Raw genomic sequence first — 139,771 nt, 5'->3', positions numbered from 1 at the left:
TGAGGAGTGGTGAAGTTGTATGATTCCCAACCCCCATGCTCATGTGTCCAGGAGGACTTTAGAGAGGACATATTCTGGGCTCTGTGAGAAGTGGCCAAGGGGCCACGCGGTGACCGCCTGGAGAGACAAGAAAGGTTTACTGAAGATAACGGGAGGAGGGAGTGGTAGGCGTAGCTACACCCTGGACCCCAACCTCTCCTGGATTCTCTTGGGCGGGCTGGCGTCTCTGGGGTCGCTCCCAGCCAGCCTGTAACTGTGTAACCACTGCCTTATCACTAGATGTAGAAATGCTTACAGCCTGGTGGGCTGTGGGGGCCGGGCTGCCCTCCCTCCTGTGCGCCCGCCCCACATGTCATTATCGGCAAGTGTTCTAGCGGGCTCAGCCTTTGTTCTTCCCACCACCGGCCCAGCCTTGATCCCTAGCTGCCCCTCATGCCTGCTGCCTGCCCTTTGCCCCCTCCTACCCCCACCCCCCTGCTCGCTGCAGCCAGATCGAACCCCCCCACCTCCCCCCACCCCGATCCTTCCTGCCTGAGGCTCTGACATCCTGACAAAGGTGTCCATCTTTGCTTCCCTCTTTCTCTGCTCTATTTCATGACAGAAAGCAGATGACCGGTTCCTTTGCATGCCACAAAGGGACCCTCAAGCAATGCGGCCCAAAGGCCTTCTTAAGCTGGGACCATGGGGCCACCAGATTACTTACTGAACTCTCCCTATAGGCCCGCTCTCTGTGCTTCTGAATTCTAAGTGAGGTTCAGCATTGGCCCTGCCCTGCTCTAGCTTTCCCACATGAAGAACTGGCCCTCATGCACACACACACCCCAAGAAAGGATATTTTTCCCCAGAGACAGGGTTTCTCTGTGTTGCCTTCTGTCCTGGACTCGTAGACCAGGCTGGCCTTGAATTCACATCGATCTGCCTGCCTCTGACTACCGAGTGCTGGGATTAAAGGCATCCGCCACCACGCTCAGCCCCAAGAAAGTATCTTTAACAGGGCCAAACATACTGAGGACACTGGGCCTTTGTGCTCAAGGGGCAGGTAGCCTTTATGCAGCACCACACATTTTCATATCTTGATCTTGCCCAGATGTCCACTGATGGCCGATTTCGGGCTAGATAGCTTCCTCTAGCCAGGAAACTGGAAGCTAGGGCATAGAGGGACCAAGGGTGAGAGGAGAGAGATCATGTCTCCTGGAGGGAGGTGAGGGATCATGGGATACCTAAAGGCCCTGATTCTCCCCAGAGACGACCAGAGAGACACCACTCTCCATGCAGGGACAGAAAGCAGGCCTCTTCTCCTCTGTGCACTCACTCCTTCATATTGTGCTGTGGGCAGGCCTTTTGCTTTCTTGTGGTCTGACTAGGCCCAACAAGTACACAGCTTAGCAGTAACAGACATGAGTACATATAGGCAGTGTCTAAGTGCTTGATCTTCCTTCCCTGGCTACAGCTCCAAGGCCTCCCAGCTTGCTTACTCTCCTCTCAGGTAGAGTGGATGCAGAGGTCCTGGGTGGTGAAGGAACTGGGCGTCATCTCACTTCTCAGGCAGGGAGCACTACATGGACCGAGGGCCAGGAGAGGCAGGGCAAAGGCCCAGGTCCAGCAGAACCTAGGGCCATGACCTGGAGACTGAACAGCAGAGTAGGCCCTGCAACCTGACCCAGCCCTGCCCTGGGTCCCACCTGCTGGCCAGGGTCCCTGCACAGCTCTGACAGCTGAAGAGTCACACCTTCCCAACTCTGGTTGTCATTAACTGCTCCTGGCGGGAGGTGGAGGGGTGGAGGCTTGGCCCGGCAGCCAGCAAGGATCGTGGCTCACGTGGGGCCACCTGGACCTCATTATTCTTAAGTGGTCCAGTCTGACTTTGGGGAGAGAGGAGTGAGGGCTGCCCCACCCCCACACTTCAGCCCACATACTGGGGCCTTCCGCCATGATGGAGAACTGAACACGAAAAGAAATCCATGGAGTGCTCGGCCCCAAAAGAAATGGTCTGAAGCATTTTGCTGGGCAGGGGCTGAGCAAGTCAAAAGGAGTTTGGAGCTGAGGTGAGATGTCTGGCTTTGTTCCTTCCCTGTCACTTAAGGTTCCCCTGTCCTTTCCAAAGGTGACCTAGCATGTTTAAGAACAAAGCCTCCATCATCACCTGTTAGTGACAAGTAAGAAGGGTTTAGAGCATTTTTCCCCACAGGACCACCTAGGAAAGATCCCCTCCCCCCGATGAACCCCTGTCCACAAGCAGAAGGATGCTCTAACCAGTGATGGGCCTGGGATGGTACAAGGGGGACAGCAAAGGGGTGACACAACAGAGAGCCCAAGATCCTAGTTCTCCCATCTGTTTTCTGGCTCAGAGTCTGCCTCCAAGATACCTCACCAGCATCCATGGACAAACCTCCATCTACAAGTGAGCAACTTGGTTTCCACATAGGCAGGATGAGCTTGGCTCTCAGACCAGGCCTCAGAGTGAAGCTTCCTCTTTGATCAAGCAGCAGCTATCATGGGAGTGGGGAAGGGATTTCTGTCAGTGTTCAGAATCTAGGGTAGAGGTTAAACAGAACCCTCGAGTCTTGACTCAAGCTTGCTATTCTTTTGAGACTATCTTGGACTCCTATATTGAGAGTCCCTGTATAACTCTATGTATGCAGGAGCTGGGACCAGGCTCTCTGACCCCTCCTGTGCAGCCACAGGAATCTGCAAGGTGGCTGCTAGGAGGAAGGCAAGCAAGGGTGCAATGGGTAGGACAGGGTGGGGCAGGGCGGAGCTGGGCATCTGTGGGAGGCTGAGCTGAACAAGGGGACATTGGCGGACCGCTGGCATCATCACCTTCATGTTTTGACCCACTGGGTGAATATACACTAAATGAAGCACAAATTAGCACAGCCAAGGGAGAGTCAATTGTGTCCCTTCTTCTTAATCCCTTTGGCTTAGGGTTTCCCCAGCCTGGACAGACTGTCCGAGAGGAAGGCTGCCCAAGGGCACCCGGGCATCCGTCCGGGGACATTCAGGCAGTGACCAATCCCAGGCCGCCCCGTTGTGTGCCCTGAACTGTGGGCCTTTTCCCAGCCGGCCCCTGCGGGGGAGCAGCCACTGTGGGTCCCCAGGTCTTAGAGAGATGATCGAGGATGCGGCAAGGATGGAGATCAGCATGAAGCCATGTCATGGCTAGAAGAACATGAAGGCCAAACAAAAGGACACCTCTCAGAACTAGCTCTCCTCTCTCAACTGCCAGCACCAAGGCCAAAGACCACTACAGTCCAGAACCTAGCACGCCACCATCACATCTTGGCTGACCAGCTCAGGACAGGTCAGTATCCAGACACTCAGGCTTGAGCTCCGGGAGCTGAAGACAGTAAGCCCTCAATGAATCTTGGGGTCTGGCCCCAGAACTGTAGGGTTAGGTAGGAACCCAATGGGGGTCTCTGAAGATTTGAGGACTCTCCTAGGGGCCAATCAAGGCTGAGCACCCAGTGGGAGGCAATGTCTCAATGTGAGGACCACACAGAAGGCAATTACCAGTATCCAGCTCTGTGAGCTGCAGGTATGAGCCGCTTCTCCTGCAGAGGGGGTACCCTCCCTACTAGCCGCCCCCCCCCAGCATATCTGGGCCTGGATGGTCTTGTCATGGATCCAGGGGCTTCTCCCACATTAGGATGCATTCCTGGCTTCATCTAATTCCATCTCTTCCCTTCCTCCTGGTTTGCCTGGAGATAGGAAAGAAACAGAGGGGCCCTTCCAGCCCCCAGTCTCAGAAGGGTGCCCCTCTGAGCAGATAAGCCTGCCTGTACCCTGGACAAGTTAGCAGCCCCCACACTCTGCTCTGAAGGCCAATTGGCCTTGGGATAAGCAGATCTCATCCGGAAAGAGCCTTGTGCCCCTCGCCCTAATCCCCCAGCCCCTTGAGCCCAGCGGCTGGGAGCTTTGACCTAAGCAAATAATTAGTCCAGAGACTGGAAGGCTCTAGGGGATCGAAGTCAGGAATCTGATCTTTGGTCCCTTCCTTTATCTCCCCCTTCCCCCTTTAGGTCTTGAGATAACCGACATGCCTTTGTGGTTTTTGGTTTGGGGTGTGTGTGTGTGTGTGTGTGTGTGTGTGTGTGTGTGTGTGTGTGTGTGTGTGTGTGTTTCAAACACTCTCCATCTCAGTCCAGCAGAAATTGGTGGGCTCCTGACATCCCAATCTGCACCAGAACCAATGTCCAGAGAGCAGAGAAAGCTATGGGATCAGCCAGTGGGGACAAGATGAGGCATTGTCATCTGAAGGAATTCTGGGATTACCTTGTATGCAAGGGACCTCCTGGAACATGGCAAGGAAGAGGGGCCAGTCTAGGTTCCTAAACCTTCCTTGTGCCTCTTCTTGACCAGGTCCCTTGAGATGAGGCCTCCTTCATCCAAACAGGACTCCTGCCAGGTCTTATTCAACCATGGATAGACCCAATTCCTTCAGCTCTGCCTTTCCAGCCATTTCTCAAGACAACCCATCCAATGTCTATTACCCAGGACCCATTTTCCCTTTCATCTCCCCAAGTCTCTTGGGTGGGACTCCCAAGAGGGGAAAGTATGTCCAAGGTGCCCCCAGTTCAGTTCCACCCATCCCATTTTACCCTATACCAGCACACCGATTGCCGTCTACTGCCCCCAAAACATGGACATATCTTGTCTTCCTGAAATGGCCAGCCCTGTGTCTTGATGTCTGGTACAGGACACTCTGGCTACTTACTGCTCAGTTCCCAGGATGGTTGAGTGTTCTCTCCTATGCCCAGCCCTGAAGAACATATGGTGATAAAAAAAAAAGAAAAAAGAAAAGAAAAGAAAAGAAAACAGGGCTCATCTTGATGGCTGCCTCTGGCAGGGGCAGAACACTTTCTTCTCTGGACAGATTTGGGGTTTCTTCATTCCCTCGCTGATCTTTTCTCTGTCCTTCCTTCTATCGGAATGTCACCTTCCCCTAAAACTACCACTTGGGTCCAGGGATGGTACCGCATTCTGCAGTCTACTTCTTCACCTTAGTCTGTTTCTATCTTTACTCTTCCCAAAATCCTTCTCTTGGTGTTCACTTGTCTCCTGTGAAGTCCAGCCACCTTCCCCAAGTAGTCTCACCTGCTGGGCCAGCCCTGGTCCCATCAATCCAGTAGCTTCTCTTTCCCTTCTTCATGGAATTTTCCACTCCCTCTCAGTCCCTCCTCACACGATGGCAAGAGAGTCAGAAGGGAAATGGTGGCCCAGGAGTCTCTGAGCCAGGATACAATGGTTTGGGAACTTCCCTGAGGGGAACAGACACAGGGGAAGGGAAACAGGATGCTTTGCCATGTGAAAAGCTGAAGAGCTTCTTCTGGGGCCACAGGAGAGGTTGGGGAGCTAGAAAAGGTCTTGTCTTGGAGCTGGGCAGTGAGAGTATGTGGGTTCCCTGGTGCCGGGTTCACTGTGAGCAGAGAGAGAGCTATGTATCGGCCGTATGCTGATCACCGGGAACGGATGGGCATTGCTTCACCTTGAAGGCCACCGTGTTGCAGTGTTAGGCAACTAACACCACTGCTCTTGTTACAGTATGACCACAGAGTCCCACTGTGTCCCAAGACACGAACAGGACTGGACACTGGGCTTGTAGCTGGCCATGGACTTTCTTTGATGAAGCAAGGGAGATAGACTTGGGGTCTAGAATTAACCCAGCCACCACATCAGGACTATCAAGGTCTTACTTGAGCAAGAGATTCCCATCCCAAGAGGTGCTGTGGCCAGGCTCCAGAGCCCACCCTCTGCGGCTGGGGCTACCTCCAGGGTGTTGAACATGCATAGGGTGCCCTTCTCCTTGGGCTTGCCTGCCCCTGCTGGAAGAACAAGGAAACAAGCTGCTCCTGGATAGACGGTGCTCCAGCCATCTTGCCTTTCACTGGCCTTCAGGAGGGTTATGTGGGTAAGGAGGTCAGAGAGAGGCAGAGACGAAGGTGAAAAAGTCTCAAAGCATGGAGGGGAGGTTGGATGCTGCAAAGGTGAGGAGGAAGGAGAAAGAAACATGGCTGGGTCTGGCACACAGTGCCCTTGGTAGGCTGCTAGCCTTGGCCAACTCTACCTCTGAAGGAGTGCGGTGCCTCACTGGCCAATCTCTGATTGCTACTTGTGGGGTTTACGGACAGTGCTGACCAGTTAAGCCCCATGGGCCAAGCTGGGCTCCAAGGGACAGGAAGGAGCTCGGTGCTCGGCGCCTGGCCTTGGGCACTGCCGAGCCATCTCCCATTTCCAGGGCACCTGGGGACGGGCAAGGCCCAGATGCTCAGCAGGACTACTGGCTGTCACTGGGGGAGGATGTTAAACATCTACCTTCCTCTTCAATGCATCCACCCTGATCACTTAGCTACTTCCCCACTTCAGCCTCCAGGGCCTTTAAGAGTACATCTCTTTAGGAACTGAAGGGACGGATCCTCCACATTAACTCTCCAGTCCCTGTAGCACTCCGGAAGAAAGCTAGATTTCAGGGCCAACTAGCTCCTTCTAGGAGAACAAGTAGAGGACTAAGTATTCCCACTCATCCAGGGAGGGGGACTGTGGGGTGGCTGAAATCACTGAGAACCAGCAGCTAGCAAGCAGATGGGAAAGCCATAATCGTCTGTGGTTCCTACATATGGATGGGCATTGACTGGGAGTCATGGGCTAGAGGAACAGCCAGGTTGGACATGAGGGTGTAGTTTGGTTACTCTGAGGAAAAAAAGGGAGTCACTGGGAGAGGAGAGAGGCCAGAGGCAATCATAGTTCTGATAGTTTATAGATGTCTTTTTCCCGAGACTGTACACTCCCTCTTGGAGGGAGGGTGCTATTGGTGGTGGTGGGGAACCCGGACATGAGGTCAGTAATAACCCATGAAAATTATAATATGGAGCAGAAAGGGACCTTTCAGCTGTTCATCAAAATGCTGGAAACAACAAACAAGCTGAGCAAGGCACTGAGTGGCTTGAAGTTTTTCACTTGGCTGGGGAGGCAAATCCCTGCAGTTCCGCGTAGGGGCTGCAAACGGGGTACACAGGGGCTTTGAGGGGCTGGAAAGGTGCTGAGGTGCTTGCAGGAGGGCTGGGCGCCTCTGGACTAGGAGAAAGGCAGGTACTCATTCGACAGTAGTGGGTTGAGAGGTAAGGGCAGTTATGAGAGACTGGACAGGAGGCAAGGTCCATTCAAGGGCCTAGAAAGTCAGGACAAGTGGCAGGGGTCTGATGCCCAGGGACAAAGTTGGCAGGACCCACACAGGCTGGACTTGGGTGCCAAGACTGATGTTTCCCACAACAGAAGCCTGGGAAGGCAGCTTCGCTTAGAAGGGGGGGGGGGGCGTTGAGCTGGGCCTGGTGCACAGCCCAATCAGTGCCCTGCCCCCACACCTCAGCCTCCTGCCTGCCTGCCCTCCCACCAGCTTGGGCCTTCTGGATTCCATCAGGTACCACAGCAATCTGGCTGTGACATAATGAGCCAGGCTGGGGTCAGCGAGGTGACCTTTCATGGCCCCAATGTTTGGAAATCCCCAAATCAAAATGACCCAACAGACAAGCTTGAGAGTAGATTTCCCAAGTGGCCCCTTCAATTACCAAGAGAGGAAAACAGCAGGCCCCAGCCATTACCAGTCTCCACAGACGGGACAACTCAAGCCCAGAGAAGCCCCAAGCAGACATGCCCAGTTTTAAGCAAAGGCAAGCCAGGCTGCCTGGAGGCTACACACACCGAGCAAAGGGCCAAGAGAAGGGTACATGACTGAGGGGTTCAGGGTCCATGATTCTGTAGGCTGTGGTATCCACACATAGGCCATAGCAGATACGGGTTTATGACAAAATGGAGGCCATGAGAGGGTTAACTTATGCTCTGAGTCCGGGACACTAAGGGCTGAATGAGGCAAGATTGCAGGACAGCTACCCCCAGCCCAGAGTTTTGTGAGCCAACATTCTTCTTTTGTGTCCTTCCTCTCCAGGTGTTATTTGAAAAAAAAAAAAAAAAAGGCACTTCAAACTTCATACAAAAAAAGCTTCACGCTGAAAATTTAATGTAGAAACCCTGTAATCGCTTTTCCAGAGATAAGACACGGCCAGGAGGGGAACCCGATCCCTGTAACACAGAAAGCAGTCAGGGAGGCAGGGCATGAGCCTGTGAGGCACAGGCTGCAGGGTTGGGGGTGGATGGGTAGGGGGAGGCAACAGCAAGGCCACCTTGGGGGCACATCCATAATGGGGACACTTGAGCCTTCTAGAAGGCTATTGGCCTTCTGTGTACACAGGCGCTCCTTCTTTGGTCAGGACCCTTCTGCCCCAGGAAGCTCGAGTTTCACAATGACGCCATGGCCTTTTGACCAGCAGCCTCAGAGACTAATTTGGGGTCCTGGAAGGCTCAGGTTGGGAACAGTTAAGCTGCAAAGGGCAGCTAGGCCAGCAGGGTATATGATCTCTCCTGGAAGGAGTTGCCTTCTGGTCAGCAGCGCCATCACTGGTCAAGACTTGGGGACACCATGCTCCCGCTGTCCCCTACCCATCATGTGGCCCTGGGTGCACACAACCCTCAGACCCACCAAAGCTTAGGTGTAGATGTCAGAGAGCAAAAACTGCCTCATCCCTCAGCATGAGCCTCCAAAGACAAAGAACCTAAAACTCCTGGCTCTTGCCTCAGCCTCCCAGCTCCTGTGAGCAGACCCAACTCTCTTAGGTTGTTCTCCACCCAGAAAAAGAAATATCAGAAAACAGGCTAGGAGAACACAGAGCCTGAGACCTCCCTGCCTGGAAGGTATGGGGTGGGGGTGGGGGTGGGCTGCCCTGGCGGGGGCCCTGGGTATGTTTGTGCCAGACCTGCAGTTCTGCAGCAGCATTCCATGGGTGGGGGCGAGTGGAGGAAGGCGCCATGTGGAACCAACTGGTCTGGCTTGGGGGCAGGAGGCCCCCCAAGCAGTGAGCCCAGCTGGGCATGCCTGCTCCTCTACTGCCCCCTTTAGGTGGTCTAAGGCTCAGGGCCAGCTCCCCTAGAGACCCCACTGAACACTCTTGATGAAGACTCAAGCACCCCAACAAGTGGGATCCTTTGTCTAACAGAAGGAACCAGGACACCAAGACCTCCAAAAGGGGAGTGGGCTGGTCTCCTTTGAATTAATGGTCTCAGGCCCTCCAGAATTCAGTTGGGGAGGAGCCGGGGCTATAGGAGCTCAGTGGGTATAGTGATTGCCAAGTATATTTGAAACCCTAGGTTTGATCTGCACTGCAAAAACTGGACATGGTGGCACATGCCTATAATCTCAGCACTCGAGAGATGCAGACAAGAGAATGGGATGTTCAAAGCCATTCTCAGCTATATAACGAGTTCAAGACCTGCCTCAAAAATGAAACAAACAACAAAAGCCCAAAAGCTTGGGGTGGGGGAGAGATACCACATAGCTCTCTACATGAATCCCAAGACCCTGGGACCCCTGACCACTACCTTGGAAACAAGGCCACACTCACCCAAGCCCCACACTGATGCCTCCATAGCTCTATTTAACATACTAACTTGGCAGAAACAGGCAGGGCACACGTAGCCAGACAGGACCTTCACAAAGCCAGTACACACTTCTCCCAAACTTGGCCATGCCTCTCTTGTCATCCACCCCATGAAGAAGACACCATAGGCCTGGGGCTACTGTTTGCCTGTCCCTCCCAGTGTTTCTAGGACAATGACATAGAGGTCCAAGAAGGAATCATATCTCAGAGATGACCGAATGGTGCTGGGGGCCAACGTCAGGTGCCCTATACCCTTCTGGCCCCAGCCCTTCCAGACTCACCAAGAATATCCCATGAGTCCCATAAGCAAACACGTGGCTCAATTTGCCAGACTAAGTCAATCAGACTGGCGCCAGCTCTTGAGTCCCATGTCCCCACCTGGTCACCCTGTCCATTTTTGGAGCCGTTGGCCACTTAAGTCTCGGGTCCAGTTTCCCAAATAAGAGCACCTTGCCCTTCTCCATCACATCCCCATAACTTTATGAAGAAGGGTGTTTCTATCTGGCACCCCCTAGCTACAATGCTTTTATACATCCTAGGGTCCTTTAGTCCCCACAGGCAGTAGGTAGGGACCCACTGGTGGGAAGTAGAGCTTGTGAGGAAACAGAAACATATAAGAATCATTGCCCTGTTCCCTATTCAGGTCATGAATGAGACAGCAGGCCTGAAGAGTTAGACAGCCCCTCTAAATCCCTTTCTGGGGGCCCTGAAATTTTTATAGTATGGGGGGGCCCAAGAAATAGTCCCTAAAACCTTAAAGGCCTGGCAATAAGAAACACCATTCTGACTGGGGCCATATTGATGGACAGGAGCAACTGTGAATACTTCAAGAGGCACTTCTATTTCGGCAGAGGACGGCTGGGGCGGGCTCCCCGCCATCTCGAGGGCCATCCGATATTTTCGGATAAAGGACATTCCTGGCATCCTTCATCACTCTCCTTGGGCAGCTGTTGGCTCCTTTTATCCCAGCACAAGTGGCTATGTCCTCCTCAAACCCCAAAGGAGGTTCAGAACACATACTTTTCCCGTTATGTACCGGCCGAGGGGCCAAGGAGGATTTAGCTCGGGTGAGGCCCAGGGCCCAGCAAGCAGGGGATGTTCTGGGAGGTGAAGACAGGGCAAGATTGGGAGAACAGCTGCTCCTCACCCCAGAAGGCCTGCTGAACCTTGAGCCTGGGATTTATTTTTAGGAGGTCCCTTCCAGAATTTAGGCTGCCTTATCCCAGGGACACAGAAAGAAATGCAGAATGTTCACATAGCAAGGTGCTGCAGTCTCTGGAGGGCCCCTCAAATTCAAGAATGCCCAGTGGGCTGTGTGGTTCTGATCTTTGGGGCAAATGGCCCCATTCTTTGTGTAGTTTCCTATGGCACATTTATTCACAACTATACCTTAGCATGAGGCCCAATGTCATCTGGACCCCCAGATCCAATGTGCCCTGGACTCACTGCCCCAGGTCAATTGCCTGAGATGTTCATAAACCACTCACATAAGGCCACTCAGCTGACTTGGGACACTGCCGTCAGGGTATCTGTGTCCCAACAATAGGACCTCTGGAGGCTGAGGAAGGGGATGACTTCTAAGAGAGTCAAGTGACAGCAGTGTGGAGAACATCAGGGTGAAGGCCTAAAGCTAGACAAGAGACCCTAACAGATCACTTTTGGGGCTGTGCATAGTGTTGTGGAGTGCCTTTGGACCTGGGACCCTCCTTCAGGGAATGGGATGTCCCAGTGGTCTGAGGAGGCCTTAAGGATTGGATTTTACAGCTCTTCCAAAGTAGTGGCCATCCTGGAAATAGAATCACTCCAACTGGCACGAAAGTTGGTCTTGGTGATTGGGCAGGCTGGCCACGCCACCTCGTGGTCAGGGTCTGGGCCGGCACAAAGGGAGGCTCCCTTTCCATGCCAGCAGGAGCAGTGCCAGCTTTGAGGAGCAATTTGTCCATGAGGTGCCCATGCCTGGCCATATTCTGCCACACCGTGGCCATTGGGAGGAAGAAACAGGGACCAGGCTAGGCAGGGAGACATTAAGGCTTTGTCTAACTCCTGGATCCCCTGGGACAGAGGACAGGGGCTAGGTGTTCGGCAGATGAGAATCCTGGGAATAGATCACCCAATTATTGTTCTGCTAGCCAGGACCCCATGTGGCTGGCATCATAATACCACATGGTTTGGTTTCAAGAACACTAGGGATTGAACCCAGGGCCCAGGGCAAGACCTCTACTAAATGAGCTATATGTCCAGCCTATAACATGCTTTTTGTAATTCTTGTTGTTATTTATTGTTTCATTTTGAGACAAGTCCTCATGCCATCTAAGCTGTCTTTGCGATCACTATGAAGATGAGGCTGGTCTCAAACTTTTGATCCTTGCATCCATTGCCAATGTGCTAGAATTACAGGTCTACCTCACCATGTCTGGCCTTCATGACACATTTTATATAAAGGAGACTGTAGCCAACGACCTCACAGTCACAAGGCCATCACGGCCTTAGAGTGGGAACTGGACTCTACCTCTTCTTGACTAAGGTCATGTTTCCCTTCCAGAAACCCCCTTGTCTACTCTTGGCCTCCAAACAGCTCAAATGTTCCCTGAAGCAATGAGAGCTCCATGCCTAGATTTTGGCTGTTGTCTATTTTGTTTTCTTTAGATTTTTGAGATAGCAGTCTCACTATGTAGCCCAGGCTGGCCTTGAACTTTCTAAATGTGGGGCTTATAGTTGTGTCAAATGTTCCATTTGTGGCTGCTGACTTCAGTCACACACTTGCACTAGACGCAAGGCCTGGGAGTTGGGGAGAGGAGGGGGTGTTAGTCCCACCCTTTAGGACACATAGGGTGTTCCATAAACCATCATAAGGGCCTTCAGGCCAAGTCCCAATGGTCTGTCATGCATCCTTAGAAACAGAGAGATGCCAGCTGAGGGGTGGCAAGAGCACAGGGGACCACCCTGAACTGCTCAAAGACCCAGGAGGTAATCTATGGCCCTAGGGAATGGTCCAGTGGGGAAATGGGGGAGGGGTCGGGCCTTCTCTTCCAGCAAAGGCAAAGCACAGGAACAGCAGACCCTGTCTGTGCCTGCCGCCTGGCCGGCTTTCCTAATGAGCTGTTTCTAGGCCCTTTGATCTGGGGCTTTAACGACACCCCCTACCCAGGAGCCTCTCATCCTGCCTGCAGCCTGCACAAGGCTTATTATCCAGACTCGATGACCTGACTGGCCTGGGACCAGCCTGGTTGCCACCTGGGGTGGATGCTAAGGGCTCTTGTTCCCTTGTGGGGCAAGATGTTCTCTTTGGGTCCATTGGATGGTCTGTGAAGCCAGGTTGTCCCTGGAGTCACCTAGGCGTCTCTAGGCCTAAGGCTGGATTCTCTGACCAATGTCCTCTTTACCTCTAATCATTTGAGGCCTGCCGGGAACTTTCACAGACACATATGATATATCCCAGGTCTGAAGGATCTTCACTTGCTTGAACAGGATACTCTTTTGGAACTTGGGAGCCAGAGGCTCCCCAGTATCCTGCAAGTGGTCCTCTTGTTCCCTCTTGGGGCTTATTCAGAGTAATGCTGGGTCAGCAGCCTCTTTTCTACTTCCGAAGGCTGTCCATCCATCAGACAGAAGCTGCCCCCTTCACCATGCCTCTTCCTAGGCAGACTGTCACTCTGTTAGCTCCTTTGATCTTTACAGCCATATTGACCTCCTCTGGCCATGGCTGTGCCTCATGAAGCAGTGAGCCACCCCAGGCTGGTCAAAGTAAACCTTTAGGACTTTGTATAGACTGAGTAGGACCAGCTGTCCCTGATGGAGGTGGTAAACGTGGAGTGAGACCTGAGCTGAAGGGTCTTACTGTTTGGGGTGACCCTCCCCTCAGAGTATCCCTCAGTCACTTGTGAACACACTTACACACACACACTGGCGGGAAATGAGACCTCTCTGTGCCGGTCTCAGCCCTCCCCCTCTCTGGCAGCAGGCTTGGAGTTTTATGAGTGCTACAAATCAGGTGTCACACAGTTTGGGGCTGACATGGTTTTTATAAGAATTATTTAAGGTTCTAGCCGCCGCTGAGGTCTCAGGGAGAACTGGGGTAGGGAGTAGGGAGCGTCCAGCTGTTTGGCCTGTCCAACTCCAAACACTTCATAAAGTGAAGGTAGAAAGGGAAAGGAGGGGAACAACTTGTTTTGCTGAGCAGCAGCTTCCCCTTACTCCAGTCCTGGGGCTGCTGGGACCTCCTATACTGAAATGAAAGAGGGGCTCCCCACAACTGCAAGGGCCAAGTTCATACTCTCACTTCTAGGTACCAGCCTGGGAGGCCCTGAGTCTGGGCTATAGCAGGAAAGTAAGAGACATGGAGTTTGAGAATTTACCCACTAGCCCCCAGCACACCCTAAAGTGCTCTCCCCCTAGAACATTCTTTTGAGTTCTGGGGACAGAAATCAGATCCCTCATAGTGATCTTTCAGATTTTCACTGTCCAACCTCCTAGGTTCAATGGGCAAACTCTTACAGGTCTGGTCTGACAGACACCTAATGGTATGCCACAGTTTTTTCAGACTTAACCCATTAAATCAGCGGTTCTCAACCTATGGGTTGCTACCATCAGAGAACACATATTTCTGATGGTCTTAGGAACTGAGACACGGCTCAGTAGCAAAATTAATGTTACGATGTAGCAACAAAAATAATATTACTGTTGGGGGGGTCACCACAACATAAGGGATTTTATTAAAGGTTTGAGAACTACTGCACTGTTATACAATGTTTGACTAATGAATTGAACTAGTCAAGAGCAGCCTTGAAAGGTTAGGCAAAGGCTGAGTGGTTAACAGAGGGATGGGAAGGTGGCTAGCCCCAGGCATCCAAATACATGGAAGCAGGAACAGAGGGAAACAGATGGATACACAGTCCCCACCCCCATCACACAGCAATCTCTGTTCTAGTGTTCAAACTGCATCCACCGACACACTCGTACACACACACACACACACACACACACACACCAGTTTGTCCCAGTGTTCAGGCACACTTCATGGCTCTCTTCATAGCTGGTGCTAGCACCCACAAAGACTAAGAGAAGACACTCTACCCCTCAGGGTCCTAGGGACACTCCCCTGTGGCAGGGAAAGAAATAGTGAACTCAAGGATGTCAGGAGACTAGGGCAGGGGGCTTTCCCATGAGAAGGAAGACTGCTGCCTTAAATATAGCCAGAGAAAGGAGGGACCCAGTTCTGCCTCTCAGAGGTCCTGAGTCAGGCCCGGCTTCAGGAGAGTTAGTGAGCTCCTGGCGTCTGTGTAGCTCTGTGTGACACAGGTGTCCAGCTGGGAAGCTATGGTCCTAAGTAGGTGTTACAGCTAGACTCGGCAGGCTTATCACTTTCCCAGGCACGAGCTTCACAGGGGTAGCCTCTGCCCCAAAACCTTCATCCTTGCACAAGTATCTACTGTGGTGGTGAGCGCACACACAATCCCAGTACTGGCAGAGGCTCCACCTCACACCATGACGTGTGTGTAAAAGCTACGACACTGCCAACATCTTATCCCTCTCTGAGAGGGAAAGTGGTGTGGTGGCTTCTGAAGGCACGACAAGGTGAGGAAGGGTCCCAACCCTACAAAGGCTGACTCCTACTTCAGCAGGTGGCCCACCAAGCAGAGCCATCTGATGAAACGGGGTTACAGATGTTATGGCAAGAACACAGGGCACGGACTGGTCTGGAGTGGGGAGGGGTGCAAGACCAGGGCAGCTTCCTTCAACGGCCATAACAACAGAACCCTCAGAGGCTGGAGCCAATCAAAGCCAGATGTGGCAGCAGCAGAAAAACCCTATTTACAAAGAAATAATGAAGCCATTTGGGGGATTGGTGCTGGGGGGTGAACCATGCAGACAGGAGGTGACCAATGCAGACACTAAGCAGGTTAGCAAGGGCTAGAGGGGGTGTTCCTCCAAGGCCTGGGTGAAATGGAGGTCCCTAGGTCCCTTAGCAACCTCACTTCTGCAAGGCTGAGCCAGTGGGAATGAAATGAGGTCCCCAGTGAGGCCTTTCTTCTTTTGTCTCTGGAAACGATATGCCTAACGGAAGAGCAGGGGCAGGAAGTGCTAGAGGGGAAACTGAATCCCCCCTACACACACACACACACACACACACACACACACACACAAACACACACCAAAAAAAAGGCAGTGTGGGCTACATCAAGAGCCCTGAAAACTGGAATGTGTAGGGGCAGAGTACAGGAGAACAATTCTTTGTGTGCCAAGTACATGTCTGTACATGTGTGTAGAGGCCAGAAGTCAACCTCAGGAGAGATGTGTCCAGCTTTTTTTTTTTTTTTTGGTTTTTTTTTGAGGGGGAGGTGTTTCTTTCATTAGGACCTAGGGCTCTCTATTAATTTAGGGGGCCAGGCCAGCAGAGCCCCAGATGTCCTACTCCCTAGGCATGAGGAAAACAAGTTGTACCACGCCTAGTTTTTTATGGGGGTTCCAGAGTGCTCACTCAGATCCTCATGTTTGCACAGCAAGTACTTTATACCCACCACGCTATCTCCTCAGGCCCAGGAGGAGAATTCGTCACGTCTAGTTGTAGAGTTGGAGTACAGACCCATGTGACCGTCAGCTGCCTCTGCAGCCTTGTGCAGGAATCCTGCTGTCTCCTGAGGCTTGATCTGAGAGTGACGCTTGAAGAGGCCCATGATTGGAACAGCATCTGGGAAAGTGGCACAAGACTGGAGACAGAGAGGGTGTCAGGGAAGGAACCCTACTCTCAGGACAGTCACAGCACACCAGTCCGCTGAGGCCAAGACTACACAGTCCTCCCAGGAAGAACAAAAAACACAATGTCCCCATGCCATTTTGAATAGCAGTATCAGTCACAAGGGCCAGATGGTGGAAGTAACTCCTGGGCCCACTGAGACCTGAACAAAACAGTCCACCCATACCACAGAATATTACGCAGCTCTGAAAAGGACAAAAATCTTGCCCTTTGCCATAGCATGGGTGGATCTTGAGGGTACTGTTTGAAGATTGGAATCCACCATGCAAAGACACATCTTCTGTAATATCACTCACTCATCTGAGTTACCACATCTACAGGGACAGGAGAAGGTGAGATGTGGGTGCCCGCAGCTGGGGAGGGTAAGAGGGAGGCGAGGAAGACACTCAGCTAAGGGTGAGAGTTTGTAAAAAAAAAACAAACACAACTCTGGCAACATGCTGAAAGCCACTGGGTCACACACTGAAGGACAGCCTGCAAAGCATACCTCTGTAAATCTTTTTAAAACTCAGAAATGGCCGGGTATGGTGGTGCACGCTTTTAATCCCAGCAGTTGAGAGGCAGAGGCAGGCAGATACCTGTGAGTTTGAGGCCAGCCAGGTCTACAAAGCAAGTTCCACGACAATCAGGGCTACACACAGAGAAACCCTGTCTTGAGAAGTGAGAAATGATGGGGCTGGGGAGAACGTTCAACAGGGAAAGCCACCTGCCACCAAACTGATGAGCTCACTTGATGCCCTGGAAGTAGAGTGTACTCCTGAAACTTGTCCCCTGATCTCTACACCCGTTGACACAATAAATAAGTAAATGCAATTTTACTTCATTCTAAAGAGTCTTAATATGTGTCTGTGTGTGCATCTGTGTGTGAGCTAGGTGCGCCTGTGTGAATCTTTGCATAACTCAGCTCACCCTGGAGCTGGAGCTGGCTGTTGCTGTGAGCAGCCTGATATGGGTGCTGAGAACCTAACCCAGGTCCTCCACAAGAGCAGTGTGTGCTCCTAGCTGCTGAGCCATTTCTCTAGCCCAATCAATGCAATTTAAAATAAAAGGCAGCCAAGTGTGGTGGTGCACGCCTTTAAATCCTAGCACTCCGGAGGCAGAGGCAGGTGGATCTCTGAGAGTTCAAGTCCAGCCTGGTCTATAAAGTGAGTCCAGGACAGCCAGGGCTACATAGAGAAACCCTGTCTCAAAAAACCAAATGAATGAATGAATGAATAAAACAAAAAGCAGCCATTAATGTCCCAAGGCCAGTGCTCTCCTACCCAAGATGACAAAAGGAGGGTACAGTCGTCTCACTAGATCTTAGAGCTCCAGACTCCTATACTTATCCTTTGGGCTAACCTGATGGTAGGCAACCCACTTTCTGAGGTTCTTAGTGGTCTGGGCAGTTTCTCTCCCCTGCCCACACATTCAGTTGATTTAACTCAGAATCACAGGAGGGTGAGGGTATGTGCCCTTTCTCTGAGGGTTACTTTAAAAAGAGGGGCACTGAGTCACAGAGAAGCCACCCCCTGGAGCCATTCCCAGAGGACAGAGATGAACCTGCTAAGGCACTGGTTAGTCCTCTCTTGTCACTTTAGATGGGGACTGGGACCTACAGGTTGGACCTACAGTGTGTGCCTGAGGTTGTAGGCAGCCTCAGACAGGACCCATGTCCTGACTTCTCCAGCAGCCCATCCCGGGCCACAACAATGGACTTCTCGGGCACCAGAGGCGCCATCAAGACTCAGGGAAACCAGAGGACATGAAAGTTTCAGGACCCCTTGGATGGCTAGGGCAGGTGATGTCTCAAGTGGGTTACTCTCTGCGGCTCATAAGGTGTGCAAATGTACGTGTGTGTGTGTGTGTGTGTGTGTGTGTGTGTGTGTGTGTGTGTGTGTACATTTGCACAGGAGCCTGCTGTAGTAGCTCACCCCTGCCTTCTGTCACCCTATCAGCAACACACCCTTTGGGACTAAGTCTGTGGGCTTACAGGAGTACAGAAGGACCCCCTTGTTGAGGTTCCTGTGGAGCTGGTGGGCTTATGTGCACCAAGCAGAGATGGCAAAGAAGCCTTTCAACAAGGGGCAGGTGACCCCGTCTCCATGGCTATGGTCATTTGCCTACCTAGGCAGCCTTACTATAGGTGACTTGACTCTACACTGAAAGGACTACTGTGCACATTGCACCCCAGGGAGCCTCTAGGGTATGAGGGAGGCAGATACCAGCAGCTGGAGCCCCCTGCCTTCTCCTCTGGCTGGAAGAGTGGGCTGTAGCCTGGGCCTATGAGGGCCATGGTGGGGGGTGGTAGGGGTATGTGTGACAGGGGCGAAGCTGGCGGGGGACTGTGGCAGCCAGCAGGACATGATGGAGGGTGACCTTGGCCTCCACGGCTGCCTGTGCCCCTGTGAAGGTTGTGAACAGTTCCTTGTGCAGGCGGTGTGAAAGATGGGATTCCTCCTCCCCCAACACTGCGGGTCCTCTGTGCTCCAGGGGGCCCCATGAATTATTTCTCTAAGGAAAATACAGTTCTCCTGCCCACTTCCTGACCTTCCCCATCCTCTAAATCAACACTTGAAGGGTGCTTTTGCTGGCCTTCAGCCTCCACCAGCACACCCCCCCACCCCACCCACCCTTGCACTCCAGTGGGGATGGGGCCAAGCCCTGACTCCATCTCAGGGGGCCCCAGGCCCTGCTCAGAACCCACAGTCCGCAGCAGAGCCATGCTGCAGAGCATAGATTCCAAATCCAGGCCTTCAGGTACCCAGAGACAGGGCAAGATGCAACATGGGAACGTGAGTGGTGAGACTAGGCTATCCACAGCACCCTGGTGATGCCGTGACTACTCCCCAAATCTCTAAGCAAACTTCCTCCTTATAACCAAATTTCACACAAAGATACACTAATAGCCAGAAACACTAAGACAGTCATAATTCCAATCACATACGCTTAAAGGACACACGCACACAGGCATGCACGCGCGTACACACTGACATACTTTGACAGAGACAATCACAGACATACTCCAACACACACACTGAGACACAGTCACATACACACTGACACACAGTCATGTTCTCAATACAGTCACAGATACACAGATACACAGTCACAATCACACAGACACGCACTCAGATACATACTGAGACAAACGCTTTAAAATACAGTCACAGAGCTGGGCGTGGTGACGCACACCTTTGATCCTACCACTAGAGAGGCAGCGGCAGACGGATGGCTATGAGTTCGTGGCTAGCCTGGCTTACAAAGTGAGTCCAGGTCAGCCAGGCTGACACAGAGAAACCCTGTCTTGAAAAACCAAAAACACAAAAACCAAAAAACGCAGTCAAGAGTCTTAGCCAGGCAGTGGTGGCACACATCTTTACTCCCAGAACTCAGGAGGCAGAGGCAGGCAGATCTCTGTGAGTTCGAGGCCACCCTGGTCTATAGAGTGAGTTCCAGGACAGTCAGGGCTACACAGAGAAGTCTTGTCTCAAAAAAAGCAAAAACAAATCAAAACAAAAAATCAAAACCAAAACCAACCCCCACAGCCATACACTTAGATATAGTAACACACATAATTCTGGACACAGGCAGAAATACTTCATTTATAGACCCATATCATCAGCTAGTGAAACGACAGATTCCCTGACACCTTGACACAACCATACAGTCACAAACACAAATTCAGGCCGGGAATAGTAGTGCACATTTTTAATCGCAGCACTCAAGAAGCATAAACAGACCTCTTAGTATAGGGCCAACCTGGTCTACAAAGCGAGTTCTAGGGCAGTCAGGGCTATACTAAGAAACTCTGTATTGAAAAACCAAACCAAACCAAACCACAATACACACACACACACACACACACACACACACACACACACACACACACACACACACCCCTCACCCATCAATGACGACAAATCAATGATAGACACACACTCTCATGCAGCACATGACTTTGCCCCTCTAAAATCTTAAAAATTCTTGTCTGTGTATGCATGGTGGGTTTCTGTGGGTACAGGTGTGGAAACCAGAGGACAGTTTTGTGAACTTTGCTCTGTCCATCCAGTTTATGTGAGTTCTGGGGATCAAACTCAGATCACCAGGCTTCAAGGGGAACGTCTTTATCTGGCAATCAACCCTGCTGGCCCTTTGCTCCTTGTAATCTCTGTGAACCTCCGTCCCCATAGCCATACTGGCTCCAAGGGGCTCTTTCATGTCTCATCACCCATAGCCTCTGGTCATGGTGGCCTGGTTATCTCCCTGCAATGACAGACCCCTGGAGCCTGCAGATCTGCCTCTGATCTCCCTCATGCCCTTCAAACATCCTTCCTGCTCACCATCCCTCTCTGGTCCTTCCTGCCATTGTATGCACCAAAACCTGTCTGGACAGGCCATTCTCTCCCAGCCTGTCCCTCCCTCCCCCACCCCCCACCCCCTCCTAATGAGGACTGCAATCTGGGGTTGTTTCCTGGGGTTCAGGCTTGCCTACCAGTGGGCCTCTGCTGTGCCACCTCCCTGAGCTGTCCCGTCAGGTACAAATGTTGACACTACTGTCTCTGTGCCCCCAAATGCTGACCCGCCTCAGACTCTACCCACTGCCAAGGCTCTCCTACACCACATGTGTCAGTCCCAGAGCTCTATCCACTACAGAAGACAAAGTATCCACCAGTTTTTTCTCCACAAAGGATTTTTATTTGGACCTGTCAGAACCCCTGTGCTCACTCTAGGTCTGTGGCCCAGTGCCCTGCTGTCATAGGTCATAGGCTAAACCAGGAAGGGACACCAGGGCGCTGTGGGTCGCTGCTCTGCCTCTGCTGCTGGAGCTCCTCTTCCAGAGGGTCTGCAGGAGTGGACTCTTTCTCTGGAAAAAGATCTGGGAAGGTGAAAGTCTGCCCGTGGGCCTGGGGAGAGAAACAGGGGCTCAGTTAAAGGCCCAAGGATTGCCTTCCTACCACACCCAGAGCCTCACGCCTGGTAGCTAGCAATGCTGGGCCCTGGATGATAAACAACAGGATGATGAGCTGCCTGGGTCTCTAGGCAGGGTTCCTGCTGGGAAAACAAACACCTTGCCGGACAGCCCTCCACCCTTTATCTATCAGCGGCAGGCTATTACTAGGACAATAGCCCTTTTCAAGGACATTATCTCTTTACAGGGGTCTGCACCAGGCCCGGGGCTCGTTAAAATCAGACCAGCAAAGGCCCATTTACCAGGCGGCAGCCAGTGGAACTGGGGGCAGGAACTGGGAGCAGAAAAACAGGACGCAAATGACGTCTGGTGCCATGCTAAAACTTTTTCCATCCAAAATATCTAAAGGCCTTCAGCCACATTAAAGGCCGCCCTCCTCCAGGCTCCGAACTTGGCAAATAAAACGCACACAACGTACACAGAAACCTACATACGCAGCAGTCTATAAATCAAGCTTGGCTTTGCAAATTAACTGCTTTTACGTCTTTCACTAGAAGTTCAGAGTGTGTCAGCATGGCCACGTCCCAGCCTAGGGCCCCAAGCACGCAGACCAGCACCAGTGAAGGCCCTAGGAGGGGGAAGGAAGCCAGCTCTGCAAGGCTCTAAGCATGTACAGGGCTGGAAGGCTCACTTGCCGCCTCTACCAACATCTCCAAGACCAGAGGTGAAAGAGGAAGGGGCACAGAAGAGCCCATCTTGAGGCAGAGACCCCTCCTGCTGTTACCTCATGTCTCTTAAGTGAACAGCTAGAGAATTCTGAATCTGGGATCTCAGTAAGTTCAGTCAGAGCTGTACACTCAGCCTCAAAGACTCTAGCTTTGGGGCTAGGCATGTAGCTTAGTAGGGCAGCATGAGGGTTAGGTTTGATCTCCGGCAGCACAGAAATCTGGTGTTGTTCATGTCTATAATCTCAGCACTGGGGAGGTGGAGGCAAGGGGATCAGAAACTCAGTCATCCTTGGCTACATAAGGAGTTCAGGGATAGTCTGGGCTACAGGAGACCATTTTTCAAAACTAAAATGGAGAGGCAGCAGCTACAAAGCAGAGCTGACTGCTGGCTTTGGTGGCAGATGAAACCCAAAATGACAGCTTAAGGTCCAGAGATAAAAGACAGCCTATGCAGTGGAGGGAGGGATGGTGGTGGTGGGAAAGAGCAGATGCAACCCCTAAGGGACCCGCATCACCATCCATGGGTACCAGCATGACTTCTTTGAGGGATATCTCTAGAGATAATTACTTCATACTTTTCAAAAAATGTAGCCACCCACCCTCCAGGGAGGGAGAGCCGGTTTTGAGGGGCCCAAGGCAGGAAGAAAAAAAAAAAAAAAAATTAAAAAAGGCCAGGGGGAAAAGTGGAGGAGCCAGTCTCTGACGCCAGTAATCCCAGGGCCCCCGAGGGCCATTGTTGGGCTGCACTGTGCCTGCCCGCAGCATTTATTCTGGAGTCTAGGGCTCATGGCCTGTGAGCACCACTCAGTCAAACACCGTTCTGTGTAAACATGGTCAATGCTCTTTTTGTTATGTGGGGTCTGAGAGCTTGCTAAGGCTCCCTCCCCACCGACCAAAAAGATGTTTATCAGGTTGTCAGGAGAAAAATGTGGACGCCCACCACGTGGGACCCGCCTTTCCCCTTCTACACTCACAATGAACTGCCTCTCTCACTCTTTGGTTGCCCCTTCCTGAGCCTCACAATGCAGTTACCAGAAGCCCCTCACCCCCCAAAGGACATGGTAGAAGACAAAGACAGTCTTTGCAGATACAGCCAGGAAGTCCCAAACACTACCCATTTTCTAGGCTGGAGCTGGGAAAGGGGTGCGTTACAAATTTTAATTCTGGTCGAGAAGTCTTGCCCAGTGGGGACATGATGGGCCCCCATTTATCATGATTTCACAGAGGAAGGTAGACGTGCCTGGTGGCAGCTGCAGATGCCAGATCTAAGAACCACCGAGTCCAGCTTTCATGAGCCTGGTGGGGCTGAGGGGAGGGTGGGGGGGGGGGGGTGGTGGTGGTGTAGGGGCTCAGATGTCTCAAAAGCCACTTGTAACCATAGCTGGCTCTGAAGTGACTTGTGGCAAATGCCAGCATATGGATGTGGCCCTGCAGTCCAAGACAGAGACAGATGGGTGACAAGAGGCACACACATACATACACACACAAGCCTTTAGAGGGCCCAGGCCTTCTTTTCACACCTGCAATGGCTGATTTCATGCACGGCAAATATTAGGGTCTGTTTAAAACAACTGTGGCTCTTTTTTTCTGCCAAGCTGCCCCCCTCACAGGGTCCTTGAATAAACAGCCATCCAGCCCCGGCGGGTGGGAGGAGCCCATTCCCAATAGCATGACTGCCATCTAGTGGCCAGCTGTGACGGCTTGGGCTCCCTGGAGGGCTGTTTACACTGAAACTGGAGAAATTGAAGGAAGCCCCCCTGTGGGGGTCAAGCAGTTGGGGGGCTAGTTCATGGACCATGCCTAGTGGAGTCTTCCCTGCAAAATTCCCAGAGGTCAAAGGGGTTTCTGTCCAGAGACTGAGACCAAAGAGGACTGAGTAATTTAAAATTTGGTTTCAGTGGGTCCAGGACAGAGGGAAAAGAGAGCAGGCTTGAAAACGTGGGTCTTTCCCGGCCAAGTCTGTATCCACGGACCCTAGACAAGGATGAGGTGAAGCGACTTTGGTGTCTGAACTCAGAGAATCATTGTCATGATTAGACTAACAGAGCTAGGCAGGGATCATGTGCCCCAGAGATCTCAGCGTCTTCACTGTATTGGGTTCTAAGGAGAGCATACAGCTCTGCGCCAGGCCGAGGGTCTGTCCAAGGCGAGGTCCTCACAGAGCCGTAGCTTTGCACATCCACCCTCTGATTTTTGTTTTCACCAAACAGCATGGGCCTTTAACACAAAATAAGGAATGGAGCTGGTCGTGGTGGTGCACGCCTTTAATCGCAACACTCGGGAGGCAGAGGCAGGCAGATCAAGTTCAGCCTGGTCTACAAAGCGAGTCCAGGACAGCCAAGGCTACACAGAGAAACCCTGTCTCAGGGTGGGGTTGGGTGAGGGGGGGAGGAATGGACTGACTGAGCTCTGCTGAGATGCACTATGACCTGGGCTCCTCCCTCCCCAGGTCTCCAGGTCTGGGGCCCGGAAAGGTGGAATGCATTGCACAAACAGCCCCAGGCCCCAGAGGTGACAATGAGCACAAACAGGACTGTTCCTACTCACCAACTGCACGTACGCCACTTTGTAGTCTGGCTTCTTGATTCTTACATTCTTGTGGTCCCTCCTCCTGTTGGAGCCTGTGAGGGGACAGCAGACCCTACCTTGATGTCTGGCCCCTCATCAGCCCCACAGTCTAGGAACCCGTTTTCTAGCAAGGCAGTGTGTGTGTGTGTGTGTGTGTGTGTGTACACGTGTGTGTGTGTGTACACGTGTGTGTGTGTGTGTGTGTGTGTGTACACACGTGCACGCGCGTTTGTGTGTGTTGGGAGGACGTTCGAAAGGTGGACGGAGCACCATGAGGGGTCTCAGACAGACCACTCACTAGAGAGCAGTTTCTCTGTATACGTAAAAACAGTCTTTGAGCCAGGCAGTGGTAGCGCATGCCTTTAATCCCAGCACCGGAGAGGCAGAGGTAGGCAGATCTCTAAGTCTGAGGTCAGTCTGGTGTGTAGAGTGAGTTCCAGGACAGCCAGGGATACACCAGAGAAACCCTGTCTCTGAAAACCAAAATAAAAGTCTTTCAAAATAGAAATGATAACAAAAAGTTTCAAAAGAATAAAAGGGGGCTGGAGAGATGGCTCAGCGGTTAAGAGCACTGGCTGCTCTTCCAGAAGTCCTGAGTTCAATTCCCGGCACCCACATGGCAGCTCATAACTGTCTGTTACTCCTGTCCAGGGACTCCAACACTCTCACACAGACATGCATGCAGTCAAAACACCAATGTATATTAAATAAATAAACTAATAAATTTATTTAAATAAAAAAAAGAATAAAAGGGACTTCTTTGCTCTCTGGTGACATGTAGACTCGTGGTTCAAAGGAGCAGAGGACATTTCAGGTACACCGATAAAAGTGACGGGGATCATTAATGAACTACAAGGAAAGGCGCTAGGAACAGACTTCCACTGAAGGGTCCATGTGACTCTGGCTAGTTACCCAAGCCCCTCATGCCTGTTTCCCCTCATGGAGAGTGTGGAAACAACATGGTGTAGGCTACGGGCTCTCTCTGGAGGCAAGCCACCAGCAAGGGACTCACCATGCTGCACGCGGGTACGCACGGCAGCCACGGGAACATTGTAAATTTGCTCAAGGTAGTTCCGGAGGTCCACTCTGGTCATCCTGGATGAGACAGAAAGAAAACAACTCTTAGCTAAGCCCAGATAAAAAAGATAGAGAGGCAGATAACCTGCTCAGAAATAAGGGTGAAAGTCCAGGAGCAGCTGTGGCCAGCCAAGTGGGGCTGGGCCCCAGGGCTGTCCTCTCCAGGCAACAGGACATTAGGACGTGAGAGTTTGGTTCCATTAGAATGGTTTACTTAGTCCTCTGTACCTGAGTCCTTGATTATCACCAAGAGCCAGCTAGGCTCACCCCAGCAAAATGTAGGATAACAGGCCAGTACCCAGACTGAGCTCCTAACTGTGGCTAAGACTTGCTACTGTGGCATGAGACATTTGCTGATAGAAAGGGGCTTCTAGGACTTGGTGGATAATGCCCATGCTGGCTTTCAGCACAGCCCAGGCCACCATAAGCTCCTGTGTATGTTTGTAAGGCTGAAGAGACCCTATCACAGCGTCTACAGGGATCTGCGCCTGCCCCTGCCCCTGCCCCTGCTGCCCCAGCTGAGCTGGTCCCTGAGGCGTTTAGGCTTTTAGGACTCAGAGCAGCACCAGAAGTTGGGGTTGTGCCACACCTTCCTAAAAAAAAGAGTGGCACATTGAGCTGGGCAGAATAAGGCGAGGAACTCAGGGCTAACTTTCTAGAAGCTCTGCAAATCTCAGCATGCTCCAACCCAGCCTCGGGGGACTCCTTTCCTGGGAAAAGGATGGAGGCAAGAATTCAACAAATCTCAGGCTTTTTGTTAAGCTTTCCCCAGGTGGAGGGCGAGCCAGGAAACCAGCCAAGAGCACGCTTGCTCCCTGGCCGCCTGAAGCTCGGCAAACACCAGGCCCCTCCACCATCCGCTGAGCAAGCAAAGGGGCCCCAAGTCTTTCCACCACAGGAAAAGCCTGCCCCCCCTGCCACCCCCCACTCCGGGAGCTGAGCTAAAAAACAGGACAGGACCCACATACCGGAGGCCACTCCCAGCCACTGAATTCCTCTGGGGCTTACTTACTCCATGGGGATCCGGAATTGCACAGTATCTTCAGGCTGGGCAGTACCAGGCCGTACTAGCTGAATGAAGAAGTTGGTTCGAAACACACGGAGCTGGGGGCCACCCAGCTGGTAGAGGGGGTACCTAGTCAAGAGAAATGAGAGGATTAAGGTTACATATACACAGAGAGAGAGAGAGAGACAGACAGACAGACAGACAGACACAGACACACACACACACACACACACACACACACACACACACGGGGTGCTGGGTGCTGCAGGCTCATGTGTTCACTCACCCCAGGAAGGGCAAGGCAGGCTAGGGCAGTTATACATAGGACCTGTACCAGGACATGGACATTACCAGGCCTGTCCCTACTATATGGTTTCATCAGTGTGAGCGCAAGCAGCTTCCTAGTCCTTAGCCTCCCTTCTAGGGTGCCAGGGCTACCAACACTACAGCTTGCCTAGGGAAAGGGCAAAAGAGCAGCTAAATCAAACAAACAAACAAACAAACCAAACCCAGGAGCCGAGGCTCATGGTGTGGCACTGTAGAGGAATAAAGATCCCAGCGTGTGGAGCTGTAGGAGGACAAGGAAGGGGGCAGGCACCTAGCCCTATGATAGGCTGAGTTCCACGCTGATCTAGCTTTGGGGGAAATTTCAACTCCAAGTCCACGTCCAGGGAGCACCACACTGGAAGCGCCAAGCTGATCGCACTAAGGGAGTTTCAGGGCTGAGAAGCAGGTACCTAGGTTTCAGATGACCCTGAAGGCAGCATGGAAGGAGCCTTGTAGGCAGGCCCCATAGTCGAATGTTTGCCAAACTCAATGGCTCAAAAGTCCACCTGGTGATCAAATCCATACATTGTTGGCAGACCAATGGCCTAGAGATTGCTGCCAATGCCCTGGCAGGGCCTCGGCTCTGTGCCTACAGAAACAGGCAGCCAGAAGAACAGGGAGGGACCTTGAAAGGGTGGGCTCTGAAGGGGGATACAGAGCCTTGATTTACTACAAGTCAGGGTCAACTGCGATACCCAAGGAGGCTTCAGATTACCAGTAGGGCCCAACTGTGGCACAGTATGAGGGCAAATTTGGTTAGACCTCCCTTAACAGTGGAAAGGAGGAGCAGTATTCATGCTCTTCTTAGTCTCTGGATCTTCAGGATCAAGATCCGAGAGACCACAGTGAAGTCATGTGGACTATTTGCGGATTTCTGTTCTCCCTAGATCTTCTCTTGTCCACAAAGTCTCCCCACAGGCTGCCAGGCACATCCCAAGCCTGGTGACTCCCCCTCGGGAAAACCTGCAGCCTCCTCTTGGTCCCAGGACCCTCCCACTCTCTTGGTCTTGCTGCTCTTGAGGCCTGGCCTTTCAGGGTTCTCCTAATTCCTTTCTATTATTTCACCCTCTCCCTTTTTTGTTTTGTTTGTTTTTTTTTTTTTGTTTGTTTTTTTTTTTTTTTGAGACAAAAGTTTTTCTGTGTGACAGCCCTGGCTGTCCTGGACTCACTTTGTAGACCAGGCTGGCCTCGGACAAGCAGTGACTTGCCTGCCTCTGCTTTCCAAGTGCTGGGATTAAAGGCGTGCGCCACTAAGCCTGTTCTACTCCCCCCCCCCCCCCCCGCACAAGCACCCTAAACAGCACATATCTCAAGTGGAACTCTAGGCCCTAGGCTCCTCTCCTCACTACCTAGGCACCAGCAGCTCAGGTCTCATGCCTGATCTCACCCACTTATCACCCCACTCACACACGGGTCCCACCAGCTCCCTGCAAAGCCAGGAGGTAAACACATTATCTGAACAGGCGGGCCCTGCCTCATGCTGCCTGGTTCTGAGGTTCCTGGTCCCTCTCATCCAATCTGCAGAAAGAAATCAAACAGGAGCCCACTAGGCAACTTCTACAGTCCTCTCCCCAGATGTGTGTAGGGTCCCCCAAATCTCGTCTTCATGAGAACCCCCAAAACCTCATTATTGTTGAACCTGGGGCCACCCATCCAGTGGGTCACGTGTTCACTGGACACGTGTTTCCTGCTTAGACTGTGGGAAGCCAGTCCTGCAGGCCACGTGGAGACCTGTGAATGCAGCGACTTTTGGGGGCTTGGGCTGGGGGTGCTGTAGGCACCGGCCAATCCCGGCCCAGCTCTGGCTGTCTGCCAAAACGGGCCGGAGCCGCTGGCTGTGATTGACAGCCAAGACACTGCGCCGCGGTGGGCCTGCCGCGTGGACCCCTGCGGGAATCCCGCCAGGCGCGGGCGACTCGGGCTTCCGGTCCCCGGAATCGCGGGTCCCGCACCCACCCGACCTGGGCTGTGTAGCCCGCACGGCCGAGGGACGACGTTACTCACAACACATTCCGCGCCATAGCAGCCGCACCTCTCGGGCAGGAAGGAGCGATGCACGCCCCGCACAGCGCCCGCGCTGGCACAGCGCCCCCTCGCTTCCGGAGGCCGCGCTACCCTCTCCCTGCACCGCAGGGCCCCCCCCCCCCCCCCCCCCCGCACGTTCGGTGTCCCGCAAACCCCCACCCCACCCTGAACCCGCAAAGCCCCGCCCCCACCCTTGCACCGCGAGCTGCCTGAGCGCAGCCCCCGGCACAGTGCATCCTGTCTCTCAGCCTCCCACACATTCCACAGACCCGCCCCTCACCCAGACCCGCAAAAAGCCCGCGTGCACACTGTATTCGGTTTCCTCACCCCAACCCGTACACTGCACAGAATCCTGCATACCACTCAATGTACAGTGTACTTCCCTGCTTCTTAACCCACATGCTCCCACACACACCAGGCCACCACACTTTGCCTTGAGCAGACCCACACTTCCGTACCCCAATATTGCATGACCCCACCAAATATTATCATACCATGTACCCCCAAATCTACTCTGTGAATCTATTCTGTTCCCTTGCTGTAGGTGGCCTAGCAGTAGTGCCTTTGTTCCCATTCCCCTTTTTTTCGCTGGACCAGTCCACCCCATAAGGCTTGCCAAGGCCTGGCTGTCCAGCCCCCACCTTGTACCCCACAGCCTAGCCACACAACCATCCACACTGCCTTTCTCTTTGCTCAGCCAGCTCTTTGTCCCCTTTCCCCCATAAGCACACCAAGCGGTCACACCCATCCCCCATTCCACGTAGGACCCCAGCCCTCCTCAACAATTCAGTCACAGCCTAGCCAACAATCCCTTGGGCAGCAGAGATGGGAAGGGTGGGGTGGGCTGGACCTCCTGTCTGAGGTCTAAGGCCCCTCTCCCTACCCAGATGAGGTTGTTTTCCCTTCCAGGCTAGACTCCCAGGACCCCCTCCTTTCTCCTTCCCTCCCTTTCTTGGCTGCCCAGCCACGTTTGCAGCCCAGCAGCCCTGCATACTCCCTGTCCCAGGAGCCCCTGGCCACACCTCCTTCAAGAGGCCACTAGCCTCCCAATGCCTTTCTGTCCACAGGTCCTCTGCCTTGCAGTCCAGGGACCCCCTAGCCTGGCCCTTACTAAGGGACCTTTGTCTATAGCTCTGGTCCCTGACTTAGTGATAGTATGGCAGCTCTCTCTTACTGGCTAGCCTCAATTTCCCCATAGGTTCTCTATGCTGTTTTCCAGCTCCCTCAGGCCCTGTAGTTTTCTGACTGTACCCCATGGCTTCATAGTTGTCTTTTGGGGCTTGGGGAAGGAGGCATGGGTGGTGGTATCAGGCACATTATAAGAGGCTATAGTGGCGACTCTAGGAGAAGCATCTGGAGTGCCTGCTTGCCCATTTAATGATGCAAGTGACCACTGGGGTCACTTACGATGAAGGACTTGAAGGTGAGTAGTGGACACAGGTCCCTATTGGTGTCCAAGCCTCCTTGTCACGATACATACTGAATGTGGTTATGGCCCAGCAGCAGATGGTCTTAACCTAGTCTGAGTTCCTGGGCTTCTCTCTCTGCCTCCCAGGTCAAACTTCCAGGGTTTCCCCCCACTTCTGCTCCCTTCTCTCATTGCTCAGTCTGACTGGCCAGCCACAGCCCTGTATACTACCCATCTCACACCTCTTCCAAGAGGCGACTGGCTAAGAGAGGGGACAGGAGGACCAGAAAAGTCCAAGGTTCACCTTTCCTTGTTAAGCATTCTTGATAGCCATATGGTAAGCGGCCAGTCTGGTGGCCGGTTGAGTTCAAAGCTGCCCATGCCTGCTAGGAAAGAGATGAGGTAGACTGTGAGGATCTGGGAGACTGAATTTAAATTCGTTAGGCTTGAAAGCAAGCACCTATACCCAAACTGAGCTATCTTGCTGGCCTGATCTAAAATGAGGTGCTTCTGAGACACCCCCTGGGAAGAAAACATTCAAGTACAAGGCAACCTTATATGTAACATATGGTGCCAAGTGGGGAGAGGCCACAGGGCCCTGGGAGCTGGAATCCTCATGGCTTGGAAAAGAAAGAGAAAGAAGGACTGGTGGGGGGTGGGGTGATGAACAACTGGTCTTGGGGCACACTATACAAGGGAACATTCTTGCCACTTCAACTGCCTACCCTAAACCTGTTCCACAATTCCCGTCTGGTTAGAAGTTTCTCGTTGGGTGTCAGGTGACTCTGGGACTGCAAAGATGGACAGTGTCGGAGAGGGACTGAAGGCCAAGGATACCCCTGATCTTCCCAACACCAACATGAGGAGTTCTACTCTGGCTCATGTGTAGTGGCCACGGCCTCTGAGCAAGCCACATCTCCAACACTGGAAAAACCATGAGTAAGTGGTAGACGCGGCTGCAATCTCAGCACTTGGGAAGTAGGGACCAGAGGATTAGAAGGCTGAGGCTACCCTAAGCTACATGGTGAGCTGGAAGCCAGCCTGAGCTATAAGAAACCCTGCCACATGCATATACAGGCACACCCCTTATTCAGTTTGTCATTAGCTCTTACACCCCTTCAGACCCTCATTCCTTGCCGTTTTGTTTTGTTTTGTTTGTGAGACAGGGTTTCTCTGTTTAACAGAGGCCTGGCTGTCCTGAAACTCACTCTGTGGATCAGACTGGCCTCACACTCAGAGATCTGCCTGCTTCTGCCACCACCCACACAGCTCCTTCCTTGCCTTGTTTGATGCGTCATGTAAAAGAACTTGGGTGTGGGCTGGGCGTGGTGGTACAGGTCTTTAATTCCAGCTCTTGGGAGGCAGAGGCAGGCAGATGGATTGCTGTGAGTTCAAGGCCAGCCTGGTCTACAAAGAGTCTGAGGACAGCCAAGGCTACACAGAGAAACTTTATCTTGTGGGGGGGGGGGGCATGACTTGGGTATGGACTCTGATGTCTGTCTCCATTCACAGTTCCTTCTGCTGAGATTCATCCCTCAGGTTGCTATACAGTGAGACGTGCCTGTCCTCCAGCCTGCCAGATCTTCTCCGCCTCTCCCACTCTCTCTTTCTCTCTCTCTCTCTTCTCTCTCTCTCTCTCTCTCTCTCTCTCTCTCCCCCTCTCTCTCTCTCTCACACACACACACACACACACACACAATATTTTTTTTGAGACAGAATCTCATGCTCTTTATCTCACTATATAGCTAAGATAACCTTTAATTCTTAATCCTGCTGCCCCCGCCTTGTGAGTGTTAGTTCACATGTGTGTAGTACCATGCTGGTTTAATCAGTGCTGGGCATCGAACATGCTGAGCATGCTAAGCAAACATTCTAGCAACCGAGCTGCATCTCTAGTCCTTCTTTCGCCTTGTTGATTTATTTGCTTTTGAGACAGGATCTACCTATCCCTGGATCGCTGGCCTCTCCTAGTAGAGTGCATCAAATTAAAATCATGCCAGATGCCACCACATCTGACTCTTTGGGCTTTTTGAGGTAGTGTATCACTTGATCAGGCTCAGACTCTCCAAAGACATTCCACCCTGCTTTCACAGTGCTGAGATTACAGGTGTGTGCAGGCACACTAGGCTGACCCTTAATGGCCCTTTTATTTCAGCCTACCCTTTGGAGCCCAGTGCTTGTGGGTCCCCACTTCACATCTTTCCAGCAGCATATTCTGTGCACCAACTTTTTCCATATGCCTCTTCCATGTATCTTGCTGCTCAGATCTTGCATTTGAGATGTTTGCTTTCTTTCTTTCTTTTTTTTGTTTTTGTTTTTTTTTTTGGGTTTTTTTTTTTTTTTTTTTTGTTTTTGGTTTTGTTTGTTTTGTTTTGCTTTTCTGAGACAGGGTTTCTCTATGTAGCCCTGGTTATGCTAGAGCTCACTTTGTAGATCAGGCTGGCCTTGCATTTAGAGATCTTCCTGCCTCTGCTTCCCTAGTGCTGGGAAGTGACATCCCTGCCTAATAGATGTTTGCTTTCTAATCTTTGATTTTTGAGAGTTCTCTAGAGATCCTGGATCAGACCTAATGAATCTGATGCTATGTAGAGATTCTCTCTCTTGGTCCCCAGCTTGTCTCCTCCACCTCCCTGTAATTACCATTTGAAAAACAAAATTAATAGTAATAATAATAATAATAATAATAATCATGAATTTCAATTTGTCAATTTGATCTAGAGAATATGCATTTAGTGTGTGCCTAATAAACCTCTGAATGACCCCAAACCACAAAGATTTTTCTATTTTGTTCTGTGTTCCTATTATTCCTTTTTGAATAGATTTTATATGCTATACGGAGTATGAACGCTGTTATTATTCTTTTATTCTCTTTTTTCCTTTTTGGTATTTGGGTATTCAATTGTTCTAGCCAAGTTTCTCAAAGAGGCAGTTTCGCACTCAGTTGCCTTTGTACCTGGAGTCAAAACTTGGTGATAGCTCAGTGGGTAAAGGCATTTGCTACGCTAGCTGACTACCTGAACTGGATTCCCAGAACCCGCACAGAGAGAGCCAACTCCCAAGGATTGGCCTCTGACCTCCACATAAGCACTGTGGCACGTATATCCGCCACACAAAATAAATAAGTACATGCAATAAAAATGTTTTTCCCAAAAGTCCCATGGTGCTCATCTCTGGGTCATCTTGTTCCTTTGATCTATTTTGGCGTTTTATACCCGTGCCACCCTGTTTAGAGTTTTGTTCTCAGAATGTGGGCTCTTTGATTTTATTGTTCTTGTTCAAGGATGTTTGGGCTGTTTGGGGCCATTTGCTAGATTCTGTCCACAAAAACATCCCCAGTGATGAAGTTTATAGGGGATCTGGTGTGCAAGAGCATTGTAAGGAAACCCCGGTGCCACTGTAAAGTATGCATGTATTCAAAAGTTGGGCCAACGGGAAGTTTTTAAGAGCAGAAAAGGGGAGGCATTTACGTAAGCTCCCTGGGAACAAAGTTCATCGGTCAGTCTTGAAGAGTTAGGGGCGGCTTTGGCGCCAGCTCCTTGGTGGAGGTACCTCCACAGGGATATGTGTTCTGTCCAGAATGTCTTGTCGGCATTGCTAAAGGCTTAAAGAATGTTAAAGATAAACTTTGTTTAAGAAATCTGTGCATACGTGCAGAGCCAGAGGGGGTGTGGGATGAGAAGGAATCTCTGGTGGACCTTCAGAATGTGCCTGAGAAAGTAGTTATCTCAGCCCGGCAGGCAGGCGGTCTTTATTGCTTCCCGGCTCTCAAGTTGTTTGGGACAAGAACAATTTTATCTCAGTCTCAGCAGGTTTCACCATGGGTTTAAATTTTACAATCGCCAGTTAATTTTTACAGATACAGGGAGAACGGGGTTGCTTATCAACAGGAGCCCTCGGCAGCCCCATTTATCCAAGGATGTTTTTCAGTTCTGGTTTTTTTTTTTTTTTTTTTTTTTTTTTTTGGCCTTTCGATATATTGATATCTCACACTGTCAGAACTGTCACTAAGCATGGCGGCATAGTTTAATGTCACTAGAAAGTGGCATCTTGAAGATGTCAATGCCAGGCCATTCCAGGGGACATAAATTCAACCTTGTGTATCCAGCTTGTCTCTTGCAACCTTATCAAACCCATATTTTCCATTTTTTAAATAGATTTTGTCAGATAAAATGCCTGTGTTATCTGTAAACAAAAATGCTTTCAACTTTCCCTTCATGTGGCAGCTGCTTCTCTTGACCAAACTGCCCAAGTGAGCAACCCCCGTTGGAGAATGTAAGAGGGCACAGCAGGGGCCTGGGGACAGCAGCTCTCCCAGGCCCCTGCTGGTTCTCAGCAGGGGGAGGGCTGCCTTGGGCCTCCTGGAGGGGCTGAGGGAGTTCTACACACTACTGCTGACTGCTGCTCTTTTCACCCCTTAAATCAGGCTTGAATGTCTGCTAATGACATTCCTGTACCTAATGAGATGATCCTGTCAGCTGGGTGAGGTAGCTGGTTTGTAATTCCAACACTCAGGAGGTGGAGGCAGGAGGACCAGACATTTGAGGCTACCATAGGCTATGTGTGGTTAGTGCAAGCTAGCCTGAGCCACAAAAGATTCTGTCTCAAACAACCAAACAATAACAACAACATCAAAAATCAGCTTGTGTTTTTCCTTGTCCAGCTCCTTATACAATGGGCCACTTGGATTTTCCAGTGTTGCAGCGACTGAGCCACAGTTGATCACAATGCTTTAGGCTTTTCATGGCGAGCTGGGTTCTGCTGGCTGAATTTTTAGTTTTATCTGGGGGTGACGGGAGATGATCCACACTGTTGGTTTCTTATAGTGACATTGATTTTGTGTGGGATATCTGACCTCGTGCAGTTAGGAGGTACTCCTTCCTCTTTATTTATTCTCTTAAGAAATGTATATAGTGGCTATTATTGCTTCTTTAAATATTTGGTTGTATCTTGTGGAGAAGTCATGAGGCCTGGGGTTTGGGTAGCAAGGCTTGAGCTGGGTTCTGTATGGGGCTTCTCAGCAGCTCTGGCCTTTCGAGCTTTTCAAGAAATGTGTCTAGTTAGTTAACTTGTCTGTTTTATTAACATAAAGTTGTACAAAATATTTCCTTGGAGGCTGTAAGGACACCACTCCCTCTCCTGATGGTGGCAACCCCCACCTCCAGTCACATTGGCTAGAGGGCAATCAATTGTACGGATTGATCCTTTAAGAACCAGGTTTGGGGTTTCTTGATTTTTCTCATTGATTTTTGTTTTTGACCCCCACTCCCCACCCTGTTCCTGTACCCCTGTTCCGTTCCCAGCTTCCACTTCCCGGCTGGACCATTTCCCTCCTCCTGCTTCCTTTGGCATGGCTGTTTTTCTTTTTCTGTGTGCTGAGATGGGAGAGCTGAGACCCCTGGGTCAAGTCCTTTCTCAGTTTCTTACACAGGCCTTTAGCAACAAGCTCGCCCACTCACCCCTACCCCCATGCCTCCTGAGTAGCATTTCTTAGCCCTCAGTGCTGGGTGCTCATTTTCATCCTGTTCAGAACACTCCCCAGTTTCCTTGTTGAGTTTTTTTCTTGTTTAAAAGTATGTTATTGAGTTTCCAAATACTTGGGGATTTTCCAAGGATCTTTCTGTTATTGATTTATAATTTAATTCCATTATGGTCAAAGCACATATTTTATAGGGCTTGAATCCTTCTCAGCCTATTAAGGCTGATGTAAAGGCCCAGAATTCAGGCCGGTGTGCATGAGTATTTGCTACAGGCTAGGAAGAGCCTGCCTCAAAGGGGATGCCCTGTCACTGTCAATCAAACCACCCTAGGGGATGGTATAGTTGGGTTCACCCTAGGTTTCATGACATTCTGCTCACTTTTGCTGTTAATTCTTGGGAGACAGTCACTAAAGTATTAGTCCACCAACCTGTGTTTCTCACCTGTCTCTCTCTGGAATAAAGTCTCTCTAGAAAATCCACGTTGGTCCCACACTCCCAATCTTCTGTATCAGGCTCTCAAGTGCTCAGATGACCGTGCATCCTGGGCACATTGCAGCCTGGCTCAGCTGGGGATTCCGTTATTCTTCCTTTCAGTTCTCTGAGTCTCTGCTGGCATTGTTTGAAACTTTGATATTTCTTTTAAACCATTTGTGTCTACGTTTAAGGGGTGGAAGGCAGGCCTTTAAAAAAAAAATCAACTTGACAAGTTTGCTTTTTCTCCCTTCTTTATTTCTTTGCCAGTATGAAACAGATTTGTAGTTTTAAAAAGACGTTTTTATTTTCTTTTACATTTATTTGTTTTTATTTTATATGTGTGAATGTGTGGTTATTTGTATGTTTATTCACCAAGTGAGTACCGTGCCCCCAGAAGCCAGAAGAAGGCACTGGATCCCCTGGGACTGGAATTACAGTTGGTTGTTAGCTGCCACGTGGCTGCTAGGAATCAAACGTAGGTCCTCTGAAAAAAAAAAAACAGCAAGTACTTTTAACCACTCAGCCATCACTCCAGTTTCTAAAATGGCATTATTATTATTATTATTATTATTATTTGAGACAGGGTTTTTCTGTGTCCTAGACTAGCTTTGGAGGCCAGGCTGTCCTAGAACTCACAGCAATCCACCTGCCTCTGCCTCCTGAGTGCACCACCACTGCCCGACTAAAAAGGCATTTTTTAAAAAAATATATTTTATTAATTTATTCATATTACATCTAAATTGTTATCCTATCCCTTGTATCCTCCCATTCCTCCCTCCCTCCCATTTTCCCCTTACTCCCCTCTCCTATGACTGTGACTGAGGGGGACCTCCTCCCCCTGTATGTGCTTATAGGGTATCAAGTCTCTTCTTGGTAGCTTGCTATCCTTCCTCTGAGTGCCACCAGGCCTCCCCATCCAGGGGACGTGGTCAAATATGGGGCACCAGAGCTCATGTGAAAGTCAGACCCCACTCTCCACTCAACTGTGGAGAATGTCCTGTCCACTGGCTAGATCTGGGTAGGGGTGCAAAGTTTACTGCACGTATTGTCCTTGGCTGGTGCCATAGTTTGAGCAGGACCCCTGGGCCCAGATCCGCCCATCATAATGTTCTTCTTATAGGTTTCTAGGACCCTCTGAATCCTTCTATTTCCCCATTCTCCCATGCTTCTCTCTCACCTAGAGAAGGCATTATTTTTAATAAGGACTTTAAGCACAGGGTTAAAGTTAAGAAAAAAGAAAAACATACCCAGGAATATGAGTATGAGCTGTTTTAAGACAAAGTAACTGTTTATTCGTCACATGTAGTCCAAGAATCATAGCTGTGCACCCCAGCACAGGTATTTATGCGGTCCTGGGGTTTGGCCATATGGCTTCATGCACACCAGGCAAGTACCGGATGGCTTGAGGCACACCTGCGGCCTCAGTTTGCAGCCTGCTTCTACCTAGGATGTTTAAGCCAATCACTTAGGTTTTTCTTCGTTTCGTTTTGTTGTTTGTTTGTTTTGTCTTGTTAGAGATGGAAGTCAGGGCCTTGTGCATGCTAAGCACCCAAGCGATCTGTGCAAGCCTGCTCTCCGTGTGCTCTGTCTTCAGCTCATAGCCTTCATAACTGCTTTTTTTGTCCCATGGTTACCACTCCCCAACTAACCCTCCTCCCCCCAACCCCTGCTGCTCCGTATTGCACTGATTTGAACTTGTAATCATTTTTTCCATCCCATTTTCCCCTCCATGTTCCTTCCAGCTGTGGCCCCTGCAGTCTGTCTTAGTGGGTGCCTTGGGGGTCTCACTCAGCTTCACCTCGTTTGCTTTGGCCTGACGATCCCCATCCCATGAGCTACCTTTCCTGCTTTGTTTCTGCTTGGTGGGTTTAATAGGACCCCGGACATCCTGAGTTTTGCCTCAGCAAGTGCCCAATATCTTCACATTTCTATAAATATTTTTGCGCTTTATAGTTGATAGACTGCATGCTCTGTAGAAACTGAGTAAGCAGGCTGTAACCCTATCTCAAAACATACACACAGAGGCAGGGGGCGCCGGGCGGGGGAGTTGGGTCCTTCAGGTCTTGTTTTTATGATTTCTCACAGGCAGGTCTGGAAGAATGTTCAGCTTCAGGCCAAAGGTCCTTAAGACTTGGGCAAATCTTCCCAGACCCAAGACCTGTGAGCCTGAAGCCCTCTGCCCTGGGAACAGCCGCCATTCCTGGGCATGGGAATCTGCAGCACTTAGAAGATTGTTTCCCAGGCTTGTGCTGGCCCCAGCCATGCTTGCAGTCCAACTGATGGGTGTCAGCAGGCGGAGCGGGGGACGGGGGCCAGGTTCTCTCACTGTGCAGCACTGCCCTGCCCCCTCCTTGAACTACAGTTACCTCAGTCCCCTGGACCCTCAGCTCAGCTCTTTCACTCAAGTATCCTGGGGCTCCACCTTGCTCCCTTCCTGCCTGAGGCCTGGGAATTCTCCCAGGGAAGAGAGCTGGGCAGTAAGAGGCCCCTTGACGTTTCCGTTGCACAGGGGTCATTGTCTTCGCCAGCTGATGTGCGGCGCCTAGACACCATTGTTCCGTGGCTTTGTGTCTGTTTTGTTTTGTTCTGTTGTTTTGTTGGCTGCTGCAGGCAGGCGGGTAAATCCGGTCTCTATTACTCCATTTTAGTCAGGAGTGGAAATATGACTTTTCCTTTTGACAGACAATGTTTTGACATACAGAAACTTAAACTTTCCCAGCACTTGAGCAGTAGAGGCAGGAGGAACAGAAGTTCAAGATCAGGTTGAGCCACATAGTGAGGTTAAGGCTAGCCTGAGATGCATAGTGAGTTCAAGGCTAGCCTGAGATGCATAGTAAGTTCAAATCCAGCCTCAGCTACATGAGACTCTGTTTCAAAACATAGATTAACTTTTAAGAGGTAGAATTTCCTAGCCTCTTTGTCCTCCATGAATTCGGTTTTTTTTTTTTTTAAGCTGGGAAAAAATGGTTCTCAGGATGAAAACAGATTTTACTGTCCTTTTGAATTTTAACTTTCTTTTAAAATACCATTTTATTTATTCTTTGAACATTTCATACATGTATTCAATGTATCTTGATCACATCCAGCCTGATTTATTTTTAACCATCTTTCTTCAGCTGAACTTTCTAGTTCCCTTCAGCCAGTGACATAGAGCAAAAGTCTCATTCTCTTTTTTCCTCCCAAATTCATATTTTATTTTCCCATCCTTCTCTGTTAACTATACCCCCCTTCTCAACTAGGCTGTGTGTCCCCTTTCCCTGTACACTCTCACGTATTCAGTGCCTTATGCTCATAAACACTGTGGGGAAAGGATGAACATTACAGTCTAGGAAAGCAGAGAGCCTGGACGGCATAGCCAGGGCGTTTCTGCTGAGCTTCTCACTTGGCAGCTGGGCGGTCTGGGGCTTTGTGGGGGCTGTTTTGAGCATTTGTGTGCTGCTATTAGAACCCAAATGATGGTAGGGTCCACTTCCCTTGCTATGACAGTCACAGGAGACAAAGACCAAGCATGCTTTGTGCAGTCACAGCATGCAGGGAACACACCTTATGAGGCTGGACTCTGTGCTTTCTTAGCTACATCTGAGTATTTCTTCTGTACTGAATTTTAAATTTGTCTCCCCAAAGGCCATCTTACCCTTGGCCTTTACACTTAAGAAAACTCCACTAGAATTTTGGTTGGTTTTGAACACTAGAGCACTAACCTGTCGTCCTAGCACTTGGGAGGTGGAGATAGCCTTGGCTACATAATGAGTTCAAAGCCAGCTTAGACTACATGAGACCCTGTCCCAACAAACAGACAATCAAATAAAAAGTAATCTTGGTTAAAAATTTTTGTAAACAGTAAGGTATGCACTAATTTTGAAAGAAAAAAGTTAAGAGACAAGTTTTCTGTGCAAAAGTATGACCTCCCCCCCCCCCCCCCCGTTTTTATCTTTTCTTCAAGTTTCACTTTAATATGTTTCAGTAGTTTGAAATTTTCTTTCTGTAGACCAGGACAGTTCTCCAGAGGATCGTGTCTAAATACTTTTATGCTTTTGATTGCGGCTGTTGTTTTTATGATTTTTAAAATGGAAACTATTTTTTTTTCACTCTTCTGTATCTTCTGGCTGGTTGCTGGTGGAAAATAATAAAATATATTGATTTACAATACGCACTCTGCATCTGACTGCTCCCTGAACCCCTCATTCATCCTGAGAACTCTTCCGCCAGCTCTCCGGGGGCTGCAGGAATGTGGTATTTTGGTCTCCTCCTTTCCAGAAGTTATACATCTTGTTTCCGTTGGACATCTTTTCGCATTGTCTTGGGTTTTCAGACCCGGGCAAAGCAGTAATGGCAAAAGCAGGCATCCGTGCGTGGTTCCTGCCTGAACTGGGGGCTCCGGGCTTTGCTGGCTGGACAAAGATAGAGCTTATTTTGTAGCTTCCCCTAGTTCCTGCAGGTTTTGTTCTGTTTGCTTGTAAACGTAAAGATAGTTTTTGCGATGTCCTTCCCGCCATAGAAAATAGTTATTGAACTGTTTAATTGTTGAGATGTACAGAAGGCATAATTAACACAGGAAAAGCCTCCACCCGCCTGTCCAGTGCTGGCGCAAGACGAGGAACGTAAGGAATGCGCCCCTAGGCTCTGTGTGGCCCCTCGGCCCTCATGTCCCCTCCCCTGCAGGGCTCCAGGGACCCTTCATCCGAATTCCGATGTGCTCTGCAAGTCCAAGCACATATGATAAATTTTTTAGTTTACTTTAGGTTTTGTTTTTTGTTTTTCTAATTTCTGGAGCTCAAACCCAGGGCCTTGTGCGTATGAAGCAACTGCTCTACCACTGACTCACATGCTTAAATATAAAATGGTTTTAACTTGTGTGGGGGGTAGCATCTTGCTGCATTCCCCCTTTTGAATGCTGCCCTCTTCCATCCATGTACCTTGTAGGCTTTGCCTTAGTGCCTAAGAGCTATGTATGGGTCAGTTGCTTCAGTGGTATGGAATTCGTTGTGACTAAAACCCGCACTCGACATGATCTTTTTTTTCTTTCTTTCTTTCTTTCTTTCTTTCTTTTTTTTTTTTTTTTTCCTTTTGCCTCTCACCTTTAGTTTTCTGAGACAGGGTCTTGCTGTGTAGCCCAGGCTAGGCTAGTCTTGAATTTACAGTGTGATTCAGGCTGGTCTCAAACTTGGGATTCTGTGGACTCTCTCCCTCCCAAATGCTAGTCTTGCCTGCTGTCACACTCAGACTTCTGATTTGGAACATTTGCCACTTTTTCCTAGCACTGCCTTGTGTCTTCTGTGGGTGATAAACTACTTATTTTAGCAAGATTCTCTGATTAGCCACACTACAGCCAGCTCCTGTGCTCCCCCACCCGTCCCACCCACCCCCCATCCCATCCCCAGGCATTAACAAAGAATCCTGTTTGTCAAGTCTGCAAGCTCCCCATCGTGACACCTGAGCACCCCCTGGCGTCTGGTCAGGGTGCTCCTTATCCCGGGCACCTCTGCTCCTGCCTTCTGTTAGTCACAGTTCACCTTGCTCCAAGGCTCTGCCCACACTCCATGGGGCTGAGCCTGTCTCAACCCACTGTGTGGATCTCACTGGGTCTCTAGCTATTGTATGGTCTTGCACGGAGTTCCTCCTGAGCTCCTTCCAGTGCCCCAGATTTTCTCTGTACCTGAGGACTGGATCACAAGGCCAGCAACTAGCCCTAGTCCCTTAAATGTCTTTCAGTGGGGGGGCCTTGTTTTTATACTTTCCCCAGAGCTGTCCTACAAGCCTTCTGTTGGATTTATTCTTATCATATGTTTGGAATGTTTTCAATGTGGAAGCTGACAAGATGGCTCAGTGGGGAGAAGTGCTTGCCACGCAAGCCCAACAGCCCGAGATCTCTAAATCTCATGGGAGAGCACTCGGGAGGCAGAGGCAGGTGGATCACTGTGAATTTGAGGCCAGCCTGGTCTACAAAGTGAGTCTAGGACAGCCAAGGCTACACAGAGGAACCCTGTCTCAAAGGAAAAATAAAACAAAACACACACACACACACACACACACACACACACACACACACACAAATCACATAGGAGGAAAGAACCAACTCCCAAGAGGTTTTCCCTGACCTCTACATGCATAGCATGGCAGGCTCACACACACACACTGCATGTACAAATAGTAACAATAAATAAACATGTCCGTTTTGAATGCTACACCTTTCTTTGGGGAAGAGAAGGAAGAAACAAAGTCTCATTGTACAGTCCAATCTAGCCCTGTGATCCTCCTGCCTCAGCCTCCTCAGTTGTTGGGATTCTCAGAGCACCACAGTGGGCTCTGGGCACCATCTTTAAGCCATCAGGTCTCAGCTCTGCCCTGTTCCTAGGGAAATCTCCACTGCTCCATTTTGCTCACTTCTGACAGGTCAGAACCCATGGTTCAGCTGTTCATAATGATAACGAAGTTTTTCTTTGCCTGCAAATCCCTCTTCAAAACATTTCTTTGTCTTTTCTCAAGATGACTAGGACATCTGGTCTGCTTGAAGTACAAGCTGGTGGGCTTGCTCTTTTGCCTTAATATTTTTATTGTTCGCTTGTTTTTGAGACAGCATCGCACGTCACCCAGGCTGATTACCTGAGGGTACCCTTGAAGTTTGGATCTTCTTGCCTCTACCCTCAAGTGGTGGAGATGGAGTCTAGGGCTTGTTTATATGAGGCAAGCATTCTACCAACTTAGACTCAGCCCTGCTTTGCTTTACTTTTTCAGTTTTTGAGACAGAATCTTTCTCTATGGCCCAGGCTACAGAGCTATGTGTATAGTCTAGGCTTGTACTGAACTCACAAAATCCTTCTGTTTCAGCCTCCTAAGTGCTGGGACTGAAAATAAGCATGGGTCACGATGCCTAGCTCTTACTTTGTGTGTGTGTACGTGTGTGTGTGTGTGTGTGTGTGTGTGTGTGTGTGTGTTGGTATTTTTGAGACATGGTCTATAGCCCAGTTTGGCCTCAAGTTTTCAGCACTCCTACCTCAGCCTCCCAAGTGCTGGGATTTCCAATGTGTATCACCACACTGGCCTCTCGCTTGGCTCTTTATCGTAAGGAGGACAGACATTTCAGCCACCCTCTTCCCAAGATAAACCCTCTCTGTAGAATTTTGGAAGGTAGCCAGCCTCCTTGACTTTCCCACTGGAACCATAATGTGTTATTTTTGGTTTTGTTGTTGCTGTTGAGACAGGGTTTCATTGTGTAGCCCTGACTAGCCTGGAACTGTATATGTAGACCAGGCTGGCTTCAAATTCCCAAAGTTCTGGTATTAAAGACAAATGCCACCACGCCCACCTTCCAGAAACCATGGTGTGTGTTCTATGCTGTTTTAAAAAAGCTTTTGACTTTTGCTGTGCTGGGGGGGGGGGGGGGCGGGTCTTATGCATGCTAAGCACATGCTCTACCACTGAGCCAGTGCTCACCATGTTGTTGCTGCTTTTATGGCCTTCTCATGTGTAGTAAACTCAAATCCCACCATTCTAGTTTCTGACGTGAAACCATCATTACAGTGGGCACGATTCTGTTTTCAAAAGTGCAGAGCAGTGCTGGTGGCCATGGTTTAGCCATGGTATCAGTGCTTTCAAAAGAGCTGGTTTATTCAAAGTTTACTCTTTATCTTGGCCCTGTTTTGCATGTCATATTCCCCCCAGGGGCTGGGCTGTTTTATCCAGTTTTCAGGTAGATTGCTGCAATGTGTTTGTGACATTCTTTCCCGGTAATCAAGTCTGGGCCATCTCTGCAGAATAGCCCTCCTTCCGGCTTCACATTATCTGTATCTGTCCCCTCTGGCCACTGAACTTTCCATCACATGGCAATTGACGCCACTCACCTGTCTCCCAGACTGGGTGTTTGCCTCTGTGACCCTCGCATACTTATTAACTTTTGTTTATCCCGGTCTTCTGGCTTCTCTATTTCTCATTAGTGCTTGGCTGTTCTGTCAATTTCCCAAGTCCTACGTGTAACTCGTGCACCTAACTGCTGCGGAGGCTGTGTTCCCTTTTCTAATGTAAGCAGAGGGGCCCGTGGTTTACCCTGTGTCCCTCCTGTTCCTCAGCACCGTGATCCATTATCCTTCAACCCTAAGTGCTTCCTGCTGCCCTCTAAGACTTCCTCTTGGGTTCAGAGTTATTCAGCTCTTTTCCAGGACGTGCTGAAAAAGTCCCCTCCTCGCTGGGTTGGAACGTCTCTATTCTGCCTCTGTTGGAGTGTGCTTTGGGACCTAGGCTGAGATCAGCCTTTTGTGAGTTTCATGTGCATTCCTAGCCTGTGGGAACAGCTCAACAACCTTGTGTGTTTCCGATCTCACACATCTTCCCCCAACCTGCTTTTTTTTTCTTCTTCTTCTTTTTTTAAATCCTTAATCCATCATTACTGTGAGTGGCATGCTCAGAACCAGGGCTTATTCAAGCTCCCAGTTCTCCATTCCATTCTGAACCACAGCCAGCTCCTGGTACATGGGGCCCTCCTGCCCAGGGTAGTGGCTTATTCTGTCCCCAGCTTAGCTGTTCTGTTCAGGCAATCCTGGGCTGTACAGCTGCCTTTCAGAACAAAGCAAGGAGATGAGATTGGTTTCTGGATGAGGCCCAATAATACTCTTTGTATTAATTTTTCCAACTATACATTTCTTAAAAAAACAAAACAAAAACAAAAACAAAAAGCCCAAAACCCAGTCGCACTGGGTGTAACACATACAGGACACTGGCTGTGTGTGTGTGTGTGTGTGTGTGTGTGTGTGTGTGTGTGTGTGTGTGTGTGTGTGTGTGTGTAGTGTGTGTATGGGTGTGGGAATGAGTGTGGAAGAGAGTGTGTTGTATATGAAGGGATGAGGATTTGTGGGCCAGGGTGTCTGTTGGAGTGTACCCACACATGTGAGCAGCTGTATCTGTGAGGGCCATTGGTATGTGCATGTGTGGAATTTTGAGCTATGTTGGTGTATATGTACACTGTGTGTGGACCAAGATTTCTTGCTTGGCCACACTTTACCCAGGCTCCTGTCCTCCTTGCCTCCTGTTCTGTCCCAGAACTTCCTGTACAGAAGAAGGAGCCTTGCTGAGTCAGGTCAGCAAGCTCCTAGCAAGCACCCTCATGTGTTTTTAGGGTCCTCCCTATCTGTTGAGATCGGTTGTGTCCTGCCATAAGTAACTCTGTATTGTGCAAAATTGGTTTTTTTGTTTGTTTCAAGACAGGGTTTCTCTGTGTAATGGACCCCTGGTTGTCCCAGAACTTCCTTTGTAGACCAGGCTGGCCTCAAATTCACAGAGATGTGCCTGCCTCTGCTCCCAGAGTTCTGGGATTAAAGAAGTGCACCACCACACCCAACTTGTTTTTGTTTTTGTTGTTTTGTTCCAGGCTCTGTGTTGCCCTGAGAAACTCCATTTTGTAAGCAGCTTTTGGCTCCATTTAGAAGATGGAGGGTGGCTGGGTGCCTTGGTGGACACATGAATGACACCATCTGTCCAGCACCACACAGGAAGCACAGATTGCTAACTAGCTTACTCCCAGGAATAGAAAGGCTGCTGATCTAACAATTTATCTGAGTGAATGAGACTGTAGGGACACATGAGCATATTAAATTATACCTGAGAAACCAAACCCAGGAATTCACAGACCAAGGAGAAGGTGGACATTCCTCACCCAGACTTCATAAAGAAGTAGAGAGAGACCTAGTTTAAGGATAGATGGCATGCCTTCACTGCCCCAGTCATCTAAATACCGTGTGTGTGTGTGTGTGTGTGTGTGTGTGTGTGTGTGTGTGTGTGTGTCTGTGTGTGTATCTGTGTGTCTGTGTCTGTCTTTGTGTGTGTCTGTGTATGTTTGTGTGTCTGTATGTGTGTCTGTGTCTGTCTGTCTGTCTCTCTGTGTGTGTGTGTGTGCGTGTGCGTGTGTCTGTGTGTCTTTGTCTGTATGTGAAGAACTGACAAGCAGAGAACATCTAATTACCCCAGGGACTTGTGCTCACTTTGGTGCCCACTGTTGATGTGGCTTATTCAACTTCCACCCCCCTGTTCCTTGTTTGGACTTGCCATCCATATGTCTACCCATTGGATCTTCTGGGCCCAGCCCTGCCCTTCACTTCACCTCACTCCTGGAGCTCAGCTCTGTCTGTACAGCAGGCCTGACTCTACAAAACCCACTACAACCTCTCCAGGCCCTGCTCTAGCTCCATTCCGCTCTTTATCTTATCAATATAGAGACTCTTATGGCCCTATCAATTTCCCAGCTTTGGCTTCTCAGGACTCTTTGAAACTTCCTGCCTTTTAAAACCTTTGTAGCCATTATGTAACATACATATATAGATAGAGCTATAGATAGATATATTTACTGTGTGGTGTGTGATCTGAGAGTCAATATTAGTAATTAAGATTGGAATGAAAGAACCCGTGTTTGCCTCGGCCAGGCTATCAAAGAAAGCGGGATTATCTGGCAAATGCTGCCATCGAAACGGCTTTACCTTCTGAATATGCTGCTGTTAATTGATACATTCTGACATTGTGGAAAGAAACAAACTGTGTTTGTCTATGTTTCACACTTAGTGTATTGAGGATAACACCCAAGCTATGTCTAATCCCCTAGCCTGCCTTCGGCAGCATCATGTGAGATCTATGTAGCAGAGTCCTCTGCCCTGGTGTCCCAAGCACTGGCCATTCCTGCCCTTTGGTTCTATGTCCCCTTCCTAGGCCAGACTGGCCAAACCCATCCTTTCCACTGTAAGGCGTGCTGGTAGCCCTGAAGCTGGTTTGGTAGTCATGGAACCTTCCCCCACTGAGCTGCAGCCAGGGTCACTGAACAGTTTTTTTTTTCTTTAATACTGTGCACATGCTGGGCACAGAACGTCTAGATACATTACCATACAGTATATTTACAGCCCCTTTGTGTGTGTGTGTGTGTGTGTGTGTGTGTGTGTGTGTGTGTGTGTGTGTGTCTCCCACAGGAACCGCAGCAATGTGTATTGAGGTGCACACACAGATGGGGTCTCTACCACTCTCTGTTGGGGTACATGCGCAGATGGAATCTGCACCACTGTGTGTTGGGGTGTATGCATAGATGGGTCCACATTGCTGTCTTTTGGGGTACAGATGGGCTGCATGTGCTCTATGGGGGTTGTGTGTTTGCCCTCAGGGGCCTGGTGAGGGCTGACTGCACTTCCTGTCTTTATTCAGGGCACTGGCTGCGGCTGCCCTGCCTCCCCAGCCTTCCTGGAGGTGTCTGTGCACAAGCCCCTTCCTCTATGAATACCTCGCTGTGCAGGGCTCCGCGTCTTGATCCAATTTCTGTGATTTATATTTTCCATAATTCTATTTGGTCAGGACTTTCAAATTTATTGCACAGTTGTGTTCTGTGTTCCCTGTAATATAGGAGAACGCTGTTTGCCGAGCTTGCTGCTTGCTCCCTCGTGGGAAACGTGCTTTCCTGCATTCCTCTCCCCCCCTTCATGTGCTAGCTGGAGCTCCCCTCGCCTCCCCCCTTTCGGGGTGTCTGCAACGTCTCCAGGCAGCCAGCCTTCCTCCCTAACCCTCCCAAGGCTGGGCTGTTTCTTCTTTAAACAGTGCTTTGGGCTACTCAGGAAGCTTTCTAACATGGAGGGCTCTGGTGCAGGGAAAAAAGCGGGTACCCTAGGAGAAAAAAAAAAAAAAAAACCTCTGATAAGAACAGCTACAGGCCAAGTTCTGGGGGTGCATTAGGGCACAGCGCCATGTGTGGTTGCACCACAGTTGCTGAGAGCAGTAAGAAACCCTGAGTTTTGCAGGGCTGTTCTGAGGTGTGCCCCGATGATCTTCCTGTCCTGCACACCACCTCCCAACTTCCCTAGGTCCCTGATGTTTGCAGCACATACACAGTAGAGGGGAGTCTGATAACTTTATTCCCAGACCCCAGAAGGTAAGGGCATTGCAGCAGGATGGGCCCTGAACTCCGTAAAAACCCTGGGCGTGAGGGTGGGAGGGTGCAGATCTGGAAAAACGGGCCCTGGCAGGAGTCAGGGTGGATGGCCTCTGCCGCAATGTACCGCTTGGCTCCTTTACTTCCAGCGCCCACCGACTTTGCCCTTGGCTGCGGCACCGGCCTTCTTGCTGCTGCAAATGGGAAGCAAGTTGTTCTTAAGGGTCAGAGGGTCCAGCCAGCTGGTGGAAATCTTCAGCTTCCGTCTCCCCAAGCTGCTGCCCCCACTACCAATGCACACACCTCGTTCCAGCCTAAGCCGTGGGAGCTGACTCACCTGTCGTAGGCCTCACAGGGCCTGGACACTAGTTGTGGTTAGCACAGGGTTAGCTGGTTACCCGGGCTCACCTTCTGTTCTCCTGCCTTGGCCAGGGGGACCCCTGCAGACAGATCCATGCCACCTGGGCTTTGAAAACTATTGCTTTTGAAAAGCCTGTGCCTTTCTGCATGGCAACTAAGGGTAGCTGTGCCCAGGACTTAGGATCCTATTATTTGAGGTCCTCTATACCCCAGTAAGATGAAAGCAGGATGAGTGCTGTGGCAGGGTCTAGGCCGGCAGGAGGATAAAAGCAATGATCTCTGGAGCCAGCCCGGTGGGACCTTGGTCTGGTGATGTTGCGGCCTCACAATCGTCCCTGAGCACTCAGACTCATGCATACACCCATGTACACATGTGCATGACATCTCATCAAACCAGCCTGTCATGACCCTTCAATTCCCCCAACAGAAGTGCGAACCAATATCCCTTTTCTGGGACTGTGGAAGGAGGGAGAAAACCCCAAGAAACAGGAAATCTAAGCAGTTCCACTTGATTCTGTCCTTGGGTGTGACAACCCATGTCCAGGCTCAGCATCAGTCTCCCAGCTTTATATCAAACTCAGGACTTGGCGAGGGGTCACTGTTGCAACAGGTCCTACAGTCCTGTAGGACCCGATGCCCTGTGTGGAGGGGTTACCCTCCTGAGGAGTCAGTTCATTCGTATTTCTCCCTCTCTCCCTCCCTCCCTCCCTCCCCCCTCCCTCTCGGGGTCTCTCTCTCTCTCTCTCTCTCTCTCTCTCTCTCTCTCTCTCCCTCAGTCTCTCTCTCTCATGGTCTCTCTCAGTCTCTCTTTTGTGGTCTCTCTCTCTCTCTCTCTCTCTCTCTCTCACCTTCCATCTTATATATCCCAAGCTGGCCTTGGAACTTACTGTACAGCTGATCTTGAACTTCTGGTCCTTCTGCCTCTGCCTCCCTTCATGAAATGCTGGTATTTTATGCATATGCCCCAACTAAGGTATTGCGATCCAACTAAGGACCTTGTACATGCGGAAAAAGCACTCTACCTCCTGAGCTATACTTCGCCCCTCCCCCACCCCCTTTTGTTAACTGAGATAGGGTTTCATGTTGCCCAGGCTGACCTTGATCCTGCTTTCAACTCTGGAGAGGATTTGAGATGGTAGGTATTCATTACCAGAGCCTGCTGCAGGCTCCCTGCTGGCCAGCACATCACAGAGGGGGAAGGTATCACTAACAAACCCCATCTGGCACCTTCTGCATGCAGGAGAGAAAGGAGCCAGTGGGTTCCAGGGCCCAGTTAGTCTTGTTATTGCTCTGCTAAGGGCCAGCCACCAAGAGCCTTCGTTTAGGGACTGGCTAAAATGTCTAGGCCCTAGGTAGGGTTGTAGGTGGCTGGCCCTGGGGACCCTGGGCCCAGCACAGAGCGAGAATGGGCCGGGCTACTTACTGCTTCTGGGCTTGGTCAATGCGGCTCCTGAGGGTGGTGATCTGTAACAACACAGGTGACTTACTGTGACAGGGAGCTGGGAAGCCCAGCCGGGCACTATCTAGGGGACACGTGTCTTCGCCACAGGGTAGGCCAACTGTGGCATCCTCATTTCAGGAACACAGCATCCTGTGCCAGTTTCCTTACTGTCTCCTGGCTCCTTTGTGAGAGCGCACTGTTCTTGGTCCTCAGGCTGCGCCTTGACTTGTTCTCTCTAGCTACCACACAGAGCAGCTTTCAGCTGGCCACTTACCTTGTGGCTGGGGCAGGATGCAGGCAGGAACAAGGGACAGGGTGGACTTAAGGCCTTCAGACCTCTCTAAGTTCCACCTCTGACTCCTGATCCTGGCTTTCCTGTTCCTTGGTCCATGGTACCTGATCCTGACTTGGTGGCCCAGAGGCCCTGGCACCAACTGGAGCTCTGGGAAGGCAGGGGCCTTTCTTTCTCATCTGCCAATAAGGGCAGCAGGTCTGCCTCATAGCCACCAGATGAGGTCAGGAGGGAGGAGCTGGGGCAGGAGGAAAAAGCCCTCTGCCACCGGTGTCCTCACCAACCCAGGTCTTTGCCATGCGAGAGGCTAGCTGAGCATTGCACACCCACAAGCCTGGCCTGTAGCAGGCTCTGCCTACTCACAACTTGGCCAGCATCTCCACTCTGGCCCGGACAGTCATGATCTAGAAAAATCAAGATGGTTACGAGGTTGGGTGGGCAGCTGAGCCTTCAAGGCCCTGATAAGCATCAGGCCAGTCTTCTGATGGACTGCCAGGCTCTGTGAACTCAGGAGACCAGACATGGGCAGAGTATATCTGAAGGTTATGGGTTCCTGCCTCAACTACTCTTGCTGAGGAAAGTGGCTTGGCCTCTGGTTGGTGGAGCCTTCTCTGAGCTAGCTTCTGGGGTACCCTTGAGGTTGAGGGATGAGGAGTCTTTTTCTAGGATTGGCCAATGAGGAAGGTGTGGCAACCAAGGCTCTTCAGTGTTGAACAATTAAGACCAATCTCATCTAGCCAGAGGTTTTAAGAAGGTTGTAGCTCATCTATCCAGAAGTTGCAAGAAGGAGCCAGAGCTTATAAATTGTCTGTCTATGGCTGTGGGAGATGCCCCTGCATGAGTTCCTACTTCTCCCCTCACTGGGCACTGGGTACTGATTTGCCAGTGAACTCAAGATGTTTGCATTTGTACTAAGCACAGTGGACATCATGACAGCTGTCCTTCCTTGTATCCATAGTGGATGGAACAACCACGGCTTCTATCTCATCCCCCAAGGAAGGCTCTACTCCATCTCTATAGCCCCTTCCTTTGCCTTCAGAACCCATGAAGGTTGCAACCCCATTCAGATGCCCTGACTTCCCAGAGAAGACACAGTGCTAAAAGTTTCCAGTTTCAGATGAAGGTGTGAGGCATCCTGCCTGTATGTTTGCCTGCCCTGAAGAGGCAGATGTCATGGGGACCTCAGCAGTCTGAGAACTCATGACAATTCCAGCTACAGCATTGGACAATTCAGATGGAGGTCCCAGGCTGACAGCTCAGGTGCCTGTCCTAAAGGACAGTCTCCACCAGTGACCCTCAGCTGGGCTCAATGCATGTCTCAAGGCGAAGGTAGAGCCAGAGTATGACTGGGATATGGAGAGACAACTGACCCCCCGCCCCGGAGAGTGAGACCTTTCAAACTCAAGAACCAGAGATGCCTAGACTCACATCATATTTCTGGCGTTTCAGCTTCTCTCCAAATTCAAATTTGTCAGTCTCCAGTTGGTACAGGGTATCCCAGAGTTCCTTGGCCTTGTCCCTGGAATGTGGGAAAGAGGAGGTGTGATGGGATGAAGCTAGAAAAGACAGGGCCCAAGACCCTGCTTCTTTTTCCAGCCACCACAGAGAGCTGTGACTCAGTTTTTTTGAGGAAGGGCCCAGCACCATCAGGAAGCCCACCCTACCTCAGCTTGTCATCGCTAAGATGGTCAATGTTGAGAGGCTTGCGTCTTTCTGCAAGAATCTTCTTCTTCATTTCCCGGGCTGTCTGCTTCTTGCCTCTCTTCTGGTCAGCCTGGGGAGGAGGGAGGGGATGAGGGGCCCCATCTCAGAAGGTACGCAGAACAAATACCAGCCCTACTTGAAGGCCATTTCAGGGCTCTGAGCATGTCCCTTACTTTGGCCAGGTAGCTGCTGTAGTTGGCACCCATGGAAGACAGAGCCTTTTTCTTCTTCATGTCATCCTCAGCTCTCCTCTTGGCATCCTCCTCCTCTCGTCTGGCCTTCTCCTCCTGTGGAGAACACCATTCCCAAGATGCTCAGGGACTGCTCTTTGTAGGGGCCATCCTTTGAGCAGACTTCAAAGACTAGCTCTGGACTTAGAACCTTCTGGAAGGAAGCTGTTCTTTTTTTTCTTTTTTAGAATTTCTGTAGAGCTAGAAGCATCAAACCAGCTAGGTGTGGTGGTGCATACCTTTAATCCCAGCACTCGGGAAGCAGAGGCTGGCAGATTGCTGTGAGTTCAAGAAGCATCAAACCAGTGGCCCTGTTTGTTGGCCCCACAGAGGGCTCCAGTAATAGGAAGGTCTAAGACCCTGCATGTCCCTGGCTATGCAGGCTGGAGGCAGTAGGATGACATAGCCCTTACCGCCAGTCTGTTCTGGCGTTCCCGCTCCTTCTCAGCGCGGATCCTCTGCTGCTCAGCCCTCTCAGCACGGCGCTTCTCCTGCAGGCAAGAGGGCAAAGTGGTCAGCCCTGCCCTGTCGTGCCCAGCCTCTGCAGAGCACCCAGCAGCCTCCCTGGGCAGCACTACTCACAATTCTTTCCTTGAGTGCAATGAGCTCCTCTTCCTCTTTCTTTCTAGCTTCAAAGTGGCTGTCAATGAGGGCTTGGAGCTCCATGAGGTCCTTGTTCTGACGCTTTTTCTGGATATCCTGAGGGCGAGAGAGAAGCTTCTACCCCTCCATGCCAGCCTGGGACCCACCTCCACCTAGGGGTACTTTCTGCCAGGTCCCTATAGTAGCTTCTGCCTTCCTGAGGCCTCCGAGTGCCCTTGTCAAGAGTATCCCTCCTGCGGAGGACTCTAGGCCCTCACTAAGCAAGAGGTCAGCACCATTCTTGAGGTGATCCTGCCTCAGACTTGGCTCCATCATCCTCAGAGATGGCCTCTTGGGCCAGGCAGAGAGGAAATTATAAGATTAACCTGCTGCATACCTGGGTGAGTGTTTTGAACAGATAAATGGTTAGATGAATCGGTGGATAAATTATAAACAGTTGAGAGATGGGCTAGGTGGCTGAATGGATGGGTGGGTAGGTACAAGAATGGATGGAGGCAAAGGGAAGGGATGTTTATGTCCTTGGGACTAGGAGTGAATTAGAGGACAATGGCCTAGAGTTGGGCTGCCTTAGGTCTGGCTGCTTGGGAAGACATGCCCTGAAACTTAGCCTAATGTTCAAAGGCTGGAGTTTGGGATGAGAGTGATCTGAGTGGGCCCCATGAACTTACATCGAAGTCTACTTTCTCCCCCTCTGGGATCTTAGGAGCAGTGAGTCTGGGGAAGAGACACAGAAGTTGTTTCATAAGCAGGGACATCTGGGACTATCCCACAGCGGAGGCCAGCCAGCCTTGAATCTCGGCTGGCCCTCCTCTTTCTTGCACCTTGGCACCCAACAGAGCGTGCCTTGACTGAAGCAGGTTTGCCTGGCTCTTCGTTCTTGGATTTCTGACCCATGTCCCAGGAGTAGTTTGTTCCTTCCTAGAAGGTGTCACCCTATTTGTGTCTACCTCTGTCTTGTTCACTGCCTTCATGCCACCTTTCTCAGAGACATAACCAAATGCAGCCAAGTCCTAGTAGAAGGCAGTGTGGCTACCACAGGCAGTGGTAGCAACTGGCATCAGCTTCTGGGGTCAGACCTGTCCTGTGATTCTAGACACTCTTTTAATCTTTCTTTCTGGGTGCTTAGATGGAGGAGAGTCTATAAGGGGAAAAGGAGCCCCCCAGCCTGCTGGCCGTGTGACCCCCCTCCTCCTGCCAACACATTACACACAGAGCAGGGAGACCAGACAACCGTGGCTTTTAGAAGCAGGCCACAGAAGAAAGGGGAGCTGAATAGCTATCAAAACCTGGAGAGGGAAGGGATTTTTCTAAGCTCTGAAGCCCCAAAGTTCCCTCTAAGGGAAAGCTGTACAGATGATATTGTGCAAATGAAAAACTTATGTATGTGCGCAGCGCGGGGGGAGCAGGGGGAGAGCAAAAATGGAAACTCAGAGGGGGAAAAAACCAGACTTGAAAAAAAAAACTTTTCAGCAAATACAGAGATTTATATCCCTGAGTAAACGGACGATTAAGCAAACACGGAGACGTGTCGGCCATGAGATAAACGAGCAAGGGGCACAAGCCACTAACTCACAAAGAAAGATGGCCAGTTAACGAACATGGACGGTTAGTGGCAGTGCCATTAGAGGAATGCTAAGGCAAACAACCATGAGATGTGGTTGGCTGTTCATCAATGGGTGAGGGGGCAGACGCCCTTTCTCGCCTTAGGGAGAGGAGGGTGTGGGACATAAGACTGCTCACAGCCCACATAGGAGACCGCCTTGGCTGGGCCCTGGTGGAAAGCAACTTGGCAGTGAACATCAATGTCTTCAGAGCATTGGTCCTCTTTGACCCAGTAATTCTAGTTCTGGGAATGTGGCCTAGGCAAATAGCCCTCAAGATGGAAAATGCTTTCTGCCCAGCATTATTTATGATTGTAAAATATTGGGGGAAGCCTGTGATCAGGGAATGGTTAGGAAAATTATGGTTTGTCCAATTGATGGAATATTATGTGGCCATTCAAAATATTTAAGAAGACTATGTAAAAACATGGAAAAATACTTATGAATCGTGCTAAATTTTTTTTTAAGCAGAATTCAAGGCTGTATAGAAAGTCCCGTGCTTGAAAAAACACAGTCAAGATCTTTATTTTCCAAGAACTTCATGTAGAAAAAGAGCAGAAAGAAATAAAGACCTTTTTTTCCCCTCTCTGGGCCTTTCCACAGTCTGGCTGGTGGGTGGGTGGGAGAATTATGGATGGATTTTTTCCCCTTCATTTGACTTTTATGTATTTTCCAAATTTTCTTAATGAGGTGTTTTATTTTCATATTGAGAACATAAATAATTTTTCTGAGATGAGAAACTATCTCACAATCCTGCATTACTTATGTGAACTTGATTTAAAACAGCATTCGAGGGAAGAGTGTGGGCCAGCCACACTCTTCACCTAGCTCCGTTCATCTCCTGAGAATGGAGCAGGAAAGAGAAGCAAGCGCCAAAAGTTCAATCTTATTCAAGAGCAGGGGACAGGCAGACAGGCTCAAAGGGACAGGAAGGGGTTGTATATGGAGGGTTGTGGACTTCTAAGTCCAAGATCCCGGATTCAACTACCCCCTGGTAAACTCACAAGTTAGTAAGTAAGGGAGGTCACGGTAAATCCTTGCAGAGTGGCTCACGGTGGGCTCGGCCTCTAGCAGTGGGCTCTTTTGGACCAGGTCCAGCCAGAGTGGGCTCTCATTGTAAGTGGGAGATCTTTGCCTCTCAAGCCCATATTTTTTTAAACATATCTGGAGACCTGGGCAGTTTCCCAGCATATCGAGGCATAGCGGATATGTAGTGACCTCAGTGTCACTTCTGAGCCTTAGTCTATGGCCAGTGGCCTCCTCCTTGATGGTGCTGGCTGATGGGGAAGAACTGGCAACTTTTGTCCCTATCATCCTCTGCCGTTTGGGCTTTTCTTCTAAAACAAGCCTGGGCCTCCCACCCCGCCCGTTCTGGCATCCCCCACAGCTCTGCCTGGATCCCGTACTTACTTGGGTCTTGGTTTTTCCTCTAGTTGTGACAGCCAGCATGGGGGAAAAAAAGGGGGGGGGGAGAAAGATAGACCAGGTAAGATAGGATGGTCCTTCCTGCCACAGGAACTGCCAGTCAGCCTCACCCAGACCCACCCCTCTATTCAGCAGGGTGCCTGTGACATTCTGAGGGGCTCTAAGAAGGACTTAGGGTCTGAGGATGAAGGGGAGAAGGAAGAAACCATAGCAAGACATATGTGTCCCTAGAGGGCTGGTAAGGAGGGAAAGGTAGGAAGACCAGAGGCCTGGAAGACAGATTTCTAGAAAGTCTGGGATGCTGACTTGTCTCTACTACCCAACCACCTGCCTCTGAGTGGGCAAAAGCCTGGCCCTGGGCCCCCTAACTCCACGGCGGATGCACACAAAGCCTTAGCATCTTGCCACTGAGGTCCCGTGCCAGGGAGAAAAGGAGGACGGACAGACAGATAGACAGACATGGACAGGTAGAATGAAAGGGCTGAAGAGTTAACAACATAGACACTGGACTGTTGGTTCCTCTTGCCTCACATGGGCAGAGCCAGAGGCCTGTGCAGGTGGAGCAGGGCACTGCGACAGCAGCTCGCAGGCCTTACCTTCCTCATCCTCCTCCCGCTCCTCCTCTGCGACGGCATCTTCATGGTGTGGGCGCAAGCGCACATGCAAGAAAAAAGCCACACAGCTGCAGAAGTGCAGGGGCCACACAGCAGCGGTGGCCACATGAACAGCAGAGGCAGGCAGGCACAGGGCCCCATGCCTGAGGGTGGCAGGGCAGCTTCTACGCCTTCCCACAGGCTTGGCCCCCTTTCATGGACCCTTGCTTTCCCAGGCTGGCCTCTAACTTTCAATGTAGCTAAGGATGACTTTGAATGTCTTATCCTCCTGCCTCCACCTCCCAAGCGCTGTGATGACAGGACTTTGTGCCTGCTGGGCAAAAAGGCTTGACTCTGAGTAGAGAGCATGGGGGCCTGCCTTGCCCAATATGCACCTGGGTACCAGAGCTAGGTTTGCCACTGGGAAGACCCGAAGCCTATACTCTATCTTCCAGCTGTCATGGAACCTTCCATTACTTTCCACGACACAGTCTTGTACCTGGGCACCTACCATGGTTTTTACAGTTACTTTATTTCAAACTCTTTGTAAAAAGTCTTTGCTCATAGAGCCTGCCTGAGATCCAAACATATTTTTGGCTCATCCATATCTATGAGCTCTGACAGGTTCAGCCCTTAGGACAGGGCCCCCTGATCCTGGGAACCTACCCTCTGACCCCTGAGAGACTTTTTCTCATGAGTCTTGGTGGGGCCTCTCTTCTTCCCCTTCTTTAGTGCCTTGGTTAAGCTGGTTGCCCTGAGGGGGTGCTGCTTTCTCAGAGTGTGAACCACCCCAGCATCTGTCAAGATTGGTATTGACCACAGCTGGGGCCTGTAGCTGCTCAGCATCGCCCTTCCTTGAACTTCCCTTTGACTCTGCTCTGGCTTTAGGCAGAAGTAAGGCCACTGGCATGTGTATGCTCTGTCTGCCTGGAACACTGTAAGACCTGTCAGGGGGAAGCATCTCCCAGCACCTTTGCACTTGGCCAGTAGCCAACAGGCCCTATCCAAGGCTTGCTTGTGGAGGGGGGGGGGGAGGGGGGCGCAGCGGGGCGGTCTTGCCTGCAGGTTCTGAGCAGTGCCTGTCTGAAACACCTATTTCTCACCCCCTCCAAAAGACATGTGCTTAAGTTAACAACTAAAGCGTGTGGCGGCGGCACTGCCTGAGTTGGCTGCTCAGATCTACAGGAGAGCCTGATGCCACTCTTGCCTAACACCTTAGGAGTGGCCATCCAGAGATCAGTGGGATGCTGCAGAGCCCGTTCTTATATGAGGTCTAAGGGAGTGGGCTGAGGAAGGAAGTGAAGTGGCTGGTGGACTCATCCTCCTCTTATGAGATTCTGGAGCTGGGGAGGAATGGGGCACTCCTATGAGAGGCTTAGTGGCAAGGTAAGGCTTCCCCTGTGCTCTGTCTCCCCACCCTCCTGTCTGTCCATTTGTCTGCCAGGCAATCTCGGTTCTGGTCCCAGGAAGGCCTGGTGACCTAAGATGTGTGGGCCTGAGGACATCCATGGGTCCCTCTCCTAGAATGTTCTTATCCAGGTGGTTCTTCTCAGGCCCAGCATGTAAATGGAGGGGCTGGAATGGGCTCCTTGAGTCCAGCCCCTCCTCCCTTCCCCAGTACAACCAGCCCTGCTGCTAGGCTGACAGCCCCCCTCCAGCCCCTGTCAGTTCTACTTGATGGGTGTGTCTGGCTCAGGCCCAGGCTCTGGGTGGGATGCTAGGATCTGACTGATTGCCTGTTCACATGCATGGCCCCTGGCTGTTCCAGGTCTCTGACATCCCCACCTTGGGCCTCAGCCTGACTTTCCGCTTCACCCCACTTGCCCCTTCACCCTCCCTTCAGCTTCACCCCTCCTTCCTTTCCTCCCTCTGGCTTGATATCTGGGGTAGATTAGAGTCTACCTATCCAGCCTCTCTGCTGTGCTCTACCTACTCTGATGAGGCCCCAGAGGGTCCCAGGAGACCTCTAGCACCATTTTCCTAAGACTTGCTCTGCAGACCCAGGGCAGCCTATGTGTTTCATTCAATCTTCCTGATGGAGGACCAAGAAGAGACTTGCTGTTCCTTGCCCTTAAACACTGTGACTGAGGACTACCACTGTCAGCCACCTAGGCCAGCAGATCAGGCTAGCTTCTCTATTCTGCACTGTCCTCAGCTCAGAGGCCAGCAGGACTTAGTTGGTCGTGGGTACATTGGAAAGGGGGTGGGAGGCAGGCAGCTAAAAATGGGGGAGGGAGGAGGGGAAAGCTCCTCATGGCTGTGAGGTGGTCCTGGACCTACCTTCTTGGACTTCCTCTGTGGAGCAGCACCAGGGGAGGAGAGAGGGAGGGAGGAGAGAGAATGAGTGAGTGGAAGGCAGTGTGGGAGACGGGGAGCAGGGACAGGTGTACAAGAGAAACGGGTAAGTTACACGGCACCCTCTTGTTCCTTCTTGGCTGTCTCCTGTACACATACCCACATGGCCACATATGTTGTGTGGCACTGAAGTCATGTCACATACCTGGTTCAGGGGCTAAGGAGGGCCACGGAACAAGAGGCAAAACCGCGGGTCAGAGGTCAGAGAAAGGATCCAGGTTAAAAGGAAACAGCCGGTCACCGAGGGGTGGGACACGTGCAGGAGGCGAGCAAGAAACTGTTAGTGGTCCTGCCACCCTCGATCCCACAACCCAGATTCTGGGACCCTCTCAGAACTTGGGAATAGGAGGAACTGAGGAGAACCAAACTCACTCCCACCTGTCCCACCTCACAAGTAGGGAAACTGGGGTGAGGGCTGGGAATTTGGTTCTTGCTTTTGTTGCAGTGTCTCTCTTGGTTCCTCCCCTCTTGTCTGCCCTCAGCTGGGCCCCAGCCTAGAATTGCAGCCTACTTGAAGGCTCTGGTACCCAAGGGGAACAGAACCAAGGCCTGCTCCAAACATCTCTTTTGTTGCCATCCCAGAGCTAAGTGCAAAAGCCCTTTCCTTGGGCCTCTGTGTGGTATAGCCCCTAAAGAGGGGTGGGGCCTGGGATTGACTTGATGAGGGACACAACTGGCTAGGGGAATTGACTAGGAAGGAGGTCTGGCATGTCCACACATCATGCCCTGAGAGGGGCCTCTGCCTAGTCCTGCACCTCTCCCTGATGACCGGAGCTCTTCAGCCATTTGGCTTGGTAGATCGGCCTAGCCAAGGTTTCTGTCATCACCAAGGACTTTCACTGACTTCTCTGGTGAAGGGAGACTCAACCCACACCTGAATCTATAGTCTTACCCCACCATTCCTGTGCTAGGCTGCTCTCTCTAGCATTGAAAACATCTGGCAGAGTTTTGGGGGCAGCTATGCTGTTTGTGGTAGTTCTTGGAGTCCTCATTCTCTTTGGTCAAGCATTGGCCATGGTTAGTGGGTTATGTGGGGCCACATGGGGGGCCCCTTGGTTGGCTGGTGCCTCCTTGCTTCCCTGCCCTCTTCCCCACACCACATGGCTCCAGCCAGACCCTGGGCTCCACATGGGGACCAGAAGTCCTGTATCCTCATACCTTCCTCCTGGACTTCTGCGGCCGAGGAATGCCAGGGAGTGCAGGGTGGCAGGGAGGAGAGAGGATAGGATTAAAAAGGAACACACAACAGGCCCTTAGAGACAGGGGCTGAGGTCATAGCCCTATAAAAGGAAAGCTTACACCAAGTTCACCATTAGGGCAGAGGGCAAGAGCGAGTGGGGGTCAAGTCCTAAGCCAACTCACCTTCCTCCTGGGCCTCCTCTGAGGGTGAGCAAAGGTGACAGAGAGATGGCATGTAGAGGAGAGAATGAACAAGGACAGACATTAGAAACTAGGGCTATCCTGGACTCTCTTGGGCCAAGTGTGATGGGCAGGTCAAATTCTCATGCTTGGCCCACAGCTGCTAGCCACGGTGAGCAAGGGCTGTCGAGCGCCAGCCACTGCCATCCCTGCTGGGGTTCTGAGTTCGTACCTTCCTCAGGCCTGGCCCTCTACACCCTACATCCCATGTTTTGTGATTCTTCTCTACAGGGTATGGATGTGAGAATGCGTTTTGGGGGAACTTCATGTGTTCAGACCATTTCTAGCTACCAGGAATGAAGGATGGGGTCAAGGGTTTTTGAGGAATCAAGACTCTTCTGGCCAACCTTAGGGAAGGACAGCCCCCAGGGCCACCTCTCACTGGGAAACCAGTCCTTCTTTCTGTCTTCTGCTGGGCAAGATGTTTGCTTGGGTTGTTAAGGTAGCAGGTATTTTCAAAATATTTTGAAAACTCAGCACCCAGCAGCCCTTGCAGGATGGCCTGTCTGGTGAGCTGCGTGAAGCCTCCCTAAGCTGAGCAGGTGCCAGCAGCAGACAGCTTGTCAGGCCTGAGAACCGCTGTGCCGGGCTGCTCCCAGGTGTGGTGCTTTGCCCGCCCACACCTGCCCAGGCACGACAGAGCCAGGGAGGGGTCTCCGGCAGCCCAAGGGTACAGTGAAGGAGAGATGCTAAGAGGGACAGAGAGAGACAATGGGATAAGAACAGAGACAGAGAAATGGAGAAAGATGGAAAGAGACAGAGCTACAGAAACAGAGAGACAGATAAGAAGACTGAAAGAGAAGCTACAGTGACTCTGAGGGGTTACAGGGCATGAGGCCAAGACCTTTGTTATTAATGAATGAGAGTTTTAATGGCCAGAGCACACCCCACTTCACACATCATGGACACAGTGACCACAGGGCATGTGTGAATGGTTAATGAGTGTCTATTAATCTGTTGACGAGATAGGGGATTAATTGTTTAATTAATGATCAAGTCATTGACCATTAATTAAATAATGGCATTATTAATTGCTAACAGAGTTAATGACAAGTGATGATGGTTAATGATGTATTAATGATGAAGGAAATAGACAGTTAATTGTCATCTCAGGGAGGGCCCCAAAGGCCTTCCCAAGGACGGGCAATGAGAGGCCTGTGGCTTCCTGAGTTACCTTCCTCTTCGTATTGTTCTGCATTAGAATAGAACAAAAGAAAGGAGCCAGGTTAGCAGAGATGGGACTGGAGAAGGTGAGGCAGTTGAAAGACCAGGCTGTTTTGTCCCTGGTTAGCTCGGTCCTTCTACTGGCTCAGGATCAGGTTTGGGATCCTCAGCCCAAGAGCTTATGTGGTAGCTTGGAAAGATAGTCAGTCAGCAAGGTACTTGCCACATAATAGTGAGAACTTGGAGAACTTGAGTCGGATCCCAGGGTTCAAATAAAAAGCTGAGTGTGGTTACACACTCTCAGAATCCCAGTGCTGACGAGGCAGAGACAGGAGGATCCCCAGGCCTTGCTGGCCAGCCAGACTATGCTAATCACCAAGCTGCAGGTTCAGTGAGAGACACTCCCCACCCCCCCCCCCCCCCTTATCTCCCAACCCCCCCATATCCCCGTCTCAAAGACAAGATGGAGAGTTCCTGAGAAATGGCATCCAAGGCTGACCTCTGGCCCACACGTATGAATACATGTGTAGCACACCTGTGCGCACACGCACACACACACACACATACACACACACACACACACACACACACACACACACGAGGCTTTGTGGTCCAGAGGGGAAACTATCTTAACCGCAAAGGAGACATCTGATGTCTCTATATGTCATGTCATTCTTTGGCCACATGAGTGGTCAAATGTGACAAGGACAGGGAGGCTGCCCAGACTTTTTGAGTCCTCAGAGCATCACAGATGTAGGTATATAGATTAGGGGCAGGTCACAGTGTGAACACCATAGAAACAAAAGTAAATCACAGATTCAAGATAGTTTGGAAGAAGAATGGTTTTGAAGCTCAATGACTGATCTAGCTGGTCTGGGACTTTTGGGTAAGAGATCCCCAAGGGACAAGTGCTGTCCATAGTCAAAGCTCTCCTCTTAACCCCGAGGGTGACTGCTGTCTAGACAGGGAAGCAAAGAGACAGAAAATAGAGAAGATACTTACCCTCAACTTGTTCACTGTCATGGTGGTGGTGGTGGAGAGAGAGTGGGGGTGGAGGGAGGGAGAGAGAGAGAGAGAGAGAGAGAGAGAGAGAGAGAGAGAGAGAGAGAGAGAGAGAAGTGAGCTTGAGCTTCTGACCTTGGACAGATGTCTGTAGGTGCCAGGGGTCCCATCCCACTAGCAGGGGAGGTGGCCATATAGCAAGTTACTCACGTTTCCTCGTCAGACATAGTGGCGGTGGGTTGTGTCTGGAGGGAAAATGACAACAGAGGGACAGTTAGGAATTGCCTTAGTTTAGAAGCCTCACAAGGAAGCAGAGTCTCAGAGATTGGGGCATAGAGGGGGTGCATAAAGACTGCAATTGAGAGCCACCTCTGGGTCCCCTGATTCGCCTTTCTCCCCACAGCTCTGATCCCCTCTCCTCTTTCTCTGGCTCTAGCCTGGGACTTAGACTCCACAGCTGACTAGCTGCTGAAAGGTTGTCATGTACCTCACACCCTGGACAGATGTCCCCTCTACAATATTTTCATGGAATGCCATCCAAAATGCAGAGACTTGTTTAGGTTGGGGGGGCACGGGGTTAGGAGATACAGGACCCTCTGGGTCTGGGGGATACCCGCCTGTGTGAGTTGATGGCCTCTAGCTGGGGAACCACCCCCAAGATGGCTGAGCCCAGCTCCAAACATACAGACATCCTCAATCTGCAGGCTCCTCTTCCCTGAGTGAGCTCAAACTTCCTGCTGTGCCTCCTGCTTTTCTTGAGAGTCCAAGTTCCTCTTGGGATACCCCAGGTTCTCTTTTGTGCTCTCTGAAATCCTCTGAGGTACCCCTTCAAATTACAGTGCCCCTGAAATGCCTGGAGACTGATCTCACCAAGGTGGTTGTGAGAAGCTTCTCTGGGGGAAGCCTGATTTTGGCATGAATATATGCTGAATGAACTGAGCTAACAGCACCTCAGACCTCCTGGCACTACACCTGGGACTGGATGCACTTACTCAGGTATGGTGGCAACAGGGGTAGAGAACTTGGCTCCTGTAAACTTGTCACTGTACACGCCTGCAGTAGCAGGGGCCTGGGAACCTCCAAAGAACTGTATGAGAAAGTTGACTTGGGTGTTTGACAAAGGCCATAACAACACAGCACAGCTGACTTGAAGACAATAGCTCTGGTGTCCCCCAGGGAGCACGTATAAGAAAATGTTTGTCCAGGCACTAAAAATGCACCAGCAGCTTTACGCTAAGGTGGGGGCTATTTCTATGCCCTGTTGATAACATTAGCTTTTCTAGAGCCTCTGAAACTTCCTGCAAAATTAACCCACAGATACCTGGGAGGCCCTTGCCAGGCACCAGGTTCATCTCTGTGTCATCCCAGAGCCTCTGTGTGAGACTCTGGAAATAAGCCACCCAGCCAGAGCTGCCCAATCTTTTCCCTTTGCTCTGCTCCCATCCAGTCCTTCTAACTCCTCCTTTCCTGGCCTCTGAACTACCCCCACACAGTGTCACTCTGTTATTGGTCTCTCTACTAAATAGGTAGGAGTGTGGGGCAGTGGGACTGAGGCCCCATCCTGCTTTGCCCACCTCTGGTTTCCACTGGGCCCGCACACCTGTCAGCAGCAGCAGAAGGAGGCGGGGGAGGAGGCTTGTGCATTTATAAGGAGTCAGTGGCAGCTGAAGTGTCCAAAAATAGGCATCAAAACTAGCAAGACTCCTCTGTCCTGAAACCCAAGATGGCAGAGGGGGGCAGGGTTCTGAGAACAACCCAGCTATCTTGGCTCCCCTCCTGGCTCCTACAGGCACGCAGCAAGGACAACCCCGAACTCTTCCAAAGTGAGGTAGCAATGCTCTCTTTCCAGATTGGGAAACTGAGGTTCCTGATCTTCTATAGAGCTCCTGAAGGCCCCCATTTCAACATCCCTGTAAGTCGGGGAGGGGCAGACATGGTGTGGCAAGGATAAAACAGGGATGGCCAATCAACAGCTGAGAGGGGAAGCAGTTGTCCTGTGGAGAGTTCTGGCCTTAGAAGGTGGTTTATGAAAATAGCCTGTGAGGTCAGGTTCCTTGGGGATACATGCCAACCTCCCCTCCTTCAAAGGTGGCAGAGCCCAAAATGGGGCAGGAGGCCCTGCCACTCACACACTATGGGATCCTGATCACTTCTTGCTTTGGCTGCAGTCCCCTCTGACCAACCTTGCCTGGTCCCATCTCCTCCAAGGATCCCCAAGGACTTCATGAAAGCTCAAACTCAGGAAGTTAGAGTTCTCATCCTGGAGACTTAGAAAGGCTGGGGCCTGGAGGCCTAGGGTCTCTCGGCACCACCTGTCCTCCCAGCCTTAAGCAAGATCATATCTGAGCTTTCTTCTCAGGCCCAGCCCCTCGCATTCCCTCTGTCCTGCTTCAGATAGGTTCCCGTTTATCCTTGATCTGAACCTTAGGGATCTGCCCCACAGGGCGCCAGGTGTCTCTCCCTTGAGCTCCTCCCTAGGGTGGCCTGAGATAAGTCCATATCTACAAAGTGGCAAAGAAAGCTTAGGGCCCAGAGGTCTGGGCTCCAGAGATGAGTTGAAATCCCAGAGGGGCTCCTACCCAGCTGCAGCACTGCAGGCACTCCTCAGAGCTCCGGGAACCTTCCCTGAGTTGATCCTTATCTTACCTTCTGCACTTCTCCCTAGATCTTACCTTGGGAGGGCTCCTTACTCTTTAGGCTCCCAGGAACCCCCTCCTCTCCGTGCCTTTTTTTACTATGGAGCCAGGTCTTTGGTGTCATCCCAAGGCTCAACCACCATGCTTCTAGTCATCAATATATAACACAGCATGAGGCCCAGGACTCATTTGAGTGCCCCTTAGATGCTAGCTTGCCAAGCCCTGACACAGTCACCCACTCCTAGGGAGGCTGTTCACATCCATACCCACCTGCAGTTGAGTCTGAGAAAGGCTGGGGGCTCCTTGTGGACAGGACCAGCAGCAGGCACTGTCCCACAGCCTCACCCCTTCATGTTATAGTGACATCTGATCTTCCCTGGCAGCCCATTGGCCAGCAGATGGGTGGCTGGAGCATGGGGCATGGGGAGGGGAAGGGTGTGCCCAAACAGGCCCCTGACCAAGTATAGGAATGCTCCAGAGGAGGAGGCGCAAGGAGGCAAGGATGGAGGAGACATGCCTAGAGGAGGAGGCAAGGTCCCCAACTGTCCCAGAAAGGTGTCAGCTGCTATTTTTACCTACCCTCCCCCTCATCTATGGACACATGTCTTGATGGGCTGAGGCAGGGAGGAGGAATGGATTGGGTCAAGCCCAAGGCTGTTCTTGAGCCAAGCTATTGGGGAGGGGTCACCAGAGCCTGGGTTTCAAGTTCCTTCGACTAGGTTCCTCTGCCCAAGGTGCCTTGTAGGAGTGAGTGCTTTGTTCATAGGACCTAACTCCATGTGGCACCCCCTGCAGCTCGGCCCTAGTTCCTCATCATCGAGATCACTTAAGATACCCACAGGATGAAGGACCCTAGGTCCCTGGCACACATCACACTAAACCCCCTAGAGGCCAGGCCTGTTTTTCCAAGTGGACATCATGGGAACACACAGAATGAAAAGATAGTACAAATGGTGGCCTAAACCTTGTTGTGGTTGTCCATCTTCCCCAGTGATTGGGGGATGCTGGGTCATATGTGGGCCTGTTATTGGTCTGGGGACTCCCTACTAAATAGAGGAGACCTGGAAGTCATATCTCTGTTCAGGGACATGAGCCTTGTTGGCCTCTGAGCAGGCCTGGCCTTGGGCCTGGCCTTTCTTTCCTCAAGACTCCAGGGGGCACCATCCAACCATGGACACCTCTTCTGGGCCTTGTGTGTCTGGAGAGCCCTGTCTCTAGGGAAACTAAAGTACCAAGTAGCAAGACACCAACCTGGCACATACCACTCACTCCCTCAACCCTCCCAGACCCTGTGGGTTGGGTATGGCTGGTGAGGTCCTTGGATTGTCTAGTTCAGTGGGAAAGCCAGAGTGAAGTATAAAGTAATGGTAGGTGAGCCCCAGGGAACGTAGGCAGGGTTCCCATCCTTTCACATCCTAAGGTTGGCGACATCAGGATGGCCAGCAGGAGCCTCACAACATCCCAATTTCAGCTGAATCTTAGAGTTTCTCGAAGGTTGGGATTGGCCCACCACCCACTTCCTACATGTTAGAGATGAAGCCATAAGTGCTGGAGACACATAAGACCCAGCTTGTGGTCAAAAGCAGAGGTGGGGGTGGGGGTGGGGGGAGGCACTCTTCCAGCCTGCTGGTTCACAGAACAGGGCTTCTCTCCTGCTCTCCTCTGCCCCTTAGAGGCCCCCGGAGTTGGTGGGCCACCCCAACCTTCCTGGCCAGAGCCTACGCTTCCCTTGTTGTGAAGCATGGCCTTAGATAGAGAGGGTTCAATGAACTCCAAATATCGTGGGTGCCCATCTCAATATGGCCTTGAGGGTCCTGTAGTGTTTATGAAACCCCACACTAGTGGCAAAAGGACTATAAATCTCTTCTGTGGTTAAGGACAGCCTCCCTTCTCATCTGGTTCTAACTGAGAACAAGCACATCACTTAGCCGAAGGACACAGAACAGACATGGGGGATTTGGTCCAGCCTGTGGCTGTTGAGCTCCTGAATCTGGAAGCTCTTGTCTGAGAGGAATGGATGTCCTTAGAGGTCTATAGGTGGGCAGGCTATCATCTCTGTAATGGCTTCTCATGGCCAGCAGGGGAGGGTGGCTGCCCACTTGAAGAAGCCTTTGGCTTGTGCTCTCAGTGAGGTCAGAGAGACAGGGCAGGTCTTATTTTAGGTAACAGTCATCTCCTCCTCAGGGGACCAGGCCTAAGGTACAGCAGAACAGCATAGAGTGGGCACTCTTGGACCAGCTGCTGCCGGCCACCAAAGACTTGAGCAGGTAACACATGCAAGGTAATACACAACAGGGCCTATTGTCCTGGCTGGAACTTAGTGGGGGACATGAGGTAAAAAGGTTCCCTGGGGATCTACGAGAGGGCTGGAGACCCTGGTGGAGGTGGCAGATGAAGTCTGTTGGATGGGGTGTGGACTTCTATCCAGGAGACTGAGAAGCAGGGGAGTTTAGGCTTTGTAGGGTGGTTGTGGGGGGAATCTCTCAAAGTTGGTGGATGAAAAACTGAGCCTAGAGGCCAGAGGATTTGAGAAGAGCCGGTCCTTCAAGTGTCTTGGCTCCAGTGGCCTATATGGGTGACTCCCAGAATAGTGGGGTATTCAGAGGCCACACAATCCAGGTGCTAAGCAGATTGGGAGTGCAAGAGCCCCTAGACCCTGAGCTTCACCCAGCGCCCCTACTTGACCTACTGTGGCTGGCTCTGCCAAGCCCAGGATAGGATTGGCTGACATTGCACTTGGGACTCAGCTGCTGTGATCTGGACAGCAGCTGCCTCCATGCATGACAGCTCCTCTTGGCCCTAAAAACACACCGATTGGCTCTACAGGTATTAGAGAATGTCCCATGTCCTAAAGTGAAGTGGGGCTTCACATTAAGCAGGGCCTGGAGAAAGAAGCAGAAGCTATTGGGCTCCTTAGGAGGCTGTCAGGAAATGTCCTGGTGTCCCTGGAAGGGTGGGCAGTGTTACAGCGGGAGGTGAACTCCACACTTGAGACCCAAGTACAATTTAGTGGAGTTTTATTCAGAGGGGCACATCTTGCACTCTCCCCCTTAGCCCAAGAGAGGCTAGGCAAGTCATGGAAACATGACTTGCAAAAAAGACTTTGCCTCCTGCCACTTGGCATGCCCATTCTGGTCCTATGCTAGAGCCCGGTTCCCTGTCTTGTTATGAACCTTGAAGCTGTTCCTTTGTTATCAACTCACTAGAGTAAAGAATGGCAGGGAGTGTCCTATGTCCTCAGAAAAGCTTCTGGTCGAGCAAAGTAGAGCTCTACCATGGTGAGCCTGTGAGCAGGAGGGATGGGACCATCTACTTGTCTGCCTCAGCAGCTCTATCTGCTAAGCTTTAATCTTACAGTTGTGTGTTCCAACCAGTGGAGTTTGAAGCTATCAAAAAGTCAAGATTCTTTGTGTCTGGGGAGATGTCATAGTCAAGCTTAGACTATCATCGGTCAAGAAGCTCCAGAGTCTAGAGATAACTGTTCAGAGTCAAGCCAAGGAGTAGGCCTGACAAGGGGCGGGAGCTCCTGAGGACATCCTGCAGCCCAGCTGTCATTCACTCATTTGTTCTGCCACTATACACTCTCATATCCTCACACATCAGTGCTTACATCCACAGCTTTCCATTCTTCTCCCCTTTTCACCATTTTCCACTCACTCACCCATCCATCTACTCACCCATCCATCCATCCACCCACTCAATTACTTACGCATCAACCCATCTATTCACCCATCATCTATTCACCCAGCCACCTGTCACTATTCAGCTACCCCTCCATTATCCATTCATCCATCCATCTATCCATCCATCCATCTCCCCATCCACCTACCTAGCTACTCATATATCTGTCTATCCCTCTAGCTACCTATCAATTAGCTATCCCTCCACCTACACATTCACCCATCTGCTCATTCATCCATCTACTTACATCTGTCCATCAATCAACTCATCCACCCATGAGCCTATGCACTCATCATCTGTCACCTACCATCTGCCTGTCTATCCATCTATCATCCATTCATCATTCACCCATCTACCCACCCATCCACCTACCTAATAAGTCACCAATCATCCATATTTCCATCCCTCCATCTGTCTTCTCACCCATTAATTTATCATCTATCTACCTACTCGTCCATTCATCCATCCATCTATCCATCCATCCATCTGCTACCCACCCACCTAACTGCCCATCCATCCAACAAACCTTCCATCCATATGTTCATCCATCACAACTTCAGAGAGCACCCTTTGGGTACTGAGATGGAAAATGCCTGACAGAAGAGCTCTTATTCAGGTATTATGAGGTTTATTTTAGTCCAGGCAAGGAAGTGTCACCAATGTTCTGGAAGGAGAGTAGGCCATATCCACTATTAATGCCCTAACTTAGGCCATCCCATACCTCAGATCCTAGAGCATAACACACTTCATAGGACAAGAGAGAGAGAGGGTTTGCCCACAGAGCTGGTGTATATTATGCAGTGTCTTGTGGCCCACAGATGTGGCCCTTTCTGTTTTGACCACTTTGGTCCCTGTTAGTGAGCAGAGAAGATCCAGTGCACGGGGGAACGCTCAAGGCACTTTATTACACAAAATGAGGTGTCTTCAAACTGGGCAGGACAGGACTCAGAGTCCTGAGCATTCAGCATGGGGACAGGTACCCTTGGAGCTGGCTGGGATGCTTGCCTTGTCTCTTCCATCCTTCCTTGGGAGCTCTTGGCTCCTCTAGGGAGTGGTCCTTTTAGCTTATTGTGAGAGGCAAGGTTGGGGGGGGGTTGATCAGAGGATGAGACAGAATAGAAGATGGAGGGGCAAGTGGCAGATGGGTTGTTGGAGGCATGACAGCAGGCCAGACTGGCAACAGGAAGCAATTTCTTGGTCATGGCTGGGAGTAGCATCTGGATGGAGTCTCTCCTGGGAACACAGGCAAGGGTATTAGGCTGCGGTTGAAGGAGAGGCATGGCCTGCCCCTTCTACAACCCTACCTTCCTAGTGGTCGTCAGACCTCATTATATACCCTCTTATTAACCAAGGAAGCTCCTGCTTACAGGCATCAGTCACCTGGGAAAACTCAGTAGTCTGGGCATAGGCTGGCTCAGTAGGGAACACTGACTATTCGTTGAGGCAGGCCCCTTGTCTCAAACTCAGGGTTGGCCCAATTTCCAAGTCCCAGTTCCCTAGAGGTAACTCAGAAGCTGGGAGCAAGTGTGGGAAGACCCCTGCAGACCCCTTGCCAGTGTCTACCCCTACTGCAGCAGCCACAGGCCTCCTTCCAGCCCAAACCAGATGGCCTCCAGCTTGGCCCAGATGCCATTTGTCAATGTCCTTGCAAACACGTGGCGCCCAGAAACCAAGACAGGCAGCTTGGCCAGGACCACCCTCAGCAGGAGGGCTGTGGGGATATCCCATTTAGTGTAGCTCAGCAAAAACGGCTCCATCTTCCAGCCAATCTACCTCTAAGAATACAGCCTCAGCTTGCTTGAGCCTTTTGGCTGCCACCCCCCACCACTGTCTCAAAGCACACGGACGCGCCTGTGGTCAGGCTGGCGACGGCAAGGCGCCCCTCACGTGTTTGCAGGCAGCCTGCCCTCCACCGCTGTCCGGCTGCTAGCCAGGCACAGGCAGTTTACTTGTAGTTCATCAGTGGGTCTCTGCTCCCATCCTGCACTACTCAGGGTCTGGGCTCAAGCTTGTACTCAGCAGGTGGGCCAGCTTTGCACTAGGCCATCTTAGAGGACAAGAGCCCTGAAGGCAGGTTCTAGCCCTTGTCACCCACCAAGGGCCCTGGAGCCACCAAGGTATGATGAGGCCACCCCCAGTGACTAATACATAATACATAAGGTACTATGCAGTTTGGGGGAGCATGGGAAGTAGGGTTCCTAGCAGCTGAGTCTGCACAATCTCCCACCTCCTCACACACTAGGAAAATATGCAGCCCCTCCTGTGGGCAGGGGAGGGAGGGCAGCCTGACCACTGTTTCTCCCCTAGCCCAGGGATGCTCATTTCAACTGTGTCGATGCCTCCGGAAGCAGGTGGCCCAAGACCTGAGCCCTCTCCTGGGCTGCCACCACCCCTACTGCCCAAACCAGGAAAGGACAACCAGAGACTTCAGAAAGTACTGAGAAAAGCTGCTCGGAAAAAGATGGTGGGCACGACTCCCACCCAGCCTGGGGCCTTCCGTACATCCCTGTCCCCCGTGAGTGAGGCCAGTCATGACCTGGAGACCACAGTCCTGCGTCCTGCCGAAGCCCCTCACACGGTAGCCCCCTTACCCCGCTCCCCACACACCCCCATTATTCATCACGTGGCCTCACCCCTGCAGAAATCCACTTTCTCTTTCAACCTTCCCCAACAAAGGTCTCTGGCCACTCATTTCAAAGCATCTCCTAGTCTTGAAGCTCCAGCCCTGGACACCACTGAGTCCCGCAGTGGCTTTGCCCATGTATCTGCCCCTATAGCAAGTGGCACCCACATCACTCAAGTACATATCCATCTGTCACCATCCTCACATACTGGGACTTCTGAGTCCCCCAGAATGGCCTTGGATGGAGATAAAAACCTGTGTACTTCTAGCACCCACTCTCTCATCCCAGTAGCACATATTCGCCCACTGCCCACTGGGGTACAGGCAGTCAGTCCTGGGCCTGAGGAGCCCTCTGTAACAAGGCCACCATCCAGCTTTCAGGCCTCAGGGTCCAGAGAAGCTGGTGCTAGGGTGGTGGTTCCCATAGCCCCTACGTACCACTCACCCGGACCCTCACCTTGTAACCCAGCTCCCGCAGCTCCTGAAGCAGAATGTCTAGAGGAATTGCCCCCACCCAGGCCTGCTATGAAGCCCAAGCATATCTCCAGCCTCCCCAGAGCCTCGGGCCTCTCAGGCCTCCACTCATGCCCTGGTCCCAAAGTTGCGCCCAAACCCTGCCTTAGTGGCTGGGCACGTCTAAAGAAACAGATGATGGAGGAGCCAGAGGAGCCTACATTTCCAGAGCTGAAGCAGAGCCCACAGCCCATGAAGTCAGACACGTCAGCTCCTGTGGGCCTACAGCTCCCTGTCTCCCGGGCCTCTAGGATGTGGGATGCAGTGTTGTACCGCATGTCACTGGCCGAGTCCCGTAGAGGCCACCCTGTGGGGCCTGGGGATGGGGGGCATCCTCTGACCTGTCTCAGCCATCTGCCTTTTCTGTGCCGACCTCGCTTCAATGCCCGGAAGCTACAGGAGGTTGTCCGGCCCCCTCCTACCCTCCACCCCGTTCTGGAGCTGCATTCCCAGCCCAAGAACTTCAACCGGACAGCAGCAGGCTGGAGGCTGTAGTGATGACACCAGAATGGCCTCTGGAACTCTGGACTTGGGTGGACAGAGACTGGCTGAGACTGAGGATACAGAGAGAGGGCCTCAGTCCTCACAAGTGGACACAATGGCTCAGGAGGGTGCATGGCCAGCAGCTAAGTGCTGGCTGCTAAAAAGGACAATGGCCGTGTCCCTCGGATGGACACAAATCAGTTGGTCGGAGCAGAAATGACAAGTGAGAGTGGTGAATGAAGCCGGGAGCATATGGCTGGAGGCGGTTTGGGGTTGTGGAGGAAAATGTACAATGGAGAATGTTCATGGATGGTGGTAGTCGGACCTCAGTACCAGGGTTCATGGAGGGCTTTAGGCCCCGTGCAAGAGGACTTGGATGAGGAGTATTCAGAGGAACACAAGAATGGGCCATGGTGGAAGGATTTTCTGAGGTCCCATGTATGTCCCTTCTGATTTCCTTCCAGCAAGGGCTTGCTAGGTAGGACTGCACTGAGGGCAGGGCTTGGTGAAAATCACAGGCGAGTTTCAATAGTTGAATTAGAATAGGTCAAGCCAGAGGGATACAAAGAGTCAGGGGCCAGGCACTAGAGGAACCCCTAAGATTGACCAGACTCTGGTAGAACCCAGAGGAGCCAGGAGAGGCTTCCCATCACAGCCATCAGAAAGGGTGGAGCTGGCAGCCCCACCTGGGATGTGATAGGTATTATGCCTCTGGATGGAGCCACCAATAAATGTATGTGCACCCATACAGCCATCACTTCGTGTTCTTAAATGGGATGGAGAAAGCAGCAAAGTTCCCAAGGGACCTTCAGTTGTGCAGACGGGCCAAGCCAAGGTCTCAGCTTCTTTACTGGATGTATGGTAACCCACACTCTTAGAGGCTGTGCAACACCCACCTTCTCCAGTGCTGGTACACACTATGATGAACCCCACTGCATATGGTAGAAATTCCTAAATGAAGTTTCCTGCTTAAAGAGACAGAGTTCTAGGTTTCAGAGAGCCAGGAAGACAACTGGTAGCCAGACAAAAGATATGGTGACTCTAAGGCCAAGTCTTTAGCCTTCAAGATCTATGATATGGTCAACCAGGGCCCATCTATATCGCCAGGAAGACCCATGTCATTCTCTGGACCTTGGACTCACCAAGATGCATACATGGTCTATGGTGCCGAGCCCTCATCCACAAGCACTTTCTCATACTTTCCATGTCCAGTGGCCACGAACTTGTACCTCTTCCCAGATGGGGTGCTCTGTTAGGTGAGAGCTGAGTGTCAAGGAGATGTCTATAGAAGGGAGATGCTGATGCCCTGGGAAGTCTTTGAGGATGGTGGAAGCAACACCATTTTTGTTCACTGTCAGCCTGTGCCCATCACACAGAGGTGCACATCACCTACCTTGATGGTGGATGAGATCTTGGAGCCTCCTTTCTGCTCCCACAAGCTTTTCTTGCTCATATCTCCAGCTATAATATCCTAGGGGCAGACACACGGTTTGTCATAGGACAGATATTGGTCACAGGGCCTTTTCTTCTGCCTGACGTTCCCTGGTTGGAAAGCGGAGGATTTACCCACCTCACTTTTGGTGGGGAGGAAAGGAGAGTCATACTGCCTGTTTATTGGGACAACATGGGTTTTCCTTGAGCCCTGAAGCCCATCTATCCACATTTTCACCTTGGCTATCTCTTGCAGGTTTGCTTCCTCGCCCACCCCCCACCGCCTCACCATGATGGCTAACTTCCCATTCTCAGCCTTCCCAGTTTGGCCTGCCTGGGGAAAAATCCTACCTGGCAGGAGGGTGTCTTGGAAGCAGACTGAGTCTGCACCTCGCCTGTCTCCCAACGAGTCTTGGTACTGGCCACAGCCATGCTAGGCAGCTCTATGGAGGGCTGGCGGGACAGCTTGGGAGTCCGGCCAGCAGACTGCAGAAGAGACGGAGCCCCAAGACAGTCACCATGGGCAGACATCAGCAGCCCTTGCTCATCTTTGCATTTGCTGGAGGTGGGGGACTCTGGACACATGTGCTACTCCAAGTTCTGCCTCGTGCTACATGTCTTGGGGCTGGAGGGGCGTTAGTTGGATGGAGTATGTGAGATAGATGGAGAAGAGGGTGTCGGCTATGAAGAAGGATGCGGGCTTCATGGAGGAATGGAGTAGAGAAGGAGTATGTAGAGGAATGTTGCCTGAATGGAGGGCAGTGTTTGGGTGGAGGCGTGCTGGCTGAGTAGAGAGACACTGGCTGGATGGAGGGGTACCAGTTAAATAAAGAGATACTGGTTAGATGGAGGGGTGTTACGTAAGTGGAGGGGTAGGTATAAAATGAAGAACAGTTCTGATGGAGGGGGCTAGGTTAGATAGGGAGATGTTGTTTAAGTAAGTGGGCTTTGTTAGACTGAGGGAGTATTGGCTGCATGCTGGTGTGTTATACAGGGGAGAGGCACCAGTTGGATGGGGTGTATGACAGGAGACACAGAGGCATGCCTGTTGTAATGTGAGACACCTAGGGTTTATGGGAGAGGCAATGTGAGTGGACGGAAGGGCACTGGTTGAGTAGAGAGAGGGATATGATGGGGTGCAGATAGTTGCTTAGGTGGGTGGGTATTAGGGGGATTGATGGCGGCATGTTAAAGAGGAGATTTGGCCTCAGAGAACTGAGTATATGTTACCTCAGTGGCCTGGGTGTACTGTTGCAGGCGCTCATCGATTGTGGAAATGGGTAATGTTGGTTGGGACTTCTTCACACTGTTGCTGGGGGTAGAAGAAAGGATAAGCCTTACATTCCCTTCCAAGGTCCTCCCAGTCCACCCGAAGTTCCTCCCAGAGCACCACATCCCCTGATCTGGACCCACAGATGCTCTCCCACCCAGTCTTTGAAAATGCCAAAGAGCGGGTAGACATACCTCTTCTTTATGGAACGGTTCAGGGACTCCGTCCTATCAGCCAGCTGTGGAGGGTGCACAGAGGTGTGGGTCATGGATAACTATAACAGGCCCATGCTCCATCCCCAGTGAGTCTACCCACGGACTCAATCCCACTTCCACATCACAGGGGTTTACCAGTGCAGTAGGGGTTAAGGAGAACATGAACAACGGACATAAGCAGCGAGAAAGAAGATGCTTAGGCTTCACTTACTTTGGTGGTGGGGCTCAGGGGAGGTGAACTCAGCTCAACAGTGTCTTCCAAGGCCAAAGGGCTGGGGGTCCTGGCCTGATGGCTTGTCAGGTGCTAGGGATAACAAACACAGGCAGCCCAGATGACCCCTCCCTGCACCCTCCTGCCCCACCCAGGGCCTGTTGGAGCATCGGTCTTCCCCTCCGGGGGCCTCAGGCCTGGTCTGGTCCTGACATGCTACAGCTCTGGAATCCCCGAGTGCAGGAAGGAGTCTCTTGGTCATGGAGGAGGAACTTGCCCAGAGGGTCACCAGCTTCACCACCCTCCAAGAATGTGTCCTGGAAGGACTCAAGTACAGGGTTGGGGATGATGTGTCTTCTAGGCCAGTCTATGAAACCACAGCACTCATGGAGTACCACAGACCCAACCTTGAGGGAGATCTCACCTCTTCTGCCTCCCCAGAAGCCCCAACACCATCCTCTGAGTTGGGCTCCTTGTGGCTCAGGCTCAAGTCCTCCAGGTGGACTTCGGCTTGGTGAGACCTGTGGGAGAAAAGGAAGAAAAAAGACAATTGTGGAGGATAATTTGTTGCTTGGTTCTAGGCTATTTCTAGTTCCAAGCCTCTGGTGTGTCCCCTGGAAAATGGAGGCAATAAGTTGGTACACAGGGCTCTTAAGACCCCAGCTATTGGGCTGGGGGGGGGGCAGCTGTAGAGACTGATGCACCAACTGTGGACCATGCATAGAGAAGACCTAGACCCCTTGCTCAGATGTAGTAGGCAGCTCAGCCTTCATGTGGGTTCCCTAATATGGAAACAGGGACTACCTCTGACATGGACTCTGCTACCCACTCGTCGATCACTTTCCCCTGGTGAAGCAGCTTTACCAGGCCATCAAAAAAGATGATGAAGGCAGTCTTGATGAGACTTGCTAGGCTAGGGTCAGATGGTTGGGGAGGAGGGCTCTCCAGTTCTGAGGGTTAGCGGAGGGAGGGAAGGGGTAAGAGGGAGAGATGGTGGGACTGGGAGGAGAAAAGGGAGGGAGCTACAATTGGGAGATAAAGTGAATTGAAAAAAAAAAGACCCCCAACTATTAAAAAAATGATTTTTACATTTGTTTGTTTGTTTGTTTATAGAGAGACAGGGGTGTGTCAGAACACAGCTTGAGGGAATCAGTGCTCTCCTTCCACCATGTGGGTCCTGGGGATCTAACTCAAGGTGTTAGGCCTTGTGGCAAGCACCTTTACCCACTGAGCACCTTGCAGGCCCATCAGTAGCACTTTTGTAGAAGGATATGTAGAGCTTTGTTCAAAGCCAGCTCTGTCTTCTATGGCCTCTGTGCTGAGAAGTCCTACATGGCCCCTTTGAAGACATTAGCTACTCACTCTATAGGGCCACCCAAGGACTTAAGCTGGATACTCCTGCAGCCCTCCATCCAGATAGAGGCCAGCTTCGGGGTCCTTATGCTTTGCCCATATATGGGCAAATGGGTCAGCAGAACACAACATTGAGGAGAGGCCATTGGGGGCCCAGGCCCAGAGTATTTGGGGGTGCTGGGTCAGCAGATGAAAAATGCCAGAAAGGGGACTGCATTACTGAGGCAAGGGGCCTTGGGGAAGGGCAGCTAGCCAATGGGTGGCCGGGTGTGACTCTTCATTTGAGCGGTTCTAAACCTGAAGGAGAAGATAGTAAATTCTTGTATTTTCCATGATGTCAGGCCCCTTGGTGTATGTGCCAGCCAAAACCCAAACCCACCACCCAAGGTGGGCTGGGGTCGGAGCCAGCAGCAGCCACACAGAGGGGCCATTCAAGAGCTGGCGGGCCAGGCAGCTAGGCGGGTTTGAGAGCAGGGTGGAGGCCCCAGCACTGAGGCATGGCTGGAAGATCTAAAGTGCCCCCTACCGTTGAGCAGGAGAAGAGAGTGAGCTGAGGACAGGGCTGTGGCTGCCTGCCTCGAAACCCAGAATGTACAGAAAGCACACAGACACAAAGTAGGGAAATCAAGGCTGGTGATGGGGCAGACCCAGGATGGCTGGCAGTGGGCAGGCTGAGAACCAGAGACCCCCCAAAAGTGAGGGATTTTGGAGTGCAGAGGATGATTGCAAGCTGAAACTGAAGTTCATTACATGAGTAAGATTTGAGCAGTTGCTCCTGCTGGCCCAGGGGCCTCTGAGGGGCCAGGAGGGGATGAATTGCTGAGGGAAGACAGCTCAGCCTTTGGCTCTGGCCCACTCAAGGCAGTGGGGCCCTGGCCCCCAATTTTGGGGCTCCTTAGCAGGGCTGTGGATCCTCTCTGACTAGGCTTGATGGAATAGGCAGACTTATCCTCACACCTGGTCCTGAACTGGGGGGCGGGGGGCAGGGAAAAGCAAGGTGAGACTTCATCAGCAGCCCCTCGTCTTCAGACCCAAGGGGGCTTTGGGCCCCCATCCATCCTGATTTAGACAGGCACACACATCCACACATCTGGAAAATGTGTCCCCTGGGCCGCCTCACAAGCACACATCTGGAAGTACCTGCTCCCCTTCGTGGGAATGGAGTTCAGCCAGCCTGGGGAGGGTGGGCGGGCGTGGGCTGCAGCGCCTACATTACGTAAGTAGGCCGCAGCTGTGTGCTGATGTGGCAGCCCCCCCAGTTGGCCACAGCTGGTCAGGATGGGGCCCCCAGCCCTGGGGAACCCAAGAATGTAATATCCTCATTGTTCTCTTTCTGTAGCTCCCTCACTGGCCATCCTGCCATCTATCTCCCTTTCTTCCTACCTCCCTAGCCACTTCATACTCTCTGAGCACTAAGGGGGGGGGGGCGCTTTTGGAGAAGGGTGGGCAGAAAAGAGTTGTCTAGGTCCAAGCTGGGGTCAGAGAGAGTCAGCGACTTGCCCAGTCTGGTCCACACTTGCCTCTCCTCTGATTGTTTCTCCTCTGGACTCTCACTTTGAGAGGGCTCGGTCCCCTCTGCAGTGCCCTCGCTCCCCCAGAATTGCTGCCGTGGCTCTGACTTTTGGGACCAGTCACCAAAACCCTCATCTTCATCCAGTTCAGAGGACTTCAGGCTAGAGATGAAAGAGCAGGGAAAGAGGGGGTTAGGAAAGACCTTCATGCCACAGCCTATATTCCTTCCTTTGTCTCTTCCCTGAAACCCTTACTCCCATTGTGAGGGCAACCATCTGCTTTAGAGGTGGCTCTCCATGGCTAGGTTTTCTTTCTTTGTGATCTGAGGGTCACCCAGAGTAGGGCTATGCCTTCCCTAGCAGCCTATAGCTTCCCAAGAACAGAGCTGTTCTTTCCCTATCCGTCTAGGGCTCCCCAAGGGCAACATGGTGGCTCCACCATCAGTCTAGGGCTCCCTGAGGACACAGTTATGGCTCCACCATCAGTCTAGGACTCTCTGAGGACACAGTTATGGCTCCACCATCAGTCTAGGACTCTCTGAGGACACAGTTATGGCTCCACCATCAGTCTAGGACTCTCTGAGGACACAGTTATGGCTCCACCATCAGTCTAGGACTCTTTGAGGACACAGTTATGGCTCTACTTTCAGTCCAGGGCCCGCTGAAGGCCAGGGTATGCCTTCTTCATTAGCCTACAACTCCTTGAAAACAGAGCTATGACACCTCCATCCGTGGAAGGCACTCTGACGGTAGAGCTATGCCTTCACCATCAGTCTAGGGCTCCTTGAAGGCCAGGCTATTCTGCTCACGTCAATTTGGGTCACCCTAAGAGCAGAGACAGTCCTCCCTGTCAGTCTAGGTCTCTCCAAAAGCACAGCTTAGCCTCTTTCTTCAAGCTAGGGCTCCCCAGGACAAAGCTATGCCTTCTCCAACAGTCCAGGGCTCCCTGAAGGCAGAGCTATGCTTTCTTCATTAATCTGCATCTCCCCAAAAGCAGGGCTCTGCCTCCTGCTTCAGTCCAGGGCTTCACAAGAGAGGGTTGTGCCCTTCCTTGTCCGCCCGTCTAGGGTTTCTTAAGGCTGCCGTGGCCCTCAGGCTGGTCCTCACAGCCTTCCTCAAACTACAGGGCAAGAAGAAGTTAGGGGCTAGCAAGGACCCAGTAACTGAAGACCCGCCTGAGAGGGCCATGACCCCTGCAGCACCCCACCCCGCCCAAAGCTGCTGACTCCGAGAAAATGGAACAAAACAGGGCCAGGAGGAAGGGGAGAGTTATTGGAAAAACAGCCCAACCCAGCCGCGGAGGCCTCCTGGGCCTGAGGAGGAAACGAGCCGGCCTGTGGCCGCCAACTTGGACGTGGCCTCCGTGAGTCACCGGCAGCCAGGAGTTTGGGCGGGGGGCTTGGGGACCAGGGCCTCATGGCTGGGGTCAACACCAGTCCAAGCCAGGGCTGGGGCCATTCAGGGTGTCCAGAGCCTGACTCAGGGCCCCTGGAGGCTGTTTGGGAGGGGGAGCTCACATAGCTTTGCAGACCCTTTGGCCAGGCAGCATCCCACAGATGGTGTTTACCAGAGACTATAATGACCCTTGTCCGAGGAGCTGGTCCCTTCCTCTAATTCCTACACTGTCATTCCAAGACCAAAGCCTGACCCTCATTGTGTGCTTCTGCCCAGGTCCATTGTGGCAGTAAACAGGGGTCCAGAACCCAGCAGCTTACAGTGTCTGTTCTTCTGGCTTTTCCTGGGGCTGGCCGCCATCATCTTCATCTTTGTCCTGGTCCTGCAGCTGCCTCTCTCGCTCTCGTTGACGCTGCTCACGGGCAGCCTCTTCTTCATCTTCTTCTCTCCGCTGAGTTGTGAGCCTGGAGGAGCAGGCACAGAGACAGTCCTGCTACATAACTGTGACAGCCATGCCACATGCTGGGTAATGGATAAGCCCTGCTGCTGGCTGGTGAGGCCAAGCCCCTGGAGCAGTCTGCAGGCCTCAGTTTACTCTAAGATGAAGGCTATGCAAAGCAGTTGTAAAAGTGCCTCTGGCCAAGGAGGTAATGCCTGGGCTCTATACACACAGGTGACCCTCTGGGAAAGGAAGGAACACCAGTGTCCACATAGGCTTCACACAACCCAGTGTTGGGGCTGGTGACCAACTGTCCCATCCTGCTGGCTGCTTCCTATGATAGAGTAGGGTTACCCTGTTCCATGTGGGGACCAAGGAAGGCTTTGGAAAAGGTGACAGGGACCCCAGAGAGAGCCTTGGCCATGGCCACCAGTCAGACAGCTACCCCTAGAGTCCCTGTCTGGAACCTCCTACCTCCTAAGAATGATGTGTTGGGAGACGGTAGCTACCACACAGCCTCCAAATGTGAAATTGCATCTAGTGGCCACCAGGTCAGGCTTTCTTTGTCATCCTACCAACCTCTTCTTCTCTCTACCGTGCACTTAGGGACCTTAGAGCACCCCCACTGTCATCCCAGCATCCTCTATGGAGTCTCTCTGGGTTGTTTTGAAGGTGGGGAAACTGAGGCAAGCAACATCTGCAGCTCCCAGAGCATGCTGACACTCAGGCTCCTCAGAATCCCTCTCCCTAAGTAGGGACAGGGGACAGTGGACAGTCAGAGGAGTCAGGCTGTCCTGGGCCCAGAGGACCTGGAGAACTACACAGCAAACTTGTGTTGCTGGTGGTAGTAGATACCCCAGGACTTGGCCACTGCTACCCCCCAACCCCTGCAGCAGCCATCCCACCAGGTTGCCCCCCTCCTACAATCCTCCCCCTACAATTCCCACTGCCCCAGGCCTAAGGTGCCTGAGCTGCTCAGAGTTGTGTCTCCCTTCTGGGGTCTCTGTGCTTCCCGGGCAGTGTCCGCCGAATGACCCCACATCCCGCGCTCCCCTCTGGGCCTCAGTCCCCTGGCCAGGAAGCCCTGCCAGCACATGATCTAATCTCTCCAGGTCTCCCCTAAGCCTCTCAGACGAAAGCCAGGCCTCTCCACAGGCTCCAGGATGAGGTTCACTCCTCCCTCATCCCCCCACCTCCCGCCCCACCAGCCACATGGGACTCCAGCCACGCAAGCTGCCTGCCCGCTCCTACCTCGCACCCCCAAGCCGAGCTGCCTGCCTCAGCCTCAGAAGGGCCTTCAACTTCCAGCCTGAGAAAGCCCCTTAATTCCCTACACCTGGCTCCCATCACAGGCAGATGCCGTGGGCCTCCTAGTTCCCTCCATGGCCTCAGCCAACGTGGGGGCCGCTTTTGGCCCCTCTCCACCTGGTGAAGTACAGCTCTGTGTCCTGGGGGCTGTGGGTTGCTCCTTGCACACACACACATACACACACACGTTTACCAGCAGTCCCCCAAAATGTCAGGGCAGAGTGGATGGGGAGAGGAGGGCTCCCCACTTTGCCTGCTTCAGAAGCAGACCATAAAGAGATACCCCTTGGCGTAGGTTTGTTCTTGCTTTCTGAATCTATGTGCAGGGTAGGTAGGTATACATCTCTTTGAGCCTATGTGTAAAGTTCATGTGTGTGGTGTGTGTGTGTGTGTGAGCACTCTGAGACTGGGGCATAGGACTCAGTTCTCTGAATGTGGGTATCTTGGGTAGGGGATCTCACTCTGAATGGGACCTGGAGCCTTGCCTGGTCCCATTCTACCATGTGCAACTCCCTGCAAGCACACTGTGTGCAGGACCCATTGGGGATACTACCCTCTTGGAACACAGAATCCAAGCCACCACAGTCTGTCACCTGCACACAAAGCCTGAAGGGGCTCAGCTTGAAATGAGTATAGCAATGAGTACAGAGACCCAAACACAGATCTCTCCTGAGCAGGGTGCAGGACACATACACATCTCATGTGGCCACGTAGGCACTCACATACAGGCCCTCACACGCACGTGCTCATACGTGAGTACCCAGGGTCGTCTTGAAACATGTGCAGGCATGGGTGGGGAACAGGGGATCACACACACAGCAGGTCCCATCCCCTCCCAAGCTCCCTCAGGGGGCCGCCCCTGCCTCACTATTTACTGTTTTCCTAACCATCACCCCGACAACGTGGTGCCGGCCTGAGCCTGGGACTGGCAGGAGGCCAAAGTGTATTTTCTGGGAACATCCTTTGTGGGACCCACCCCCCTCTAAAGTTACCCTAACTTAGCCCTTTCCTGAACAAAGTCTTGAGAATAGTGGGGGTACAGGATAGGGGTCTACTATCATCACCCCTCCAGCCCCCTTGATGAAGAGAAGCTTGTCCCAGCTCCTGACCCTGCTCTGAGGCTGAGGAGGCCTGGGGCCCCTTTCCCCTGCCTCTTCCCTCCCGCCTGCCTGCCTCAAGCAATGAGTAATGCGCCCCCTCCCCATGACCTCACCCCGTCACTATTCCACAGCTGGGCTCCGTTCTGGGAACTGGAAGGGGGTGGCTCTCCTGGGGTGGGGTGGGGTGGGGGCCTCTGGCCTGGGAAAGGCGCCCCCCGGCCAGCGGCCCAGACCCCTTGGCACGTACTTCTCAGAGCTGTCAAGACTCTGGCAATGGCCGCCCCGCCCGTGGCCCTGGCCCCGCGCAGCTGCAAGGGATTTGGCGTTCCCGTACAAACGCAATCAGGCCATTTCCTGAGTCTGTTCTGGCTCAGGGGCCCAGGGCTCAGCCTAGGGGCTGAGGAATGGGGCCCTGTCCCCCCACATCCTGCCCACACTATCACAAGGCTTACCACAGGCTGGAGTTGGGGTTGGAGCTGGGCCTGGGACTGGGGCCCCACCCAGGTGCAACAGGGTGTACAGACCCCCACCAGCTCCCACTCTGAATGCGGATTTTTAACTCAAGGCAGGCACCCCTGCCTTCTGCACCCCTACTCAGTGTCTTGTTTCTCTGTATCCCTACCCCCTCTCCTGCTGCCTAGATCCTGCTGAGAGCCCAGCAGTGCCTATCCTGGGTCTAGCCCTCCCAGCTTCCAGCTACCCACCCTCTTTGTCCTCCCAAAGAGAGGTTGGCTTCAGTCCCTGTTGCAATTCTGCCCCCTGCAGGCTGCCCATGTGACTGCCCCTTCCAGCCAGCTTGAACCCAAAGTTCAGTACCTGTCCTGTTCCTACACTCCCCAGGGGACCCTAGAGAGGACCGGGGGTGGGGTGGGGGTGGGGTGGGATCATGCAAGAATATCCCAGGTGATCTTCTCTCCTTTAGGATACAGGGGCCCTTCCCACCACCATCTCTTGGGTACCACGGGACTGGAAGTAGTGAGGAACTTGGGGGCAGCCACCAGAAGTGGTTAAATTGACACTCTGGGATCACCAGGGTCTCTTACCCTCAGGGGAATAGCTTCCCCAGGGCCACAACACTACCCATCAGTGGCACACTTGACCTGCAAGTGGCATAGCCCTTGGGAGAAGGAACAGAACAAGGAAAAACCTCTTGTTGCAGGCTCCCAAAGATAGGGGTAGACCTCTGAAGGTGGAACTCAGGGTCAGTCTTGAGAGAGTACGGTAGGCCACCACCCATGTCCCACACTTCTATCAGCAGGACCCATTGCTTGTTGGATGCAGGGGTCCCACTCTCTGTGGACAATTTACAGAGGGGTGTGGCTGTACAAATGCTCAATTGCCACCTGCCTCTGGAAAGAGACATGGAGGTGGGTGTGTGGAGTGAGCTCAGGGTGCAGAGCCCCTGGTCAGTAGGTGAGTGGTCAGATGGGGCAGGCAGGAGAGTACAAGTTCCCTCCCTGAGGCTAAGGTGAGGAAAAAGGAGCCTGGTCCCCATCCCCGGACACCTGGCTCTGGTCCAGTACTCCCTTCATCATCTTCCCAGCTGAGCACGGACAAGATCCTGTCTCCACTGCCCAAAAAAGCACTGCAATGAGTTGGTTACAGGGATGGGGCATGATTTGACCACAGTTATGAAGGATGAGTGGGACCCTTAGGACAGAGAGAAGGAGAATTGATACAAAGTCAAATATCCCAAGAAAAGTCTGCAGACTCCAGAGGGACGCCATAGCCCACAGGGTGGCCCCTCGAGGAAGCCCTGGTTATATTTAGGAGCTGGTGGGGAGGCATAAGGGGGTGGGAGGCAGGCCAGAGGAAGTGGGAGGGAAAAGCCATGTTTGTGTCACGCCAGCATCCATGACATGTGTAGCAAGAATCTGGGCCTTGGCTGGGAGAGACACTGACTGGAGCCTGGGTACACAGCATGGGATGAGAGGGCCCCTGGAGACAGTCAGTACTAGGTTATGGCTGCCAGAGCCCCACCCTGGCATGGAGATCTCTAAGGGGTCTCACAGCAGCAGCCTGAGTCGGTCAGAGGTAGCCAAGGAGAGCTGGGTTGATTGGCTACCTGGCACCCAGGTTTTCCCACCTCTCTGTTCTGTCTACTGTAGGCAGCATATGCACCCAAGAGAAGAGGAAAAAACACCCAAGTTAATATTGGGGGCTCAGCCCCAGCATCTCAGATTCCCGTGAGGCTGCCCTGGGTCACAGGTAGCCAGGACAGCCAAGCATGCTTATGGGATCTGTGTTTCCAACTTTAAAGAGTCAAGCTCTCTGCTCTGCACTGAGTGCTTTGCCTGCCCTACCCTCAGGACACACAAGCAGGCCCAAGTTCTTGGGAGTTGGTTAGTGCTATGCGCACAAGGGATAGCTCTGAAGGGTTATGGTAGCCAAGCCTAAGGGGCGGGCCTTGGGAAGATTAAAAAGTACAGATTGGTTGGCTGGGGATATGGGAAGCACAGAAGGTTCTGGGCAGGGAGAGGGGATGCTTGGAGCCAGGAATCTCTGGCTGCCCCAAGGGTAAAAGGCAGATGAGGAGAGACACAGTAAGTGGGGAAGTTACCTGCTGTCATTGGGGCAGCCCAGCACAAGGACCCTGGCATGGGCATGTAACATGGAGGAAGCTGCAGAATCAAGATGATACCTGGTTCCTGCTCTAGGGAAAAGAAGGGATCGGGCTAGCAGGTGGGGGAGCAAGGGGGAGGTGAGGTGGGAGAAGTTTATGGGTGCATGTCCCAGAGGAGCAAGGATAGGGGTTAGGGGGCACCCCAGCTCTGGAAGGGAGGGAGGAACGAAGGCATTCCCCATACACACATAGCCTCTCCATAAGACTCTAGGCCCAGCTTGGGGTCCTAGGGTTTAGACACCTTACAGAGAGCTGCATCTCTCTCCTTTCCACTGGATAGAGGCACTGTCCATCCGAGATGGGCCTGGTGGTGCCTGCTACTCTTGGTACCATTTGAATGCAAAAGGCTCTGGGTGGGCGGAGCTCATGAGGGACTGTCTTCAGGAACTGACCTAGAACTGCAGTTGCTTCCCCTGTGACAACTAAGGCCAGGTGCCTCCATCATAACCTGTGCTGTCCCCAGGGCCTATACTCCACCCCTGGGTTTGCCTTTTCTCATGGGGTAGCACACTGCATTGGACAACATCTAGTTGCCTCCACTCAGGACCCCCGAACAGTCTTTCCAGCTGGCCTCTGCTTGGAGTTCAGTGGCAAAGCCTCCCAGAGAAGGCCATCCCGCCTGTCAGGCCTGTCAGGCCAATGTTTCAGATTGTGCTCCCTCAGAGTCTTCCTGGCCTCCTCCTCTGACTTTATCCCACCTGACCTCTCTTGATTGCTCGATCCAAACCCTACCCAGCTAGCATCTCTTCAGCTCTTCCTGTGGAACAGGGAAGGGCTGTCCTCCATTTTTTGTTTATGTATTTTTTGTAATTTAGGAGCAGGAAAGCTGAGACTGCACAGGGACATGGTTGGGGGTGTCCTAACCATCAGCAAGGGGAGTTAGAGAGACCAAGATTTCATTCTGCCACCATCCCTGGCTCTGAAGGCCTGTAACCTACTCCCGCTCAATAACACCCCAATATCTACTATCTGCTCTACTGCCCCTCCACACTAGCTGCATTTGCCTTCCTAGCACCATGGAGCCTGCTTTTCCTCCAAAAGACCACTTCCTCTTTCCTTCTTAAGCATTCCCCCACCCACTGGTCCCAACTATGATAAGCTCTCCACCACCCCCCATTCCCCGTGCACCCTAGTTGTGCTGAGAGGCCAGTCCTGGGCCTTTGGTTTAGATCAAGGGCCATAGAAATAGCCACAGGTTTTTTAAGGCACACAGGGCAGTGGATGGGGACCTGAAACTGACAGTGTACTTAAAGCAAGGTACCATAGCCCATGCTGCCCTGGTGGCATGGTGGTGGTAAGAGCTGTTGCAGAGTGGTCAAGGCCTCAGACAAACACATAGGCATCTGGGAGACATCTCCAGAAGAGACCATGGTTTGGGGGGATCAGGAGAGGGGGAAGTGTCCAGTGACGAAGCTGGTTCCCCTCCAGGGTGCTCCCATTTTCCCAGCCTTAATACAAAGGCACATCCTCCTGTTCCTATGTCCCTGGGTGCAGGTACATCCTAATCCATCTTGTTGCAGCTCCCTAGCCTCTGAGAGCCTTACATGGGAAGGGGGTCCTTGTATCTGTCTTCCATCCATCTTTACCCCACAATCTGGGGCTACCCACTAAGTATCTTGTTACCTGCACACTCCTTCCTGGGGTGATGCGCACTTAGGAGAAGCAGGCACTACCTCTCCTCTGGGGTGAACCTTGGAGCCATACCTCAGGAAGGGTATGCCAATCCATTTAGGGGTCACGAAACCCTTTGGAAGAGCCTGGCTGGGTCGGATGTAGTCCATAGAAGTCTATCACACCACCCAAGCTGCCCAAGAAGCCCTCTAAGTCTGCATTTGGAAAAGGTGTCAGGCAGTCAGAGCCACAAATCAATGTGTGGCTTTCTCAAGGGAGTCCACAGCTGGGTTCTGCAGAGCCTTTCTTTAAGATCTTGAAGCTGGAAAAAGTGGAGATGCTGCAGGCCCATCTATCTTCCACCTCCCTCGGAGGCTGAATCAGGGTTCTGCCATCAAAGTGGGGTCTAGAACCAAACTGGTTGTCTCACTAATAAGCCCATCCCCACCCTTGGATTTGGGAACCCTACCTCTTATGATGTGTTTCCTGGTCAGTCCATTGCTGGTAGCTCCCTCATTCAGAACTCCTAACTCAAACATCTCTGGCCCAATCTGACAATCCCACCTGACCCTTTAGGGCCTAGGGGGGGACACCAGGGCCTAGACCTCAAATCTGTTACATCTTGTCATGACGGTGGCTTGTGTTGGCCCGAGCTTGCTTTCTCCTCTCACTGGCTCTGCACACTCCATGTCACCGACCAGAATTGCCACAGAGTTGGAGCCAACTGCACAGCAGCCATGAGACCTCCCTTGGTGTCTGAGCTCTGCTGCTAAGAGTTGTTTTCTCACGGGCCCACTCATCTCCAAGATCCCAGTGGGGACCGGGTTCAGAGAGACTATGGCTCGCAGTGGTAGACAGCCTTGGCAGAATGCTCACAGGGCTCACAAGGCAAGGCTCTGGCACACTCTCTGACACGCGATGGTGCCTGGCACTGGTTTGAAACTGCCATCCCCTCCTCTTTCCTCCCTGGCTGGCTGTACCCAGATCCACCTTGCCTTGAAGGCCTGGCTACAGCTTTCTTGATACTGCTCAAATGCCTCGCCCTTCATCTGGTCACAGGGTTACACATTCTCTCACTTGGCTTCCCACCTGGACAGATGCATGGCAGGTGACAGTGTGTAGCCAAGTCACTCCCCCAACCTATCGTCCTATGCCTGGCCCTGAGCCTACTGTGTTCCTCAATTTTCCTGCCTCTTCAAGGAGCCGGACAAGCAGCTGGGTGCCCACTGATTGCATTCATCATGAGTCTTCTCCTTGATCCAGGGATATCCCACCTGGCCCTGTAGTCACATCTGAGTTCTGAATGCTACCTGGCCCCTTAAGGGGGACTGATCGTTCCTGGGATACTGGGGGAGGAAGAGGTCTGTCCCAGGTCAGCCTGTTTCAACCTTCAGCCTGACCCCCTCACAGGTCCTTGAAGCTGAACCCAGCTGCTGCATCAACCAGCGTCCCCATGGATGTCACATCAGCCAAGGCCAGTGGGACCTGCGCTGGTTCCAACCCCATTTCCTGGCCAACACCTAGAGACAAATTGAAAAGCCATATCTGAGGGAGAGAAACAGGCATGCTGGTTCACAGTGTCCCTACCATATATGCCGAGGCTCAAAAGGACAGCGTCCTAGACTTGGGGGACCTGTGCATGACAGGGTGACACTCTCCACCCTCTGTGAACTAAATGTAAAGAGACAAGACAGCATCAGGAGTCGAGAGGCAGCCGCCAGGTCAGGGGGTCCTGGGTCAGGGGAACACTGGCTCCTCCCTTTCCACAGCTCTTCCTCCTCCCTTCTGTCCTTTACCCTTCTCTTGCTGGCTTGCAAGCCTCTTCCCACCACCGCCTTTATCCTTTCCTTTTCAATACCAGCCTCCCACTGCCCAGGCCAGCTAAGTGGGGACATCAGAGAAGGTACCTTCCCTCCGATGCTGACTAGGAACATCCCAACACCTCCCCCTCCCCTGTATCTTTTTCTTTTCCTCCCTTTTTGCTCTTTCTTTCTCTTCCTTTCCTACCTGGAGGGACAAATTCTCTCAGGGGAGCTTCAAAGCCCCCCCCCCCCGCCCGAGCATCCAGTGTGCTACTCTCCCAGTACCAGCCTCTCCAGGTCAGGCCCTCTATCTCCCTGAGTGCCATTACCAGCTGGCCTCAGCATGTCCCTTGCCCTGGGTGGATAGCAGAAAACCCTCATAGCCACATTCCTGCTCCTTGGGACAGCAACCTGCACAACCAGATCTGTGGGCTGGGGGCCAGGTCTAGTCTCACTTGGTACCAAAGCCTGAGATCCTTTCTCTGCCCAGGGAACCACATAAGGGGTTCTAACCCCAGCTACCACCTAAAGCCCCTATGCCTACCTGTAGCCTCTTGCCTACTTCAGCTCCTGTGCCCACCTGAAGCCCTTTGCCCTCTTGCAGCCCATGTGCCCACCTGTCCTCTGGAGACCTTCGTAGTCCATTCTGGCATTGTTCTCTGAAGAGATGCTCTGGGCCTGTAGCAGTGTCCCTAGGGGCTGTGCCCCTGCAGCTATCCTGGGGGTCCCAAGAGCTCCCGGGTGTCCCCTCCTGACTCCAGCAGAAGTATGGAGTGGGTGAGTCTCTGGGTGCCTTGGCGCCCTGGTTGCTGCTTGCCGCCTGATCTACCCAGCTCTGACGCACCGGCTGGGACTGGAACCGGAACCTCAGTCCTCTGGGCTCTGGCCCTGACACCCTGCCCAGGGGGCTGGGCCACTTGGTCCCTGTACCCCCTGCTGCTGGCTCGGCCAGGCTCCAGGCAGGACAGGCTCTGGCAGACAGACCACCCGGCCCGTGGGGGTGCCGCCCACCGGCCACCCGGCCTGCCAGGGTGGGGCCACCCCACCCTCGGGATCTCGGCCTCCAATGGGCCCGTGGAACCACGCCTCCCTGGACACTGTGGTTGGAGGCCTGGCTTCCCCTCCCCCACTGGGCCACCCAGCAGACTGCCAGCCCCATCTGCTACCCTCTGCCACACTGGGATCCCCAGAGGCCCAGTGGGCCACATGTTGGAGTGGGAGCCTGCCTGAAGACTCTTATACCCCAGGAGAGCCATAGACAGATGCCATGCTATCTGTGGGCTGATGGCTGCTGGGACTGATGAGACAGAGGGAACCTTGCTTAGTGATGCCTGCCAAGGTGACTCCTGGCTCAGTCTCTTAGGCCAGCATCAACCCAAGGTGCTCCTGACCAGCCCAGCTGCTCTTAACTCTACCCCCACCAGGGTGTGTGTGATGCAGAACCAGGTAGTCATCTGAGAGCTCAGATGGCCCTCCTTAACCCTGGCCTGACCTATGGGGGACCTGGGAGGACCCTGGCTCTACTGGAGGCAGGAAGTGGGTCCCCAAATCCCTAGCACAAGGGAGTAGGTCTGGCCAGTGACATGTTAAGCTCCCAATTCACACCCAGACTCAGAGTAGGAGCTTGCCACTATTTCCCCCACTAGTCTATAAAATTCTTTCTTACGAATTTAAGCTGGATTCTCTGTGCACCTTGACTTCTGCTAACATACAGGTACTACTCCAGAGCTTGTCACAGAGGGGATAGGCAGAGCCTTGGATTCCTAAGGAAAAGTCTGGGCAAAGGCAATGGACGGTAGGAGATAGGTTCACCATTACTTGCTGGGTGACCTTGAACAAGTCTCTTGGCCTCTCTGAGCCTACTTTCTTTGTCACTTGTCCTCCAGGGAAGGGTAAAGTGGACAGTGCTGGGTGCTACAGACATGGGGACAAAGGCATGAAGGGGTCAGGGGTGGGGAGGGTGTCAGAGTACTAGATGATAGCATGCATATGTCTGCCCACATGTGTGTATCTGTGCAGATGAGGGGTGTGTGACCTCAAAGATGCACAGCTTAGCAATATATCTACCCTAGGCCATAACCCATGTCATCCATTGTGGACCCATTCCACACATGGACAAGCAGTTCTCCACCGCCCCCAAAGGGAGGGTTCTCTGGATCTATGTTCTCACTTCATCAGAGTTCCCTAAGCCCTTCCAGGGACCTGCCCTGTCCACTGGTTAACCATTGTAGACCTCAGTCTCTGTGTCTCCACCCACATTTCTTCAGCTCAAGACCGTGTATGGTGCCAAATCTAACCCCTGCCCAAGGTCTTGCCTTGTCTATGGCTTTAATGGCCCCATTGCTCTGCCTATGGGCTAACAAGACATAAGCCGGGTGGTAGGTCTTGTGGCTTTTTCTGTCACCCCACAACCAAGGGGGTGCTGGGATCAGTTTCCTGCTTGTTATGTGGTACTGGTAAGTTGATAAGATTGATGAAAGATGCTCCCTAAGGACTTAGGACACCATAAGGGATAGTGACAATGGAGGATACATCCCAGTTCAGACAGGAGCGACATCCAGTCTGAGTGAGGAGGCCATGCCCGAGAACCCTGAAGTCTGGGCTAACCCTGAAAGACTGGCATGAGGCATGGATATGGTATTGGCTAGGGGCTAGAATGGAGAGAGGCTGGGACGCCAGCTTAGACCTCAGTGCTGGTCCTGACCTTGGTTGTCATCTGGGACCACGATAGGCCTAGGACTTGGAGGTAGCTGTCTCTCCTGGCATCTGCCTACCACCCGCATCTGTGCCCTGTCTCGCCACTGAGAGCCAGGACCAAAACACAAAGAAATATGAAACAATGCCAGCCCCACCATTTAGGAGCATGGGATCTAAAAGCAGCCATGGAAGCAGGTCAGGGGACAGGCCACCAGATGAGCAGAGGAGCGGCGCGTTCCTAGCCAGGGAGACCATACAGGCTTCCTGGAGGAGGAGGCACTGCAACAGAGCCTTAAAGCTGGGAGAGCGTGGAAGAGGAAGAGCACAGCAGGTGGCTCAGAGAACAGCAATGAGCTAATTATTGGACATGCCTGAGGTTTGTAGTGCCTGGGCCTATTGTTGTCTGTTCCCTCATACACATAGGAGAAAACAGGCTGAGTGAAGCCTCCGAAAGGCCTGAGGTCCAGTGGCCAGAGAGGCAGGATTCCCAATGGTTCCAGTGCTTCCCAGTCCCGGGACTATCAGGCCAGTGGTTTCTGGGGCCTATGGCTGTGGGTCCAATCTCACTTGTAAAGTACGGGTGACTGGATAGTTCCCAGGGGCAGCAAGAAAATATGACATGGGTCCTTGGCAGCTACTATGGGGGTACATCCTCTGGGTCCTGGGGACACACAGGGCTGTTGGGAGGAAGACGTGCAGCTGCCTGGCTGGCCAAGGTGATGGTTTCGTGCTGGCCTTCAGCATCTTCCCATACATGTGCATAGGCAGCCCCGCACAGCCTGTGGGCCACATGTCTGCCAGTCCGGGTGTAGGGGGGGAGTACCACTGTCGGCAAGGGCACCTCGGGCACCATGCCTGGGCTGGGAGGGACCTACCTCAGCAGCTTCTCCAGGCCCCGTTTGCTAGCATTTCTCCTCAGGAGTGCGGGGCCATTCATGCTGTGGGCCTGCCCCGCGACGATGCTGGTGACCTGGCCTGACCCCCTGGCACTGGGGACACAGCCTGCAGCTTCAAAGGCTCCTGGGTGCTGTGGCCCAGCACCTCTGTTCTCCTCTCACTTTTCTTTCTCCTCTTCCCCCTCCCCCCCTTTCTTCTTTCTTTTCCTCTCCTCTCCCCTGCCCTGCCCTCTCTCTTCTCCTTGCCCTTCTCTTTGTGTTCTTGTCCCTCTCTTGTTTCTGCCCCCCCCCCCCGCCACTACTCCCCCTGTCAGCTTGTCTGGTCTCTCTGTCTCTGACACCCCTTCCCTGTCTCCTCTGTCTGTCTGTCTGTCTCAGCCTCTGGAGGCAAGGGTCTGAGGCTGGCTCCCAGATGGTAGCCCCAGGCCTTTCCTCTGTCCCTGGACCCTGTCTCTGTGGGTCTCTCCCCTCTCCTCTCTCAGGACGCCTAGCAGCTGCTTTCCCTTTGTCCCCCAGCCCCCTTCTCCGCCCCCTCGGTCTCCTCCACCTCCACCACCTCCTCCTCCTTCCGAGACTAGTAAAAATGTCAGAGAGAAACCCTCCCAGCCCCGCAGTGTGGGGGCCTGGCTGGACCTCCACGCCCGTTTGTGGGCAGCATGGTGGTATGCCCCCCTCTGACCATCTTGGCAGCTTCTGCCACTTCCCACCTCTCTGCCTGTACCACTCCACTCTGGGTGCCTGGCCCACAGGTCACCTCCCCATCCTCAGAGCCTCTTGCCCATCTCTGCCTGCCTGCTGGTCCCTGCTCTGAGTCTTGCTCCCCCTGACCCTTGGTTCTCTCCACCCAGGTCTGGGCCTCGGCTGTCCCTGACCTAGCTGACTGGCCCTCCTTGCCCTTTTCTTCTCCTCTGGCGGTTTCATCCCTATCTCAGTCTCCCTCCTACCTTCCCTCCCCCATTCCTTTCCCTCCCTTCTTTTTCTCCCTCATTCCCCTCCCTCTTCTCCCTCCCTCTGGGTCTTCAGTTTTCCCTCTGTTTATTCCCAGCTCTCTGCTCTTGTATAACCTCCAGGGGAGGCTGGGCACCCCAGGAATCTTCCCAGGTCACCTAGTTGAGAGGCTACTGCCCTCCCCACATCCTTAGGCTACATTCAGAGCAGGGAGGTATAGACACCACAGAGAGCATCTTCCTTGGTCTAGAGAGCCAAAGTCCCCAGGATGGTGGAGGGTACTGGGGTGGTTGGTGCCCTCACCAGCCAGCCCCCTACCCTGTCCTCTGGCTCAGGCCCAGGGACAAGCAGCCCAGCCCATTGTTTTTCTGGTTGGGCTTAGTCACTGTGACTCACTGGAGAACATTGAAGGCTAGTGGCTGGGCTGGGGGTGGGGGAAGTTGCCATGGGCCAGTTCTGGGCGAGTAAGCTTTCATCTAGTGGCTTCCTGGATCACCCACACTCATAACTGCGGATGAACAGTACTGTTAGACCCATGAGCCAGATGGGAAAACTAAGGTTGGCCAGCAGCCCTGGGCCAGGTCAAAGAGGCAGAGTCTGGCATAGCCAAGACCATAGTTGGGTCTATTGACTGCCGGCAACTGCCTACCATGTCTCCCTCTACACAGCTGGTCTCCAGTTGCCCTCCATCTCCATACTTGTAGAATGGGCACACATGACCTACTGTGTGTGACCTCAAGGTGGGCCAGCAAGTCAGATTCCAAGAAACCTGGAGACTACTGAGGACAGAAGTGGGAGTTGGGGGCCACATGCATGGATCACTGGTGGGAAGGAGGTATATTTTAAAGCGATGGTACAGATACAGTGTCGCATGGCTCAACAGCTCGGATCTGGAGCGACTGAAAAGCTGTCTACCTGCCTTTTCCGCCACACTTACTACAGGATGAGATCCGGCTGTTCTGGGCATAGCAGTTACAGCATCTCCCTCCGCTAGCATCTCCCAGGAAGAGATAGAGCCAGGGTGTATAGCAGAGACAGCAGAGTCCACTGCCCTCCCAAACAGCACAGACACATAAGAAATAGCACACTCTGAAGGAATAACGACGGGCTGGTATGAACCTCCCTCTGGTGAGCCCATGCTGAGGAGGGCAGCCAGTGGAACCAGATCGCCCATGAAACCAGCTTGTATGACACTGGCACCACAACTCACCACACCACCTCCTGGCCCCTGTTCCTACTCCAGCTAGACAGCCAGAAAGGACACGTGGTCAGGGCAATTTGGGTTCAAAAGGAAAGAAGAATGTTTCCAGACAGGGAAGGCTGCCCTGCCTTACTCGGGGATAGTTCCCATGAGGAGAAGTGGAATGACTTAAGGCTTTGAAGCAATGACAAACATGTATGGACAAGAGGACAGAATGTTTGATACTGCCCTTACTATTTATCGCTTTCCATCTAGCCACCCACTCCTCCATCCATCAGTCCATGGATATGTACACCCATTCATCTATCTATCCATTCATATACTTATTCATCTATCCATCCATCTATCTATCTATCTACCTACCTACCTACCTATACATACATACATACATACATCCACTCACGGAACTATCTATTTATCCATCCATCCATCATCCATCTTGTCTTTATGGTGCTGGTGTTTTTATGTATCATTTATCAACCCATCAAGTCTTCCTCATGCTTATCCACCCCCTCTGTGAATATAATATAATCATTTCAAGAAATTATTCATACATCTATATCAGTCTATTTATCTTTCATTACATTTCTCCGTTGAAAAATAATCTATCAAATGACCATCCACCCATGCATGCGTCCATCCATCTGTCCTTCTGTCCATCTATCCACTGATCCACTTGCTTAAATGTCTTTTTAAATTTTAAGTGTGTTATTACTAAGGGGGGCTGCACGTACCAAGTGAGCATGTAGGAGTCAGAAGACACTCTTGTGGAGTTGTTTCCATCCTTCCTTCTTTATATGGATTCTGGAGACCTAACTCAGGTCACCAAGCTTCTGTGACAATTATCATTTTACCACACTGAGGTATTTCATTACCACACTTAGAAGAAGTGTTCAGCAAGCCACACATCCATTAGGAGCACATTAACCTCCCATTACATACCAATTGATGCTATCTACATGTATGTGCATTGTCAATTTGTATGTGCATTGTCTAACCAGGAAATTTTCTTCAATCCGTGCTTTCATCTCCAAATATTCTTCTGCTCTTATTTTTATTCATCTACACAGATTTCTGTGCTATCTTTATACCTTTTCCATATTTGTTCATATATCTGTCTTCTCAGTCATCTTCTCACCTAGGCAGCTGCACATCCAGCTGCATACATCTTTGTGTGTGATACTTTATGTATGTCAATACAACATTATAAGACATCCAGCTCCAGCCCAGTTATCATCATCTACTCTTCCTCTCCCCCATGTCATCCATCTACTCACATAGCCGCTTAATTAGCCACACATTTGTCCTTCCATCTGTATGTTTATTCAAGGAGCACAAATTGAATTCCAATAACCTTTAATGTGTGGAGATTCAGCACCATTTTCCAAACTCTCCAATGCTCATGATGCTGACATTGCAGTGGAAACAAATAAGTAAATATGAACCAACACATTGCAAATGATAGCTAATATTTATGTTAATGTTATGCTAATATTATGACTCAGGATAAGGAAACAGGAAGCACCAGGGGATGAGATGCTTTGTATTATAGTCAAAGTAGAGGAAAAGTTTAGTGGAAAGGAATAAGCACTTGCTGGTTTAAGAAGGAGGAAGAGAGGGAAAAGGAGAGAGATTGACTTTCCCACAATAGGAGAAAGTATTCCAGAAAAATAATGCAAAAATTATGATGAGTGGTGTCTTTTCACACTATGTATCTTCAATAGTTCATCCAATACTAATTTATCCATTTACTGATTTGTCATCTGTTTATCTTGTCACTCATACATCTATTGTTATAACTTTTTATCCATTTATCTATTATTTATTTATATCACAATCTGCCTGCCTGTCTTGATATTATATCTGCCTAATCATTTATCTATGTCCTATCTCCTCCTCACTCATCCATCTATCTTTTTCATTCCATGTGCTTATCCTTCAATACATCCATTTATCTATCCCATGCATCCATCTATTTACCTACATATCTACCCATCCATCCATCCACCCATCCAACAATCCACCCATTCACTCTCATGCAACTATCTATCCAGCCCTCAGCCATACATGTATCTATCCATCAATCTACCCATCCGCCCACTCACTCATCCATCCTACCCACTCATAAATCTAGCCACCCACCAACCAACTCATGCACTCATCGGTGCACCCATTCACCTTATAGTCATCCAACCACCTACATCCATCCATTTACCCATGTTCTTTCACCCATCTACCCATCCACCTACCCAGATATCCATTTGTTCATCCATCCATCCATCCAACCATCCACTCAACCATATACTCACCCATCCACCTTCTCATTCATCCATCCAGTCTTCCATCCAGCCACCCCTTATTTATCTACTCCCCCCACACACCACCCATTCATCCATCTATTTACTACCCCATCTATGCATCCATCATCCATTCATCATCCACCCATCATCCATCCATCCACTCACTCAACCATCCACCCACCCACTTACCTGTCTATGCACCTGTTAACCCATCTATCCCCTCACCCATCTACATACCCATATGGTCACTCACTAATCAATCCATCTGTACTACCCCCATCTACCCAGCTATTCATCAATCCACCGATCCATATATCTACCAATATTCAGTCACCTATTCACCCTCCTATTCATCTACTAACTCATTTATTCATCCAACTATCTACTCATCCATCCATCCATCTATCTATCCATACATGCCTTCACCCATTCACTCATATGTACACTCATTTCCCCATTCACTCATCCATCTGCCCCCTAGTCATCCACCCACCCATATATACACCCATTCTGTCATCTATTCACCCCTTCATCCATCCACATATCCATCCACCCACCTCTCATCCATCATCCCTCATCCATCCATCTACCCATCCATATATCCACCCATCCATCCAACCACCCACTCACATATCTATCTGTTCATCCATCCATCACTTCCTATTTATTCACATATTCGTGCATCCGTCGATCCACCCATTACTCCATTTATCTATCCATTCACTTGTTCACTTATTGATCTGTCCACAGATATACCCACACACCCATCCAGACATTCATCCATCTACCCACCTAGCTATTCCCATACCTCCTTCTTCGTCCATCTTTCCCTCTATTTACATATTTAACTACTAGCAATTCTTCTTTTATTTTCTTATTTCCTTTATTTTATGACTAGACATGGCTCAAAAGCTTATGGCTTAAGATAAAGTTCCAGAAGGTTAGGTCCCTCTTATAAAAGGCCCTAAACAGAGCTCAAGAAACACAGATCTTCTCCCTTGTCCATACATCTTCATAAACTCCAGCAAACACACTCCAACAGACATGCTCACAGACCAGTGTACTTTAATGAGGAAAGACACAATAAGCAGTGGGAGCCTACTGGTGGAGGAGTCTGGGGTGGTGGCTTTTAATAGTAATGTGGCTCTAATTTACATAATGGGAAGCCTCCAAATGCTTCCTGCACTCATCAGATCCATATGTTCCCCTTTCCAAGCAAGATCTGGTAGACCAGAGCTAGGGGTGGGGCCAGGGAGCTGGGTGTGGTGATGAAGCCAACTGTAGTTGGGGTGGGACTAGGAGAAAGGGTAACAGAGTCTTTCCAGATTTTTTTTTTTAATAAACCAGCTATATCCATCTGTCTTGAGTTCTTTTTGAGGAGAGGTTCTTGGGAGAAGAGGGAGCAGTAGAAGGTGGGGGAGAAGGTGAGGAAGGGAAAAGGAAGAGGGGAAATAAAAGGAGTGAGAGAAGGAAGAGAGAGAAGAGGGACAAAAGAAAGAGGAGGGGAAGGAAGGGGAGGGGAGGAAAAGAGAGAGGAGGAGGATAGAGGAGAAAGAAAAGAAAGAAGTAGAAAGGGGAAAGAGCAGAAATAGAAATAAGAGAAAAAGGGAGGAGGGAAGGGGAGAGGAGGGGAAAGGAGAAAAGGAGAGAAGAGGAGAAGAGAGGAGAGGAGAGGAGAGGAGAGGAGAGGCAAGGGCAAGTAGTGTGACTTTTCTCAGAAACTGACCACTCATAGTAGACTGCCTTTAGGAAAGAGGGCACAGCCACCTTCGGATGGGAGAGTGGTTCTTTTTACTACAGACAGAAGGATGTGAACCTGAGAGGACTCATCTGCTAGGACTAGGACTCCATTCTCATGCACTCATCCAGAAGGCAGATGGTTAGACTAAGGCTCTGGAAGTAATGTTGGGTCAGCAAATGAAGCCTAGTAAGACTGGTCTGGCCACAAGAAAGAAGCAGAGGCTTTCCTGACCCATCTGCTGTCTACTTTCAGATTCTTATACTCTAAGCACAGGAGCCCCTTGCCTCTCTGCTAGCTCCTTGGTACTGGGTAGGAGCTAATGAAAACCTAATTCTGGAGAATGGGCTGGGCTGTCACCAGGTAGCCCCTTTATCCAAACATGTCCTCTGCAGGCATCAAAGCACTGCTATCCAAAGAGAGGTCGTGATGCCTCAGGGCCAATGGGAACTGACTCAAGAGTTACCATGTGACCCGATGCAGGTCCAATGCCACTGGAGGAGATGCAGAGACCCATGACTATACAAGCCTGGACCATAACCCACATAACACTCTTATTCCAGCCTTGGATGTCGCCATAGATCACCTGCCACCCAACTTGGGCTATTCCCACAGAGTACCCCTCACCCTGACCCATTCTATGCCCCACAAAGACACTGGTTCTATGTCAACCTCCTTTGCATAGCAGTGGATACACTCTGGGTATTCTCACCGGAGCACCCTAAGAAGTAGTTTTGAGCCGGGCATGGTGGCACATGCCTTTAATTCCAGCACTTGGGAAGCAGAGGCGGTGGGACACTGTGAGTTCAAGGCCAGCCTGGTCTACAAAGCAAGTCTAAGACAGCCAAGGTTACACAGAGAAACCCTGTCTTGAAAAACTGAAAAGAAGAAGAAGAAGAAGAAGAAGAAGAAGAAGAAGAAGAAGAAGAAGAAGAAGAAGAAGAAGAAGTCTGGAGCATCTCACCCTAAGCCCACAGAGGCCATGTCTAGTCACAGTAAGCCATCTCTAAAAGGACCATTCTTGGAAGGACAGTTGAGGAAACCAAGGCTCTAGATGGTGACCATTTACCCTCCTCTTGAAATAGCATCTTAAACCCTATCCTAAAAGCCTAGGTTCCCAGAGGAAAAGGCCTGGTTTGTTTCTTGTGGGTCTCCTCCCCTGACAAGCCCTCACCTCCTCATGGCTCACCATTTCCTTTCATAACCATCTTAGGGAAACTGAGGCAGAGAAAATCATTAGTATAAAAGTAGTGTCACCCTGACAGGGACATCCCTTCCTAGGCCATCTGTCCTCAGACTCTCCCAGAACTGTCTACCTCAAGTGGACAGGGCAAAATGGGAGCTTCTAGAATCAGCAAAGGTAAGCCTGTGATATCTCAAATGTGCCAGGCATCTGCTTTCCCTTCCCCAACCCGAGATGGGGATCTGAAAGAGGTAGATGGTATATGGTAGAAAACCTAGGGTCTACCAGAAGAAGACCACTGTTTGGCTCTCCCCTTTGTCTTTAGGGACCCCTGACTTGGCTCAGTTCTGCTACTTGGGGAGAGAGCTCCAGGACTGAGCTCCTAGGCATCCCAACGTCAGAGCACACCTTGGGAGGGCAAGGTTGGGGGTCCCTCCACTGGGCTCCTGCTTTTCAGATGAAGGCTCTTAATTGTGCTCATGACCTCCTTCTGACTAGAGCTCAGAGGGTCAGAGGGCAGGTGGTCCAGGAAGGGACCCTGCCTAGGTCATCCTCAGATTGTCCTGTAGGTCAGCAGATATGGGCCTAGGCCAGAAAGATTTCCAAGGTAGATGAGGACCCAAAGCAGGCCCCTCAGCAAAGCAGCATCAGATGCTGAGGAAATCAGGATGCAGACACCCCAAGGGCCAGATGAGCCATGCAACCAAGGGAACAAATAATCTGTGGAGTGGCCCAGGCCTGTGCAGAGACATCTGTCCACCTGAGTCTGTCCCCAATGAGAGGAAGCATGGCTCCATACAGAGTTGTAGCTCTAGAACATGGATAGTGTTTGAGTCTGAGGCCCCAAGGACATGCTGAGCTGATCCTCTATCTGTGAGCCTCTATCTCTGAGCTGCATGACTGCCTTGTAGCTCCTGAGGTACTACATTGCACAGTGGAGGTGCAGGGGAGTTGAAGCTTGGTTTTTGGGCCAAGACATTCCCTCACTGTCATCCAGTCCACTTGCAGCCCTGTGGAGATGCCACACCCTGCTCCCAAAGGACAAGAACAAGCCAATGACCCGGTGTTGGGTAGTCAGGCAGGGAAAGAGCACCCCCACCAGAGAAAGAGTGGAAGTCCCACATCAATGGTGGGAATACTGAAGTGCGGCACGGTAGCATCCCATCTATCTGAGGGCTCTGTGGGAGGGGCCTGGCTTGCTTTGGACTTGGTGTGGGTAGATGTGTTATACTCACCCTGATATACCAGGGCAGGTGTGAGGGAGGTGCCTGGCCCCTGCCTGGTATGCCCAGTCCTCTGTGGGCAGCATGGGATGGGAATTTCCCCAATCTGCTCTAGCCAAAACTGACCCTGATCCTTCCGGGGATTCCTGAGTGTGAACTTCTTAGGCCAAATTGCCCCTTCTGGGCATCGGGGACTTCTTACCACTTTAAACAGGAGAATCCCCTGGTCCCTGAGTCACCCTGTAAAAGGACAGCCCCACCTCCCCCTGGGTCTCGGTTTCATTTTGAAAGGTTGACGGAGCACTTTGCCCTCTTTTCTCTTCCATGTTGGGGAAGACATCTTTAGGGGGCTCCCAGACCCCTTGAGGTCTTAGAACCTTGGAACAGGAGTTCCTGACAGATGGGCACAGGTGCAGCCCAGCTCCAGTTCTACAGTAAGATGCCTAGGGATCGGCTGTGCCTGCCAGAGCAGAGCTGTGGGCACCCTTGACTGTGCTGCTTAGACCTCGGCATTTGAGACAGCTGAGAGAGGGGGCCAAGGAAGGGCCTAGGAGGAGGGTGGGGCCAGCTTGGCTGCTTTCAGCTGCCCTTCTATGGGCACAAGGTGGCAGGGGTACTGACGTGAGGACATTTCTGAACAGGATCACAGCTGTTGTCCGATCACCCTGTTCCACACACCCCACAGCTTATGTCCTCACCCAGCCTGGGCAGAGTGTCCTTAGAGCCCTTCTTGGCCTGTCATGATGCATGTCCCCTCTCCTGGGAGACAGCCTTCATAGAGCCTTTCTGGGGACAACATGGCCCTGGGACCCTCAGGCTGGCACATGGATGCTGACCCAGACCAGGCCAGCCTCTGCTTAGCTTCAGACTCCTTTCCTGTCCTGAGGGTTTCGCTTTCAAACTGGCGTCCCGATGGAAAGCGATAGTGGAAAGGCTGGGGTTGGCCCTCTACCTCCAACACACACCCCTCACCGTGAGGCCTCCTTCCCATTATCACAGACAAGAACTGAGGCATCACTGTTTCTGTCCATGATCTGGAGCCTGGCTCTAGTTTACAAGGCAGCGAGGTGGGCCTTTTCTCCTTGAGCCCAAAGGCCACACTCTCCCTGACAGCCTATAGCTTTTGCAGCAGTTCTAGGGCCTCTAAGGTTTTACCTCCTTCTTCCCTTTCTTCTTACACACCTGGACCACAGCCCCCACATCCAGTCCCCATGAGGTCTCTGGCCCCTGACATGTCCTCTTCTGTACCCTTGAAGGCCCTACTCGTCCTCAAGACTTGACACTGTCTTCTGACACCTGTTCCTGGGCCATGGCAGAGCAGGCCCTAACGGCCTGGCTTAGTCTCTATGCCTGCCCACTGACAACCTCCTCCCCGGAACCCACAGCTTATGTCCCAACACAAGGAAGAAGAACATCAACAGTCCTTTAAATCACAGATGCCCTTCAGCTGCTGGCAGCCTGGAGGCCTCTGCTCAGCTCTGTCTGTGGCAGAATAGCGGTTCCCTTTACCTCTGTCCATGTTCCCTTCCCATACCCGCTGTACCCAACAGCAGTGCCTGGTCCCCAAGATGCCATTGGCCTTCTCTATCCCCCCACATAGCTGCTTTGGGAACCCCTGAGGCCTGGTGACCTCTGAGTATCTTAAGGTAGGCCAGACCCATCAAACAAGCTTGCAAGTGAGAGGTGAGGAGCCTGGCTAGGATTCCTAGGCCCGATTTCTCCCAACATAGCTGTTGCTCTCTCCCACTGTTCAGGCCACATCCAGGCACTCCCAGTTCCTTCCACACCAAGCATCAACTCTCTTTGTCCTGGCTATGGATCCTAGCCAGGAAGACCTAGCCTTGCCCACTTAGGCCAAGCTGCAAAGGTAGGTAGAGGAGACACACACCTCTGCAATCAGAGGGGGTTTCTGAAGGACCTCCAAGTCCCCAGTGGATAACCACTATGCAAGACTGCCCCCTCAGGACTTGGCACAAAACAAACTCCCTACAGGGATGCTCACCCTTGGCTGTCTTCTGCAAGCAGCTCTTCCTGTTCCTCACAGCTGGGGTCACTGGCAGCCTCCGCCATGAGCCTGATGTCTTTGGTGTGGGTGCACTTGTTGTGGCTCCTGGCACTTCTCCGTAGATGATGGGCGACGGCTTAGAGCCCCCACCCCAGCGGGTTTCACTTCCTCCTTCCGGCAGCAGGTTGAGGTTTGGGACCTATCAGGACTTGGGGTTGGGTTTTTTTTTTTTTTTTTTTTTTTTTTACTATGTTGCTGCAAGAGAAGAAGAAAAAGTGAAGCCCAAACCACTCATCAGGAAGTGTTGAGCAAGCTGCAGCAGCCTAGGGGGACAGAAAAAGGTGGAGGGCAGAGATGGGTAAGAATGCTCCTCACAGCTCTGACCTGTGTAGCTGGGACACCCTGTGTATCTCCTGAGCTCCCATCAGAAGCCCTGAGAGTAGCTAGTTCTTCCACGGTGTCCAGAATCCACAGCCCCCTACAGTGTCTGTGGACTGCTTTCAACTGCTTTGCGTGGACATCCTCTGTGCTTCCAAGTGTGCTCATAGGACATGGTGGAACCAGTTCGTGGGCACTCTTAACTAGCCTTTGCTCTCCACCCATGTCTGGGGCTCCATAGTCTGTAGGTCTAGAGCTTGTCTCAGGCTGTCCCCATTCCTAGCTTCTGGACGCCCGTGTCTCCTTGCTCTGCCAGCTCAGTTCTCTCCAATCCTGTTTCTGTGCTCTGGGTGCTTGGAACCAATATGAGAGTTTGTGGATGTTCCCAGCTATGATGAGCTGGGTCACGGGTTCTCTTGAGAACCAAGACAGTAGCAGAACCAGAGGCTTTTGAGAGCGAACCAACAGGACTCTGGGTCATCAAGGAGTGATGGAGGGTACAAGGACCAGATTCCAAAATCACAGGACTTGGGCTAAAGTGTCAGTGAGCCAAGTTGGGACAGCCACAGCATGGTAGAGACTCTCTCCTTGAGGTCCACTGGCCCAAGAGATAGAGAGAGAAAAAAAAAAAAAAATGGAGCCAGTGCCCTCTTGCCCAACACTGGCCAGTGGGTGGCCTCAGAAATCTGACTATGAGGTCTTGCAGGTGGAAAGGAACAGTCAAGAGAGGGCCTGAGGGTGTTGGGAAACTTGGTGGAACCCATAGGGTGACACTCAGAGGCAGATCAGTCTTCTCACCCATGTGAGTCAGTGGTGAACCAAACCTGGCTCACTGTTTCACAGACCTGAGGGCAGGGTAGGGGGATGGCGGGGGGGGGGGGTGGGGGTGGTGGGGGTGGTGGTGGTGGTGGCAAGGGGTGGCGGGGGGAGGGTGCGCCAGAAGACCTAGGTGAGCAGTGCTCAGCAAGGTGGGGCAGAACTTCTGTCTCCTCTCCCTTTTTGTACTTTGCTTCCTTTGGACCCTCCCAAGTGCTCTGTTGGTGAGTGGCTGGGAGCGCATACAGCAGGTGACAGAGCTATGGCACTTTTGTCCTGACACCTCTTTAAGAATTTCCGCTGGTTCCTGTGTCTGCTGCAGGGCTCCTCCAGCCAGCCACCTTATCTGTGGAATCCAGCAGCTACTCCCAATGACCTTCCTCTGGCCTGCTGGTCCTTAAGGCTGGAGGACAGGCAGGTAGAGGTCATTGGCTGAGCTGACTTTAATATTCAGGCCTCTGATCCAGCAGCCCCCAACGTCTTCCAAAGGGAAATTAAGGCCCTACCAACACGCGCACGCACAGGCACGCCCGCGCACACGCGCACACACACACACACACACACACACACACACGTCAGTCCCATGCTCTTGTATGTCTAGCCTCCAGAGCTGAGAGCAAAGTAAATCTTTGTTGTTTATAATTCGCTCTGCTTCAGGGATACCCTGTAGGAGAAGAAAGTACACCAAGACGCCTGGGACACCTGGATCTATGTGAGCTGCCTCAGCTTAGTTTGATCTGAAGTGGGAGATTTTTACCTTATCTAAGTTTCATTCAGACCCCAGCCATTAAAGAGGGTGCCCCTGCCTGCCTGGCCTGTCTCCATCTTCCCAGACTGATGCAGAGGCTGAGCCCTCCCATTAAGGATTGAATTGCATACTCTAAGATGCATATGTTGAAGTCCTAAACCCAAGACCTCAGAATGTGACCTTATATGGAAATTGCCTTGTTGCAGATGTAAACCAGTTAGGATGAGGTCATTGAGGGGAAAAGCCTGCTCCAGTGTGATTGGTGTCCTTACAAAAAGAGGAAATCTGGGCAAAAACGCACACACACACACACACACACACACACACACACACACACACACACACACACCCTCACTCACCAAGCAGAGAGAGAGAGATTAGTAAGCTAGGGAGATTCCCTCCCATTTAGCCCCATTAGTGCCTGCTAGGCAGAATGAGAGAAATGTGTCCATTGTTCTAAAGGTTTAGGTCTGAAGTGTCTCTCACAGGCTCATGTTTTGAATGCTAGGTCCTTAGCTTGTGACGTGTGTGTGTGTGTGTGTGTGTGTGTGTGTGTGTGTGTGTGTGTGTGTGTGTGTGTGTATTGTTGGACTAAAACCCAGAGCCTTGCACAAGCTAGGCAAAGTGATCTACTTCCAAGCTATTCCCCGAGCTCGTGGGGTGCTAACTTTAAAGGATGTTTATGCAGGCTGCGTGCACACATTAGGAAGCCTTTGGAAGGTGGGGCCAGACTCTGGCAGAAGTAGGTCAGTAAGGACAGAACTTTCCAGGTCCCCTTACTGTTGTGTCTGGGTTGTTTTCTCCACTTTCTAGTCAAGCCTCTGTTTAGGTCATGTTGTGGCCTGCTCTACGTGACTCCACACTGTATAAAACAGTGGTTTTCAACGCTGTGCACTGCTCTGGGAGATGCCATTTCACATGCAGCTTTGCTCTGACTCCATTTTGATGGAGAAGAAACATTGCACCCCCAGGGTGGACTCAGAGACTGCACCATCTGTCAGGCACTCTGTACTCAGTACAGACTGATAAGTGACTTATTCCTGGGCAGAGAAAAGGAGCCACACTGCAAGTACATGGAGGATGAGATGGAGCTTAAGGGTATGTGAGTGTTACTAAAGTCAGATCAGGGAAACCAGGCCCAAGAACTTACCAGACACTCCACACCAAGGAAATACTGTAGCTCCATCCCCTGGACCCCACAAACTGATGGACACTTAACACTGTGATGGTATGGCCCCCACTGACCTATCACCTTGACATCTGTACCTGGCATCTGACAAGCAGAGGAATCCCCCTGTCTCAGGAGCTTCAGCTTGGTCTGTTGCTGTCAATATGCCATTATTGACTGCCTGCCAGCCTACCTTTTATCCAGATGGACCTGAGCCCCCAGTTCCCTGCTCCAGACCCCTTTGGATCTTTTACCTGACTCCACCTTCACTCTCATACCTAGACTGCAGCATCTGCCCCTTCCAGGACTGGTTTGGTTTTTATCTCATCAGTACAGGTTCCCTCTCCGCCTACTTCTGAATCCCCTTGGATTCTGCTGGAGCCTGGGACTTGTAAACTGCATATGTGAATATAGATATCGATGCATTTATTGTGTGCTCTGTGGGGTGTTATATGAGAGCTAATGTTAGCAACTAAGATTGGAGAACACGAACCCGCATTTGTTTCAGTCAGGTTACGAGGCAGGTGGGACTATCTGGCAAGTGGCTGTTGTTGAAACCATGAAACCTTGTAAGTGTCTTGTTGTTTAATACATTCTGACACTGCTTAAAGGTAAGAAGTTTGTTTCTTATATAGTGTGCACATGACAATCTCCATGTGAGGGCTCTCTACCACGTGTTCTCACTGTCCAGGAAGGAGCCCCTGTACCCTGTCCTCCCTGCTGTGATGAACTGAAATGTCCCTAAAACCAAGTACCATTCATTCCATTGTTTCTTTCAGGTACTTGGTCACAGCTATGTATAAGGATAATGGTTTAATCCCCACCTACAGAACACTCAATGCTTGACTTCCTGTGTGCCTGTCAAACAGGCCCAGCCCCTCCCAGGCCTACAGGACAGGAAGCCTTCCTATCTTCCAGGACCTGTGGGGGTTACTCCATGATGATACTCTGGGCCTAGATGGCCCTATATGGTGCCTTAGAGCCTAGTGCACGTGCTCCACTCCCCATTCTCAACAGACTATTTGTCCCCCCTTCTGCTTCCCAGATGACATTAAAACCAGGGCTCCTGGTGTCCTCATGCAGGTCCCCCCCACAAAAAAAAAAAAAAAAAAAAGAGCAGCTAGGCTCCCATTGGCCCCAGCACTCCTTGAGCCCTGGGTTCTAATCCTCTCACATTTCAGGGCCATCCCACGCTACAGCCCTCTCCATCCCATTCAGGGCTCCATTCTCTGCCATAATCTTTACTCTATCTAGGCCAGCAAGTGTGCTGAGACAGAGTGCTCCAGCAAGTGTGCTGAGACAGAGTGCTCCTGGTAAGAAGTGCTGGCCATTGGCTTTCTATGGTGTGTGCGTGTGTGCGTGTGTGTGTGTGTGTGTGTGTGTGTGTGTGTGTGCGCGTGCGTGCGTGCGTGCCTGTGTGTGTGTGTCAGAGTGAATGCTGTCTGAGCTCCCTGGTGACAAAAGCCCTTGGTCAGACACAGTCCTTCCCCCTGAACATCACCGCAGATCACCCACATTATTTGTTACCATGGAGTCATTGACTCCTCAAACTCCAAGGGCAATATAGGATCAGGGCAAGCCCCTGTCTCTACATCTAAAATAGTGTCTAGGGTCAAAAGACTGATAAAGCAAGGCAGGCTTTGAGCTACATGCTGGGACGTATCCTGCTCTGCCTGGGAAGCCAGGGTGAGCAGGCATGGCTGAGGAGAACGGCTGTGAACCAGTCAGGGTAGATCACCTGGAGCCCTTAGAGCTGGAAATAGCTCCCGAAGGGTGCTGCAGGAACGAGACGTGGGCAAAGTCCATTTCTGGTTTGTCCCCAGCAGAAGACAGAACCACGGAAGTAGAAGTGGCCCCTAGGAGGGCAGGGGTGTGGGCAGAGTGAGGAGCTAAAAGAGGGGCATTATGGAGAGCGGATGGCCTCACTTGAATAAGGAGCTGCAGCCACAGTGTGACACCCACTGGGTCCTGGATGGTGAGCCCATGTGGGCTCCATTCACCAGTAAGGGAACAGAAAGTAAGGCAAGCTTGGAGGGCTGAGGTTTGTGGGTGACTTGAGGGTAAGAGTCCCCAGGCTATATAGCCTAGGACGTCTTTTTGTGGGATTTAAAGAAAAGAGGGGCTGGGACTAGTTGGAAATACATCCGAGGTCACATAGAGACCAGCATTCCAAGTGAAATGTCGGGCCAAGGTAAAATGTACTCCTCATCAAGAAGGTCCACTCAAAGATGGAGCAGAGAGAACAGGAAGTGTGCCTGGTTTTGTTCTGACTCAGGTGATGACTGTGTCTTTCCGCTCTCATAGGGGCCCTCGGTCTTAATTTAGTTGGCTAGTCTGAAAAGAATTGGCACACAGGGAATGAAGGAGGAAGGGGAAAAGGGTCACTGCTCCAGGCCATCAAATTCTCAGAATGCAGCATGGAGCCTTTGTGTAAACAACGGTTTTACTGAGTGAGGAAATTAAACAATTTGCATAAGCCTTACAAGGTAGGGGGAGGTAAAAACATTTGAATATTTAATAGTATTTGATAGAAAAGACTCACACTTCTTATTGCTTATAGACCCCCTCCTTATTTTTGACCATTCTGTTCTGCCATATCTTAAACTAAGGCACTGAAACTGGGACGGTATGCCTGTCTAGTAATAGTTGACCCAATAAGAGATAGTTAGATCCTTACAAAGATTAACTCTTCTGCCTGTTTCACTAGCATGGTTCCAGGTGAATCCACTCTCCTAGGGATGGTTCCTGGCCAGGAGACTGACCTGCCTCCCAGAAAGCCTAGTCTTTTGACAAGAGGGGTTTTCTCTCAACAGACTGCCGTTGCTACTTTATTATTCTGCCCCTCTGAAGACTCTAGAAGCACTTGGGAACAAGATCAGAGATCTGAAAACACTTTTGGTATCTTTGGCTCCTGGCAAAGATGAAGCTGCCAAGAGTCCTAAGGACATTACTAGCTTTTAGTCAAGAAAGAAATTGGTTACTTTTCTTTGGGCTCTTTTTACCCTAAGCTGCCTAAGTCAGTTTCCACCTTCTGTTCTTACCCTTCCGTCCCCTGAGGAGGCAACCCTAACTGCCGTTGTGGGGTTGGGTTCAGGACTGGGATGGCATCCTCCAGAGTGTCAGGTCCAAAAGAAACGAAGGTTCAGGGTTTTGGCACCAGATATATAAAGTGAGGACATGGCTGCTCCAAGGTATGGCTAAGGAGAAGGTTTTTATTGTAGGTATAGAGGAGAGTACAGCCAGTGACATCTGGAGGAGTCCAGAGCAGGGAGAGATGACTGAACCGGGCCATGAGAGGAGAGAGAGAGAGGAGAGACAGAGACAGAGACAGAGACAGGGAGAGAGACAGAGGGAGACAGAGAGAGAGAGAGAGAGAGAGAGAGAGAGAGAGAGAGAGAGAGAGAAGGGAGAGAGACAGAGAGAGAGAAAGAGAGGAGAGAGGGGGAGAGCAAGAAAGGAAAGAAAAGAGAAAGAGAGAACAAACAGGAGAGAAGGCCAAGAGGGAGGGGGCTGAAGAAGGGGAGAAAAAGAATGCATGGCCAAAAGTGACAGCGTTATACAGGAAAAAGCAGCTGGGGGAAGGGAAGCCCATGAGCTGGAGAAGGGCAGAAGTGGCCCAAGAAGAGCTGAGAGGAGCCAAGACGCCAGCATGGCCTCTGTAAGTGGGTACTTCCAATGCTAAGAGAGCCTGGAAGCCAACATGTGCCTTAATAAGCTAATAAGCACCACAGTTAGCCATTTGCCCTGGTTTCTTTTAGACCAGACACAGCTGAATTTGAGACATCAGGTATGGCAGTTTTGGGGTACCCCTCGAGACGGTCTATCTAAAAGACCCCAACTGTTAGATGTAGGAAGAAAGGTTGGCCCTTAACTGGTGTCTAGAAAGGAGTTTAAGCCAGGCATGGTGGCACATGCCTTTAATCCCAGCACTTGGGAGGCAGAAGCAGGCAGATTGCTGTGAATTCAAGGCCAGCCTGGTCTACAAAGTGAGTCTAGGACAGTCAAGGCTATACAAAGAAGCACTGACTCAAAAAAACCAAACCAAACCGACCAAAAAAAACAAAAAAACAAACAAACAAACAAAAAAAAAAAAAAAAAAAAAAAAAAAAAAGGAGGAAGGAAGGAAAGAAAGAACGAAGTTTAAAATGTCCAGATAAAAGTCCATTAGAATCTCGCAAGCACCCCCACTTTTGGGGCTCCTTGCTCTTTGGCCTCTAAGGTTGCTTTCCAGAGTGGTGAATGCACAATCTGTTTCCATGCCCTTTGATAGCTGCTGCATCAGCTACGTTAGCATGATGTTCTTCCCACATGGCTTCTAGATAGGGAAAGAAGAGATATTGAGCCATCGTTTAATGGCTATGAGCAGGTACTACAGTGAGCCAAAGTCTGAGCTCTTATGTCTGCACAATCTTTTTATCAAGAAGTGAATATTAGTGAGATATAGTTGTCTGAATAACATCGCCTGTGTGTTTATGTTTAATTTCTAGCATGTGTGATCCATTAAGTGGTTACCAATCCTCTTGGTCTTTGGATACACTTTCTTTTGGGTTGTTTAAGACCATGCAGGAGGTCAAAATTTAGTTCTGTTTCTGTACTCTCAAGGCCAAATGAGGATCCAGTCCTGGGGTTCACATGAGCTCGAGAGGAGCCTCTGACCCTGCGAGTCTTTGTTTATCATTCGTGCATCTCTGTAAAACAAAGGCCTTGCTTGTCCTGACTGGCTTCCTTCAGAAGCACTGAGGAAATCTCTCCTGTGTGTTGACTCCTTTGGAGGCTGGATGCTGGTTAGAACCCCGAACAAGAGAATGGGTGACTGTCCACACTGGCAGAACACTTTGAGGTGGCCCACAGTCCCCTGGGACCTCTGTGATCTTGGAGGACAAAGGAGAAAATGTTCTTCCTGTTAGTCCCTCGGCCTCATTAGTATAGTCTCCAAGCATGGTTAGTGAATATGCCGAAGATCGGTTATGCCAGCCCTGTACTTTTAACTGCTGTATAGTATTTTAAAAGCCAGACATTGCTAATTAAAGCTTGCCAAGAAATCTATTTTATCCAGTCTTTATAATTATTGATCTTTGACTTTAGAAACTTTAATACCATATACATGATCTCAGAGTCTCCTCCCTTATGTATCTTAAGCGTCTTGCTCAGACCTTCATAATTTACATAAGCTTTCTACTCTTTTCTATTCTGGAAACACATAGCCATTTTAATCTTTATACATACATATATATATATATATATATATATATATATATATATATATATATATATATATATATTCCTCTTTACTAAAACAATTTCCATGTTTACATCCTTCAAACAGTTTTGTTTTGTTTTGACTGATTTTCTTTCTTTGTTTTTATTTTTATTTATTTTTTTTAATTTTTGTTTCTCTGTCCCAGAACTCTCTTTGTAGACCAGGCTAGCCTCGAACTCATAGATATTCGACTGCCTCTGCTTCCCAAGTGCTGTGATTAAAGGCATATGCCACCACCATGCCTGGCTGCCTAGTTTTCTTTTCTTTCTTTCTTTCTTTCTTTCTTTCTTTCTTTCTTTCTTTCTTAAAGATTTATTTATTTGTTTGTTTGTTTTTTAAATTACAGTGGTCCCCTGCATGTCAGAAGAGGGCACCAAATCTCATTCTAGATGGTTGTGGGCCACCATGTGGTTGCTGGGAATTGAACTCAGGACCTCTGGAAGAGCAGACAGTGCTCTTAACCTCTGAGCCATCTCCCCAGCTCCTGGTTTTCTTTCTTAATACCATTAGACATAATATCATTAATGTGAATTTACTATCTGTTTTGACAATTTTCTCCCTGAGGGGTTATTAAGCAATGTGTATCCCCTCCTCATAAAGTTCCAATGACAAACTAAGGTTCAGTTTCATCAAAGTTCACCCTGTGGAATCAATGAGATTTTGGGGCTTACTTACTGAGCATGGCAACATGCATGCCTAGAACAAAGGGAGCCCGTAGACATTGCTTCTAGAGCCTTGATCATTAGACACGGGGCCTGAGAAAGGAAGACAGGATACTGGCAATGCACTTGGGACAGGAGGAGAACTTGGGACATGTCTGCTGTGGGCTGAGACGTTCGTGGGCAGGACACAGTGGGATCTCTACCAGAGCTCCTTCCTGTATAATCATTCCTTGGGGGCATGAGTGTTGCTGGCTCTTGCCATGGAGGGTAAGGCTGAGCAGCAATGCATACTTTCTGCACAGGAGCTGGTGTGGCTCTCACATCCCAAGGCAGCTGTGGATGAGCTAAAAAGACAACTGGGCTCTGTCCCAATTAATGAAGAGAGGACCAGGGATGAGAGAAAGTCTGCAAGGGGACAGGGGCAGCATGGCCCAAGTGAGAGGCATCAGGAGAGGAGAGACACTGGGGAGACCTCTCAGAGGGCCCAGGCCAGGAGGTCAGTAAGATGAGAGCTGAGGGCAAGTGTGGGTATAGGGGTCAGTTTCAGCCACCTTGGGGACAGATGTGGAAGGAAAAGGACACAATGGGTCTCCCAGGGGATTGACAACAGGTGCCAAGGCGGAGATGGACTGAGGCACTCAGCTGCTTGGGGACAAGGAGTCTGGCATGCACTTTTCTTACTTGGAGCAGCAGAGTGATCAGGCAAGGAAGAAAGAATTCCTGGGGGTTCTGGGGACAGGAGAATCACCTGAGCTGCATGTGGCACCTCCATTGTGGGTATAGGACAACTATTCCCCCAAGATGAGAAGAGACCTCCTCATGCCCTTTTTTATTTTTTGGTTTTTCGAGACAGGGTCTCTCTGTGTAGTCTTGACTGTCCTGGACTGGCTTTATAGACCAGGCTGGCCTCGAACTCACATCGATTTGCCTGCCTCTGCCTCCCAAGTGCTGGGATTAAAGGCGTGTGCCACCACCACCCAGCCCTCCTTATGTTATTTACACAGGCCTCTGGTTAAAGGTGGGCAGCAAATTTTCTGATGTGAGAAGAGAGACCTGGGGGGCTAGAGGGAGGTAGAGGATGCCACAGTGGGGCTTGAGCTGGACCCTGCCCAGTTTCCTTCAACTCCCACCATCTTTTGAGTTGCTTGAGCAGATATATCTGGAATAGCGAATGACACACCCAAAGGGATTAAGGAAAGAACAGAATTCCAAGGGGTGGAGATGCTCAGGCTGACCTTGAGTGTGAGTCCCAGGATGAGGAGGCCCAGTAAGAGAAATTGTCTCTCTTGGGCTAGGCAGCGACAGGGCTAAGTATCCATTTGGGGAAGGCTATGAGCCAGGACAGAGACTGGGATAAGGGCAGGAGATTGAGAGGTAGGTATGACAGGAACAAGGCCAGGAGGGAGCCATGTACCAAGCTGGGGTTGAGGAGAAGCTGAACACTTAACAGAGGGCAGGTGTTACAGCGTCACTTCCATCACTGTGACCAAGCGCTCTGGCAAAGGTAACTAGCAGAGAAGGAGTACCTTAGCCTATGGTCCCAATCTACAGTCCACTGTGCTGGGGAAACTACAGTGGCAGGAGCTTAAGACTGCTGGTCACGTCATATTCACAGTCAAATGAGGCCCTCTCAGCTCCCTGCTGCCCACAGCTCAATCTTGAAGTCCAGCTTGTCATGCCTTATACCAGCCTTTTGTTTTACTTGTTTCTGTTTGAGAATTTTATTGTTGGGTCTGGGGGATGGCTCGGTTGGTAAAGTGCCTGCTTTGCAAGCCTGAGGACCCAAGTTGGTTCCCTGGCACATGTGTTGAAAGCCGGGTATGGCGACACTGGGGAATGCTGAGACAGGAGGATCCCTGGGCTCTCTGGCCAGCCAGTCTACGTGAATCCTGTGAGCTACAGGTTCCATAAGAGACTCTGTGCCCCAAAATAAGGTGGTGAGTGATAGAGGCACTGTCATCACACACACACACCCCACCTGTACCCACAAAGAATGTTACTGTTGATGCACTTAAGTTTAACTTTTCAGAAAATTTTCTCAAGCTTGCAGAAGTGTCCAGAATCAATCAGAATGACTTGAGGAAACACCAGTGCTCTTCACCTCCACCATCTCCTTGTCTTGGTGGGTGAAGAAATTCCAAAGAGACAGATGTGCTTCTCCCTTCAGCCATCAGACTATTGAAAAGACAGAGTGATCTGGGCAGCAGTGACGCACGCCTTTAATCCCAACCCTTGGGAGGCAGAGGCAGGTGGATCGCTGAGTCTGAGGCCAGCCTGGTCTACAGAGTGAGTTCCAGGCCTGCCAGGGCTACATAGAGGAGGACTACCCCTCCACCTGCCCACCTTTGTTTGTACCTGTCTCAGAAAGAAAGAAAGAAAGAAAGAAAGAAAGAAAGAAAGAAAGAAAGAAAAGAAAGATGGGCTGACCTCAAGGCACTGGAATTGCCCCAGGAGTCTTGTGTTGGGGAGGGAATTCTGAAGTCTGGGGCAGCCAGGGGGAGCTTGTCTCCTAAACACCTCACAGTGTTCTGAGAACTTGTCAGACCACCTCGCAGGAGACACTGGAGCTGAGACAGTGATGGGTCAGTGACAGGCAGGACCACACCTTGACCAGGACTGCTTAGTGATGCACCCCTCCTGCCCTCTGCTTAAGCCAGAGCCTCACGTCTAGACCCTGAAGACAGACTTGGGAGTCACTTGACCTCTCTGTCCTTCTTCCCAGTGTGGCCGCACCGAATGGCTCGCCACTCTGCTTTTCACTGTCATCTGTTTGAGGATGGTGGTCGAGCCTATGCTGCCAGGGCTGCACGGACTCAGAACTAATGGCCCTAGTAGCCGGTTTACAGCTTTTTCTGTCAGCCTCCTTCCTCTCCTCCCTCCCTTAATCCTAGAAATCTCACAACTTTCTAGCCACCTTCCTAGTAAGAAAGCAGTCTTCCCGCTAGCCACAGGACAGCTATCAGAGTAGCCAATCTTTACTCACTCCACCAGTGTGTGTCCTGTGACTGGGCCCCCCGCCACACACTATTTCTTTGTTTTATTTTATTTTTTATTTTGTTTTGGCCACTTGATCTTCTAGCTGATTAGATATTCATTCTGTACATCTCTGCTGCTCACAGAAGGGAAACTTTTTTTCTTTTCAAGACAGGGTTTCTTTGTGTGTAGCCTTGGCTGTCCTGGACTTGCTTTGTAGATCAGGCTGGCTTCAAACTCACAGAGATCTGCCTGCCTCTGCCTCCCGAGTGCTGGGATTACAGGCCAGTGCCACCACACCCAGCCTGCAGAAGGGAATCTTTTTAGAGTCCAGTCCTTGGTGCTTACTCCTGGGATGTCCCAAGAAATTGCCTGCAAATCAGACCTACAGCCTGGCACCTGCCCACACTCACACCGGCTACCGCTCCACCTGCCCACCTTTGTTTGTACCTGGGCCATGCTTACACGCCCCACCCCCTCTTGAGTATTCTTACACCTACCCACCTTAGCCCTATTTCCTTGGTCTTCAATAGCCAGTTTTAAAAGTAAAAGCCCATGCTACTTCTTTGGTCACTGTTCAGTGCACATTGCGTGGCATGACAAGGGTTCCTCAACTTCTGACCGCACTGCATTCCTGTAGACACTTCTCATCCCTTGTCTTTCCTGCTTCCTTCCCTCCTGTCACTAGCTCTAGACCATCCGCCCTTCTTATGTCTAAAGAGACTCTGATTAGCATCTCAGCCCAGATCCCACATCCAGTCATCATCTGGAGAGCTCCTCCAGACAGCCAGCTTCTTCCCTGCTCTCGAACCCTGGCAAGCGACTCAGAACCCACCTCGATTCCTTGGCTACCAAGTTCTGCTTTGTTGGGTTTCAAGACAGGGTTTCCTGAGTGTGGCAACCCTGGCTGTCCTGGAGCTCACTTTGTAGGCCAGGCCGGCCTCGAAATCACAGAGATTCTTCTGTCTCTGCCTCCCCAGTGCTGCAATTAAAGGCATGTGCCACCATGCCCGGCCTGGCTGCTAAGTTGTGGTCCCTAGTTTTATTCAATATCTCTGTTAGCTTCCTCCTCTCAGGAGATGCTGCTGGCTCCCATATCCCACACCCCACCTTACCTCCTTACAAGGACTCTCCACCTACTGAGTTCTCTTCAGAATACAGAGCTGTCAAGGACAGCCATACACTGTTCTACTCAGTCTTGTTGCCTGCTTTGTGGATGTATGACCTGTCAGCTGAGGCAGCTGGGGTCACTCCATGGGGTCATAGACAGCATTCAGCACAGAGGCTGGGCTCTGCACAAGGCCCTTGGGTCAGTCGGTTAGGTTTGATTTGTAGAGGTGTCTCGTATTTCATTATTTCACTGAAAAATGTAGACGTGTCCATAAATCTGCCATCCCACCCAAGACTTATATCTCCCAAGCTCATATCTGTGAAGAGTTCTACTCCCATACACCTCCTGCTATGTGCCCTCTGGCCCTCATCTTGTCTCCCCCGTGCAGATAACCAAAATCTGGAATTTTCTATTTGACATTTCCTTGCTTAAAAAACAAAAACAAAAACAAAAAAACATTTCTTTGCTGCGATGGTTAATATTGATTGTCAATTTGACGGGGTCCTGAATTACCTAGGAGACACATCTAAGTGCATGTGACAGATTCGATGGGAAAGGCTGCCTCTATTTGAACAACAGGAAGTGTCTCACTGGCCATGCGCTTTGAGATTAATAGCCTAGCACCACGTCTAGTGTGTTACCTCTTCTTCATGCTTGTGATTGAGAAGGGAGCTCTCATCCTGCTCTGGCCACCGTGCCAGCTGCTTGCTGCCATGTTTCCCCACCATGATGGACTGTCACCCTCTGCAACCACCAGCCAAAATAAACTTTCTTCTGCAAGTTGTTTTTGGTCATGCCATTTTATCACAGCAGCAGTAAAGTAGCTAATACTTTGGCACACCTGAGAGAGAGTTTCTAGAGGAGTCACTGAGGTGGGAAGACTTTCCATAACCTTAGGTAGCATTGTCCTACTTGCCAAGGCAGAAAGAATAAAAAGGAGTAAATTAACCGAACACCAGCGTTTACCACTTGCTTCTTTCTGGCTGCAGATACCATGTGACCAGCCAAATATCAGCCACCATCCCTTCCCACTATGACGAACTGGTCCCTCAAACTGTGAGTCTAAATAAACCCGTTCTTCTTCCCTTAAGTTGTGTCATCAGGTGTTTTGTCACAACACAGAGAGAAGTAGCTATTACACCCATCTCGTGTGTCCCCGTGGCATTGAGCCTTAATTGCCCAGAGCTGGGCCCACAGTGGCCTTACTTCCCATCTCCACAGACCTCAGAGGCCTGGTGTGCTGGATGCAGTCACGTTGTCCCTGGTAAGCACAAATGTAGGAGAGACTCAGGCTCACTATTTACCTCCAGAACATCATGCCCAAGCCAGCCTGTCACTTAAAGTCACAGTCCACACAGCTGCTCATCTCTGCCCTGGGCAAACCTGAGTGTGGAACACCTGTATCCCTTAAGCACAGGTTCCTGTGGTACCCATTTCCTTGCAACACCAACCACTCTGCACAGCTTCCCCTGCAGTGTCTTGGAATCCCTGGCCTAGTCATGCTGCTATGTGTCTGAGCCTACCTGCCTCTCACTTGCCCTTCAAGCCCCATGCTGAGGCAGAACTGTCCCCACGGATCTGGCCTGCTGCTCTGGTAGTCACTCTGGACATTGGGGAGAAAATCCAGGGCTGAGGCTCTGCCTGGAATGGACTTTGAGAGCTAGTGAAAGGAACATGGTGGATCCAAGAAGCCTGATGCTGGAGGGAGAGCCAGGGAGCCATCCTCAATGATGTGCGTTCTGAGCATCAGTGAGCACCTTTCAGGGTCCTTCACAGCTCCAGCATGGGAGCAACCACTTCTGGGCTCCCCACTGAAGACCTAGGACCCTCACAGCATCTCACAAAAAAGCAAGGGTGGGGACACAGCCTGGCCAAAATGACCCTTATCATATCTGTTGGGGATATTGTCCTAGCTGGACCAGGACCTGGGACTTAACAGATACAAGACAAGTTCCCTTCTGGGCCAAGGTAGGGCCAGACTGGGCCTGCTACAACAATATTCAGGGACAGGGACTCAGGTCTCACCAGCTGAGCACAAGCCTCTAGAGGAAGTGGGGAGCTAGTGACTCAGAATAGCCATGGTCACTTCTGTGGGATGGCCTGGAGCCTGTGGCCCAGCTGTGAAGTCAAGTGCTGAATCATCCCAGGCTCTACTCCTCAGGGTGATTGTACTCTTGACCTTGGGAGGTGGTAAAGAAGATCCAAGCAAACTGTGTAGGATCATCTTTGCCCTCAGCCCTCATTGTCCAAGCAGGCATTAAGTAAAGTGTATAGTGGGAGGCAAGGTTGATGTAGGCTAAGTCTGGGAATGGACCCAGGGGTCAGCCTCTCAGGATGGCTCCTGCCTTCTGGCCTCAGATAGGGCCCTATGGAGGGGCAGTGCTAAAGGAATGGAGTCTAAGCCTGTCCCAGGGGTGTGCCTAGCACAGCCATTCTGAGTGAATGACTGTACCAAGGGGGTAAAGGCGGGTCCTAGAAACTTCCGTTCAGATATGTAGGAGTCTCATGGTCTTCTTTCTTTGTGCCCTGTCATGTTAGACAAGTCCAGACATTGACCACACCCATCAGTTACAGAGTGCAGCCCAGGGTCCCCTATGCTGGTCGTGCTGATGGGCTCCAGAGAGGGCAGAGACAGAACTAGAGCACACCAGTGGTAGTAGGGATGCGAATCCTTTATTGGAGCGAGGCCAAGTACTCCCAGCCTGGCTGGTGAGTGCTCCCCCAGTGGTGGGGTGGGATTGGGGGCAGTGGGCAGTTAGGACTCAGATTCAAACATCTTCTTCCGGCCCTCCATGCCAGACTTCTCCTCAATATTCTTCCTCCAGTCACCCACGTCACGCAGATCCCGCTCCTGAGGGTAGGACCAGAGACACCTCAGATTCAGCCCAGTCTTCCCCCAGACAACCCTGGGCCTCAGGTGACTCTCTTATGAAAGGAACTGTGATTGGACTCTCCCTGCTTGCCTGGCCCCTGGGTCCTGGCCTACCTTCTCAGTGTCCTCTTTCTTGACTTGCTTCAGGTTGGCCCTCAGGTCCATGCACACCTTGTGTTTAGAGCCCAGCAGCGCCTTCAGCATGGCATCAGCTGACATACGCACCCTCCGAAGTGGAGGCCTCTTGAACTTGCCCCTCAGGTCAAATAGTTTCTGGTTCATGTCTTCCAGCTGGGAGGAAGGAACAGGAGGTTTAGGGGCATGACAGCCTCCATGCCACTGACCTAGCCCTGTATCTTGGTCCTTACTTTCACATCACCCATATCATCACATACCAGCTGGCCCTATATCTCTTGGCTTCACCCCATGTCACCTGGCTCCACCTTCACAAAACTGCACCCCCTGCCCCCCACCCCCCCCACCATCCCCATCCATGACCCTTTAAGCCACTGACTCCACCCCCCATGCTATATGTCCCGCCCCTTCACTACAGGCTCCTCCCTCTCACCTCCTTGCTGCTCTTCTGCACCTTCACCTCCATGTCATATTTCTCCTCCTCGGCCACATCAATCTTGGCATGCAGTTGTTTGCAGAGTTCCTGGGTGGGCAAGCAATGGGTGGGAGGCCACCCTGGCACCTGAAGACCACTGTCCCCTCCCAGTCCTGATCCACTAGGCTTGGCCTGCTGAAGAACAGCAGCGGCAGGGTCTTGGGTGGTATGTGGCAGGAAGGGACTACCTGCACTTCAGACATGGAGCCTGGGATGTGCAGAGGTGGACAGTGTTCTGACAGGTAGTTCTCCTTCTCAGATTCACGGCGGCTTTCCTCTTTCTCCAGCTCTGTGGCCGCAATCTGGAGCATCACACTCTGAGAAACAGAACAGAATAGTGGGAGTGAGGGTCTGCAGTGAACTCTGACCCCACCTATATGTCGTGCCCCCGCCCCCCCCAGCCCTCTGCAGCAGCCCATCCGTACCTTCAGGTGCTGTCTCCGGGCCGTGATGGCCCTGTTGCGCTTCTGTAGGACAGGATACAGGAGTCAGAGTCAGACTAAATTTAGGGCTCTGGCCTCCTCAGAGCCATCTGATTTGGGGCTCCCAAGAAGGCCACAGGCCACTGCCCAGGGCTATGATTTTTTTTCCTCCTATTCCAGGGCCTGCTTCAAAGACACATGCCTGTTGAGGTCCCAACACTTTGCTTAGGTGGTGCATAAGGATGTGGAGGGTAATGGAATTTGGGGGTGAGGAGGGGGTATATCCAGGCCTCAGACGCTGTTGGCAAGGGAGGCTTGGGGGCAGGGAGTCAGTGGTAAACAAATCAAAAAGGAGAAGTGATTCCTTTGTTTTGCCTCGCCTCATAAAGCACCAGGCAGGCACTTCCTCTCTTTCTCTCTCTGAGGTAGTTCAGAGGGTGGGGCACCTAGAGTCCTTGACAGGACTGTCTTCTGACCTAGCCTCAGGGAACCATTATAGTCTAAAGTGATACTCACCTCCTCACTGTCCCAGGAGGAAGAGGGAGGTGGGGGTGGGAGAGAAAAGAGAAGTTAGAAAGCTCATGGGAGTAGCCCTAAAACCTGGGCTCAGTGGGGTTGAAGGGGGTGGGTGGTAGACACAAAGGGCAGGGTGATATGACACTGGAGCCCTTGTGAGGGGACTGCAGTAGGGTTCACACTGGGTGTCACTTACTCCCCCATCCTGAGGTCTGGAGCTCTGAGCCTGTGGGAAGAGAGGTGAAGATGTCAGTGTCCTTCTTGCATGAAGCTAGGTATGGAGACCTGTGTTCACTAGCCCATTTCTGTTCTGCCCACAACTCTGACCTTCTCAGAGGGCAAGGATTTGGAGGGCACCACTACCGCCCCCCCCCAAACCCTGAGAGTGAGAAGTAAGAGGAGAAAGTGTTCCCAAAATGTCCTGGGGGGGGGGGGGACTGAGGAGCTGCAGCTGTCCCTGAGGGAGGGGTGGGGCTGGCCAGCACAGGTGGCTGCCAAAGTGAGCCTGTTTATTTTTAACTCTTGCTCCTTTAGCTGGAGGAGTAAATTACAAGAAAGAAAGTGCTCTTCTATGCGGCCTGGCGACTCAGGTCCCCCTGAACATTTTCCTGCTTGTTTGTCCCCAGAGTCGAAGCCTACTTCCAGAGGCCTGGTGAAGACCCCTGCCCCACCTTAGCAGCACCTGCTGTTGCTTCTCAATCTCAGAAATGTGGGAGACCCCAAAGAAAGCTGTTGCCAGCTGATTCCAGACCCCAAGCCCCTGCCCAGGGAAGTCTTCCTGTGAGCTAGCCTGAGTAATGCCCTGTTCTCCAGCCTCAAGAAGATGGGCCAGGCCTCACCTAGAATCTGTGCAGCAGGGCTGGGAGCGAGGTCAGGCCGTCAGCAGTGAGCTGGCCTGGTGGGCCAGGGGGAGGGGTATAAATGGCTTTCCCTGAGCCGGGCCCCTGCTCAGAAAGGGCATGGAGTCTCCTCAGACCAATGGGGGCACAGAGAGGAGGAGAACCTCCCCACCTGCCCAGCCGCCTGGCTAGCCAGCCCAGGCGCTGGCCTGTCCAAGAAGTCTTGGGGTGGGGTGGGGGTGTTGGTTTGCTCTATTTATGTCTCAGTGACCAGTTCAAGATGTCACTCTTGTTCCTGCAAGAGCCCTCAGGACAGCATGTGGGTCTGTCTCCAAGGTACCCAGCTCAAGCATCCACTGAAGTCTTCTCTTCCTCCAAGGGAAACCTGACCTCACCACAAGTGGGCTGAACTGGAGCCATTGTCATATGGTGTAGTTTTGTAGCTTAGCACCCACCTGGCTACTTACTGACTTCTGGGTGCTCATGCCTTGCTTGGGCTCCTGGGCTGACTGTTCACTTCTTCAGTCTTCCTGCAAAATGGGATGCACCCCTCCCCGCCTCACCGCCCAAACTAAAACAAAAACAGTCTCCTGGGTACTGCATGGTAGTCGAGGCTCAGGAGAGTGGTGTCCACCTCTTGTAGTGAACTTGCCTTTCTGCCCAGGAAGAGAAGCAAATGGGCCCCTGGACCAGCAGCTGGGCCTCTCCCAGCCTGCCACACACCCTGCCCATGAGTGCCTCTGCACAGGCAACTTGGAACATGTCCTTCAACCCTGGAGAGTGGTGCTACCGCCCCAAGGAACCTCTCTCTGACCTGTGGGGGCTCAGGGCCCTTGATTGCCTAGGCAGGCCCTGCATTCCCTGACTTACTTAGGCCAGGCTCTCACCCCTTTCCCGCTCCTGAACCCCACCCAGAGACACCCAGATCATGGCTTAGCCCCAACCCTGCTGCTCTGGGGCCCCTGAGGAGCAGAGGAGGGTTGGAACTGCTAAAGCCCGCCAGATGTGCTGGGATTAAGAGGTATATCGCAGGCCAGGGCTGCAAGCCCCCAAAGGCCCCAGAGCAGCTTCCAAAGGCATCTGCTGCCCCCTGCTGTTAGTGCAGAGGACACTTTATACTGCCATCCCTCGTGGTGTTAGGGTCTCTTCCCCATGCTGTACCTACCCACGTGCCCTCTTTGTCTCCACAGGGTCACCTCTAGCCTCCTGTTCCTCTGCCAACCCTGGCTGGCAGAGAAGATGGTGTCCATTTTTCAGAGGAAGATCTAGGAATCAGGCCTTGAGGCTCAGGACAGGCAAATCTGTTCAGAGCACCCTACTCCGTCCTTGAGAGGAGGGTAGTGCCAAAGTGCAGCCCACCTTGTATCTTGGGCCCTCCTCACAGGAGTCCATCAAGACACATAAATGAGAAAGAGAAGGCATTTATTACAGAGACCTGAAGAGCCTGCCCACAGTTCCATCTGGGAAAACTGAGACTGGGGTTCTTTCAGGAGCGAGGCGTAGGCAGAGGAAGGCGAGACTGTAGAGACAGAGCACGGTCCACTTCCCTGGGGGATTGCAGGTGGTGCCACTGGGCGATGGGCCGCCGGGCATGGGCCAACATGTCTGCCCAGTGCTGTAGGGGTTGGCCTGAAGCCCGGGGACCCAGCAATACCTTGCCCACAGGCTCAGTCCGGAGCTGTAGGCCACGGGCCCAGACAGCCAGCACCAGGTCCACACTCTGCAGATATTGGGAGGGTGGGATAGAAATGTTGTCAGATTGGCCCGCCACACTGTCCCAGACCACCCTGACCTTCCTCCCAGCTTCCCACCTGGAGCTGGCTAAAGGGAACCTGGAAGATGAAAGCCTCGTTGAAGTAGGGGGTAGTTGTACCCTTCTTGGAGGATGTTTTCCTTTTTTTCCACTTCCTCTGGTTTAACATGAGTTGGACCTTCACGTAGGGCTCTGCATGGGCAAGATAGTTCAAGACATGGGTCCCGAGCCAGCCCATGGGAAGGGTGAGCACCAGGGTCCAGCTCTCTGTCCAACTCAGTATGGCTCTCACCTCCAATCCCTGGGCTCAGGCCCCGAGCCTCCAGCACAACCACAGTCAGGCGGCCTGAGCTGGGCACGTAGCGCAGTGAGAAGCACAGCTCCCCCATCTGCTCAGGCTATGGGTGGGCAATAAGACAGGGCTGCAGCTGGAAGGGGCATCATTGCCCTTGGGGATTTGGGTTCAGCAGGTACAGCACTCAGACCTTGGCCTCCCCCCACCCTTACATGGGATCCTACAGGCCAGGCTCACCTCAGTGGTACCCGGAGGGCCCAGCTGGTACCAGCTCTCCAGGACATGCTGAGGGTCCACAGTGTCCAGTGGTAGTTGGAGCTCCCCCAGTGGCTCATGTTCTGAGAACCGCTTGAAGTCCAACAGCTGTACCTTCAGAGTGGTCCTGGGCAGCTCTGCGAGTGGGAGCTGCGGGCAAGCCTATGAGTTGGGTCCTGCTGCTCTGGCTCTGACACATTCTATCTACCCAGGCTCGACTTACCAGGAAACAGCATGTCTCTTCAAATATGGGACAGAGCGTCCCACGGTGCACCTTTGTCTCATGTCTTCTCCCAGTCTGGGTGGAAATACTGATGCAGGCATAGGGGTCTGCCGTGCCCTCAGTCTTCAGGTTTTCAGCCTGCCTCAGGCCCACCCTAATCTGGGGGCCAGTGGCTTGGATCAGCCTGGGGAGTCCTCTTCTCATGTTCCCCTCTACCTGGCACTTCATCCATCACACCCTCCATCAACCTTGGAGCCTCAGAATCTGCTGAACGGGCCTCACCTCTTGGCTTCCAAAGTCATACTCCAGTGAAAGCAGCAGTCTCCCCCACTGTTGGGTCCCCCCAGAGCAGAGCTCTAGGCAGTCCACATCTGGTTGAACCTGGGGTGCATGGTGAGGGATCAGACAAGTAATGTTGAGACCAATCCCCAACCAGAGGCCTGGGCTCATAATACAGGTCAAACCACCACCTGCAGGCCAGTCTACAAAACGGCTTAGCTCATTGAGCCCAGCCAGATCTGCCTTCAACATGGCATGTATGGTGGTACTACTGCAACTACTAGAGCTTTCAATGGCCCATAGACCAGCATCTGCCTGCTTCTTGAATGCATCCTCCCCTAAGCACCTTTGTTCATCTCCTTCCTCTGCCAAGATGGCTTTCCAGGGCTACCCTAAGCTTCACAGCCTGGACCTTGCATTTCCCTCCCTGGAGTGAACCAAGCCAGTATAGGACTGGGCACAGGAAGATCAGGGTTTCTGCTCCTCACCATGTGAGTAGTGATGTTGCTTTGAGCACTGCCCAGACCCACAACTTCTTTGTCTTTGGGTTGCTTCCTGTGGCGATGGCGGTGGCGGCGGCAATAGCAGCAGACGACACAGATCAGACAGGAGACCAGGAGGACTCCAGCAGCAAGAATGACAATAAAGAGTGCCCAGCGGGGCCCTGGATCAGGGGCACAGTATGCTGAAATGCTTCTCTAGACAATCTGGGTCCCTACCAGGCTGGACCGTGCCCACACCAGTCTTGGAGTGCCAACCACTCACAGGGGATCCTGGTAATGAGGTCTGGGATGAGACTGGACTCAGCTGTGGCATCAGTTGGGGCCGAGGTGCTGCGGGGCTCTGGGGCATGCCCCATCTTCCTGCTGAGATTGGTTTGGAGGAGATAACTGTGGAATCCAGGTCACTTGAGGGGTGGCTCTGACCTTTGTGTACTTTGTCTTCACCTGGCAGCAGCCAATACCGAGCCCACCCTAGGTAAAAGTGGCCAGGGGCAAGAATGCTAGTCAGTATGCCAGGCAGAGAAAGGCTCTGGGCCTTGGCCAAAGCACTGCCATAGTTGCCACAAGTCCAGCCTCTTGACACTTGCCTTAGTCCCCAATCCCAGCCAAGTAGGCCAGGCCTGGGCAGCCTGGATACCAGCTTTTTCTGGCCCTTGGTCATTGAGACCCTCCAACCTACACTGCAGGAAGAGCTTTGCCCTTTTTGTCCCTAGGACTCAGAGGCTTTTTCTCATTTTTAGGGGTGTCTCATCTCCTGAGGAAGATCCATCATATCCCCTGCCCCCACCTCTGCATTCTAAAGACCTACCATGTTCTAAGAGGTAGTCCAGTTCACTGTAGCCTCAGGCCCAAGATCAGCTTTGGGCCATGATGTCATATAGGAGGGAGGTGGAGGTGCAGGGCACAGGGCCACCAGCAGGTGGGCATGCGCTCCAGCAAGCCAAAGCTGAAGGAGCTTTGCTGGCATGGGCAGCAGGCCAGCAGCGCCTGAGGATGAGGGCGAGGTGGGGGCAGGCAGGGGCAGGGCATAGCTGGGAGAGCCTGATCATTCCTCCACGCTGAATCAATGCCCGCCCAGACTTGCCTACCTGCCTGCTTGGCCACCCTTGGCATGGGAGTGCGAAGGAAGAGACCATGAAGTTGCCTTGGCCTCTGTACCCCACCTGCCCGGGGTGCCCTGAGGAAGGTGCACACCTGGTAGGCTGGCTTCTTCCACCATGATCAGGAAGGGTTGGGCTCTCAGCTCGGGAGCTAGGAACCACTAGGACTCCTGAACTCAGACCCCCCAACCCCTACCCAGCTTCCCTAGGTAGCAGCTGCTGGCCAGAACTCAGCTTCTAAAACTGGGCTCTAACCCCACTGTGCTACAAGAGCCTGGCACCCCTCCTGCCATATCTAACTCCAGATTGCATACAAGTTGGGCCAGGCGTGGTGGCACATGCCTTTAATCCCAGCACTCGGGAGGCAGAGACAGGTGGATCACTGTGAGTTTGAGGCCAGCCTGGTCTACAAAGCGAGTCCAGGACAGCCAAGGCTATACAGAGAAACCCTGTCTCCAAAAACCAAAACCAAACCAAACCAAACCAAACAAAACAAACAAACAAAAAAACCAGATTGCATACAAATTACTAGACCAGCCCACCCCTCCAGGAGTGACTGATGGCAGAGTTAGATTTTCTTTCTCCTGTACCCTCAGCCTGGAGTCCCCAACATGATTCCAAGGGATACCGCCTCCTGTGCCATCAGTGCCTCGCTGCCTGGCAGGCTGGAGAGAGGCAGCCATAGCTCAGAGAGCTCAGAACCATCCATCCACCCTTCAGTGACTGCAGATATGGCACTGGAGCAGAGGTGCGGAGGGTAATTACAAACCATAATGACTGTGGAGAGAAAGGGGGGGGGCTGGTGGGGACCTAAGAGGGCCACATGGGAGGAGGCTGAATGCCCTACCCAGCTCTTGTAATTCCTGTGCTTGTAGCACAGGCACCATATTTTAACTCATTCCCGGGCTAGTCCCTAACTTGATTTCAAGACCCATCTGTAATTTGGTGCAAGTGGAGGTGAAGGCTTGGTGAGTGCCCTGAAGATGGAGAGGGGTGGTCCGCAGGCTCCAGCACCCTCCCAGCCCTCCTAACTTCACTCTTGTCTGGCCTTCTGAGGGGTTCCCGGGCACCTGCCAGAGCACCTCCAGTGGCACCTGGTGGAATAGGCTGGTGGGAGCTGGAGCATCAATCTTGTTGCTCAAGGGTCCCTAGCAAAAGAGGCCTGAGGCCAGGTGCAAGCAAATCTGGCTCCCCACGTGGAGCTCAAAACCACAGTTGCCATGGTTTTGAGTGGGACTTCAAGTGACATTACCCCTCCCCCTGCACATGTGACTTTCTTCCTTCTTGTGTCCTTCTTGGCTGAAGTCTTCCATCTCTTACCCTAAGAAGAAGTGGCAGAGGGCAACAGAAGGCACAGAAGCCATGACTTTTCACTACATGTAGCTAGCTCAGGAGGACATCCTGGATGGCATGGTGGTGACCACATGTCCACAGGGGGCTTCAAGCTGTCTGGAAACTGGCTCTGGAGGATTATGGGGCCTCAGGAGCACCATCTCCTGGTCCTAGGGAGATTTTCTAAGGCCTGGAGAGATCAAGGCCCCTTAGGACCCCCAGGTCCTCACGGTGGTAAAGTTGCAAGTAGAAATACAGCCACCAGGTGGAGCCATTCTCCCCACCGGTCCCCACTACCAGTAGCTTTCAGCCTGCTACTTCAGGGAAGATAGCAGTCTGAGCAGGCCAGACAGAAAAGAGGCTCCATGATTCTCCAGCCCCACCCCAGAGACGTGGCTAATGTTGTTTATAAGGCCTGGGGCAGCACCCACCCCGAGAAGCAGGCCAACTCTCTTTCTGACTTCGGTAGTCTTTTGTTGTTGTTGTTTTTGTCTTTTGAGACAGGATTTCTCTGTGTAAAAGCCCCGACTGTCCTGGGCTCTCTTTGTAGACCAGGCTGGCCTCGAACTCACAGTGGTCTGCTTGCCTCTGCCTCCTGAGCGCTGGGATTAAAGGCATGATCCACCACACCTGGCTGGTAGCCTGTCTTCTATAGCTGTTGAGGGAGATTCTCTCAAGGGGCCAGCACTGTTTGACCCAGGAAAGGGAGATGGGAGTTCCTGCTATCTCCAGGCCCCCCCAACCCCCCTCCCCCGCCCCCCCACCCCCAGTGCCTCTGTGCATCCAGCTCTGCAATCCCTTCCAGACAGGGTATCTGACTCACCCTGGGTTTGAGGCCTGTGTCCAGTGCCCCAGCCTAAAGCCTTACTGTACTTACTCTCCAAGGCTTGCTGTAGCCCCACTTTATCCAGGTATCCCTTCCGGGTCCCCCCAAAACAATTCAATCTTGTGCTGGATGTCACCTAGTGTTCCCTTTAAGACAGGAGCCATGCAGAGCAGCACTGGGAGTCTCCTCCAAATTCCCTGGCAGCCCAGCAGTGGGTACTTACTATTTTCTGGGTTAGACCTGCTACCAATGCCCTCTACCCTCAGTCTAGCCAGACCTAGTGGTGTTTCACAGGCAGCAGGTTTCTGTGTTCCCTTTTCCCAGAAAAGCAAGACACCCACCCACAAGTACAGGGGTGATCCTTTCCTCACCTGATGCCTACTGCTTCCTGTGACTGGTGGGCTCTGGCCTTCTTGCTCAGACTCCAGCCACCGAGAGGCCAGTTGGTCCACTCTCAGGCAGAACCTGGAGGCCACAGCAGAGCCAGCGCCTGTTGCTAGTGATCCAATGAATCTTGGGGGGAGGAAGGGGTGTGGAGGCAGGGCTTTGGGGAGCCCCACCTCATGGCCGGAACTGCTGGCCATCCCAAGCCAGGAGGCTCCCTTGAGAAAGAAGCCCCCGCCCCATCTCTGAGGCCCTAGAGCAGGTGTCTGGACTCCAAGTTATCTCAAGGGGTTCCTTAAGACTGGGAGTTACCCCAAGCCACACCAAACTTTGCAGAAAGGGGTGATAGGGCCTGCTGGGCTGACCTCTGTGCAGGCTCACCCACCCAGAAGGCCTGAGTCACGATTCGATTGAAGAGTATGCCTCTTGGTAATGCAGATATAGGAAACCAAGTACAAGAGGATGGAACCCTGTACTCCCGGTACTGCCTGGTACTGTGTGGCGCTACCCCAGGGTCACCGGGGCCTGACGACATTGCTGCCAGCCCCAGAGAACATTCTGGAGGCCATCCCGACCTACTCCCGTAAGCTCTTAGCTTCCCAAAGAGCAAATCCTCATCCTGGTGTCTGAGGTTAGATTATTAGCAATGGCCTAACCAGAATGCCTGTTTCATCCATTTCTGTCCAACCAGGATTGTAGCGTGAGTCCCTCATTGTTCTCTGACCAGTTTGTCTGGTCTGGGCACTCCACAGCCCCTTTATCTGTGGTTGGCAGTCAGACATTGGACTGGTTAATGGTTAATGTGACTGTGTCACTAGCCCAAGTCTCTGCACTGGTCAGACAAGACTCTTTGAGAAAACTTCTGCTAGAGAACGCGCTGGAACTTTGCGTGTGGGATGTGTCCGTGAACACTACTCACAGTGGCTCTTTTTATTTTATTTTTTTTAAGATTTATTTGATATGTATTCAGTGTTATCCCTGTGTGTATGCCTACAGAACCAGATCTCATTACAGATGGTTGTGAGCTACCATGTGGTTGCTGGGAATTGAACTCAGAACTTCTGGAAGAGCAACCAGTGCTCTTAACCTCTGAGCCATCTCTCCAGCCCCTCACAGTGGCTCTTAACACGTGGGCACAGATGTGAGATGAGCCCATCTGCTGGTGTGACTCAGGTGATGTGACCGGGACTTAGCAGTAACATCAGAGGGACCAGTGCTGTGCCTGCAGGGATACCAAGGCACCCTGGTAGGAAGCACTTGTACTTTGGGAGCCAGCAGGCCCCTGTGCAGCAGAGCTTCGGGCTCCCCAAGTAGCTCCCACAACCAGGCTGTGTAGGGGCTTTGTGCCTCTCCAGAATGAGGGCGCCTCCGTGGCGAGACGGCGTCTGAGGTTCTGAGGCAGGAAGGAGAAAACCAAACAGAGCTGGCAGCCCACGGCCAGGCCCGCGGCCCCCAGACAGCGGCTTGGCAGCCAGAAGCCCCGTGGAGACCCTGGCGGGCTCCTGGACGCGGATGCTTCCTTTAAGGATGCCTGGGCAATGTTTGAGGTCAGAACACACAGCAGACGCTGGAGGGAGAGCCCAGAGCCTCTGGCAAGGAAGCAGGAGACGTGCTGGGATGGGACACGTGTTCCCTGCCTGTACTGACCCCGCTGTGCTGTGGGTCCTATCTTTCTAGGCACTCCTTTTAGCTGGGGCTTGAGACAGTTAAAGATGAGTGCTCAACGTGTCCCAGACCTCTCTATGTAGCTTGTGTGTCCACTCAGGTTATCTATGACTTTCCCACTGAGGGAGAGTGCACTCCCAACATCCCAGCATCAGAACAAACCTGAGCCCCATTATCTAGACACTTTGGGAAGCTGAACCCCAACATCTAAACATATGGGGAGCCTGTACATCATTACTTGAACATCTGGCAAAACTGCGGCCTAGCACTTGAGCACTGGAGAACGCACACTGATCTACCACCCAGGCACCCAAGAAACACAGTCCCCATCTCTTAACCATCCAGGTAGACTACGTCCCCTCATCCTAGAATCTAGAGAAATGACACCAGTATCTGGGCCTCCTGCCTGTGCTTTGACAGAGGTTGAAGACCCTCACAGCTACATCGGGGTCTTGCACCCTACTTGAGCATAGTGGTAACACTGCTGCAGCTTCCTTGGATATGACACACTGAGTTTTGAGACTCTGTATTAGAGATTCCAGGGGTGTGAACTTTGACCTGTGTAGTGCCAGAGTAAGCCTTCCATCTCCAATATGTACGGGGACACATGCCCTATCATAGTGGAACTCACACGCTGGGTGGCTGAATGCATTTCCCAAGGGCTTGAGAGAACTGAAGTCCAGGGCCCCATCTGTCATATAGCTTTATGAAGGCCTTATCTGCCTCGATTTGGGGGCGAGGTGTCTTTGTTCATCTAAAGAAACCATAGAATAGTGTCTTTATTCTATATTTGTGAATACTTGGGGTATATGCCCCATGTACCCAAATGTCTCTGCAGCTGGGTGACCCGTTCACCATTCATTTGGGAACAGGATCTCCATTCTGTGGTCATCAGGGTCTTAAGCAGCCTGTACCCCATTTGCTAGACCTACTGAATTGCCTATTGACACAAGGTACATAGGCCTGCCTGCCAGGCTGGAGGCCCAGGGCCGGCGCCGCGTTCCTGTGGTTTTGGACACGCTGTTCCTGGGCATCACACTGCTGTGTGCGTCCTATTCACCCTTGTCTCAGCTTTCTGTGCGCCATTCATCGAGCTCTGGGCTGCTTGCCCGCCCTCAGTTGCCCAGGTGTCTGCACTCTGTACCTGTGCCCATGAGCTGAGCCCACTCAAAAGCTGACTTCTGAGTTCTGATTGCGCACCCATGGGTCTGACTGTGTGGTACCTATGCCCCATGAGCTGGGCATGGAGTCCCCACAGTCCACTCTGCTGTGGATCTGAGTTTCCCACTCACAATCTCTTTAGCATTTTCATCCTGGCCACCTCATGTCCTCTGAGTGGGCTTTCATGGACAGTTGGGTGTTACAGCCTTTACCCAGTTCCTCGCCTTGAAAAGTATAGTAGTAGGTTCTTTATGTTATTGAGGCAGGGTCTCATGTAGTCCAGGCTGGCCTGAAACTCACTATGTAAATTCCGATCCCCTGCCTCCACCTCCTGAGTGCTGAGATTACAAGCTACCAAGCCTGGTTAATACAGTGCTCTGGGTCAGCTCAGGGCCTCATGTACACTAGGCGAGCACTCTACCCACTGAGTCTCATTTCATGCCTTCTCTGGTAGTTTGTTGGAGTTCTGATGTGGGTTCTCTGCTACCTGAGTACTAGGCAGACCAGACTATGGAGACCTGGCACCTCACTTACCTGAGTGTCTAGGTACCTTTTACTATCAGCAGCACAATGGCTAGGTTCCAAGAGCCCCACATTATGAGGCTCACTGTCTTGGGTCCCTCTATCTGAGTGTCTCCATGCTGTACCCCAGTCCTCTGCATCGGTACAGCTGGCATCCACTTCCAGGGGCCGGTGTGCTGTGTACGGGTTCTCAGAGAGCTAAGCACGTTTCATACATCTCTGTTAGTTGGTCCTTCTAACACTAGGAACAGCCCTGTCCCTTTGTCTCCATATCTGGAGACATGGTGACTGTGCCTTCCTTGAGCAAAAACAGAGAGTTTATGTTCAAGTTCCTGGCTAGTTGCACCCTGCAACTTCTTCCTGAGAACCCTTGCTTTTCTGGGTGTCTGGCAGCCCGCCCCTCATTCCTCTAAACTTCTAGGTAGAAAAGATTTCAAGAAATCACCCCGCAGCTCCCCTGACCCAGTTTCCAGGGCCTCAGCCAACCCTCCCCATCACCCAGGAGCTGTGCGCCAACCCAAGAGTGCTGGCTGATGCTGACACGCACCCCCACTCCAAGGCCCCGGTCTTCCTCTTCATCATCGCCTGAGGTTTGGACAGCTTGTCCTCCTTCACCAGGGTCCTTGGCAGCCTAACACCCCACTGCCTGTCTCTCACGTAGGCCCACATCCCGAGGCAAGGGCCCCCAGTCGCCGTTCCAAGATCCACTGCGTCTTTGGATGTCCACTGCTCATTCATCACTAGCAGGCGTCACGGCCCATGTGAGTCCATATCCCGCCTGGTCCCAGTCTCTATTCATGTATGGCGCCAGGCTGGCTGATTCACCTTCTGAGGATCAAGAGTTCCTGCTGTGGATGTCTGAGGACCCCCACAACCAGCAGCGTGTGAGAGATATGCACCCCACTGATGCAAGAATCTGGGTGTCTTGAACCCCCCCATAACTGAATTCCACAGTGCTGTGTTTGAAACCTACCAGTGTATAGGTGATATGACCTTTGACTGTGTCTGGAATTGATGTACTGTCCCTTGTAATCCTATCTGAGTGCCTGAATTGAGTATATTTGTGGATCTGAGTACTGGGGTGCACTCTTCCCCACCCCACCAGGGTTTGGGGGTGAACACCTATTCACCACTACCTCTTCCTAGACCTCACTTAAGTCCACGTCTCAGGTTGGGGCTCCCGGGTGGGCAGTTCCAAGCTCCAGTACATCTTTGGATGTCCTAACCCATTCAGGGGTGTCTGGGCCCAGTGATCCCATTCATTCCTGTCTCAGGGCCTCTGTGCTCTATTCATACACAGCTCTGGGCAGCTTGCACCCCATCCACCCCCATCTCACAGACAGTCTGTGCATTGTAGCCCCTCTTCCAGGAACAGCTGCCGGGCAGCCAGCAGGCACATTCCAGGGTTTGGCCTGAAGCCAATGCAAACCCTAGCTTTGCTGGCGCTAGCAGCAAGTGGGGCGCACACTAACCAAGGGGGAGGAAGGCAGGCGTGGAAGGAGAGTGGAGACCCTCGGTTTGGGGTGTGTGTGATCAAAGGCTTCCCTACACACACACTGTCCTCCACCCAAGGGAGCATTGGGAAGCCAAAGCCAGCCTGGGACAGAGGCCTGTCCTGAACTGGTTGCCAGGAGGAGCAGCTGTATGCTCAGGGTGGGAGGAAGAGCCCTCCACCACAGCCGCTATTTCCTGACCAGGCTCCCTCAGCTGCCCACCCACAGACATCCCACTGGCAGACTCATCAGCATCGGCTTGGGCAAGGCCCCAGACTGGGGGAGGTGGGGGGTGGAGAAGTAGGCAGAGGTGAGCCCGGGGTCTCATTTCTGTCGCTGGAGACTCAAGCCCCTCACCAAGCCCAGTGGGGACTCCCAGTAATGGGAGGGCCACAGGAAAGTTGGATTGTGGCTCCTGGGCCCTCTGAGATTCTTTACAAGATAGTCACTGGCTCATCGTGTCTCCAGGCCAGTGGAGGACAAAGAAAAAGTCATTTCTTGGGGTCACATCAATGTTGCCTGGCAGCCCAGAAGCCCGTGTGAGGGAGGACCTGGCCTACTTTTCAGGGTCCCTTGTTAGACAAACTGGTCACAGGTGTGTGTGAGCCATCCATGCTCTCTGGGCGTTGTGGGCCACCTATGTTCTCCGAGTGTGAGAGCACCTGTGTTTACTGAGTGTAAATGACCACACCCATGTTCTCTGCATGTGCGAGCTCATGTCTGTCTATCTGGATAACTAACTTGTTGATGTCTCTGGATCTCGGAGGCCATGAGGGCCAGGCCTTTAGGTTCCTTCTTAGAGACCTCTAGCTTGGAGGCGGCTGCCTTCCTGCTCTGCGGGCTGGACTGGCTGACTCTCTGTAGCTCTGGACAGCTCTGGTCCTGGTGTAGGGCATCCTCTTGCTTGTCCTGCTGGTCATCCAGAATATGACTCTCTGATATCCTTTGCTGTCCTCTGTCCCATGATGCCCCCTTAGTTCCAGAGATCTGGCTCCTGAGCCTACCTGTTTTGTTGTTGTTTTGCTGTTGTTATGTTGTCAGAATAGGCAAGAAGCCTCACCAAACAAATCAGGGTTTTGTTGTTGTTGTTGTTGTTTGTTTTTTGTTTTTGATGATGGCTAAAGTTTTCCTAAACTTGTCCAATGAGATTTTGATAGAAAATGTATTGTGAGGACTGCTTCAGCTCTGTGAAGTCTCTTCCATGCAGAGATTCCATTGTGTGGGGTACTCTGCCATTCAGGGACTCTGCTCTGGTAGGACCCTGTTGTACAGGGACCTTGCTCCAGGAGGAACCTGCTGTGTGTGGAACCCCAGATCCTGCAGTGCAGAGACCCTGCTTTGTAGGTCCCTATCCTGGTGAGCCATGCTGTGCAGGCACTCTGTTCTAGGACCCTGGTGTGCAGGAAGCCTGCTGTGTGGGGATCCCAATCTAGGAGATCCTTCTGTGCAGGGACTCTTCTCTAAGGGGACACTTATATGTGAGGACCCTGTTTTGCAGGGTCCTACGGCATAGAGCCCCCTGGAAAGAGTTATAGTGATTTCCTAAGACCAAAGTCAATGGCTTCCAAGTTCAAAAAAGGGAAGGGGCCCAGGTAACTATGGCCCACAGCCTTTTCTCCGCCCCCCCCTTTCATTTTTCGAGACAGGGTCTCTCTGTGTTAGCCTTGGCTGTCGTGGACTCGCTCTGTAGACCAGGCTGGCCTTGAACTCACAGCGATCTGCCTGCCCCTGCCCCTGCTGGAATTAAAGGTGTGTGCCACCACGCCCACCCACAGTCCTACTTTGAGAACACAGGTTTCCCCAAACTCCCAGGGGAGCCTGGCTCGCTGATGTTGGGGACTCGAGAGGACTGGACATCCTATGTATAGGCATAGGGTCTGCGGGTGCTGGTATGAGGATGGGTCAGTATGTGGCTTTCAGGGCTTGTTTCAGCCCTCTGGGGCCAACCCAAGGGCAGTTGCTGGCTGTAGGAGGAACACTGATCCTATCCACACCCAGAGGTGAGGTACATCAGGCATCATGCAGATTCGGGCGGCAGGCAAGGCTGAACCAGCCAGACTCCCAGCTCCCCCTGCTGTCTGCATGCTGCTTGGCCCGACCTCCCTCTCCTACCGACCCCCTGCTCTTTCCCGGGGCCTCAGCCTAGCTCCACTTTGGCCACGAGCTGCCCAGACCAGAAGGCTGGCAGGCGTTTGGGCGCCCCCTTCTGTACACATGCCTCTTGCAGGGTCCCAACAAGCACAGCAACCTGACCTTTCTCCTCATAGAGGGGCTGTCCTGAGCCCCTGGATATTCAGGTCTCTGGCTTTCTGAACAAACATCTGTGGAAGGGGGGCAGGGGGAATTTGAGCTATGTCTTCCTCCAGACCCTCCCAAAGAAACTCTAAGCAAACAGGGAAATCACTGGGACCCCAGGACATCAGCTCTCTTGAAAGACACTTTGTTTATTTATTTTATTTTTTCAGAGCTGAGGAGTGAACCCAGGGCTTGCCTAGCAAGTGCTCTACCACTGAGCTAAATCCCCAACCCGAAACACACTTTCGCATCCCAGTTGAATCTTCCTCAGTCTTCAAGCCAAGGTCAGGCCAAGGCCAAGGTCAAGGCCAAGGCCTGTGTTTAGGTATCAGAAGCTACAGCTGAGAAGGACTGAACAACATCCCAGAGCAGGACGCCACTGCTTATTTCAGACCAGAAAAGCAGGTGTGCTGGATCAGAAGAGGGGACTGCCTAACAGAATGAAGAGGGCATCAACACCTCTGGTGGAGGAAGATGGGACCCTCTGAAGTGACAGCCCTGCCACCAGGGAAAGAATAGTACCATGCTGTCTGCCGTTGGAGGGCTGGAGGCTCACAGGTCAGGCAGAGGAAGTTGGCAGAAACAGCTGGAAACAGATATGGTTCAGGGCACATGGGAGGCAGGGCTGGTGCTGGCTGAGGTGAGCAGACTTCACTGATTATGGAGCAAGGAAGGTAAAAAAAAAAAAAAGGATAAGGCACCTGCCCACTAGCTGCTGAAACCCTCTAGAAATGTAGGTCCAGCTTCCCTACCCTGTGTGAAGTAGGCACAGGGTCACACTCAAGGCCAGGTGCACACACAAAGGTTGCACAGACATGAAAATGTGCAAGCACACGCATGGGTGAATACACAACAGGTAAGAGGTTATCTTGACCTCCAGGAGACAAAGAAATAGTGACGATTTTTGACTCAGACATCAGCAGTGGTGGGTCAAGGCCATGGGCCTGCCACAGCAAGAACATATCTTGGTTTTACAGCACACCAGCTTCTAGGCACTTAGCGTGACCTGGCAGGATTCTTTTGTTTGTTTGTTTGTTTGTTGAGACAGGGTTTCTCTGTGTAGCCTTGGCTGGCCTAGACTTGCTTTGTAGACCAGGCTGGCCTCGAACTCACAGCGATCCACCTGCCTCTACCTCCCGAGTGCTGGGATTCAAGGCGTGCGCCACCACCGCCCGGCTCTGGCAGCATTCTTAAACATCATATGCATGCTGGAGGCCCTGGCCCCGTGGCAGATTCTGTCAGCTGAGGGTGTGCATGGGCTGAGCTGCCAGCCACTTCAAGTAGGGCTTGACTAGAGCCCAGGCTTTCCCCAACCCTACTTCACTCCTGACAACAGCCATAGCCTTCGCTCCATACAAGGCACATGGGGTCTGATAGCAGCCTGAACCGGATCCAAAAACAAACACGGCCCTTGTGCAGCAGGATGGGGAAGAGGCCCACTCTCCTCTAGCACCCTTAGATGCCCTCTCCTGCCTTACTCGCTCTTGCCCATCGAAGTGTGTCCAAACTATGCGTGGAAGGTAAGAGCTTTCTGTGCCCACCTCTTCTGGGGCCAAGGTGCTCTATGCCTTCTGATGTCTCTGCAGGACCAGGGTCCGTAAGGATGGAGGAACAGAGATCCTCTGACGTATGCTGCCTCTCCTGTTTATCCTGTCTGTCTGAGCTGGACCTCCATCAGACTTCCCTTCCTCATGTCCCTCCCTGGAAGCCCCACAGAGAACCCCAAGCTCTAAAAACAGCCTCACGAGTCTAATAGGTCTACCTGATGTTCCAGTCCATCCTTAGGAAAGTGCTCAGGGGTGTGCTGTGACAAGGAATGGAGTCAGCCTTGGGCCTGTGCCTCCCAGTGAAGTAGGGTCTCAGGGTCACTGACTTTATCTCTAGTCACTGAGCTGGTGCCAGAGTCAAAGAAGTATTTAGACTTGTGCCTGGTGCTGAGGATTTAGTACTAGGACCCTCCTCTCCTTGACTTTGCTTGCCAGCTTCTGAGAGTCTGTAGACACCTAATCGACTTCCTTTGCACCTATGCTTGATTTGGGTTTCTGGTCCCAAAACTCAGAGAATATTTTTACACCAATGTACACATGTGTATTAGTGTGTGTGGGTGCATTTGCATATGCAGGTATGTATGTGTGTGTTTGCACACAACTTGGGGTGCATGTATATATGGGCACATGGGTGTACACCTGTGTGCTCAGATCCAAGGGGGGAACATATATGTGCATTCCAGTATCTATGTGTATGAATGTACATGTGTGTGTGTGTGTGCGCGCGTGCGTGCGCGCGCGCGCGAGTGCGCTCACACGTGCATGCACATATCATGTGTGTATATGGCTCAGTGTGTGCAGGTACATGTATGTTTGTAAGTGCCCATGTGTCTATGTGCATGTCTGTGCTTAGTTCATGTGTGTATACAAGTGCATGTATGTACAAGTACATGTGCATATGAAAGTATATATGTGTACTCAGGCACATAAATAAGTAAATAAATAAATAAATAAATCAAAGGGACAAACTGTCGTTGTCTCCTGAGCAAGGCTCAGGAGCTATAAGACACATGCTTGCAGCCTGCTGACCAGTGCTGAGCTCCTGGCCACAGTCACCTGCAGAGGGCGAGGGTGGGCTGGAGGCTGCAGCATTTGATGGGAGCGTGCACATCATACTGACATGCATATTCCTCTATTAAGGAAAGAAGAACCCTGGGATCCACTGTGGGGGGGAGAAGGCAGTTGTGACTGAATGAGCACACTCAGAAGTAGTCGGTATGCCTACATTTCTCTCTGCTTTATCACAGCTCAATAAAGTGTGGGGGGGGGGCGGAATCCCATAAGCCGGAAGAAGGCCATGCAGAGCTGGGTGGTGGTGCACCGGTACCTACCACATGGCAAAAGGACTCCTGAAGAACATCAAGGAATGGCAAGCAACTAAACTTAAGAAGGGCAAGTGACCCAAGCAGGCAGCTCACAGCACAGCGCATACAGGTGTTTGGCAGGGTTGGGTGGCATTTCTGGAGCTGGAAGCCAAGAACACACATGTATTGGGAAGGCTCTCTAGTACCGAGGTCCTCAGGCCTCTCTTTGCATTTTATGTTGAGACAGGATCTCATTAAGTTGCCCAAGCTGGCCTTGAACTTGAGACTCCCCTACCTCAGCCTTCCATGTAGTTGAGATGACAAACCTAAGCCTCTGGGCCTGGCTGCTCATTCAAATGGTAATAAGCGTATGGCAAGGTAGTAATTTGAGCCATGGGAAGTTCAATTTTCAGCAAGAATAAACAAGTATATGATTTGTGGCAGTGAATTGAAAGCCCATCTTGCCAGGAATGGGAAGGCTGTGATCTGGTGGAAAGTGACCCCGAAGCCCAGCTCCCCAGAGGTGGAAAGACTGCATTGCTGCAGAGATACACAAGCAGCTGAGGCACTGACTCCTACAAAACACTTAGGAGATGGTGTAGAGGTATAGAAATTGTCATTTGTGTCCTTAATGTGTTTGTGCTGATGAATTGATGAATGTTTAATTCTTTGGGGGGGGGGGAGTTTGTCTGTGGTTTTTCTTTTTCTTTCTTTTTAAATTTCATTTTGTTGTTGTTTTGTTTTGTTTTGTTTTTCAAGAATGGGTTTCCCTCTCTAGCCTTGGCTTTCCTGGACTTACTTTGTAGACCAGGCTGACCTCAAACTCACATCCATCCATCCATCCATCCATCCATCCATCAATCCACCTGCCTCTGTCTCCCTAGTACTGGGATTAAAGGTATGTGCCATCACATCTCATTGTTTTGTTTTTTGAGTCAGGGTTTCTTTATGTAATAGCCCTGGCTGTTTCTGGAACTCACTTGTAGACCAGACTGACCTTGAACTCCCAGAGATCGGCCTGCCCTCTGCCTCCTGAGTGCTGGAATTAAAGGTGTGTGCTACCATGCCGGGCTAAATAATTCTTCTTCTTTCTTTCTTCTTCTCTTTCTTCGTCTTCTTTCTTCTTTCTCTTCTTCTTCTTCGTCTTCTTTTTCTTCTCTTCTTCTTCTTCTTCTTCAACAGCCAATTTTTAAAAATAAGGAATGAGTCAGGCCAGGCAGTGGTGGCACACACCTTTAATCCCAGCACTTGGAGGCAGAGGCAGTGGATCGCTGTGAGTTCGAGGCCAGCCTGGTCTACAAGCCGAGTCCAGGACAGTCAAGGCTACACAGAGAAACCTTGTCTTGAAAACCAAAAAATAGGGAATGCTTCATGAACTTGTGTGTCATCCTTACACAGGGGCCATGCTAATCTTATGGTTTTCAATTTTAATATATGTGTTCCCAAAGTGAGCATATTCAATTCTATTTCTTTTACTTTTTGTTTTTTTGTTGTTTTGGAGACAGGTTTTCTCTATGTTATCTTGGCTGTCCTAGACTCACTTTGTAGAACAGGCTGGCCACGAACTCATAGCGATCCAGTTGCTCTCTGCCTCCCAGCTAGCATATTCAATTCTTAAAATGCTGAAGATGCTTGTTATTCCACATAGGTTTATGGAGCTGTGCACACAGACAAGCACACAAGACAAGAGACCTTCTAGCATCTCCTCAGTCAAGTCTCAGGATATCACAATGCCCAGGATGGCTAGCGTTAATTGCATTGGTG

At 51.7% G+C, this 139,771-nt stretch overlaps 6 protein-coding genes and 1 non-coding gene across 12 annotated transcripts; 1 reads left to right on the top strand and 6 right to left on the bottom strand.

The window, feature by feature from the left end:
• Nucleotides 1-20,893: 20,893 nt before the first annotated feature.
• Nucleotides 20,894-28,983, bottom strand: Mrpl23 (mitochondrial ribosomal protein L23). 2 transcript variants are annotated; one of them, XM_051145701.1, is made up of 5 exons: nucleotides 28,841-28,983; nucleotides 26,516-26,638; nucleotides 25,439-25,521; nucleotides 24,406-24,479; nucleotides 20,894-21,125 (listed from the first exon to the last, which is right to left on the bottom strand). In XM_051145701.1, exons 1-5 carry the CDS (start codon nucleotides 28,855-28,857, stop codon nucleotides 20,982-20,984), a joined length of 441 nt encoding a protein of 146 aa, XP_051001658.1. In that variant the 5' UTR covers nucleotides 28,858-28,983; the 3' UTR covers nucleotides 20,894-20,981. The 2 variants fall into 2 exon arrangements, with proteins under 2 accessions (XP_051001658.1, XP_051001659.1); XM_051145702.1 differs by lacking the exon at nucleotides 28,841-28,983 and adding an exon at nucleotides 26,796-26,925 and having other exon boundaries at nucleotides 20,895-21,125.
• Nucleotides 28,984-48,137: 19,154 nt separating this feature from the next.
• On the bottom strand, nucleotides 48,138-62,541 carry Tnnt3 (troponin T3, fast skeletal type). 5 transcript variants are annotated; one of them, XM_051145695.1, is made up of 14 exons: nucleotides 62,510-62,541; nucleotides 62,300-62,313; nucleotides 61,308-61,325; nucleotides 60,077-60,094; nucleotides 58,640-58,654; nucleotides 55,752-55,770; nucleotides 53,409-53,454; nucleotides 52,720-52,836; nucleotides 52,551-52,628; nucleotides 52,081-52,194; nucleotides 51,868-51,977; nucleotides 51,632-51,722; nucleotides 50,567-50,607; nucleotides 48,138-48,304 (listed from the first exon to the last, which is right to left on the bottom strand). In XM_051145695.1, the coding sequence occupies exons 1-14, from the start codon at nucleotides 62,524-62,526 to the stop codon at nucleotides 48,250-48,252; spliced, it is 753 nt and encodes a 250-aa protein (XP_051001652.1). In that variant the 5' UTR covers nucleotides 62,527-62,541; the 3' UTR covers nucleotides 48,138-48,249. The 5 variants fall into 5 exon arrangements, with proteins under 5 accessions (XP_051001652.1, XP_051001653.1, XP_051001654.1 ...); XM_051145696.1 differs by lacking the exon at nucleotides 50,567-50,607 and adding an exon at nucleotides 49,894-49,934; XM_051145697.1 differs by lacking the exon at nucleotides 58,640-58,654.
• Nucleotides 62,542-69,497: 6,956 nt separating this feature from the next.
• Lsp1 (lymphocyte specific protein 1) lies at nucleotides 69,498-102,859 on the bottom strand. Its single transcript, XM_051145694.1, has 11 exons — nucleotides 102,693-102,859; nucleotides 79,942-80,085; nucleotides 78,236-78,388; nucleotides 75,787-75,883; nucleotides 75,363-75,455; nucleotides 75,131-75,174; nucleotides 74,897-74,978; nucleotides 74,018-74,152; nucleotides 73,629-73,706; nucleotides 73,378-73,484; nucleotides 69,498-69,849 (listed from the first exon to the last, which is right to left on the bottom strand). The coding sequence occupies exons 1-10, from the start codon at nucleotides 102,758-102,760 to the stop codon at nucleotides 73,395-73,397; spliced, it is 984 nt and encodes a 327-aa protein (XP_051001651.1). The 5' UTR covers nucleotides 102,761-102,859; the 3' UTR covers nucleotides 69,498-69,849; nucleotides 73,378-73,394.
• Prr33 (proline rich 33) lies at nucleotides 70,928-72,319 on the top strand. Its single transcript, XM_051145693.1, has one exon. The coding sequence runs from the start codon at nucleotides 70,931-70,933 to the stop codon at nucleotides 72,245-72,247; it is 1,317 nt and encodes a 438-aa protein (XP_051001650.1). The 5' UTR covers nucleotides 70,928-70,930; the 3' UTR covers nucleotides 72,248-72,319.
• A 15,606-nt stretch (nucleotides 102,860-118,465) lies between the features above and the next one.
• Tnni2 (troponin I2, fast skeletal type) lies at nucleotides 118,466-119,953 on the bottom strand. The gene is made up of 6 exons (XM_051145117.1): nucleotides 119,918-119,953; nucleotides 119,719-119,760; nucleotides 119,482-119,610; nucleotides 119,252-119,341; nucleotides 118,798-118,974; nucleotides 118,466-118,662 (listed from the first exon to the last, which is right to left on the bottom strand). Exons 1-6 carry the CDS (start codon nucleotides 119,951-119,953, stop codon nucleotides 118,567-118,569), a joined length of 570 nt encoding a protein of 189 aa, XP_051001074.1. The 3' UTR covers nucleotides 118,466-118,566.
• A 2,528-nt stretch (nucleotides 119,954-122,481) lies between these two features.
• Nucleotides 122,482-124,779, bottom strand: Syt8 (synaptotagmin 8; the record flags this gene model as incomplete). The annotated part of the gene is made up of 8 exons (XM_051145115.1): nucleotides 122,482-122,790; nucleotides 122,882-123,015; nucleotides 123,116-123,221; nucleotides 123,356-123,523; nucleotides 123,597-123,755; nucleotides 123,879-123,977; nucleotides 124,364-124,539; nucleotides 124,641-124,779. Coding segments are annotated over 8 exons (1,215 nt in total), but the record flags the coding sequence as incomplete, so codon positions are not given.
• A 14,581-nt stretch (nucleotides 124,780-139,360) lies between these two features.
• On the bottom strand, nucleotides 139,361-139,462 carry LOC127190267 (U6 spliceosomal RNA). The gene has a single exon (XR_007830761.1). It is a non-coding gene; the product is annotated as a U6 spliceosomal RNA (small nuclear RNA).
• Between the last annotated feature and the right edge of the window lie 309 nt (nucleotides 139,463-139,771).

Source organism: Acomys russatus, chromosome 5 (genome assembly GCF_903995435.1).
Source record: "Acomys russatus chromosome 5, mAcoRus1.1, whole genome shotgun sequence".
Taxonomy (NCBI): domain Eukaryota; kingdom Metazoa; phylum Chordata; class Mammalia; order Rodentia; family Muridae; genus Acomys; species Acomys russatus.
Note: the sequence above shows the minus strand (reverse complement) of the source record. Positions and strands in the feature narration are given on the sequence as shown.

Coding starts and splice junctions, on each gene's coding strand:
- Prr33 (XM_051145693.1), top strand. CDS start 70,931: ATGCTCATTTCAACTGTGTCGATGCCTCCGGAAGCAGGTGGCCCAAGA.
- Lsp1 (XM_051145694.1), bottom strand. CDS start 102,760: ATGGCGGAGGCTGCCAGTGACCCCAGCTGTGAGGAACAGGAAGAGCTG. Junction 75,884..78,235: donor GAGAAACAATCAGAGGAGAG/GCAAGTGTGGAC, acceptor TTTCTCCCACAG/GTCTCACCAAGCCGAAGTCC. Junction 74,979..75,130: donor AACCGTTCCATAAAGAAGAG/GTATGTCTACCC, acceptor TTCTACCCCCAG/CAACAGTGTGAAGAAGTCCC.
- Tnnt3 (XM_051145695.1), bottom strand. Junction 52,837..53,408: donor GGGAGAAAGTAGACTTCGAT/GTAAGTTCATGG, acceptor TCTCGCCCTCAG/GATATCCAGAAAAAGCGTCA. Junction 50,608..51,631: donor TGAAACGCCAGAAATATGAT/GTGAGTCTAGGC, acceptor TGATTTTTCTAG/ATCATGACTGTCCGGGCCAG.
- Tnni2 (XM_051145117.1), bottom strand. CDS start 119,953: ATGCACCACCTAAGCAAAGTGTTGGGACCTCAACAG. Junction 119,761..119,917: donor AAGTGTTGGGACCTCAACAG/GCATGTGTCTTT, acceptor CCTGTCCTACAG/AAGCGCAACAGGGCCATCAC. Junction 118,975..119,251: donor TGCAGAAGAGCAGCAAGGAG/GTGAGAGGGAGG, acceptor CCTTCCTCCCAG/CTGGAAGACATGAACCAGAA.
- Mrpl23 (XM_051145701.1), bottom strand. Junction 24,480..25,438: donor GCGTACCCGCGTGCAGCATG/GTGAGTCCCTTG, acceptor GTCCCCTCACAG/GCTCCAACAGGAGGAGGGAC. Junction 21,126..24,405: donor AAGTGGCGTACGTGCAGTTG/GTGAGTAGGAAC, acceptor TTCTCTCCCCAG/GCCCACGGGCAGACTTTCAC.